The following is a 144,179-nucleotide window of genomic DNA, read 5'->3' as shown; positions in this document are numbered from 1 at the left end:
TTACTCTAATTTTTGTTTTTATTTTACTATTAACATCTAGATTTTTATTCGACACACTTTTTTCTCTCACTTATCTGTCTCCCTTTTCTTTCACTTATCTATCTTTCTTTTCCTCTGCTAGCAGCCAACCTTTATTGACCAATCACTCATCCTCTATTTTCTACTTCTATTTTCTCTCTTCTTCCTTTACAATCGTTACATCCTACACTACTTCTTTTCTATCTCTGGTCACAACTTAAAATTACGAATCCATTAGTAAATTTACTGTTTTGACCATGGACAATAACTGATCATATCATCTCTATTTTTGGCATAGTTGATGCCAAAGCAGGAACTCTTTGGTTTGATGCTGTAAATTGTTTGCATTGGTTAATATCTATCTCCTCCTAAACTGCAAGGTACTGGAAAACTTTTGAGTTCCTATAAGTCTACAGAGTAGAATCTCTACTGCTTCAAAACCATACTATCAAATGGGTAGAAACACAAACAACATGGAAAAACAAGAGAACAAATTGTCTCAAACAAACCAATATAATTCAACAACAGAATCCATTGACACCACAGTAGAAGAAATGACAGAGAAGGAATTTAGAATGTTCATATTTAAATTGATCTGCAAGGTAAAAATGATGTAAGGGAGAAAATGTAAGAAGAAAAGATCACTTCAATAAAGAGATAGAAATTCTGAGGGAAAAAAAACAAGCAGAAATTCTCAAAATGAAGGAATCAATAAACCAAATTTAAAATTCCTTGGAAGGCATCACCAACAGACTAAACCAATTGGAAGATAGACTCTAAGACAATTAAGACAAATTATATACTCTAGAAAATAAAGTTGACCTTGGAGAAAGGATGAACCTTAAGAAACCATGAACAAAACTTCCAAGAAATATGGGATATCATGAAAAGATAAAACTTAAGATTTACTGGATAGATGAAGGTTCAGAAACACAAACCAAAGGAATGCATAGTATTTTCAATGAAATACTATGTGGAAATTTCTCAAACCTTAAGACCAAAATGGAAAATCAGAAGCATACAAGTACCCAAATATACAAAATTACAACAGATCCACACCAAGGTACATTATTGTAAAAATGCCCAATATACAGAAAAAGTACAAAATTTTAAAGGTTACTAGAGAAAAAAAGGCAGATTAATTTTAGAGGAAAATCAATCCAGATCTCAGCTGTATCCCCAACCCAGATCCTAAAAGCTATGAGGTCATGGAATAACATATACCAAGCTCTTCAAGAAAATGGATGCCAACCAAAAATATTATACCCTTCAAAATTAAGGTTCATATTTGATGAAATAAAAACCTTTCATGATAAACAAAAGTTAAAAGAATTCACAACTAGAAAGCCTGCACTAAAAAACATTCTCACCAAAATACTTCTTGAAGAAGAAATGAAAAATAAAAGAGAAAACTAGCAAAGGAAAGAAATACACTAAAAGAATAGTCAATCAAAGGAGTAACTAATTCAAGTTGAAAACATGAAAATAAACCAAAATGACAGGGAATAAAAACCATTTCTCAATAATAACATTAAAATAAATGGCCTGAACTAATCCATCAAAAGACAGAGACTGGCAGATTGAATTTAAAAACAAAACCCAACAATTTGCTGTCTCTAAGAGACTCACCTCATAGGTAAAGACATCCACAGACTGAAATTAAAAAGATGGGGAAAAATTATCATTCACATGGATCTCATAAACAAGTAGGTATTTCTATCCTCATATCGAATACAGTGGACTTCAAGTCAAAATTAATCAGGAGGGACAAAGTAGGCTATTTCAATCTGCTGAAGGGAACTGCTCACCAAGATTTGATAATGTTAAATATTTATGCCGCAAACAATGGAGCACCTACTTACATCAAACAATTCCTTAATAATCTAAAGAATAAAATAGATGACAACACTATAATATTGGGTGATTTCAACATGCATCTCTCACCACACAATAGATCTTCAAAACACAAAATGAATAAAGAACATGGGAGATCTTTCCATCTTCTAAGGTTTTCTTTAATTTCTTTCTTTAGTGTTCTGTAGTTCTCATTGTAGAGGTCTTTCACCTCTTTTGTTAAATTGATTCCCAAGTATTTTATTTTTTTCAAGGCAATTGTGAGTGGAGTAGTTTTCCTAACTTCTCTTTCTGAAGATTCATCACTTATGAATAAAAATGAATTAGATTTATGAGCATTGATCTTATACTACTAATTTACTGATTTTACTTATGAGTTCTAAAAGTCTTCTGCTGGAATTTCCCGGTTCCTCTAAATATACAATCATGTCATCAGCAAATAGGAATAGTTTGAGTTCTTCTTTTCCTATTTGTATCGCCCATGTTCTTGGATAGGCAGAATTAATATTGTCAAAATGGTCATACTATCAAAAGTGCTATTCAGATTCAATGCAATTCCAATTAAAATTCCAATGATGTACCTTACAGAAATAGAACAAGCAATCATGAAATTCATCTGGAAGAATAAGAAACCCAGAATAACTAAAGCAATCCTTAGCAGGAAGAGTGAAGCAGGGGTATCACAAACCAGAACTTCAACTATACTACAAAACAATAGTAACAAAAATGGCATGGTATTGGTACCAAAATAGACAGGTAGATCAATGGTACAGAATAGAGGACATGGACACAAACCCAAATAAATACAATTTTCTCATACTACACAAAGGTGCCAAAAATATGTACTGGAGAAAAGATAGCCTCTTCAACAAATGGTGCTGGGAAAACTGGAAATCCACATGCAGCAGAATGAAATAAACCCCTATCTCTCACCCTGCACAAAACTCAACTCAAAATGGATCAAGGACCTCAGAATCAGACCAGAGACCCTGCATCTTATAGAAGAAAAAGTAGGTCCAAATCTTCAACATGTCGGCTTCCAATCAGAATTCCTTAACATGACTCCCATAGCTCAAGAAATAAAAGCAAGAATCAATAAATGGGATAGGTTCAAACTAAAAAGCTTTCTCTTAGCAAAGGAAACTATCAGTAATGTGAAGAGAGAGCCTACAGAGTGGGAGAAAGTCTTTGCCACTCATACTTCGGATAGAGCATTAATTTCCAGAATATATAAAGAACGCAAAAAACTACACCAAGAATACAAATAACCCAATCAACAAATAGGCTAAGGAAATGAACAGACACTTCACAGAAGAAGATCTACAAGCAATTAACAGATATATGAAAAAATGTTCAACATCTCTAGTAATAAGAGAAATGCAAATCAAAACTCACCCCAATTAGAATGGCGATTATCAAGAACACAAGCAACAATAGATGTTGGAGAGGATGTGGGGGAAAAGGTACACTCATACATTGCTGGTGGGATTGCAAATTAGTGCAGCCAATCTGGAAAGTAGTGTGGAGATTCCTTAGAAAACTTGGAATGAACCCACCATTTGAACCAGCTATCCTACTCCTCGGCCTATACCCAAAGGACTTAAAATCAGCACACTACAGTGATGCAGCCACATCAATGTTCATAGCTGCTCAGTTCACAATAGCCAGATTGTGGAACCAACCTAGATGCCCCTCAATTGATGAATAGATAAAGAAGCTGTGGTATATTTGTACAATGGAATATTACTCTGTCATAAAGAATAATAAAATTATGGCATTTGCTGGCAAATGGATGAACGTGGAGAATATCATGCTAAGTGAGATAAGCCAATCTCAAAAAACCAAAGGACGAATGATCTTGCTGATAAGCAGATGATGACACATAATGGGGGGTGGGAGGGGGGCAAGAATGGAGGAAGGAGGAACTGTATAGAGGCATAAGAAGGGTGAGAGGGTTGGAGGGAAGGGAAAAAATAACAGAATGAATCAAACAACATTATCCTATGTAAATGTATGATTTCACAAATGGTACGCCTTTACTCCATGTACAAACAGAAAAACATGTATCCCATTTGTTTACAATAAAAATAAATTTAAGGGGGCAAGAATGGAGGAAGGACTGTATAGAGGGAAAAGAGGGTGGGAGGGGTGGGGGGAAGGGAAAAAATAACAGAATGAATCAAACAACATTACCCTATGTAAATTTATGATTACACAAATGGTAGACCTTTACTCCATGTACAAACAGAGAAACAACATGTATCCATTTGTTTACAATAAAATAAAAAATAAATAAATTTTAAAAAATAAGGATAAAAAATAATGATAAAAAAATGAATAAAGAAGGGGGTTTTCAAGATGGCGGACTAGAGGGCGGCTGCATTTCATGTTGCTCCAGGACGCAGGATTTAAAAGAGGAGATAGCGAGAGACTTGGGACCAACTCAAAGCCACCGGGTGAGTCTCTCCCATAGGAACGCAGGAAACTTTGTGAAGTAGAGTTGACCGGCTAGACGCCCCTCCCCCCGCTGAAGTGGTAAACACGGACCACTGGGATCATCATAGAGGAGGTGGCTCAGCACAGCGCGTGGACTCAGAGCAACCACTGGGGCTCCGGGCGGCTGCCTGAGGAGGAGCTGCGTGGCAAGCAGTTTGGACTCAGAGCGATCGCTTCTGAACACCGGGGAGTTGCCCGGAGGAAGACGAGGAGTGCAGTGGGTCGCTTGGTCAGGAGTGACTGCATCAGAGCCACAGGTGGTTGCCAGAGGAGGAGGCGAGTGGTGAGTTGTTTGGACTCAAAGCGACCGCTCCTGAACACCAGTGGCCTGCCTGGAGGAGGAGCGCGGTGGGTCACTTGGTCTCCAAGGGACCACTCCTGAAACCCCCGGGGGCTACCCCGAGGAGGAGGAGGAACACGGCGGGTCACTTGGACTCGGAGTGACTGCCTAGGGCTACGGAGGGTTGGGGGCAGGAGGAGACACGAAGTGAGTTGCTTGGACTCCTAGTGACTGCGTTGGAACACCAGGCAGCTGTCCAGAGGAAGAGGTGTGTGGCAGGTCTCTGGGACTCAGAGCTATTGTACGGGGCTCCAGGTGGCGGCTCAGAGGAGGGGCCGCATAGCCAGGCGATTAGGTGCAGAGCAGGGTCCCAGGACCTAGGCGGCTTCTTGCTGGAAGAGCCGCACAGAGACACGCCTAGGGGAGAAGCGAAGTTTCCAGGACTGCAGGCAGATTCTCTGAGGAGAGGGAGCCTAAAGAGACTCGTCTGCGAAGGGTGAGGCTCCCAGGCCCAGGAGGTAGGTCCAGGCCCCTGGGAACGTTGCAGAGGAAGACAGCCCAGCCCAGGTGGTAGTTGTAGATTGAGGGGAACCTCTAGGAGGTGAACTGACCAGCGAGACCTCCCCACTGGGTGAGACTTCCCTGCCAGGTGAAGTTTTCCCACAAGGACGGAAAAACCAGAGACACAGGCACAAACAGGCCTTGCCTCAGTCTGCAGCCTAGTTCCCCTTTGGATGGTCATTGGTCAACAAGTGGAGGCACCTCTGCCCACTATCAGGGAATATACCCCACCTGAGGGTCACCATCCCTAGAGAGGCAGCTTCCTTGTGGAGCACCACATTATCAACTTCCTCCAAGACTTCAGGCTACTGAAGGATAAGAGGGGATATACTAGCAATCTTCAGGGACATTATAAGTCAATAGAGGAAATCTGCAATATCTTAAGGACCCACTGATTCCTGAACAATATGAGAAAACAAGGGAAGAAAATGCCCCAAAAATCTAGATGTTACATCAATAAAATCCAATGACAGCATGGCAGAAATGTACATAATTAAAATGATCAGGGAAGCAAACGATGAGATGAAAGAGCAAATGCAGGCATTGAATGATGAGATGGAAGAGCAAATGCAGGCATTGAATGATGGCACCAATCGACAGTTAAAAGAGCAAATACAGGAAGCAAAAGATCATTTCAATAAAGAGTTAGAGATATTGAAAAAAAACCAAACAGAAATCCTTGAAATGAAGGAAACAATAAACCAAATTAAGAACTCCATAGAAAGCACAACCAATAGGATAGAACACCTGGAAGACAGAACCTCAGATATTGAAGACAAAATATTTAACCTTGAAAACAAAGTTGAACAAACAGAGAAGATGGTAAGAAATCATGAACAGAATCTCCAAGAACTATGGGATATCATGAAAAGGCCAAACTTGAGAATTATTGGGATTGAGGAAGGCTTAGAGAAACAAACCAAAGGAATGAACAATCTATTCAATGAAATAATATCAGAAAATTTCCCAAATCTGAAGAATGAAATGGAAAATCAAGTTCAAGAGGCTTATAGGACTCCAAATACACAAAATTACAACAGACCCACACCAAGGCACATTATGATGAAAATACCAAACATACAAAATAAAGACAGAATTTTAAAGGCTGTGAGAGAAAAGAACCAAATTACATTCAGGGGGAAACCAATACGGATATCAGCAGATTTTTGAATCCAGACCCTAAAAGCTAGAAGGGCCTGGAACAACATTTTTCAAGCTCTGAAAGAAAATGGATGCCAACCAAGAATCTTATATCCAGCAAAACTTACCTTCAAATTTGACGATGAAATAAAATCCTTCCATGATAAACAAAAGCTAAAAGAATTTACAAAAAGAAAGCCAGCATTACAGAACATTCTCAGCAAAATATTCCATGAGGAAGAGATAAAACACAAAGAAGCAAATCAGCAAAGGGAGGAATTATCCTAAAGGAACTTTCAAATAAAGGAGGAACCAAGTTGTGTCAAAAAAATAAATAAATAAATAAAATTTTAAAAATGAACGAAATGACCGGGAATACAAATCATATCTCAATAATAACCCTGAATGTTAATGACCTGAATTCATCAATCAAAAGACATAGACTGGCAGATTGGATTAAAAAGAAAGATCCAACAATATGTTGCCTGCAAGAGACTCACCTCATAGAAAGAGATACCCATAGACTAAAGGTGAAAGGATGGGGAAAAACATACCATGCACATGGGCTCAGCAAAAAAGCTGGAGTATCCATCCTCATTTCAGATAATGTGGACTTCAAGCCAATGTTAGTCAGAAGGGATAAAGAAGGACATTTCATACTGCTTAAGGGAAGCATAAATCAGCAAGATATAACAATCATAAACATCTATGCCCCAAACAGTGGCTCATCCATGTATGTCAAACAAATCCTTCTCAATTTTAGAAACCAAATAGACCATAACCCAATAATACTAGGTGATTTTAACATGCCTCTCTCACCACTGGACAGATCTTCCAAACAAAAATTGAACAAAGAAACCATAGATCTCAATAACACAATCAATAATTTAGAATTAACAGACATTTATAGAATATACCATCCAACCAAGAGCGAATACACTTTCTTCTGAGCAGCACATGGATCCTTCTCTAAAATAGACCATATATTTTGCCACAAAGCTAATGTTAGCAAATACAAGAAGATAGAGACACTACCTTATATTCTATCAGATCATAATGGTTTGAAGTTAGAAATAAATGAAAGAGTAAAAAACAGAAACTACTCCAACACCTGGAGATTAAACAATATGCTATTATATGATGAATGGATAACACAAGATATTAGGAAGGAAATTTAAAAATTCTTAGAGGTAAATGAGAACAAAGAAACATCATATCAAAATCTCTGGGACACTATGAAAGCAGTACTTAGAGGAAAATTTATTTCATGGAGCGCATTTAATAAAAGAAGTAAAACTCAAAAAATCAACGACCTAACACTACAGCTCAAAGCCCTAGAAAAAGAAGAACAGACCAAGACCAAAAGTAGTAGAAGACAGGAAATAGTTAAACTGAGAGCTGAAATCAATGAAATTGAAACAAAAGAAACAATACAAAAAATTGACAGAATAAATAGTTGGTTCTTCGAAAAAATAAACAAAATTGATAAACCTTTAGCCACACTAACAAACAGAAGACGAGAGATAACCCAAATTACTAAAATTCAGAATGAACAAGGAAATATCACAACAGACACGACTGAAATACAAAACATAATTAGAAGCTATTTTGAAAATCTATACTCCAACAAAATAGAAAATTTCGAAGACATCAACAGGTTTCTAGAGACATATGAATTGCCTAAACTGAACGAGGAGGACATACACAATTTAAATAGACCAATTTCAAGTAATGAAATAGATGAAATCATCAAAAACCTACCAACAAAGAAAAGTCCAGGACCAGATGGGTTTTCAGCCAAGTTCTACAAAACCTTTAAAGAAGAGCTCATTCCAATACTTCTCAAAGTATTCCATAAAATAGAAGAGGAGGGAACCCTCCCAAACTCATTCTATGAAGCCAATATCACCCTGATACCTAAACCAGACAGAGACACATCGAGGAAAGAAAATTTCAGACCAATATCCTTAATGAACATCGACGCAAAAATTCTCAACAAAATTTTAGCAAATCGCATACAAAAACATATTAAAAAGATAGTGCACCACGATCAAGTGGGTTTCATCCCAGGGATGCAATGTTGGTTCAACATCAGGAAATCAATAAATGTAATTCACCATATCAATAGACTTAAAGTTAAGAATCACATGATTATTTCAATAGATACAGAAAAAGCATTTGATAAAATACAGCACCCCTTCATGCTCAAAACACTAGAAAAAATAGGGATAGTGGGAACATTCCTTAACATTGTAAAGGCCATCTATGCTAAGCCCATGGCTAATATCATTCTAAATGGTGAAAAACTGAAAGCATTCCCCCTTAAAACTGGAACAAGGCAGGGATGCCCTCTTTCACCACTTCTTTTCAATATTGTCCTTGAAACTCTAGCCAGAGCAATTAGACAAACCAAAGAAATTAAAGGGATACGAATAAGAAAAGAAGAACTCAAACTATCCCTGTTTGCTGATGATATGATGGTATACTTAGAGGAACCAGGAAATTCCACCAGAAAACTTTTAGATCTCATAAGTGAATTCAGTAAAGTAGCGGGATATAAGATCAATGCACATAAATCTAAGGCATTTTTATACATAAGTGATGAATCTTCAGAAAGAGAAATTAGGAAAACTACTCTATTCACAATAACCTTGAAAAAAATAAAACACTTGGGAATCAATCTCACAAAAGAGGTGAAAGACCTCTACAGTGAGAACTACAGAACACTAAAGAAAGAAATTAAAGAAAACCTCAGAAGATGGAAAGATCTCCCATGTTCTTGGATAGGAAGAATTAATATTGTCAAAATGGCCATACTACCAAAAGTGCTATACAGATTCAATGCAATTCCAATTAAAATCCCAATGATGTACCTTACAGAAATAGAGCAAGCAATTATAAAATTCATCTGGAAGAATAAAAAACCCAGAATATCTAAAGCAATCCTCAGTAGAAAGAGTGAAGCAGGGGGTATTGCAATACCAGATCTTCAACTCTACTACAAAGCAATAGTAACAAAAACGGCATGGTATTGATACCAAAATAGAAAGGTGGATCAATGGTACAGAATAGAGGACACGGACACAAACCCAAATAAATACAATTTTCTCATACTAGACAAAGGGGCCAAAAATATGCAATGGAGAAAAGATAGCCTCTTCAACAAATGGTGCTGGGAGAATTGGAAATCCATATGCAACAGAATGAAACTAAACCCATATCTCTCACCATGCACGAAACTAAACTCAAAATGGATTAAGGACCTTGGAATTAGACCAGAGACCGTGCATCTTATAGAAGAAAAAGTAGGTCCAGATCTTCAACATGTCAGCTTAGGACCAGACTTCCTCAACAGGACTCCCATTGCACAAGAAATAAAAGCAAGAATCAATAACTGGGATAGATTCAAATTAAAAAGCTTTCTCTCAGCAAAGGAAACTATCAGCAATGCAAAGAAAGAGCCTACAGAGTGGGAGAAAATCTTTGCCAATCATACTTTAGTAGAGCACTAATCTCCAGAATCTATAAAGAACTCAAAAAACTCTACACCAAGAATGCAAATAATCCAATCGACAAATGGGCTAAGGAAATGAACAGACACTTCACAGAAGAAGATCTACAAGCAATCAACAAACATATGGAAAAATGTTCAACATCTCTAGTAATAAGAGAAATGCAAATCAAAACCACCCTAAGATTCCATCTCACCCCAATTAGAATGGCGATTATCAAGAATACAAGCAACAACAGGTGTTGGGGAGGATGTGGGGAGAAAGGTACACTCATACATTACTGGTGGGGCTGCAAATTAGTGCAGCCACTCTGGAAAGCAGTGTGGAGACTCCTTAGAAAACTTGGAATGGAACCACCATTTGACCCAGCTATCCCACTCCTTGGCCTATACCCAAAGGACTTAAAATCAGCATATTACAGAGATACAGCTACATCAATGTTCATAGTTGCTCAGTTCACAATAGCCAGATTGTGGAACCAACCTAGATGTCCTTCAATTGATGAATGGATAAAGAAACTGTGGTATATATATACAATGGAATATTACTCAGCCATAAAGAATGATAAAATTATGGTATTTGCAGACAAATGGATGAAATTGGAGAATATCATGCTAAGTGAGATAAGCCAATCTCAAAAAACCAAAGGATGAATGATATCGCTAATAAGTGGATGATGACACATAATGGGGGGTGGGAGGGGTTAGTGTTAGGTTTAGAGTTAGGATTAGGGAGGGGGGCAAGAATGGAAGAAGGAAGGACTGTATAGAGGGAAAAGAAGGGTAGGAGGAGTGGGAGGAAGGGAAAAAAATAGCAAAATGAATCAAACAGCATTACCCTATGTAAATTTATGTTTACACAAATGATGTGCCTTTACGCCATGTACAAACAGAGAAACAACATGTATCCCATTTGTTTACAATAAAATAATAAAAAAAAAGAATACCTTGCAGTGTGGTGAGCCCATTAAACCCAACAAATTACTGTGTTCGCAAACAACTTTACTGAGTTAAAATCCTAGAAAGACAGAGAGAACAGTCACCAAGAATAGAAGCTAGCGTCACATGACTTGTGTTCAAATCTTACTTCAAAACTGTGCATACCTGTGAAATTTTAATAAATATCTCTGTGCCTCAATTCCCTGTTTGGAGATGTAGAAATATTCATCTGGCCTGTTATAAGGCTGCCAATGATTAGTTACAGGCAAAGCCTTAAAACGACTGGTTCTTCATAAATGTTCTATACTGTCCCATCATTAAATGTGTGGAAGAATGAGTTGGACTTGTGATGCTGTTTGAACACAGAGATGTCCAACAGATGTCATCCTCCAGGACAGTGGAGAATTAAAGTATATTTTTTATTCTTTGCAAGTAGTTAATGCTTTGCCACTCATGGAGAATACCTGTTATTTATTGTGACCCATCTCAGTCCTGAGGGATGGGCAGAGTGGGGACTTTAACCCACATTTTAGAGTTTAGGCAATTGAAATTTGGAGATTTTGTGTGATTTGCCCAGCATGACAAGAGTGATGAGTGGTGTATCTGGAACAGGAGTGTGGTTGTTTCCCTGGGGACAGAGACCTCTGAACATCTAAGTCCTCCAGTTGATGCCTTAGAACTATGAACCGAGAATTCTTCCTCAAATCCTTCTGCCCCAGGGTTTTCTGGGGAAAACTGATGTCCTGGACTAGTTGTCTGAGTCAAGAGGAAGGCTCAAGTCATAACCCAGTCTCCTGCCCCTTCACTTCAATTACTGACCAAAAATATGATGATTTCATCCAAACAAAGCTTCTCTGAAGGTCAAGGGGATAGTCCAGACTTGTGTCCATCTTCCCCCAGCATCTGCTCACTGCCAACTGTCTCACAATGAGCCTTTCTGATGAGCATTTATCACCCAAATGATCAGAGCTGTGTGTGGCCGGCAGTTTCAGAACTCAGGTCATTCTAAACCAACTGCCACTTGACGACTGTGCCAAGAATTAAGTTTCCTTCTATTCATCCCTAAATGAGCTGTTTGTACTAATTAATGGGGGAAAGAGGTCCCCAGTCTTGGTGCTTTGGTGGTTCAGTGGAGGAAGCTGACCTGCCCCCATACCTGTGGACAAATGTTCTAAGCCACCATCTGAGCAACTGGACAAAGGTCTGACTGAGAACTGCAGCAGATTCACCAGCACTGATCAGGCATATTCCTGTTCCTGTCCTTCCTCATCTCTTTCTAGATCCTGCAGAGCCAAGGGACAGAGACTTATCTGCCTTAGAAGGGCCCATCCATTCCTGACTCACAATGGTGGAGGGGAGTGGACACTGGATTGGACAGGGAGGAGTGGGGTAAAGGGAGAGGGATGGGAATGGAAAAGACAATAGAATGAATTGGACATAACTTTCCTATGTTCACATATGAATACACCACCAGTGTAACTCTACATCACGTACAACCACAAGAATGGGAAGTTGTACTAATGTATGAATGATATGTGATAATACATTCCACTGTCACATATAACTAAAAAGAACAAATTTAAAAAGGGGGGAGGGGGAGAAGGGCCCACCCATAACCACAACCTGTGAACCTCCACTGAAGGACCCTCGCTGAAGTCCCTCATTCCCTCCATTAACAGATGTCCACTCCACTTACCTCACAGCACTGTCCCTTGTTGCCTCCCTCCCAGAAACCCCCAAACAGCAGGGATCTTGTAGTCATCAACCACAGAACACATCAACTCTAAATATGAGTCATTTTTCCTTTCTAAAAATGTCTGGACTTGGATTGCTCTAACATTGGTTTTGGATGTTGACACCTATATTCAGAAGAGTTTGGCCTCTAATTCCCCTTCCATGGAATGCCTATTGCCATAGTTAATATTGAGATTCCCCTGATCTGATGAAAGCAGGGTAGGTGTCCTCCCACATCCCTATCTATTCACTGGAGGAGTCTGTATGCAAAACTGGCATTAGGAACTGTACATTTTACTAAATGTAGGAAAGTCTTCAAGGCAACCAGCTGGACAGAATAATAAATAATACAACCTGAGTGATAAAGCAAATTCATAAATAAAACACTCAAAACCCAGCAGAAAAGTTGGAGTGGTGGGGGAGGTAAAAAAAAAATCAGGAGAAAAATATGTTAAGTAAAAGTTAGCTGTTTGATCCCTTTGAAGAAACAGCCTTCAGAAGGTCAATGTGAACATAACTTCACAGCAGCAATTCAGTTTTCCCAACTTGTAGGACTCTAGGGAAGAACCCGAGAATAGTACAACTACTGTCAATTTTGAACCTGTCAGCTCACAGACTAACAGGTGGAATGCGCATACCCATACTATGGCAACAGGTCATTATAGAATTTTTAGAGTGAGCACATGCCACATTATGTGATGCTGCTGTTGTCTATCTTAGCAAGTATATTTTACAAATCCAAGGGTATTGTTTAAGAGAGTATGTTTTATTTCATCAATTTTTACTTCTAAGAACCACACATTAGTATTCTCTGTTTATGTAAACAAGTTAAATTAGAAAGAACTGATCTTCTCCAAAATATTTTAAATGATTATAAAAACTCACAGGGCAAAAGGGAGATATAGTTAACATGTTGAGAATCAAAAGAGATTCCATTCCTTTTTTTTTTTAAATACCAACCCTACTCATTTCCCACTATTCCTGAATACTCAGATATTTCTAGATAAATTTAAAATTTGCTGTAGGTTAAATTTGAAAATATATGAAAAGAAACATTATTTAATATGTGGTACATTTTCAGATAGGGAAAATAATAAAACTATCCTACTTATTTTAAAATCAAACTGTTTTCTAAGTTCAGTACAAATTAATATAATCAATTCAGTTAACCTTGCCTCTTCCATGACCCTTGCTGAAAAATGGTTTTAAAGAATCAAAACTGTTTTTTTAAGTTACTGCAAAAAGGGAATTGATTGAATATGGATTCATTATGAAGAGGGGAAAATAATAAGATTTTATTCAACTTATTCTAAATTTGTAAACTAATTTTGTGAAGTTTCCAGTACACAGAAGGGAATTAAATGAAAAAAGCACAATTCAACCTCTGAAAATTTATGTATAAACACATAAGCACCCTGAGAAAATGCTCCCTGCTCTTCAGCTCGATTCATTGCACTCTGCAAACTTCCTAAAACCCACCATGAAGCTAAAGGACATTTTTGGTTATTCTTATGAATTCTAAAAAAAAAAAAACTTCAGCATTAGAGATAAACAAATGGAAATTAAAACCACCTAAAATTTCCTCAGTGGGATCTTTGCATCTATGACCATTGATTCTGATATGTATGATTTATTCATATTGAATAATCTGGAATTATAAAAAAGGCTTAAGTGTATCATATACCTAAGAAGAACCATCTCAACTCACAAACGATAAGAAAATCTCTAAGATACGCTTGTGCAATTAGTATGATAGTTCTAATCTAATAAAAATTGAGGGCAATTTAATTTTATCTTTGTAATGGAAGACAGTCAGGATTGAGCGTTTGACTAAGGTTACTGTCAACAGGAGAAATATCACCACTCAAAACTTCTTTTCTGCTATGATTAAATTCTAGGGAGGCTAAAAAGGTGTGGCAGGGCAAGACTAAGGAAAGGAGGGAATCTAACCCCAAAAGTTTTGTCTCTGATGTAAGACTTAATGGAAGCAGTGGAGGATAGGACATTTCTAGCAAAGGAGGTGAGTTCACTCTTGTAATAGTCTCATTTCTTTCCTATCAGTTATCTTTTCACACTTATAATTTTGCTTCTCTCATCTTAGAGGTGTATTCATTTCTTTCTCGTTTTATAAAGAACTGGCTCTTAGTTTCGTTGATCGTTTCTATTATTTTCAAGTCTCTGTTTCATGTATTTCTGCTCTAATCTTTATCAGCAAACTTCCTTTGCTAACTCTGGGCTTTGCTTCTTTTTCCTTAGCTCTTTGAGCGGTAGTTCGATTGTTATTTGAGATCCTTCTGTTTTGTTAATGCAATGTAAACTTCCCTCTTAGAAATGCCATGCTGCTTTTCATCGGTTTTGATGTTTTTTCCGCATTTTTATAATCTCAAGATTTAAAAAAAATTTTTTTTTTCCTTTTTGATTTCTTCTTTGACCTGGCCAAGCCCAGGATCCAGCGTCTTGTCCCGTAGGAGGAATAGGACCGAGAAAGAGGAGGGTGTGAAGGGAACAAGGCTTCAGAAGCCAGAGGCAGGGGACAGATAATTTGGGAATTTGAAGCTTTTATATGAGTAACTCAGAATGGGATTTCACATCCTTGAAATGGGGGCGGAGTTTTGTGGTGCTAACCGACAAGTTCTAAGCAAGAGCTGGGGAGTTTATGGATTCCGGACGCTCCAAAACTAGCGTTTGGAGGGGCCGTGGGTGGCGCTCAGGGAAACTAATGCTGGGGTTCTGAGCGGTTCTGGGGAAATGGCTGTGTCGCTAGGGGACGAGGCACGGCACAGCAAAGCCTAGAGGTTCAGTGGGCAGCGTCTAGGACCGCTTAAGTCACGTTATAAGGACTGGGCGTGGTTCCGGTCCCCTAGTGTATGGCCTTTCGACCAGTCGCAGTGCTGCCTCCGTTTGGACACTGCCTTTCTCCAACCAGCATCACTCAGCACTGTGAGAGTGGGCGCGAGAGGGCATGCAGAGGGTGGAAAACTGCTCACCCTCCTGGCTCGCCCTCTGGACCGGGTTGGGCTAGGCAGGGCCTGAGGGCGGGGCCCGGCAACAGGGGCGGGGCCGAAAACTTGGCCTCGCTTGTCCGAGAAGGTCTAATCATCCCGCTGGACCCTGCGGTTGATTGATTGGAGGCAAGTCGTGTGGGCTAAGGAATGAAGCCTCGTTTCCTCAGGTGTCTGTCTGGTCCTTTGATGTTAGCCTGACTGGATAGGAAGAGTCCTGTCCCAAGTCCTCCTTGGAGGAGAAGGCGAAGAAGTCTGTGGACTCCTGGGGCTCCAGGCCTGGACCCAGAGGAATACCAGGGTAGGTCTCAGGGCAGTTGAGAAACTCCTGAAGCCCCAGAGATTTCATGTATTTAGTAACCATTTGACTTGAGAAATTTAATAAGAATGAAATCAAGATAGAGTCGGGCAAATAGTTCACCATTGCAACTGGTGAATGATCTCATCCTTGAGAAGTTCATTTATGCAATATTAACATTCAACAAAGTGTATTGTTTTATATTTTATATTTTATTAGTTTTGGTAAGTGGTCACCGAAAATAATTGTTTTGTGATCGCATTCAAGTGTTTATGTTACATCCTGTAATTTTAAGAGGTTGCTACAAACCAAGAAAATAGTTATTGTAAAGAGTGTTAGGACAAACAAGAAAATATGGTATGTTCTACATAAATGAGGTACCTGGAATGGGCTGCTTTATAGAGGTAAAAGTTAGAATAGAAGTCACCAGGGACTGGGCACAAGGGTGATGGTGATTTATTGTCTACTGGAATTTCTTTTGGGGATGATGAAAAAGTTCTGGAATAGTGGTCATGATCATACAATTGTGTGAATACACTTAGTGCTGCTGAAGTGTACATTTACACATAGTTTAAATAGTAAATTTTATGTTGTGGATGTTTTACCATAATAACAAATGAGAGAGATTATCAGGTCAATATGATTTGATGTTATATAAGAGATTTACCTAAAAAAGTCTCAAAGAGGTTAAAAATAAGAAGATGGGCATGGTGGCATGTATCTGTAGTCTTAGCTACTTGGAAACTGAGGCAAGAAGTTCACTTAAGCCTTAAGGAGTCATTTGACTCCTTCAAATGTGGAATTCCATGTATCCTTTAGTCACTAGTTCAGTGAAAAAAAGTCATTTTCATCATGATCTTGAGGCAAAGACAAGAACCTGGTGCATCCTCTAAGGAATAGCCAGGCCTGGTGGCATATGCCTGTAATCCCAGTGACTCAGGAGGCTTAATAGGCAGGAGGGTCACAAGTTTGAGGTCAGCCTGGGCTACTTAGAAAGAAACTCAGCAACTTAGAAGCTGTTGTGAAATAAAAAAAATTTGAAAATTAAAATAAAAAGGACTGGAGATCTAGATCAGTAGTATAACTACTCTGGGTTCAATTCCCAGTACAAAAGAAAAAAAGAAAGAAAAGAAATACTGACCACCCAGCAAGAGCACAATCTTGGGTAGTTTGTTCAAATACCTCTTCCCTTTGCCCTACCATCTCCACACAAAAGCCTTTACTTGCAAAACAAAGAGAACTCTTTGCAAAATAAAGAATGGGACAGATGAACACGTCTGTTTCCTGTTGATTGAAAATTAGTGTTTAGAGACAGATTCTAAATGGTTAGTTGTTGTTAGGAGTTAGTTCTTTAGTTTTAACATGAACTTTGAAAAATTATCAATACAGAAAAGGAAGTTCACACAGAAAACTGAGCAGGGACACCTGTTCTGGAGTAGAGTTGTGACTTGTCAAGCAACTCAACAAAATATGTAACTTCTGAAGTGTTCAAAGTAGTTGTGCTCAAGTTGACTGAGGCAAAAGTTGTTGAGTTGATAATTTAAAATTAGAATGTTGATGTAACTAAATTTGAACATCTCAGACCAGAAGAAAATAAACATGATTCTATTGGAGAAATAATAAAAAAGACAATCTTCATTATCAACAAAGGTGGCAAATGGTACAGGAAAGGATAGCTGCCTTTCTACTCTAAATGTAGGTGAAAATATAAATTTTGCAGCTATATTTTAAGTATAGTATATTTAAATGTGATATTTTAAATACAGAACTTGTTTAGAAGCCAGTCTCCTGTCGTCTGACACTCTACTGGGGTTTTAACATATTTAAAATGCAATCTCAAATGCTCAAGCAAGAAAAATGGACTAGAAGGTCATAAAAGCTGTTTGTGAAATTCCTGTCTCCTATCTGCATGGTGGTAGAGGGAAAATCCAAATGCAGTGTGGAAAATTAAGGACATGAGGAGAGAAATATTTAAAATGAAGAGCCTACTTCAGCTGAAGGGAGAGGGCAACTGTTGAAACAGCCAGTTCCTTTGCTGAGATAGTTGGGGTCCTTCTTATTCAAGTTTCTACAGATCTATCATATCAGAATATTTTGGGGTGAAAATGATGGCCACCCAAATCAACAAATAAGCTAAAGCAAAAACTGAAGTTGATTGGCTTAAGCGATTATAAAGATTCACCCAGGAGTGTGAGTCTATATGCTCAGTGTCATCAGACTTTATACCATTTCTATCTTTCTAAACCCTTGAACCTCCTTGTTTCTCTGTTGGCTTCATCTCAACAGTGGAAAAGGTGGTTCTTAACAACACAGAGAGGGAAGGTATCCTCCACAAGAGCTGTGACAAAAGGCCTGAATATAGCTCTCATTGGTCCAACTCAGGTCACATCCTTCCTGAACCAACACTGCTGTCAGAGGAATGGAAGAGGCTGATTGACCAGTTCAGATCATGTGCACATTCCTGTACTGTAACAAGGGCATGAGGACCCTATAGTCTTGGAGGGAGGGGTGCTTTCCCACTAATCACCTGTTATAATTGGAAGAGAAGGGAACAGATCTTGGGAAGAAAAAACAGACAGTGTCTGTTCTGTCATTCCCACAGGATGTCCATAGCTCTCTCCAACACCTCCAAGGATCCTCCTGATGGTGACTTCATACCTAAAATTTCTCCCATATCTTTTCCTGGCTCCCTAATGGTTTCCTCAACATTCTTAAGGCTGAAGTTGGTGCTCAAGCTCATTCACCCCAGACACAGGCACATTACCCATTTATGCCCCAATGCTTTCTTAATTTAAGGTGTTGTGCATAAACTTTTTACTGAAATGTTGGGGATAGGATGGTTTTGGATCAATAGCCCAGCATAGGAAGCCATAGAAACCCAAATAATAGGTATCACTGACTGACCATCTTGTGAGCCTCTTGATAATGCTGGATTTGGCCACCTCCCAATTCACCTCCCATCACTGGTACCATCCTACATCTCAAGATCCCCACCACGTGTCTCTCAGGTACCAGGTAAAAAGCAGGAGTATGTCAATTTCATATGGAGCAATTTAGCTCTTTGTCTTCAACCCTCTATTCCAGAATGTGCATCATGCTTTGCTTCATAACTGAAAAGGTTGCAAAAATATTTTCTTAAACAACAGTAACAAACCACTTCTTATCTAAGTTAAAAATTGTGCCTCCCAAAGCAAATCAAAACCACAATGAAATACCACTTCATATCCATGAGGATGGCTATAATTTTAAAAATAAATCATAAAATAAGTGTTGACAAGGATGTGGAGAAGTTGAAACATTGATGTGTTGCTGGCATGAGTGCAAAGTCATATGGCCTCTGTGGAAAACAAAGTGGTGGTTTCTCCAAAGGTTAAACTTGGACCGACCATATGACTTAACATTTCCACTCCTAGGTATATACCCAAAAGAACTGAAAACAGAAACTCAAACAGATATACACAAATGACCATAGCAGCATTATTAACAGTAACCAAAAGATGGAAACAACATAAGTAACCATCTGAAGATGACTGGATAAAAAAGCATGTATGGACTCATAATTATTTAGCCACAAAATGAGTGGCACTTTGATATATGCAACATGAATAGAATTTGAAAACATGGTGCCTAGTGAAATAAGCCAGGCGCTGAAGAGTAAATATTTTATGATTGCACTTAATGCAATTCTTAGAATAGTCAAATTCATAGAAACAGAATAGAAGTCAGTAAAGTTTGCAGATAAGAAAGAAGGGAGAGTTCTTATTTACTAGATACAGAATTTTTCTTAGGGATATGAAAAGGTTTTGAGTATAGATAGCAGTGACGGTTACACAGCATTTGTGAACATATTTAATGCCAGTGAATTGGACACTTAAAAATGATAAAAATGATAAATGTTTTATTATGTATGTATTTTACCATAATACAAATAAATTAATCAATTGAGGACTTCCAAAAAAATTTTTTATTTTTCTTTTGTTGCTGTTTCTATGGGGGAAACAAAACTATGAATATGAGTGTGTCACCTGAAACTTTGTGACCTGGATATGCACAAATAAGTTCCACAATCTATAATCATGAAGTATTCACTATACAAGCATTTATTGAGCCCCTAGTGTATGTCAAGAACTCACCATGCTAGACCCTGGCAAATGAAGGTACAAAAGTGATTGAGTTTCACGTTGTGCTCTGAAGGTAGGATTGCTAAATTTATCAAATAAAAAATACAGATACCCAGTTACATTTAAATTTTAAATAAGAATGTGATTTCGCATGCAAAATTTGTGATGTAACTTTACTAAATATTATTTATTGTTTATCTGAAATTCAAATCTGGATGTCCTGCAACCCTGATAGAATAAGTTTAGAGTCCAGTTACGGAGATAAAAGATGTTTAGAAATCACCAAAATGCAAGGTATTATGAAGCAAGCATCAAAAGATCAGGAGCTGTGAGAATTTTGTGGCAGAGATTATTATATTTAATTCTGAATGGTCTATCATGTTAAGAATGTAGAATTATATGTGAAATTATTAAGGGGAGAAAACAGGCTATTTTCAATATTTTTATTGTTTTTCTTCCTCCTTCAGTCCTTTTTGACAAATATGTTTCTCTTTTACTTCTTCTGCATTATCATCCATTCAACAAATATTTGAGGACACTACTCTGTTCTAGGCATTGTGGCACCAAGAACAAAAAAGTGAACCAGACCTTGTCTCTGACTTCCCAGAGTTCACAATTCAGCAGGCAAGACAAATAACAACAGAAAAAAAAAAATGAAAGAACACAATGCAGACAATGATAAAAACTATTTGTGAGGAAAGACAAGGACTATGAATAGGAGTGATTGCAGGGGATGCTTTGAGGTATGAGGAATGGGTACTCTGTAGTGTGCAGAGGCCTGCCCTGTATAATTTCTAAGGAGGAGCACTGTAAGTAAAGGAGACAGCAAAAATCCTGAGGTAGGAACAGAAAGGTCATAATGCCGCAGTGTATTTTCATACAACACATTCTCTGTAAACAATTGCATACCCTCTTTTTGTCTCTTACACCTCTTTTTATTGAAGAGGATTTGAATGGGAAATGAATGATAGGCAGCACAGGAAAGAAGAGAAATCCAGGCATCTCAATAATCCACAAACTATCTGAATATAAGATTTCTAAGGTCCATTCCATTCTTCTAGAACATATCTTCCAGAACAATAATATAGCTAACATATAGATCACTTACAATGTGTGATGTCAGCTACATGCATTTTCTTATTCAACCCTCTAACAACTCAGAAGTCAACTCTCTTATCATCCCCATTTTCTAGATGCAGGTACTGAGACTTAGAGAAGTGACATTTAGGGGGGAAAAAAGAATGAGATTAGAAGCCTGTCACTGTGCTCCACTGCCTACTTCTACTTCTAAATACATCAAAAACCCAGGAATATTAGCATGAACTGATCAGCCCACCAGGAAAAATGCCCAAGAAAAGTTAATGAGTCAGGGTCCTCAGTTTGTCTAGAGAGAAGCATTCTCCTTTCTCCTTTCAGATGTTTTGTTTTGTTTTGTTTTTGTTTTTCATGCCCTATATTCCAACAGTTCCCAGGGCTAGATCTCTAGGAAGGAAATCCACAAACCTGATGAGAATATTCCTCTCTGATATCTAAACTCAGTATTCCATTGTTTTTATTTTTCTTTATAGCATCTATCACAATTTTGAATTATATAATTCTCTCTTGGTGATTGTTTGCTTATTATCTGGCTTTCTAACAAATGGAAGTTACATGAGGACAGGGGAGTAGTAGGCACTTAAACCTTCTTGGGTTTGTTTGGTTTTCCAGTGATAGAGATTGAATCCAGTTCTGGGGCATTGCTGCATGCTGGGTAAATGTTCTATCGCTGAGCTACACAACCCAATACTTTTAAACAAATAAAGACACTTCCCTTTGGGAATTTCATGTGTTTGGGTATAACTATCTGGAGTACACAGAATGATTGCCATATCTCCTTTGCATAGCTGGTCCTTTATGAGGTAGATATTACCAATCCTACTACAAGTTAAGCCTGAACAATGAAGTGAGGCAGTATGTGAAGCAATAAAGCTCTGGATTGAGAACATACTATACAGGGGTCAAGTTCTAGGTACATGTACTTACTACATGTAGTATTGGGCCAAACACTCAACTAAGCTGCCTCCTCATTTAGTCAGCAAACATCCACTGAATTTAAAATGCCATTCTTCTCTGCAATAGAACAGCCAGAAAGAACACAATTGCCATCTCCTATACTTCATATTCTAGAGTACACCAAAGGTACTCTGAGGATGGCAGGTACTCAGAAAATTACAAAATGTATGTTAAGTGTATAGTGTATATCATGCTGAGTTTAAGGGCACTGGACACTAAAGAACGAGGGGGTGAGTGTGTATTTTGAAGGAGCAGAAGGGCTGCAGTTTTAGAAAAGTGTGTTCAGGTAAGAGTTCACTGAGGTGGCATTTGTAAAATAGGAATACGCTGTCTATTTCTTAGGTCTGTGGTGAAGACTTAATTAAAAAAAAAAAGAGCATGGATTCATTAAAAAATAGCAAAGAAAACTTAGGAGATCTGTATGGAATGAGACGTTGTTTTAGTCAACTGTCAACTTTTGTGTCCCTGTGACCAAAAAACCTGACAAGAACAATTGGAGGAGGAAAAGTTTATTTTGACTCAGGGTCTCTGAGGTTTAGTCCATAGTAAGACTCTACAGCTCTGGGCCTGAAGTGAGGCAGAACATCATGGCAGGGCATGGTGGAGGAAAGCAGCTCAGGATACTGTGTCAGGAAGCAGACAGAATGCTCCCTTATCAGGGATAAAATATAAACTCTGAAGGTATACCCTGCAATGACCTACCTCCTCCGGTCACACCCGCCTGCCTATATTACCACCCAGTTAATGCACTGGCTACTTCAGTGACTTGGGTTAAGGCTCTCATAACCCAGTTATTTCACCTCTGAATTTCCTTGCATTCTCTCACACATGAGCCTTTGGGAGACACCTCCTATCTAATCCATAACACCCTCCTGCAGTACAAAGAATCACAGGATGGGGCAACGCTAGTCATAAGGAATCAGAGATAAGGCCATTTACCGGTGACAGTTCTGCTTCCTCAAATGTTGAAGTTTGAACATTAGAGAAGCGCGCCAAGGCAAGCATATTAAGCAGGTTTTATTTAAAGATAATAATACACACTTCTCCCAGGAGTGGAAGGGGGCCATGACTGATGTTCTAGAGTCCCCAAAAGTGAGCCGGCCCTGCAACACTTACAGATTAGGGTCTCCTTTGTTCTGTTTTCTCCCCACTTATCTTTCTCCTTCCTGCATACTGTGCCCAGGTGTTACTGGTGACATGGCAAAGAGGTGAGAAGCAGCTGGCAGGGGAAAGGGCCAAGTGGAGATTCAGGTAGGGGCCCAGGGGGCATTAATTAGCAATTACCTGTCTGCAGCATTTTGGGAGGGGTAATTAGGCAGGTAACCTTGGTGATCAAAAGGGCACTGAGAACACTGACATTCCAATCTCCCAGGGGTGGTCCCCAACTTCCCAAATTCAGATGGCCTTCATTCCTTGATTCACCATAATTTTTATTCTACACTAACTGCCTGTCCTCAATTCTGGCTTCATCAGTATTCACGGTGGAACACTGCCAGGCACCTGGAGGAACATTAATCCTAGAAAAACCTTTGCTTGAGCGGAATTTGGGGTCGGGCGTGAGGTTACCCTGGCAAGGACGGGAGCCCAACACGCAGAGGCAGAGGACAGCGGTGTGCGCAGGTGCAGCTGGGCGGGGTTTGCGGCGGAAGTGGCCTCTTTCCAGTAGCGAGCCTGGAGCTTTACAATAGCTACCCGCGAGGAGGCTGCGTCCTGAGTGGCTGTGGCAGTACCTGCGCCAGGGGAACCTTCTGATGGGGCAGGCGGCAGCACCCAGCGCGGTTGAGCCGAACCTGCCATTCACGATGCTGCCGGCAGAAGCTGGGTGAGTGGCGGCGCGAAGGCGGGGTCCAGCCTGCAGAGCAGCAGGAGACCCGCCCGTGCCCGGTGGACCTTGAGACTGAGGGGAGGTGTGCGAGGCCTGGGGGTTCAGGTGGGGCCTCTCTGGGATCCCCGAGACCCCCTCTCTGAAAGCCCAAGTTTTACTATTCAGCATAAAGGCAGGGAAGTCACTGTGCCTTCCTTGCGTGTTGGTTGTACCTAAATGAAGTGGAATCAGACAACCTGCTCTCCCGCCTCGGTCCCCTTCGGTGTAGCCGCGTGGGCTTAGGTGAGGCAACTAGGCGCTTGTTTCATGTACCCCATCCCCTCTCTTTCCCTCAAGGAGCCAGTACTTATAGTAATAATGGTAATGAGAGTTACTGAGCATTTCTTGTATACCATCTGTTATTGCTAAGCACTTTGTATATATGAATTTATTTTTGTCTCACAGTAGTGCGGAACAGTAGTGTTGCAACCCGGTTTTACAGAGAAATACAATGGAGCTCAAAAAGGTGACTTTTTTTTTTTTTTTTTTTTTAACCCAGGGTTACATGAGAAGTAGTGGGGCCAGTACTAGAACCTGGGTTTTCTGGGCCGTAAAACGTTTGAAAGAATCTAGAATCACGCACATACGTGTGTGTGTGTGTGTGTGTGTGTGTGTTGGGGCGGGGCGGGGCGGCTTATGGAAGGAGCCCTGGAGTTTAAAGCTTGGCAAACTTCACTACGAATCTGCCTCTTGCTTTGCCAAAGTCCACTTTTCCCACTGTAACTGACCTTTCTTTCTACAAAGAGGCCACAGAGTATCTTTTTTATTGTCTTGACTCTACATTAACTAAGTAACCTTCTTGTACTGACCACATACTGTGTACCTAGCACTCTGCTAAGTAGTTTATGAAAGTTATCCTCTTTAACCATTTAGAACAGGGTTTCTCACTTTATTCTACTGAGCTATATGATCTTAGGTAGACAGAGTCTTCTTTGAGCACTGTAGGAGATTTGACAGCACCCCCAGTTGAGAGCATCAAAATGTTTGCATCTATTTTCAATGTCCTCTGGTTGAAAATGGCCGTGGTTGAGACCAGTGTCGTAGAATTGCACTACTCAGAGGGTGGTTGGCTGCAGAAATGACCACAGAAATTGAGAGTGTTTCAAAACTTAATAGTGCAATGATGTTGCAATACCAAAAAATTGGAGACCAGTTTTAGGTATTGCTGGAATGCTTTGCAGGTGAAGGGAGCCGCTTCATAGTCATGCATAGTAGAGCTATATAGTGGTCAGGGTCGAAAATGATAAAAACTAGTCCTTTAACTAGTTCGAGAAATATGACCCTATACAATCTCATGCAGTGGGTATTTTTATCTCTTTTTACAGACAAGGAAAAAGACACAGAGAGGTTGGGCAGCTTGTGTAAGGTTATATAGCTTGTAAACATACATGAAAGCCTAGGTGATCTGACCCTAAACCCTGAACTCTTAACCACTGTGCCATGCTACCTGTCATGACCATAGTAACAGTGCCTATTTATATTGTGCTTATGATATGCCCAGCACTTTGTTGAGCATTTTTGAAGGTAGCCATGTTTAGGCCTCAAGTAATTCTTTTAAGTGGGTTTCATTGTCCTGTTTTCAAAATGTAAAAAATGAAGCTCCATTGTGGGAACTGACTATAAGGATAGATGAAAGTCTTTTGAAATTCTGTCAGAGCCTACCAGCTAGAGAACAGATAATACCTGCAAAGAGCAGGGAGAGGTAGAAAGATAAAGAGCAGGTTGTTTTATTAAGCCCCAAATGGATAGCCAGCTATCCCAATGAATGTTGTATACCTAACAACATGATTTAAAGCTGGTTTTTATTTAAGTACATTTCTATCTCCCAGTTCCAGTTCTCAGAATTTCTGTTTTGGAAGTTTTAATTTTTATAGTGCCATTCTGAAATGCAAGAAAATGGTTGAAATAGAATAAGACAATTTTAAATCCAATTGAAATAGAATAAGACAATTTTAAATCCAATTTAGAAATTTGGAATTCAAAACTTGAAAATTAGGGCAGATGTTTAGTTAGTAAGGGCTGTTTTGAGGAATTATGCATCTGTAAGCCCATTTAGTGTCAGCATCAGTGACCGGGAAGCAAATCCTGCCACGATTTTTTAGGAACAGAATATATTGTGTTGCATATGGGCTGGTAGAGAAGTTGGAATCAGAACTTTCCTACTTGGAATGGCCTTTGGTCTGACAATTGATAAATGCTAAATGATTTAGAAAAAAAATCTACTGGCAGTGATTTCGTTTTTCCTAACATAATGGAAATAATTGGCTAATTAATTGGCTGCTGAGTCTGCCTCTCAATGTTTTGTTTTGTTTTGTTTTTTGTCTGACTGTCCTTGTTAAAAGACCTGAAGCTCCAAGGTTCTGTGTAAATATGGTATGTGCGCAAGAAAAAAACATGGTAACCCATAAGTGCCTGTAAGAACTACATTGAAAAGGACTAACTATTAATGCTTGAAATAATACTAAGAGGAAGGCTTAGCTTATAGACATTCCCTGCTTTAGAACCATCTGGTTACAGCGGATTAAGAATCACATATGTTTTTCATTATACAAAATTAACTCAGAATGCCCTGATTGCAAAGTAGCATCCACCATAGGGAATTTAGGCCCATCACTTCTCCTCTGCATGCTGTCCCCAGTGAAGTCAGCGTCACATCAGGTAGGTCTGTTACCATATGCACCCTTAGTGTGAAAGACTCTGAGGTTGAACTGAAAATAATACTAGTTTGCTCATCAGAAAAAGAACTCCATCCTCTTAAACACTGAACTGCTTTTTACAGACTTCAGTCTTTCCAACTGATGGCCTAAAACTTATAGTAACTTTTTAGATTGGGAATCTAAGAGACTTAGCAGAAACCCCTCGTCAGCCTGGGTATGGAGGGCTCAAACAAAGAAGTGCATTTCACTGTGTGGGATGGTGTGTGTTAGTACAAATTTAACCTCAACTTTGAAAATGCTATTGGTTTACACTGCTGGTGAACTGAAATACTTTTGTACTTAATAAAGTGATTATTAGTATTTATTTTAAAGGTGCTAGTTTAAATTTTATTGTAAAATTGAAATGCTTGTCTTGTGCTTACTTAAGCTCAGCACTGACATTTTTTTTCTTTTTTAACAGTCTTCACTTAATGTGAAATAACCAACGAGGGATACTTCAACTATTTGGCCCAAGTATTTTGTTTGCAATCTCATAACATTGAGCCCTTAAAATGTTCATTGTTCTGTGCTTTTGAGCAGTCAGTCAGTTAAAACTAAAGTCAACCTCTGTGTGCTGTTTTATGCTTAGTAATTATTTCTCATGTGCTTACAATGTAGGTGTATGTGTGTTTAGATCTGATCTAAATTTTTAAAGAAGCACTGTGAAGTAGAATTTTAAATTCACATGTGAAATAACACTATTACCATTAAGCAAGGTATTGAATGTATCAGAAACAGTCATACATATTAGGTTCAAGATCTCTCTAGCAACCAGGCATGATGGCACATACCTGTAATTCCAGCAGCTTGAGAGACTGAGACTGAAGGATCCTGAGTTCAAAGCCAGCCTCAGCAATTTAGAGAGGCCCTCAAGCAACTTAGCAAGACCCTGCCCCTAAATAAAATATAAAAAAGGCTGCAGGTGTGGTTCAGTGGTTAAGCACCACTGGGTTCAATCCCCGGTACCAAAAAAAAATCTTGTTAACAATTGCCACCTTTTTAATTTTGACTTCCACTTTGATTCTGCAGATAATTAGAAGGAATTTTAATGTTCAAAGATAAATATTTATCCTAGGTATCATTTGGAATTGAATTCAAACTCTAATGACTCTGTGTTCAGAAAATGTGATCTGAATATTACCAATTTCTTGAAAAATACTTTGATTTAGTTTTCTGGCCTCTGATGTCAGTTTTGAAAAACCAATTTTAGTATTCCACATTTGAATATATATGAATATATATTCTAAATGTATCCATTGAAACAAACACTTATATTCTTTTGCTTTTCTTTCATCTTAGTAGGTTTTGTATGTACTTCATCAGCTTAATTTGTCAATTATCAAAAGTAGTTTTTAAAGTATCAAAAAACGGGAGACTATTTGACAGAGAAGTCTAGAGCCTGAGTCTTCTCCTAGGAATTTCCCAAGGGGAACATGCCCGCTCTGGAGTCTAACCGTTAGTCCAGCAGCTCAGAAAAGTAAATAGGTCTGTATATGGGTCTGAGGTGGTGGCACAAGGAAATGAAGAAGGGGATTCACATTACTCAAACTCTGAGACTTGGGGATAAAACCAGAAAACCAAAAGCCTGAGTGAGTTTAGATGCTGGAAAGTGGGTACTGTCCTCAAAACTTAGCAGCCCTATGAGGAAAGAAGAAAGCCATGGCCAAACAAATGAATAGCCAGGAGCCCAGGACACATGAGAATATGGGAAAAGCAGACCAGACTCATGTAATAGAGCCACAGAAAGGAGAGGACAGAAGGAAATGAAGAGAGAGGAGGATGTCAAGCCTTGGATTGTCACAGATGGGGTCTGAATGGACCATCACATAAGATGCAAAAAGGCAGCTGTTCGTAACCCAAGTCTGTCCTATCCTTAGCTCTACATTTTGCTAGAGATGTACCATCCCCTTAAATGGGGGATAAAATACAACATTTGAGTGAAAGAATTTTTATACAGAACCAACAACCATTTTCACCACATACTTAGCAACTGTCACACAATGCATGGTCTTCCTTGGGAAAGAAGTTGGGATTAAAATCCCTTTACCACCTTCATCTAAGACTGCTGACCCATAAATAATATTTCAGGAAAGATATGATAGCAATAAATTACCCTCAAATTACTGCTTCAGTACTAGAAAATTATAAAGCATACCCTGAAAAGTACATAATTATTAGTCACATGGACGAACATAACAGGAAAAAGAAAGTTTGTCTGATCTTATATCTCTTATGAATGATACTGATGGGGGTTATGCTTTGATGGTGTCTTACATAATGAGCTTTTGTAAAAGACCAGGTACATTAAATATAAAACGATCTATGTCAATACCATCAATGTGACAAACGATATGTAGAATAAGTTCTAAGGGTCAAACATGAGGGTAACATTTCTGAAGCCTTGCCATTTATCCTGACAAAGACACATGGCTTCTGCTGGATTCTGAGAGTCTCTGTTTTATGACAGATTGCATTTTCTTATAGTCTTCATCTTGGAAATGTACATTTCTGCCATTGTCTTAAATGCATTAAGATTTACTAATTTCAAACAGACTGAGCCTCAAAGTTTGTGACTTGGTAGACTAAACCACAGAAGGCAACCATCTGGTGTCTGGGTTAATTATAATAAATGTCCAGTTCAACTTAAAAAAAAAATCAACTTTTTGTTAATTTTGTTTTTGAGACAGAGTATCACTGTGTTGTTCAGGCTGACTAGAAACTCCTGGACTGAAGGAATGCTCTTCCCTCAGCCTCTGGAGTAACTGAGACTATAGGTGCAAACCATTGTGCCAGCTTAAAATTATTCTTAAATTAAAAAAAAAAAAAAGCACAGGAGCTGGGCACAGTGGTGCAGGCCTGTAATCCCAGCAGCTTGGGAGGCTGAGGCAGGAGGAATTCGAGTTCAAAGCCAGCCTCAGCAAAAAATGAGGGGCTAAGTAATTCAGTGAGACCCTGTCTCTAAATAAAATACAAAATAGGGCTGGGGATATGGCTCAGTGGCCAAGTGCCCCTGAGTTCAATCCCTGGTACCCCCCCCCCACACACACACACACAAAGACAGGATCACAGTGGTAAATCAAGATTTGCTATTATGTAAGAGATTTTTGAGGAAAATAATTGTGATAATAAAATGTACTTTTTTCTTTGTACCTTAATATTTTAGGGAAAAAATTAATGCCTAGTCATAAAAAAATACAGAAGACTTCAAAATGAAAACCAAAAATTCCTCTCCCTACATCACTTGTTTTTCCAAACTCCAGAGGTAGCCAGGGTTTACTTGTGTATTCTTTGAGAACTGTCAAGTATGTATGTCTACATGGGTGGGTTTTTATGTATGTACCTGCACCTAGTCACACTGATGTGTTTTTTTTTTCCTTTTTTAATATAGTAAACATATAAAAAGGAGTTTATAAAATATCAGGAATGTCTTCCTTAAATGATTTGAAGTTTCACTTAAGTCAAAGTTCGACATTAAAACAATGAATGTTATATTTTGATGCCTTTTTACATCTGTCTGTACCTTCTGTAAGTAGAACTGATGGTTGGAGGTCTCCTCATTTTGATATACAAAATGAACCTAGAACTATAGCATTTCTTTATATCAGATTAAACCAGAGAAAAATTCAGACTCCTCCATGTGTTTATTGTATGTTAACTTGTACCTAATGTTCTCCAATTCAGGGAAGCACATTCTATTACCCACAAAAATGAGTAGAACTTTACATGTGCTCCTGAGTTTTATTTAATGGTACCTATTTCATCAGGAAAATCAGGTGGAAATTTTAGCTTGACAAAATTGCTCACTCTTGCAGAGTGAACACTTAACTAGTTCAAGCCATGAGGTCAATGATGGGAATGACCTGCTCTGCCAGGGAGAGGGGAGACTTCACACATCTACAGGGTGACCTATAGGATTCATTAAAGAAGAGACTTGAAGCTATCTCTACCACATAGGAAGAACAGAATACTACTCTGCAGCAGGATAACACCATCCTCCTTATACCACACTCTTCCCTATTCTCTCTTAATTCAAAACTACTGAGGGACTGGAACCATAAGGAATTCATATCTCTGAAATCTGGCAATGGAGGAAATGGCCCACAACAGCCTTAATTGTTGCCGAGCCTGAAGAAATTGATAGCTCATTGAAATAATTTCACTTGATTGGTCAGGATTTGTTTGGGGTTAAAAAAAGCCTTGTGTGGGGCAGGGGGTAGTGGGGCTCAAACCCAGGGGTACTTTACCACTGAGCTACGTTCCCAGTCCTTTATATTTTTTGAGACAGTCTCAGTTGCCCAGGCTGGCCTCAATATGTCAGCATTTAGTGGTCCTGAACAGAAGGGAAAATACAGCAATGTGCCAGGAGGATAGACCCACTGATTCCAGGATCTGCTGTGTGCCCTGGGCTCCTCTTCAGTCCTTGCTGCGCACCTGGGAAGCAGAGGCACCAAAACCAGGGTCTGCACTGGGCCCAGGTTTCTCTGGTTCCAGTTGTTAGATTCCCCACTAGACCCAACCCACATGGATGGCAGGGTCGACCCAATAAGAGGCCTATTCATTCCTTCTTTACTGTCTAAAAGCAAAGTCATTACAGGAAAAGGAAACAACCCAAAAGAACCCTTGCGTGCCTACAAGTGTCTTGTGGCATTTCTCCAGGTCTAACCAGCAAAGACTATGAGTGCAGGAAGGACTGTGTAACTCTGGTAACTGCCCTGTTCACCTTAAGAAAATGTGAGCCAAAGATGCATCAATTGTGGGTGACAGCAAGTGATGGGGCCCAGAATCCAATATTCATTTCTTAGTGAGTGAATGAATGTATTCCCAAAACTAAAGGAGGGAGGTCAGAGAGACTTTCCATATTTCCCTGATGGCTTCTGGTCAAACCAAGGAAGCATAGTTGCAAGTGTTGGGTGGTGACTATGTGACAAGGGAGTCGAGGAGGAGGGAAAAAGCAGCACTCTCAATAAAGGTGGGGGAAAGGAGAGATGGGGAGAGCCCTGAAATCCTCACCAAAGGCCAATTTCTGAGGGTTACAATCTATGCTTCAGCCAAGGATGAGAGTGGAGGAGAGGGAGCAGGACGATGGCTTTGAAGGGGCATCATTTAAGACTTAAAAAAGCACTCGCCACAATCGGCAGTAGTCCCCAGGTTGTGACCTGAAACCTTTACTCTAGCAAGCCTCCCACTGGAGGACTGTCCTGGGGATGGGGGAGGCAGGGGAGGTAGGGAGAATGCAGAGCCCCCAGACCAAGTAATCAGCAGCAAGGTGAATGTGGCTTCACAAATGAGTTACATGTGCTCCACCTGTCATGACGGGAATCAATTTAAATAGACTTTCTTGATCCCAGAAGTTCAACTACACGAACAGTGGTTACACTTGACAAAATAATTTGTTATGGCACAACTTATATATTTCAAATGGACAAAAAATTAGTATCATTTACAGTATCTTAAGATAAATTGCCTCTGAATGTGAGTTTCCTTTCCAGTACTTTGAGATCTACAAGATGTATCTCGAAAAGTTAATGTGGTAGAAAATGAAGACTGCTTACCTCAAATAGGAGGGAGGGCCTGTGGTTTTTCTTTTTGATTAATTGCTGTAACCACTATCCTTCTGGCAGCTGAGAGAATTTCATTGTTAGCACAAAAGGACCAAGCCAGCTGCAAACTTCACAGATCATCTCAGCCTTTTTATGCAGGAACGGGGTAGGCAAGAAGTGGGTGACACCATTGAATTCACTTTCCCAGAGGAAAATGAGCTGCCGAACAAAGGAGGGGACTGGGCTTATATAGGTTATACTGAGAGATGACTTAATTAGTGAGCACTCAGGAATTTGGGGTCTGTTTTACTGGGCAAAATGGAAGGGAGTCTGGGGTCAGTGATCAATCTCTGGGATTTATCTTACCAGATCCAGTGGAGGGCCTGGGGTCAGTGCTTGGTATCTGGAAAGGAATTGTCTAAGGAAAGATCATTGCTTTGGCCTCTTCCCAGAGACTGCCTTTCTAGGTTTGAGAGACACCTCATCCCCAGGGTTTGTTTTATCACTGGGAAAGAATGTATTGGGAAAGGATCAGTGCTCTCAAATGTATGGTTTTCTTTCACACTCCCCTTTTCCCAGGTCTTCGTCATTTTCCATATCTAATATTCATATTTTCTCTAGACATCATTAAACGCCACAGCTCTTGTAGAATAAATTTGATGCCATATGAATTCTGCCATTTTGCTAACAGTAATGTGGCTCTTGGGCCCACCACTCCATTAGAACTATTAATTCCATTCATATTAATTTTTATTACAAATCTTACAAAGGTGGGTGCATCTGGGTACTTAGGTCCGCATTCTCTCTTAAGTCTATATATTCAGTTTTCATAAATTGTTCTTGGAGGCCGAGTTATCATCCCTGTCTATCTTGTAAGTGCCATGTCTGCATTATCTTGTAGACCCCAGCTAACTGTGCCATCTCCTACTCCTTTATGGTCTTCTTCGAGTTCTTCCAATAGTCAGAAATTGTGAGGGACTTTTACTCCCAAGCTCAGGGTAGCTGCTATCTTGTGTCCCAGTCACTGACTTTAAAATCAAGTTACTGCATGGAATAAGCAAGTCTAAAAAGACATTACTTAACTATATAGCAAGTCTAATGGGTTTCTGTTGAGGCAGGCCCCAAATGGCTATAGTTAGGCTCTCTTGCTGGGGCTTCTGAGAGGATATGTTACGTTTTTAGTGTATAACTGTAAGCACAAAATGACGGACGCAGACTTCAACAGATTCAGAGAAGCTGTTTATTCATTCACAGACTTGGACACCATAGAGGCTCATTTTCTGGATGCGAAAATGGCCCTCAGTTATAGAGGGGATTTTAGTGTTATAGGGTACAATGAGGGTGATTTATTCATTGGAAACTGTGGACATGTGTTTGGACAGTCAGGGGTTAGTTGTGCAAGTTAAAACTTTAACTTGGGAAGGCAGTTGTAAAAAGGTTGAAACTCATTGTTACCTGGAGAGATGGGAGCCCAGATCCCAAGGAATGAGTACTCAAATCTTGCCCATTGCTTTTTCTTTCTCTGGGATTCATTGTTTCCCAGAACTTCGGTATTTACTGTGCTTCCATTTAGGACTAATTTGCAATGAAGTAAGGTCAAAGTCCAGATTCTGGCTTTTAATATCCTGCCCTTTCCTTCAGGTGCTACTTTTTTGGGAAAGGATTTACTGGGAGAGGTTACTGCTTGACTAATTTCCCCTCCCTCCTACAGAACTGCACTTTCTTTGTTTTTCTTTGGGAACTGTCTTGTAGAAATATTATTTTCCATAACCCTTCAATAACCAAGGCCATGAATTGACTGTGTTATGGTCAGTGTGTAGTCAAGGTCAGAAACACTGTGATTCAGCACATGTACTCAGGGTCATAAACTGTTGCTTGTGAGCATATGCTCACTTATGTAGCCTTCTGGCTGGGTGCCTCCTTTGTTTGGCTGGATATAAAAAAGGCCTATGGAAATGGCTAGGAGGATGGGGGACACTGACTAGGGGTTTTTGCGGCCTCCTAATAAAGGATGACCAGTATTTCCACCATGCCTCACATCTTTCAACCTCCCGTCCCTGAACCTTGTTTCCCAGGCCTGGGCCTCATCCTCTGACAGTTTGCCTATTTAAAAATGTTTCTCTGTTCTCCTTTGCAGTTTTATTTCCAGATTACAGAAAAGGAAGAGGAAAAATATTTAAAAGTATGTGAGATGTGGAAGACTTGGAGTTTAAGTTCCAACTCTATCATTGTCTAACTTTGAGAAACTTTGGAAAAGAAATTTTATTTTTTTGAACTTCAGTGATAACCTCTGTACCAATTGCATATAGTTATTATGGATATTAAGTAAGAAAATGTTTGTTAAGGTGCTCTGTTACAGCATATGAAGTCCTGAATCCTTTTTAAGTGCCATGTTTATATAAAGGGCCCTAGTTTGTAGAGAATGAAAGAGAAAGAATACCTGTTTTCTATCACCTTAACCCTGCAAAAAAATCTTTATTTTCAAAGACTCCCTCATGTACTTATCTGCTGTGGTTTGGATGTGAGGTGTCCCCAAAAGCTCATGTATGAAACAATGCAAGAAGGTTCAGAGGAGAAATGATTATAACAGTCTTAACGTAATCATTGAGTTAATCCTTAGTGGGATTAATTGAGTGGTAAGTGGAGGCAGGTGGGGTGTAACTGGAGGAAGTGGTTAATTGGAGGCATGGCTATGTGGTATATACTTTGTATCTGGAGAGTGGAGTCTCTCTCTCTCTGCTTTCTGATCACCATGATGTGATCTGCTTCGCTCCACCACCCTCTTGGGCCATGATGTTCAAGCCCTAAGAAATGGAGCCAGCCTTCTGTGTACTAAGACCTCTGAAACCGTGAGCCCTCAAATAAACTCTTCCTCTATAGTTGTATGGTCATGTCATTTAGTCACAGCATTGAAAGAACTGACTACAACATTATCCAAAAGAATACTTCAAATTCCAAATTAGGAGTTCTCTAACCTTTTTCAAATAGAGTTGCCTACCCAGGATTCAGTAAGTGCCATCACAATCCCACATTAAACTGCTGAAGTTTTATTAAACTGCTGAAAGCATGTGCCTTCCATTTACCCCATGAGTACCAAACTGGTTTTTCACATTTCCCAGCAGAGATTCCAGTGGGTTCCTATTTGCTATAGAGGTGGTAGTGGGGGATTTTTTTTTTTATTTGTTCTAATTAGTTATACATAACAGTAGGATGGTGTGGGATTTAATGTCTGATATTGTATCTTGTAGTTATAGAAAACATTTTTTCCTCATTTTAAATTTCTGATCCACTTTATCTGTATTAGGAAATCCATTTATAGTCAGTATGATAAAATCAGCCATAAAAATTAATTTATCCTTTATAGTATACTTTTTATTATCTCTGAACTAGGGGAACAGTCATAAGAATTCAGGCAGAATAGTGGGAAAAGTCTAGATTAGGAGTGAGCCAGATCTGGATTCTAATCCCCCCTTGATCACATAATACTATGTGTTACAGTTTGCTCTGTCAAACTGGAATGATGATAGCAGTCATAGTTGTGCTGGTGGATAACAATAAGTGCATGCTTACCACATACTATAGGAACCATACTAAAGGTTTGCATTTGGTAACTCATCTCAACAATTCTAAAAAGGTCATCACCTGTATTTCACTACAGAGGAAACTGAGGCACAGAGGGTAGGAAATTTTACAATGCCACTGAGCTAACAGAACCAGGATAAGGTGACTACATTTTGGCAATGTTTTGACCCAGTCCAAGTTCTATCCAGATCTTTCATCACAGTTTAATGAGTTTAAATCACTCATTCCAGTGATAACACTTTGCAATATCCTTATATGCATTTTAGTTGTATCCAACAGTTATTCATCATAACACATAAACAGACTTTCCATGAATGACTTTAATTACAACAGAAGCCAACTATGGGGAAACACTCCAAGAATGAGTGAGTCAGTGTAAAGGAAATTTTTATTAAAAGAAGTTAGGATTAGTATTAACATATCCTCTTGTTCAAGGTAATTTGATTTTTGGATTTGCTTCCTAAAAGCCGGTTGGTGAATAGTTAAAAACAGAAAAGTCAGAACCATTCCGTGTCCTGCTTGTTTTCTGGCTTATCTCTGTGCTGGCCTTTTCTCAAGGGCATCACAGAGCACTCCTTGGAGTCCTCTCCTGGGTGATGGCTATACTAGATAAATCTCAGGTTTGTGTGATCTCGATTAACAACAGATAAGGGTTTTGAATCTGTTAAGTTCTTTTTATGGCACTAAACCTTTTGTTCAGAGAATGTGTGGCTCAGTGGTAGAGCACTCGTCTGCATAACTTACACATGCAGTGCCCCACATGCATTTGAGCCCCAGCACCAGAGAAAAAAAAAGGTGAAGACAAAGTTCTGATATTTGCTTAGGCTTCTCTACATGCAAAGCACTTGCCCTAACATAGTCTATGGTGAAAAAATAAAAAATCTTAAAGGCCTTATTTTTGTGACTATTCCCAAGTCCTATTCCCAACTCCCACAAACATAGCAGATCTACCTCCATTTGCTTGGCCCCCTTCATTTGTAGAAAAGTTCCATGCCTCTTGTCTGCATGGGTCACTGTTTCAGTGCTCCTACTGATTCCAGCTCGGAATGGCTTCTCTCAATTCATCTACCAAAGTCTTACTTGGAATCTCAATATGTAAAAGTGAGAAAGTATTAGTGTCCTCTCTGCTCTCACAGATCAGGCACTGATATATAACATCAAGGAAGCCTGGACTTCTTGAGACGACTGTCAACCAGTGCCTTGGCTTGGTGTCCATCATTTTTGTGAATACCAAATTCTATTGCCTTTCTCTCTGATTCCTCATGCTGGCTTGACAAAGGCTAAAGCACTTGACATCTGTGGCCTCCTGTCCTACAGCTTGCCCTCTTTTGGTTTGCATGGCAGATACCCACATCTTACTCTCGGGTCTTTCTACCTACAGGACCTCTCTATCTGCCTTTCCCTTGCAAATGTCTGTTTTTCCTCTGAAGCCCAGCTCCAATATACCTCTACTGTAAGTCCTGTGGATCCTTCCTGTACTGCCCCTAATAGCAAGTAGCTGTTTTTTCTTCAGCTTCCAGAGCTCTTTATATTGTCTGTCTTATGCTGAGACTGATGAGAACCATACCACTTGACTTAACTACTAAAGCTCAACAGAATCTTCAATTTTGACTTCTATTTAGTTGCAAATATTAACTGGAGACCAGTTTGAAAACTCAACACAAATGTTAATTTTAGCCTTGTAGTACAACCGTTATCTTTATTAAGGCTATTTTGCCATCATTATGGTAGATGCTGCTGTCAACTGTAAGTACTCACCAAATGAGGAACCAGGAATGAGCAAGGATTAGTTGTTTGGCCAGCTCTGTAAGAATGATGTGCTCACATTGTTGGGGTTATATCTTATTTGTTTCTGCAGTGCGGAATTCAAACCCAGGGCTTTGTGCAAGCTAGGGAAGCAGTCTGCCACTGAACTACACTCCCAGTTATTATAACTTAACCATTCAGATTCATTTCTCAGTTTAAAAATAGCTATTATTTAATTATGTACTGTATTTCATGGTTTTGAGTTTAGTTCAGGAAGTAAGGTAAAAAGTAACTACAGAATACACAAAATTGTATATGAACTAAAGTTTTGCAGTTTCTCAAATTTTAAAGTTTCCCGAATTATTACTTTATTTTTCATTCTAAATTGGTTCTCTGGTGCTAGTTAATTACACAGGATGGAACCACATGTGGGGAACCTTCTGAATCTAAGAACGGGGGGACCCTGAGGCCTGCTTTTCACATTTCACTGTGAGCCCTGCTTGCTCACATCATGTGATGGTGGGAACAAAAGGGGCAGAGATGGACAGCTGTCCCCAGGAGCCATTGCTCTCTTCCTGTCAGCAAAGCCTCTTCAGAAGTGGGCAACATGTTCCCACTAGAGTAAGGTCAGAGACCTTAGTAAGCATAATAAAATTGTCTTCAGTAAGACCTTAATACTCCTCAAAGTACTTTTGACTGATAATGAAAATCACTCACCAAGTAAATTAATATCAGATATATATAAGAATTACAAAGGTGGGATATATGGGATATGGGAGGATATAACTGGGATCTGTCTTGGAGATCACATTGTGCAATGGAGAAAACAGTTCTAGAGGCAACCCCTGCCTGGGGTTGAATATGGTGTCCATGACAACACTGCAGCTGTTAGTTTTAGTCATTTGAAATCATGATACCCTCAAAAATAGCAATTTCACGTGTCTCATTTAATAGAAACTCATTCTTCTGACATTATCACTCAGCTCTTGTACAGTTAGTATCTGAGAAGAGAGGAGCAACCTGCACTTGGTACTTTCCTTGATACCCTGGGGACAGACTAACCTCCAGGTCTGACAGCAAGTGACATTCTTATGTTCTTATAAACTTACTATCCCAGGAGGATTGTCCCATGGTCCATTGATTATCCAGTAAGATTACCCCCTTAATGTTTTTATTTTTGCTTATGGTCAGAGATTTGATGAAAAGTGGGGAGGGATATTCATAATTCCAAACCTCACTTACAGGTTGATGACAGATAAAAGAATATGAGAGATGTCAGAAGAATAGAAAGGTCTGGGCAGCGTCCATTCACTCATTCATTCAACATACCCATTGCAAATCTGAGCTCCAGTTTTCTTGTGTGCCTGACATGACTTTAAGATTATTCTCAGAACTAGAAGTTAATGATTTCTATCATCTTTTCTTGAATACTAACCCTTTCCTTTCTTGCTTGGGTTATTTTTTTTATTATTATTTATTAAATGCTGGTTATTCAATGAATGAGAAGAACCTCCCTTGGGTCCAGCATTATGGCAATTAGGGTGAGAAGTACCATGGTACAAGTAGATTTAATCCCTGCTACCAGGAGGGGAATCTGATCTAGTTAGGATTTAGAATGAGCACATTAAACAACTTAAGGGGAAAAAAGAAGAGTAGAACAACTAAAAATACAGTAAATGTTTTGTAGTAATTGCAAAAGTTAGAATTGGGAAGATCAGCAGAGCCTAAAACAACACTACTCACAGAAATGCAGATCCATGCCTGGGATTGTAAATGTGTCTTCAGGTTTAAATTAATGACACTGTTTCTTTACAGTTTTCACATAACCAAAACAGTTTCATTCCACAGTAAAACAGGCAGGAAAGAAATTAGGTGCCACTAACCCGCAGAACCTTCAGACTGGTACACATGGATAATTCTTACAATCCTGAGGTATACTTATCTCCCCACAGGGTTACAAATAGGATTTAAGAAATTCCTATTAAAGCTTTACAATTTTTGGTTGAGTGTGATGGCATATGCCTATAATCCCAGCTACTCAGAAAGCTGAGGCAGGCAGATTGCAAGTTCAAGGCCAGCCTTAACAGTTTAGCAAGACTGTCTCAAAATAAAATTTCAAAAAGGATTCAGTGGTAGAGCATTTGTCTACCATGTGCAAGGCCCCGAGTTCAAGCCCCAGTATAAGAGGGAAAAAAAAAAACTTTACAAATTTTTATAGCAGATATATGAGAGATAGGAGGGCTTGGTACATAGCTCAGTGGTAGCCTAGCATACATAGGACTTGGGTTCAATTCACTGAACTGAGGGGGTGAAAGAAGGAAGGGAGGGAGGGAGGGGAAGGGAAGGGAAGGAAAGGAAGAAAGAAAGAGAGTATGGCTCTAGCAGCCTTTTCCTCTACCATTATACTTACTTTATTGAGGCAAACTGGACATCTATGGAGTTCTCAGCTCTAGACAGGTGATGGTGCCATGGTGGAGGGGGAAACATGCAGGGTCCCAGTCAGGTGGAACTGAATTCATAGTAGAAAAAACTACAGCAGTGGATTGATGTGAAAGTCTGGGCTTGGGTTTTGGCTCTCCCACCTGCTCATTGTATGACTTTGGGCAAGTTCCTTATTCTATATAGCATTGAATATCCTTTTCTGTGAAGTAGAGTTCGTGCTCCCATTGGATGGGATGGTGAGAATAAGTGAGATGTGAGGTGGGACGTAAGGGACCTAGCAGGGACTGACACGGTTAGCTCCTGCCTTCCCATCAGTTATGGAAAGGGTTAAGAAGTGGTCCCTACCCTAGGGAGCAGCCATATACCTACTGTACATTGGGAGATGAACTATGGCAAAGGAGAAAATGATTAAATATCCATTTGTTTTATAGTCTGCCTCTGAGAATGTAACACATAGTCATGATAAATGTATTTTTTGAAATCTTTTATCATTTTTAGAAAGAACCAGCTAACCCTTGGCAACAAAATCATGTGAAGTTTCTTAAATCTTGGGAGACCTGGGTTCTCTCTGAACCACCTGTGGAAGGTTTAACAAACTGATGAATGGGTTATTATCCCATTTTATCAGGGTAGATGATGACCACATATGCCTTGCAGATTTTGGTGAAGACCCTCTGCAAGCATCTGTGTGAAATGTGTTTGGGTGACAGTTTGTACTATTTTGTGTATTTCAGCTCTTGGAACTCCACAAGAACCTGAGAACGCTCTTCCCATCCAAGCAGATTACGATGCCTATGATGCTCAAGTAAGTGTTCAGTCTTCCTGGCCCATTATCCCAGAATCAGCACCTTGCTACCTGCTTGTTCTCACCTGATTCACTTGTGGGTGCATATAAGAATTGTTTAGAAAAACCTGAGGTCCAATACAGATCTTTATGAGAGCAACTTTGAAAATGTTTTCAATTAAAATTAGCCAAATGGAAGCTGTGCCATGTAGAACATTAGGATCTGTTTTCATGTTTTTTGGTCCAGCTATTTTGTATGCCATAAAGTAGTATCTTAAAATAGGGAGAAGGTTCTGAGGGTTTTTCTGGCAGTTAACGAATTCCATAATCATTCTCTAACTGGGATGGCACTGATATAGATCCTTAGATACAGAGTTTCTTGTAGGTTTATTATTGCAAAAGCTTACAAACTTTTTGTTATTTCATTTCTGCTTGTTAAATTTGTTCTGTGATGTTTTGGTCATGCAATAATTTCTAATTGTTATGGAGTTAGATATACCAAACTGTTCATTCTACTCCACGTTATAGATAATTTTTTTCAAATACTTGATAATCTTGAATTTTATGCTTAGTTCTTTATATTTTTAATATGAATGTATACAATAGAAATTTAGCTTTTTTGGGGGGGGAGTTGATGTTTTGATTCCTCAGTTCACCAAATAACGTGAGTCCATTTTCCAGGTTTCTTTCCTTCTGATTTTGTTTTTGTATTTTAATTTTTATTTATTTGTTTATTTTTTTAACTTTGGTAGCACTGGGGAATCAAACCCAGGGCTTCATGCATGTTAGGCAAGTGTTTCACCACTGAGCTATGTCCCCAATCCTTTTTTATTATTTTTTAAGACAGGGTCTTGCCAAGTTGCCTAGGGAAGGCAACTTACAGGTCTGAGTTTTCCTTTTTTTGTTTTTTATTTTTTGAAATGGGGATCTTTTTTCCTCAGGCACATCTCAAACTCCTAGACTCGAGTTATCGTCCTGCCTCAGCCTCCACAGTAGTGGGGTCTTCAGGTATGCACCACCATGTCCAGTCACACAGACTGTATCTTAATTGGTTTTCTGTCACCTGTACTTGACTACACATACACTGGTGCTCACATATTTACTTCTGAAACAGCAAATATGTTGTGGGCACTTGGAATCTATTTTCAGGCTTTGATTAAGATCTGAAATAATAGAAAATCCTTGTTGGAAGAAACAGTTCTGATGCCAGAGGGCAGCTCTGTTGGTATGGTTAACACTTTGATTCTAAGGGTTCACCTCATCATCGTACTTCTCTTTTGCTCTTTCCTCTGAGTACTTCTTGAGATTTTCTACCTTAGGGATGTTTTAATAAATATGTTTTAATAATGTTTTAATAAAATATGTTTAATAAGATATGTTTTAATAAAACATACATAATGTATTTTAATAAAAATACATTATTTTTAATACTTTAAGGAAATGTTCATACCTGCTCAGAGAGAGCAGTACCCTGAATAACTGTTTAACATGTTGCCAATCTTGTTTCATCAAATTCCCCACATTCTAAATTTTTACTGCAGTATTTTAAAACAAATTCCACACATCCTATTTTTCTCACACTTGAACATACTTCATTGTATGTTTCTAACAAATGAGAATTTTTAGACAAATAACATGACCTCAGTACTATTATCACTACTAACAATACTGATTCTTTAATGTCCTTAAATGTTCACATTCAGATTTCCCAGTTGTCTTAAAACTGTGTTTTCGTAGTTTGTTTGTTTGAATTGGGATGTAAACAAGGTCCACATTATGGCAAAATTACATTTGAGTACAGTGTCTTTTTTTATGAAAGAATATTTTGCTTCCTTCATTTAGCTGATTGTTTTTTAAATAATCTTTAACTTTTTCTCTATTCCCTGAATTTCTGTAAAGTGTTAGTTATCTGTACAGTGTTGGTTAGATTTAGGTTCCATTTGCGGTACAAGAAAGCTTCTGAGGTGGCACTAGATACTTTTTCTTGCATCACATGGCATCTTGTCTTATTACTACTCCCATGTCTAGTGATCTGAGAATGATCATTGGGGTCAGAATGGAGTAATCACTTCTTTTTTTTTATTTATTTATTTATTTATTTATTTATTTTTATTGTAAACAAATGGAGTACAACTTGTTTCTCTGTACATGAAGTAGAGGCATACTGTTTGTGTAATCATACATTTACATAGGGTAATGGTGTTTGATTCATTGTTATTTTTTTCCTTCCCTCCCACCCCTCTTTTCCATCTGTATAGTCCCTCCTTCCTCCATTCTTACCTCCCTCCCAACCCCCATTGTGTATCATCATCTGCTTATCAGCTAGATCTTTCGTTCTTTGGTTTTTTGAGATTGGCTTATCTCATTTAGCACGATATTCTTCAGTTTCATCCACTTGCCAGCAAATGCCATAATTTTATTATTCTTTATGGCTGAGTAATATTCTGTTGTATGTGTAGACCACAATTTCTTTATCCATTCATCAATTGAGGGGCATCTAGGTTGGTTCCACAATCTGGCTATTGTGAATTGAGCAGCTGTGAACATTGATGTGGCTGTATCTCTGTAGTATGCTGATTTTAAGTCCTTTGGGTATAGGCCAAGGAGTGGGATAGCTGGGTCAAATGGTGGGTCCATTCCAAGTTTTCTAAGGAATCTCCAAACTGCTTTCCAGGGTGGCTGCACTAATTTGCAACCCCACCAGCAATGTATGAGTGTACCTTTTTCCCCAACATTCTATCCAACACCTACTGTTGCTTGTATTCTTGATAATCGGCATTCAAATTGGGATGAGATGGAATCTTAGGGTAGTTTTGATTTGCATTTCTCTTATTACTAGAGATGTTGAACATTTTTTCATATATCTGTTAATTGCTTGTAGATCTTCATCTGTGAAGTGTCTGTTCATTTCCTTAGCCCATTTGTTGATTGGGTTATTTGTATTCTTGGTGTAGAGTTTTTTGAGTTCTTTATATATTCTGGAAATTAGTGCTCTATCTGAAGTATGAGTGGCAAAGACTTTCTCCCACTCTGTAGGCTCTCTCTTCACATTGCTGATAGTTTCCTTTGCTAAGAGAAAGCTTTTTAGTTTGAATCTATCCCAGTTATTGATTCTTGCTTTTATTTCTTGTGCTATGGGAGTCCTGTTAAGGAAGTCTGATCCTAAGCCAACATGTTGAAGATTTGGACCTACTTTTTCTTCTGTAAGATGAAGGGTCTCTGGTCTGATTCCGAGGTTCTTGATCCATTTTGAGTTGAGTTTTGTGCAGCTTGAGAGATAGGGGTTTAGTTTCATTCTGTTGCATATGGATTTCCAGTTTTCCCAGCACCATTTGTTAAAGAGGCTATCTTTTCTCCATTGCATGTTTTTGGCACCTTTGTGTAGTATGAGAAAATTGTATTTATTTGGGTTTGTGTCCATGTCCTCTATTCTGTACCATTGATCTACCTGTCTATTTTGGTGCCAATACCATGCCGTTTTTTGTTACTATTTCTTTGTAGTATAGTTGAAGTTCTGGTATTGCGATACCCGCTGCTTCACTCTTCCTGCTAAGGATTGCTTTAGCTATTCTGGGTTTCTTATTCTTCTAGATGAATTTCATGATTGCTTGCTCTATTTCTGTGAGGTACGTCATTGGAATTTTAATTGGAATGCATTGAATCTGTATAGACTTTGGGTAGTATGGCCATTTTGACAATATTAATTCTGCCTATCCAAGAACATGGGAGATACGAATAGGAAAAGAAGAACTCAAATTATCCCTATTTGCTGATGACATGATTATATATTTAGAGGAACCAGGAAATTCCACCAGAAGACTTTTAGAACTCATAAGTGAATTCAGTAAAGTAGCAGGATATAAGATCAATGCTCATAAATCTAATGCATTTTTATTCATAAGTGATGAATCCTCAGAAAGAGAAGTTAGGAAAACTACCCCATTCACAATAGCCTCGAAAAAAATAAAATACTTGGGAATCAATCTAACAAAAGAGGTGAAAGACCTCTACAATGAGAACTACAGAAGACTAAAGAAAGAAATTAAAGAAAACCTTAGAAGATGGAAAAAGTAATCACTTCTTAACAGTTGTGATCCAAGAACTTTGGCTGCTTGAGAACTGGCAGCCATGTCTCCCCATTCTTATGCTGTATCTTAAGCTACTCAAGGCAAATACTTTATGACCCTGCATGCAGCATGCTGAAAAATGTTACCTGGCTGCCAGACCCTCTAAGGTTACTTCAGAATTTAAAAAGTAATGTTTCTATTGCTTTGCTAAACCAAGGAGGCATTTTTGTAGGAACCTAGAGTTTGAACTTCCTGGGCTGTTTGGATTAGAGTTCAATTCTCTGTTGCTCCCTAGACTACACCTTGAGCTGGTTTCTCTAGTAACAACCTGAAGTATGAAGCATTAATTGCAGATTCAGATGGTAGCAGCACCAGCATCTGCCCAGGGTAATGTGGTGACCTGGGGTAGTCTTGGTAGACCAGATCATTTCCTGAATGTGTCTCTAAGAATTTTACAGTCTAGTCTGGAGAAAAAAGGAAGTGAAGAGTGACCTTTCGAAGAATCATTATTCGGGAATGGTTGTGAAAGATCCTCAGATGACATCATCATAGAGTCCTCTCAGCTAAGCATTTGCTACTCTCTGGATCTCTGTTTCTGCCTTCTACCTCTTTGGCTCCTGAGTTGTAGAACTGCCTAACTCCTCTTCTTGAATGACTCCCAGATGCCTTATCCTTAATGTGTTACCAAGAGAAATCACATCTAGGCATCCTCCAACCCACCCTTCCTTCTCTGTTCCCTTTTTCTTCTGATATTGTCTCATCTCCATTTTAATTTGTTTTGATCAGACCCCATATGGTTTCTAGCCCAAATTATTGCAGTAGTCTTCTAAATGAGTCTTCCTGCTATGTTCTTTGTCCCTTCTGATTCATCTTCCATATTGTTTCCAATAAGGTATTTCTAAATGCAGATCTTACTAGCTTCTCCTTCCTACTCAGTGTTGTTTTACTGTTGTTATTTGTTGGCTGGTGCTGAGGTTTATACCCAGGGCCTCTTGCTAGTCAAGTACTCTACCACCTCTTGATTCTTCTAACCCCTTTTGATTCTTCATGGCTTGTAATACTAGCCATCACCTGGTTCTGCTCATATTTATATCTTCACTGCCTCCATTACCTCATAGAACTGCAGGTGGAACAAGTGCAGGTTCTAGAATCTTAGGACAGGAGGCCCATGACACTCTAATGAGCAGTGACACTCTTGAGCTAGTAACCTCTGCATTCTCCAGTTTCTTAATTATGAGGAGGAGGATATTCATAAATATTAAAGTGGCAATTCACATAAATGCTTATTTAGGATGGTACCAGGAACACGTAGTATGTGTTCAAAAAACAGACACTATTATTGTGTTACTAGATGAGTATATTTTATATTCCAGCCATTACTTATGACCTCTCAAAAGAATATGTCCTCATGTTTCTTTGCATAGTACAGTCCCTCGGTATAAAATACGCCTCTTCCCTGTCTTCAGCCCTTGATTCTACCTGGCAAATATCCACTCAGTCTTTGTGCTCCCATTTGTACAACTTGAGACATCATGATCCTGCTGTGTTCCCCACTAAACTGAAAGAGCTTATCTTTACTCATCGTCTTCCCTCCCATTGTGTTTAGCACATAATTTATTGACAATTAAATGTACACTTACAAGACTGAGCTGTCAAATCTGAGAAGTACTTGAACAACCCACAGAATCGTTTGATATTCAAGTATTTTACTTATATTTATGTGTTCTAGAATGTTTAACTTGTTATAGAAGTTGTTGGCTCCCTTGGATTGTTTTTCTAGTCAGGATGATGTAGTTAAGTAGGGTCACCTTTTCCTTGCCTACTTCCCTCATGACCCATAGCTTATGTTTTCAAAGGGACCAGGAGTCTTCACCAGCTGGTGGGCTGTAGCCACATGGAACTGAATTCTCATCTTTGACCCTAAGCTACCTGATCAGTTACATTAATCAAAAACAGCATTTAGGTACCATCATCCTAATTTTTATTGCCATATGCAATAACCAATTAATGTCAGATCTATCAGACTATGTCCAGAACCTCACCTTCACTAGTCCTACCCTGTCCAAGGTCCCACCATCTTTTGCTTGGATGCAGTAGACTGCTAAGGGGTCTCCACTTGCCCTTTTGGCCTTTGTATGGTTTATTTTCAACACTACCATTCTAAAATAGAGGTCAGATCATGAATCTTATCTAGCATAGAACTTTCTAAGGGCTCCCCAGCTCACCTGGAATAAAAGTCAAGGCATACAGTAGCTGACAGAGCCCCTGGAGTCACGTTTCCCAAGGTTAGTCTTAGAACTCATTCTATGCTTTCCACTCTCACTTTGCTCTAGTGGTCCTCTAAACAGATGCAGCACACTTTGAATCTCTTGTCCTTTCTTTTGCTCTCTTCCTTACTATGCTCTTACTCCGGAGGACCTTATGGCTAAAGTCCATGTGTCCGAGTTTGCCCAGAACATTCCTGGTTGAAATTTGTTGACCTCTATAATTATTAGTAGTGTTCCTTTTCAGTCTCAGTGGTGTCCTGGATTGGATGATAAATTACGTTGACACCCCCCCAACTCACATGCACACACCGTTTGCTCTCACACTTCTTCAAGTCTTCCTTGAATTGCACACTCTACCCCACAACTCTCCATGCGTCCTCCCTACCTAATATTTCCCCATGGCATCACCTGATATTCTGTATTTTTTACTTTTGCATTCTTATTATAAGTTCCCTGAGAGCAAAGATTTTTGTTTTGCTCATGACTGTATCTCCAGAGCTTAAAACGGGTCTGCACACAGTAGATAGGAGATACATGGTAAAGTAGACAATTGAATGAATGCTAGAAGCCATCTTAGGAAGCTTTCTCTCACTGAAGCATGATATAATTTTTCTTCTGATGCTTTTATTCTCTTATAACCTTGTTGAATAATTAAACTGAATTTGTTCCTTCAAGGACTTGGGCACTCTTTTTCTACCTCATTTCGTTTTTTTAGTGACTTACTTTCCAAGCCATCTCATCATGGAATGTGGTTTGCTTTCATCAGACTCACTAAATTGTTGCCCTTCTCAAAAATGTTTATTGAACTCTAGGCACTGCGCTAAAGTCTGAGAAGAAACAAAAACAATTAAGTACACCAACTTTCCTGACCCCAGGGAGCTCTGGCTTCTCATTCCTTTGGAATTCTATGTGAGCCAACTCCCTTGTAGAGTAGCAGCTATGAAAGGAAAGCCTTCTGGAGGGGAGTTAGACTGAGTGATTCCGGTGATGCAGTGTGGTTTGAACATGTGATCTCTGCTTAATCAGGATGTGTTAAGTGAGGGGGTGTGCATTGATGAAAGCAGCATGGATCTGAGTCCTACCCCTGCGCCCCATGGCCGTTTGGAATTGAACCTTCAGCATTACCCGAGCCTCAGCCCCCTTTTTGGTTTTCGTTTTGTTTTCCTTTGCTGGGGATCAAATCGAGGGCCTTGAGCATGCTAGATAATCATTCTACCACTGAACAACACAGGGAACCTTAGCTTCCTCATCTGTGTAATGGGCACAGAGATTCTCTCTCAGCTGTCTGCCCCACAGAGTTACTCTAAGGATCAAAAGTGGTTGAGTTCATTTAGGACAAAGTTGCCACATAAGAGTCCTCGTTTGGGAATGAGGTAGAGTCTAAGCACACAACTATGTTTCACTCATTTTAAAAAGAAGAAACCAGAAAAGACTCAAGAAAACCTCATGTGTGACCCTACCTTCACCTCCCCAGGCTTGACAGTTTGTATCATCCCCAGGTACTCAAGTGTGACTCACCTTTTCTTCTGCATTTGGACATGATTCATGAGTCATGATTTACAGTCGTGTCTTCGCAGGTTTCCCTCCTGGCTCTGTAGAATTTCATTTTGAACACTGTCCGCAAGAACCTCACAGCTATGCTTGTCACTTATTTTTCACTCTACTACCCAACAGGGACCAGGCAGTTATGGTGGGTAGGATTAGGCAGTTCAGTTTTAATTTATTCCTCTTTCTCTCTCTCTCTTTCCTCCTTTCTTTCCTCCTTCTCTCCCTCCCTCCTTCCCTCCTTTCCTTCCATCATTTTTTTTTTGAAGTGCCCATAATTGGACCCGGAAGTGTTCTATACTCCCCAGCCCTGTTCATTTTTTATTTTAAGCCAGGTTCTTGCTAAGTTACTGAGGTTGACCTCAAACTTGCAATCCTCCTGCCTCTGCTGAGATTACAGGCATGTGCTCCTGACTGGGCAGATAGTTTTTATCCTTTTCCCTTTTTGTTTTTTGGCACTAGTAGTTCAACTCAGCCTCGCACCTGCTAAGCACACATCTACCAGTATGCTGCACCTGCAGCTTTTTATCCTTTTGTTTATTTAAATAGGTAACTTGTTAGGAGACTTGTTCATTAATGTCATTTCTTCATTGGAGGTGGATAATTTTGGAAAAGAAAATAAATGAAAGCTGTTTTCTTTCTCTTTAGTCTTGGGACTCAGAATCTTCATCTTGGTATTTTGTTTTGCATATTTGGTGTGAGCAACAATCTTCGAGAGCTAAAGTAAATGGTAGATGATATACATTAGAGAAAAAATAGCCTCTTCAACAAATGGTGCTGGGAAAACTGGAAATCCATGTGTAGCAGAATGACCGCTATCTCTCACCCTGCACAAAACACAGCTCAAAGTGGATCAAGGACATACACATTAGACCTGAGCCCTGTGCCTACTAAAAAATGTAGAACCAACTCGGCATGTTGGCTTAGGAACCAACTTCCTCAACAAGACTCCTAAAGTGCAAAAAGTAAGATCAAGAATCAATAAATGGAAGGGTGTCAAACTAAAAAGTCTCTTCACAGCAAAGCAAACAATCAAGAACATAAAGAGAGAACCTACAGAATGGAAGAAAATCTTTGCCACTTGCACCTCAGACAGAGCATTAATCTCCAGGATATATGAAGACCTCAAAAACCTTAACACCAAGAAGAAAAATAACCCAGTCAACAAATGGGCAAAGGAACTGAACGGGCATTCACAGAAGAAATACGATTGGTCAACAAATACGTGAAAAAATGTTCAACATCTCTAGCAAAATTAGAGAAATGCAAATTAAAACTACACTGAGATTCCATCTCACTCGAGTCAGAATGGCAATTATAAAGAATATAAGTAATATTAAATATAATATAAGTAATAATAAATATTGGCAAGGATGTGGGGGAAAAGGTACACTCATGCATTGCTGGTGGCAGTGCAAATTGGTGCAAACACTGTGGAAAGCAGGATGTAGATTCCTCTGAAAACTTGGAATGGAACCCTTTGACCCAGCTATCCCTTTCCTCCATATATATTCAAAGGACTTAAAAATCAGCATACTACAGTGACACAGCCACATCAACGTTTATAGCAGCTCATTTCACAATTGTTAAGCTATGGAACCAACCTAGGTGCCCTTCAACAGATGAATGGATAAATAAAATGTGTACTTATACACAATGAAATAATACTCAGCCTTAAAGAAGAATGAAATTATGGCATTTGCTGGTAAATGGATGGAACTGGGGACTATCATGCTAAGTGAAATAAGCCAAGCCCAAGAAAACAAAGACCAGATATTCTCTCTGATATGTGGATGCTAATACAAAAGAAGGGGGTGGGGAGGGAAGAATAGAAGTTCATTGGATTAGACAAAGGGCATGAAGGAAAAGGGAGGGAGGACGGAAATAGGAAAGAGTAGAATGAAATGGACATAACTTTCCTATGTTCACATATGAATACACAACCAGTGAAACTCTACATCATGTACAACCACAAGAATGGGATCCTAATTAGGATAAGTCATACTGCGTCCACGTATAATGTGTCAAAATACACACTAATGTCGTATATCTCTAAACAGAATAGATTAAATAAAGAGTGGGGAAAGCGTGGATGATGGCGCACTGAGGCTGGAAGAAAGGGCCTCTGAGTCATTCATCCAGGCCAGGTCATGTTTTTGTAAGTGCCATCTCTGTAACCCAGAGAGTAGAAATGACTTGCTCCAATCACTGGCTTCTAGATCTGGGCCTGGAACCAGTACCAGCGTGTCCATACTGTCCTTTTTGACCTTGAGGTTTACAATCACAAAACATGTTCACACTTCTCAAATCTGAACAGATGTCAAAAGAGAGTCCAGATGGCTCTTCTGGGTATCAACTGTATGTTTGGCTTTGAACTTTGAACTTTGAGAATGAGACTTCATTTGTATATCAGCACAGCCAATTTGAGAAGCATCACCTTGAGCTTAGGCAATGTTAGAAAACTGTGGGCTGGGGAGATAGCTCAGTTGGTAGAGTGCTTGCCTTGCAAGCCCAAGGCCCTGGGTTCGATCCCTAGCACTGCCAAAAAAAAAAAAAAAAGAAAAGAAAACTGTGTAAGTGGCTTCCAAGAAGCCCTTAAAATACATTTTCTAAAAAAATTCCTTTTTAAGTTTGTGTGTGTGTGTTTGTGTGTGTGTCCATTAAAGATAGCACAGGTCAACTTTTTTGATTTTCTTTTTTCACTCTTTTTATTGTTTTTAATCTTTTAAGTCAAATTTTGACCTAGGAGCCAAAGCTGCTCTGATAAATGGAACTGTTTGTTTGTTTGAAGTGCTGGGGATTGACCAGGGCCTCACTTATGCTAGACAAGCATTCTACCACCAAGCTACAATCCCAGACCCAGTTACACTATTTATTAGTGTAACAATTTCAGTTGCCTTATACAAGTAGTCTGATTGGATTTTCATAGTTTAAAAAAAGGAATGATCTAATGATCAAACTCACCAACCAAATCTGGCAGGTGATTATTTAATACCCTTATTACACAGAATGTTTTGGGAAATGCCAATTTTGTAATTGCCTTCATACTAGTTCTTAGGCCAAACAAGATAATCCACCTTATTGCTACTGCTGTTTTTGTTGTTGTTTGATTGTTTTTGTGTTTTGGGATTTTTTTTTTTTCTATTTTTGGAGATTTAGGGGTCAGGTACTGGGATTTGAACTCTGAAGCACTCTACCTCCAAGCTGTATCCTCAACCCTTTTTATTTCATTTTTGAGACAGAGTCTTGCTGAGTTGCCAAAGCTGGCCTGGAACTTGAGATGCTCCTGCCTCAGCCTCCTGAATAGCTGGCAGTACAGATGTGTACACTGCACCAGGTACTTTTATTTTCTTTATCCGTAGAAAATGCTTAATGCATACTTTATATTGACTTTATTATATATGCTTAATGAAATGATATACTATATTTGTCTGACAAATATCTTTGATGACATAGGTTGAATATCCCTTATCTGAAATGGTTGGGACCAAAAGTATTTCACATTTCAGAGTTTTTCAGATTTTTAGAATATTTGCATAAACCTTACTGGTTGAGCATTCCTAATCTGAAAATCCAAAATGCTCCAAAATCCAAAACTTTTTGACTGTCATGTCAAAGCTCCAAATGTTTTAGATCTCAGCATTTCAGATTTTGGATTTTTGGATTGAGGTACTTAACCTTTAGTAGTAAGTTTTTAAAATCTGCTGTAGGTAGTTCAAAAAAATTACAGTCTAATGTTTCAGCCAAGCAATATCACCTTTTTAAATTCAGAGAAATTTATGTATTTTAAATTTATATACAGTAAAATTCACTCTTTTTTGTGTATAGTTCTTTGAGTTTGACAGATTTCATAGAGTCATATACTGATGAAAAAATACATCAAAATGCAGACTGTTTCCATCATCATCTAGAATTCTCTCCTGGTGCCTCTTTGTATCTAATCCCTCCCCAATTCCCTAGCAACTACAGATCTGTTCTTTGTCTCATTTTATATTTCTCAGCATGTCATGCATGGAATTATACAATGACTCTGGCTTCTTTCACTCAGCTAATACATTTGAGATTCATCCAAACTGTTGCATGCATTAGTAGTTCATTACTTTTTATTGCCTAGTAGTATTCCATTGTGTGACTCTACTGCAGTTTATCCCTTCACCAGATCAGTTGTATTCAGGTTTGGGTAACTATAAATAAAGCTGCTTTAAACATGGGCATACTTTCGTATAACAGACTTTTTGTATGAGCATAAGTTTTTATTTCTCCTGTATAAAATCCTAGAAGTGGGAATGGTAGGTCAAATGTTAAATGTATGTTAAAACCGTTCTCCAAAATCATGTTATCATTTAGCATTCCTACCAGCAATGTATAAGAATTTCAGTTGCTCTACATTCTTGTCAGCATGGGCAATGATGAGTCATTTTAATCATTCATGTAGGTATACTTTTAATTTGCTTTTTCTGTAATGACTAGTGATATTGAGCATCTTTTTATGTGCTCATTCACCTTCATCTGTTTGGTGAATTGTCTATTCAAATCTTTTGCCCTTTAACTCATTGGGTTCTTGGTTTTCTTCATCTTGAGTTTTGAGAGTTCTTTGTGTATTCTGGACACAAGTCCTTTGCTAGATAATGTGATTTACAAATGCTTTCTCCCAACTCATAGCTCATTTTTTCAAGTATTTCCCAGAAATTTGTAAATATTTGTTCTTGAGATAAAAGATTCAAATGACAAGTGTAATTAGAGTTGAAAGCAAAAGTTTTCTTTTACTTCCTACCCTCTCAGCTTTCTTCTTGGAAATAGCCACTGTTGACATTTCACTGAGAATCTTTGCAGTTCTTTTTATGGCATAATTTTCTAGTAAATATGTATGTTTTGTGAATGACATTTAAAGTACTGTTGTATGTGTTTTAAAATTAGTTCTACTACTTCTTCGTGAGTAAGTTGCCGTCAAAGAATGTTTTTTCTTTTCATTTACAAGCAAAATAATTGTTATTCTGTTAACATGGTGAGTTTTGATGTCTTATGTCAGATTCTAGAAAGCCGTGATTTGGGGAAGAATAATTCTGGTAGATAAGGATGAATTACGAGCGAACTAAATTTAAATAAGTCATTTCAGATTTGCTAAAGATTACTCTAATTAATTGAAATGACATTGAAATTTGTCCATTTTCTTAAAATGAGAAGATTACTTTACCAAAGAACTCATTATGGAAATAATGTTATCAATAACCTCAGAGTAACATTGCGATTCATTCCCAAGTTTTAGATTGTTCATTTTATCTTTGATTGATTCTTTAGTGCCATTTGAAATACTCAGCCTAGATTTGGCACAAGGTTCCCATTTTTCTTTTTAGTTTGAATTTGGGGCTTTTTCATACATACCTGTCAAAACTCTTTTGCAGAATGAACTTCATTTAGACAAGTTGTTTTTTTATCTTTCCATAGGTATGAATCCTAAGATTCAGAATATGTCGTAGAAGACAGTTTTTCTACCTCTTCAGATCCAAGTAAGAGGGGTCAACTGACTAGCAGGAGGGGGGTGCCAGGGTGTGTGAGATGTTTAAAGCAAGGGGAAGCCCTGTGGGAAAAAAAGATTTCCATAAAGGCTCTCATGCCAGTCTAGAATTGGTATTAGCCCTTAAATGCCTTCTGATAACTTGGAAAAAATTGGAAAGAAATAATAGGCTTTTCCTGGAACCTATTACGTACCTATAGCTAAAAATATCTGACTAGTTTGCACTCATTTCAACCATTTTTGTCTATTTAATAGATGTGAAGTATGAGAACATCTAAATATCTACCTTCACAAAATTTTTAAAAATCCTACCACCTGGTCAACTTTATGTCACTTTCTGTGACCAGTGGGTGTACATCATTGAGTTTCTTTGTCCTCATTTATGATTAACTTAATTCTTTCACTATTTCTTCAGGTCCTGGTTAGTCATTTTTAAAGGCTCTATAGACATATTTTTATCTTGATTTGAATAATGATTTCTTACTGTGACCATTTGACTGGGTTTTTTTTGGGTTTTGTTTGTTTGTTTGTTTAGTGATAGCATATAATGTAGGTGTAGTGAATGGCAGTGGGTATATCTGTTCTTTCATTTCATATACCTGGAATATATTTCCCCAAGTAGGCAGTAGTAGGCAAATTGATTATTTTCCAGAAGGTGGCCAGCAGTGAATAAATGATCCTATTTTTCTATAATTCTAGCACTGGGTTTTATTACCTATTTAGTATTTCTGAAGTAGGATCTCTTCAGAGGCCTTCTTTTCAGAATTGGGATGTACTAGGTTTAGCTAAGAACCATGTTTTCTTCCTCCCAGAACAGAAAATCATTAAACTAAGTATCTGAAGACTTTCTCATCATGGGATTTTGGACCAGGCATTCGAGGTCTCTCTATTTTGGTATGTGTCAGCAGAAAGCTTTTCTACAGATTTTTATAATCTTCAGGAGGCTAAGGTTGTCCAGCATGACCTACAAGGGCATAAAGATATAGCAGACTTCTGTTTCTGGCTTCCCTGCTATGACTTTGATCAGGTCTCTTAGTTCTTTTCTTGGGTCAACCAGGAAGTAGAAATAAGTTTAGCTCCTTGTCTTTCCCTGGGGAAATTGAGGTGATTCGGCTATTCTGTGCTATGTTTTGAATTCCTGAAGTATTAGTGAGTTAACAAGACCTGTGTAGACCATGAGGGTAATCCTAAGCCAGTTTAATCATCTTCTCCACTTTAGTGTGGTGCTGCTTGGGACATCTTCTCACTGTGACTTAGCATATACAAGTGTTCTTCATCCCTGTGAGGGGAATGTGAGGGCAAATAAGGCAACAGGGGCAACACCACATGTATGCTATAATCACTGTACAGATATAGGGTGTATGCATATCTCACTCAGGTCTCAGAGGCAAAAGTGTGGAATTTTTATGTTCCATATTGCTTCTCTCTCTCTTTTTTAATATTTTTAGTTGTAGATGGACACAGTACTTTGATTTTATTTATTTATTTTTATGTGGCGCTGAGGATCGAACCCACTCCCTGTACGTGCGAGGCAAGTTCTCCAGCACCGTGAGCCACAGCCCCCGCCCTATATTGCTTCTCTTACAGAGATTTGAAAATAATCTTCACATAAAGAGAGCTACACTTAAAGATTAAAATAATTCTCACCTGAATATCAGCCTAAATTAGCCTGTTTTTCATTACTATAATGAAGTACCTGAGGTGGAAGAGCTTTATAGAAAAGTTTATTTGGTTCACAGTTTGGGAGGCTGAAATTTCATGCTGCAGGATGCAGCTCTGATGAATGCCCCTCTGGATACATCACATGGTGGTGGATGGCATAGCGATGAAATAACCTGTGAGAGGGGATGATCATGTGAAGGGACAGGAACCAGAGCATGGGGAGGGGCCAGAACTATCAAGAACTGGTCAAGAACTACCTGGAAATCCCAGCAGAAGTACCCTAATCCCTTCTAAGGGCATGGCTCTAATCACCTCCCATTAGGAACCTCTTAAAGTTTCCACACTTCTCTCCCCACACTGAGGACCAACTCCCAACACACAAACCCTTGGAGGACAAATTGCCTCCAAACCATAGCGCTGCCTTATAACTTTCAGTGATCTCTGGGGACTGTGTGGCAGTACCTGCAGACATTTCTGTTTTTTTACCGCTAGAGGGAGGCACTGGCACCTCGTGAAGAGAGTCCAGTGATGATGCTCAATATTCTACAACGTCCAGAACAGCCCTCCACAACCAAGAATTAATCTGGTTCAAAATGTTAGCAGTTTCCAAGGTTCAGAAATGCTACTTAAGAGCAGACAATTCCAGTCAGACTCATGTGGTTGATCCTACTCTGGTGATCACAGCTTTTATTTCTGGATTGTCAAACTCTGTCTCATAATGTTTCAGTCTCATAATTTTCTCAGTCTTCCTTGGTTTTTCTTCCTACCCCTGTAGATCTGTTACTTATTCTTGAAGTTCTGAAAGTTTTACTGACTTCTGCTACTGTATGTTGTTTTGCTCTCAAATCAGGCTGAGCTCTTCTCCTTTTTCTACCCAGCTACTCTGCAGTCTTCTTGAGAGTCTCTGGCCTGAGTCTCTCATCTGTTTTCAGAACGTTGATTTGCTTGGATGTGTAATCCTGCTGATACCGCCGTTTAGTGGTGACAAGTTCTGCTTTTTCCAATGTTGAAGACTGAACACTAGAGAAGCATGCCAAGGCAAGCATATTAAGCAGATTTTATTTAAAGGTGGTGGATTTTATTTAAAGGTACCGGACTTCTGCTGACAGGAAGAAGGGGGCCATGGTTGATGTTCTAAAGTCCCCAGAAGTGAGTGCACCCTACATCTTTTATAGGTTAAGATCTCTTTTGTTCTCCAGTTCTCTACCCCCTTATCTCTCCTTCCTGCCTACGTGACTAGGCCTGGTTTTGCATTAAGTGAGAAGCCATGGGCAGGGGGAGGGCCAAGGTGATTCAGGCAGGTAAGGGCCCAGGGGGCATTAATTAGCAGCTCCATGCTTGCAGTCCTTGATAAAGGCAGGTAAATTTGGTAATCAATGAGCTCCAGAGATCCTTGACATTCCATTCTTCCAGGGGCAGTTTCCAACTTCCAGAGGCAGATAGCTTCATGGCTTCATTTCCTCGATTTGACCGATCCCCTATTTCTACACTACCTGTCCTTAATTCTGGCTTCACTGCCTGCCCTATAGTAATCTAACTGGCACTGTGGCCATAGCTCATGATAAGCAGGAAATGTAAATATCAGCTGTGAATCCCACTTGCATGATGGGATTAGAGAAGCTTGTACACTGCATTGTCTAACAAACTGTTTCTCTCTTTCTCCCTCCCTCACCCCTTTCTTTTTCTCCCTCCCAATCCTGGAAATTCTATCGCCTTTTACCATGAACAGTTTTTCCCATCCGTCCCTTGTCCCCTGCCCTCACATCCCAAACCCGCCATGGTGACCACACATACTTGAACTTCTCCCACCCATGTGCAAGGCAATTCTGACACAGTCTGCTCCCCCTGTAGTGCCAGGCTTCTGTCGCACAGTCAGAGTGGACTGGAAGTTTCTCAGTGCTCTGACATGCCCCGCCTCACCACCGACTACTTCCCTGACCACTAGGGCCTGCAGAAGGACTTCACAGAAGGCTGCTACAGTCTCCTCCTGGAAGCAGACGTGAACAGGTTGTGTCAAAGATAAAGGTACTCAGCTTTGTTCGCCAGGGTCCAGGGCATGTCCAAACACATGTATTTGAACACCAGAGTTTCAAACCTGTGTCCTGTTACATTTGGGAAATTTTTTTTTGATGTAAGAACTGTTCTTCAAGACTGTTGACACTAAGTTTCTCCTCAGTGACTGCTCTCATATTTTCTGTTGCATTTATTTTGGGCACACTAAATCTTTTCTAAGATTATGTTCTAAGATTATTCATTTTGGCCTAGAAATATTATCTGCCTTCTATTTCCAGCCTTTTGATCTATTGATTGTCCCAAGGCTGATTTATAAATTGTTAATTTTATGAATTACCACAGAATGATTATCCAGGATGAAGCAAAGGAGAATACAGCAGAATGGACTCACAAGTGTCTCTGCCCCAGGCCAAGCACATTCATGTGCACTTTCATTTGTTTTTTCAGGAAGAATGAGGAGGGTGTGCATCAATGACTGCCCAGCAGGTGTGTGAAACGTTTATTTGCCAGTGCCTCATGTAGAGTTACCAAATCATAGTGCAGCGCAAAGCACAGAGAGCCAACCCACTGCCCCACCCCCACTGAACAGTAGCCCACTCTGTAGTGGAGGGAGTGTTCTCCTTATATTTTTTTCTTTTGTACTAAATTTATGGGATTGGGTTTTCAAGATGACAGGAAATAGATAAATTTAGGAAGTCATTTTCAAGACAGAATTTTTCTTTGTCAGTTTTACTTATGTGGAATAAAATCTCTCTTAAGTGCTAATTCATCTTTAACACTCTTAAGTTACAGCTCTCCTTTCAAGGTAGGTGACCAAGTTTAGGAGTGGTATACCTGGCTCAGACAGTACCTAGGAGTAGCAGCAACAAAGCCAATACTGAGCTGTCGAAAGTGTATGATTACACAAAAGTTATGAATCTACATAGAGCACAACCATAGAAACAAAGTGATGTACTGTACCCATTTGTGTACAATGAATCAAAGTGCAGTCTGTAAAAAATAAAAAGTCACTTTCAGGAAAGAAAAAAAAAAAACTACAATGTCACAATCTGTGTGACTAAACCTAGAATACACTTACAGAGAGAAAGCTGGGACCAGGTGACAGGGGGGAAAAAAAGTGTATTGTGAATATTCTAAACCCAGAAATGGATATTTAGTTATTTTTAGTACAGTACCAGTCACACTGCAGTTTCTCAAATACTACCTAAACTTCAAGTTTATTCCTGTTTTTCTTTTCTCCCTATCCTGGATTCATCTTTCTCTTCTCTATTATTGAAGCTTGGTGACTTGAAGCAATAATAGGCCTTTTGTCAGTGACAGAGGCTAAGAAGTAACAAAGGATCAGTAACACTCTTAATTAAATAAGAGTCAGGCTATGGAGAGCTTTTCTAAAATAAGTCTAGTAGAGGGAATGAAGTGTGGGTGCTGGGAATCAGAAAGCAGTAATCACCTAGAACAGTCAACAAACTTTGTCTCTTGCCTCCTCATTGTTGCTAAGGAGACCTTCACTCCCCTAACCACCCAAGGCAAAACTCAGATCATCTTTGGCTCCATTAGTGCTCCTCTGACCAGAGGATCAGAGAAGTGTGACTCTGTTAGTGGGGCTTAGTGGTCCAGTTCAGACCCCACTGTTTATAGCTGAAGTTTGGACCCCCTCTGGATTTTTGTTGAAAGCTCCTTTGGTCATCTTTTGTACATTGCCTTCTATTCATATTTCAAACACATTAGCCTTTTGGAGTGTCAGTACTTTTTTCATCGTTTTGTCCTCCACAATGGAAACCACAGGGCATAGAATACAGCAGTGTGGGTCAATAAATACATGAATTCATTCATGCATTCATTCATTCACTTATTCATCCAGCTGTCTTTGAAGCCCCTACTCTGAGGAAGGAGTAATAGCCCAGAGGGGAAAAATAACTTAGTCAAACTATGAAAAAATTATTGTGATAAACAAGAGCCTGTGAGACTTTAATTATGGTCTGATCTGGTCTGGAAGGGATAGCTTCGCGGAGAAGGTGACCTTTGAGTTTAGACCTGAAGTATTACAGGGGTTATTAGGAGAAGTATTAGGGGATTATTAGGTTGGGAGTAGAGGGTAGGAATTGAAGGGAAGAGCATGCCAGGCAGAGGGATCCATATATGCAAAGGCCCTATTATGGGAGGCCTTGTGACACAAGGAACCAAAAAGAATACTGGTGACGGAGCACAAGGAGTGAACTACAGGTTCAGCCAGAGGTGTCAGGAGACCCAGGCCTCACCAGACTCTGGAAAGGATTTTGTTCTCTAACCCAAGAACATTGGAATGATCTCACCTGCTTTATGACCCTAGTGAGTCTGCCTACTAGCTACTCTCTGGAAATAGATGGTATATGTTCTTCATGGCTCTGTATTTACTCTGCATCCAGTGCTGATTCTGATTGATTCATGAACCTTATTGTCAAGGATAGTTGACCAGAGGCAACTGGCCTGATGTTACCCTTTCTGTTTATTTTCTTCTTCCATAAATTCAATCTCTTATTTCTGTAGTAACAGAAATAGTGCCATTATTATTATAATTACTGAAAAAGTTGTCATCATAACTAAGTTTGTGCTGCTCGCTTGTCACAGATTTATTGATTACCCAATGTGAGCCATGCCCTGTTCCATTAGAGAACAGAACAGCACTGGCCTTGCCTTGGGGGTCAGAGTCTCTTGGGAAAGATTGACCTTAAACTAAAAATCACAAGTATATATACAAGTATATATTTAATCAGATTGTGAAGAGTGCTGTGCAGGATGAAAACAGAAATAACTGAAGTGCACCTAGTTTATTTTTAAATGTTTTTGTTAGTGCATTATAGTTATGTATAATATTGGGGTTCTTTCTCACATAATCAGACATGCCTGGAATATAATTTGCTCCACTTTAGGATGCAATATCAGGGTGCCTCACTATATAACACCGTCTTCCTGATAGCCAGCAGGGTGTTTCTAGCATGGACACAGGAATTCCTAGATGGGGCATGCTCTATTTCTAGTTGCAGAAAGTGAAACTAGGGGAGATTTGGTCCTTGAGATCATGAGCTGTCAAAAGAAAGAGTTGAGGTTTAATCTTGGGTAACCTGAGTCAAAGTCTAGCTTCTTTGCCAGGTGAAGCTGGTCTGCCACTTCCTCTGTGTTATCTGATAAATTTCCATAATCCCAGTGAAGGTCCTTTCAGCTTCTGCCATCCTCTTCTCCTGACCATTACTGTATTGCCTGCCATTATGTGACTGTCAAAGCTGAACAACTCATTCATAGCACTGAATTTCATTTTGAAATCAAGAGTCTTGCCTTAGCTTTTTTGTTCTATGCAGCACAATTTTCACTCTCTCGAATTCATGTCTTTTTGAGTCTTCATTATTTTCCTCTTTCTTGAATTCAACTCCATTCAAATTTTTTAAAAAATTTTTTTGTGATACTCGGGTTTGAACCCAGAACCTTGCACAGGCTAGGCAAGCATTCTACCACTGAGCTACATCTGTAGCCCTCAGTTAATATTTTTTGAATAACTGCTCTGGGCATGGCATTTTACCAGGTGCTACTGAAAATATATGAACAAAATTCAGCCCTGGCCTCCTAGAACTTTTATTTTTTAATTTTAATATGACCTTTTATTTATTTATACTTTGAGAGAGGGTTTCACATGTTGCCCAGACTGGCCTCAACCTCCTGGGCTGAAGTGTTTCTCCTGCCCCCTGAGTAGCTGGGACTACACCCTACTGCCCAGCTCTTTGAAACTCATAGTTCATGAGAGTATGAAAGACACACCTAAAGAGCTATATACAAGCTACCATTCGAGCTGTTCATAGGGTCTCACAGTGTTCTGGAAGAAGTGGTATTTGATGTTGACTTTAAATGATCTGAAGGATTTTGATGGTGGCCCATGAAGTGAAGACAGCAGAAGCAACATGAACAGATGTTTGAAGGAGGGAAATTACAGTGAATAAATAAATGGTCCTTTAAGACTGAAGCTTAGAACAGCAGTGTGGGAGGCCAGGGAGTGGAAGCCGGGAAGGTGGGTCCGGCCACCCTGGGGTAAGAACCTCAGATGCTAGGGTATGCAGCTGGTGCTTAGCTGGAGTGGAGTTCCATTTTACTTCCTCTCTTTTTAAAAATTTTTTAATTAGAGCTTTATGGTTATACATAATAGTTGGCTTCATCCCAACAAACTCATACATGCACAGCAGTCAATTTCAATTCATGATCCCCTCTCCTCCCCCTTTTGCCTCCTGTCTTCCCCCTCCCCACCTCTGTCCAGTCTACCAGACTTACTTTCACTGGTCTAGTAATTTGTATTTGATCAATCCTTTGTGTAGTCTTATCCTTCCCTCCCTTTCCTTTTTTTAAATTCTAACTTCTGCATATGAGAGAAAACATCTTACCTTTGAGTTTCTGAGTTTGACTAATTTCAGTTAGCATATTCTCCATTTCCATCCATATAACAGCAAATGCCATATAATATCATTCTTTTTGATGGCTGAGTAAAACTCCACTGTATACATATACCACAATTTCTTAATCCATTCATCTATCAGTGGGCATCTAGATTGCTTCCATAATTAAACTATTGTGAATTGTGCTGCTATAAACATCGATGTGGCTATATTGCTGTAGTATGATGATTTCAGTTCTTTGGGGAAAATACCTAGGAGTAGAAAAACTTGTTCATATGGTGGTTCTATCCCTAGTTTTTTAAGGAATCTCCAAACTGCTTTCCAGAGTAGTTGTATTAGCCTGTAGTCCCACCAACAATGTGCAAGTGTTTACAGTCTCTCTTAACCTGTTAACATTTACTCCAGAATGTTCTTCCTTGAAGGAGGAAGCATCAGGCTGTTCAGCTCGGCATGTGAAATCTAGGTGTTATCAGCACCACTTGGGTCTAGTCTGCTCTTGGTTGGTTTGATAACAGAAAAATATGCCAACTTCTGGACTTATTTTAAACAAGAATTATATTCTATAAAACTTCCCCTCAAAAGAAAGTGTTGCCTCTTCTGTTTCTCACTTTCTGCATCTGTGTGGATGAAAAAGAACCCCTTTTTAGGAATGAGCCTCAGCCAGTTAGAGGAAGTCTTATTATTTTTCCTTTTAGGCCTTATGTCCCATAACTGTCCTGAGGAGGAGGACCAGTATTGGTGGAGTATGGGCAGAACTTTCCACAAAGTGACACTGAAGGACAAGAGGATCACAGTGATGCAATACCTTCCCACGTGAGTCCTTTTATATTTAAGGTCTTTAGCTACTGATCTGGATTATGTCGGCTTGCTAAATTGTGTATAGTTCTTAGTTCAAACCCAGGAAGTTTAGCAGTTGGTTTTTTCTTCAGAGTGTTTGTTTTGAAACATCCCTGAGGTTATTTTAAGGTATACGTTACCTACTAAATCAAAGGGATTTGATTCAGCTTATGCTATTTAGTATGATTAATATCAATTAAAAATAAAGAACATGAAGGGAGAAGAATGAAAAAATTTAAGATCTGGGAAATTTCCAGTACAGTCCCCTGGAATGAGTTGATTACTATAGTCAAGGGTTGAATGCCAAGGATAATGCTAAGTGCATTAGACAGAAAAGAGAACTGAGAGGAATGATCTTTTGAATGTCTAGGCATGACCTGTATGAATCTGTCCAGATCCACTGCACCTATAGTCTGTGCCCTTTGCACTTATACTCAGAATTTGTCTCTTATTGGGTTAAATTTCTCCCACAAGCAGCTGGAACAGTACAAGTAGAATTACTTGTTCTGCTGGCTCTGAGGATTTTAGGTTTGAGAGCATCTTTGCTGCTTAGTTGTATGCATACTCTATCATTTGTCTTTTTTTTTTTTTTTTCTGATGATGAGGTGATATCTGTCTTCCCAGAAAAAAAATGTAAGAATTAAAACACAATTGCACAATTGCATGGGTTAAATATAGTGATGAAGTAGATAGGGTGATGGTTACACAACAGTATGGAGGTAACAAATGTCACTGACTTACACAATCAAAATTGGTTAAAGTGGTAGCTTTTGTTATGTATATGTACAATTTAAAAAACATCAATGGACTCAGGGATGCTGTGCTCTTTTGTGCAAGTGTCAGTGCAGACTATGTTCTTAACATTTTCTTGACTGTGTGACTGGTAGCTTTGTGGTGTCTCATTTTTGACTTTTTAATTTTGTGCACAGTTGATGATGATGTATAGTTACAACCTTGCTGAGCCTGGGTGCTCACAGTAGTTCTGATTCCTCTGAGATTAAAACAAAAGCTGCCTTCATGGCCTTCCTTCAAAGCTCGTATCTTAAATGAAATCGCAAACGTCAGCATCAGATGAAAGCACACTCACGGGGAGGTGGACCTTCATGCACCAACTCCAGAGAGAGTTCACTGAGGTGCTCTGAGTATCTCTTTTTTTCTTGCCACCACCCTGTTTTCCTTTGCCTCTGTAGCTTAACTGAATCTCTAAAATTCTGGAGGTCCTGTGTCCTGCTGCTGCCAACCCACATCACTGCCACCAAGCACCTTTTGTGGAGGACTTGAACCAGATTCGCAAGTGGTATCACTCAAATCTCATGATGTAGTGAGGGTTCCTGGGGCTCCTTAGGGACTGTGCCTGCTGTGGGATGCAGTATCTGCCACCTCCTTTCTCAGGGGCCTCTCATTGGTTGGTTTATTTACCTCACAACTGCCCAATGTTCATTTTAAATCCCAGTGTATTCCTGTACTGTATGAAGAAGAGAGGTTAAAGGGTATGTCAAACCATGGGGGAATGTCCCATTGTGTAAGTTACCCCTCTAAGGACACAGTGCCCTTATCTGTTCCCCAACTGGGATCCAGTGTTGAACACAGCTGCCTGTGTGGTATAGTGCTGAATTGCTGAGTTCAGACTCTTAGGAGTTTAACAGGAGCAGTCCTTTCTTACTAACATCACTTTTAAGAGTGCCCAGCTTTCTTCATCCTTCATTTCATCACACACTTCTACCCAGTGGGAAGACTGAGGCTCATGAGGCTTGTGGAATGTTTCTGAGGGCACCCTGCTAATAAGGGGCAAATCTAGGATTCAGCATTATTGTGTTTTGTTTGAATTAACATTTATTATAATGTGCAAGGGTGTATAAGTGCTTGCATACAGGTCTACGAATTTTGGCAAATGTATAGATTTATGCAGCCTCCACTTTGATCAGGATACAGATTAGTCTTCTCTCAAAAAAAAAAAAAAAAAAAAACTCCATCATGCTCTTCCTTGTGGTCGTTTCTCCTACATCCCTGTCCCCTAGCAACCACTGCCTGGCTCATTGACCATCACAGCACTTCTGTCTTTTCCAAATGTTACAAAAATGAAATCATACAATATGAAACCTTTTGAGGCTGACTTCTTTCACTTAGCATCATGCTTTGGGATTCATTCAAATTGTTCTGAGTATCAGTAGTTCACTCATTTTAATTGTCTTCTAGTGTTGCATCACGAACCCTGTTTTTATTTATTTTTTAACCCAAAACAAAGTTCACTAGTCTTTCTCTCACATCATCTGCTTTTGTATGCAGCATCACTTACAATTTGGAACATTTCTAGGAGACCCTCTGTAATGGGAAGAATGTTGGTTTTGAACTGAGGCAGCTGGAGTTTGAATTCCAGTTCTAGTGGGATTTGTAATAAATTGTTTAACCTCGCTGAGCCTCGGTTTTCTTCTTCCATCATTTGTTGAACACAAAGAACCTGTGTTCCTCTACTGTGTTAATTGGGTTCTTAGTACCTATAGATGGAGCAGCCTGTGCTGGAATGTGAGTGGTATCCACTGAGAGAGTCCACTAGAGCCTCATCTGCTCTTCTCTGCTTTAGAAAGGAACCACCACAGAAGGCTTCCAGATGACCAGGCTCATTTCTACACACTCTCTTGTGTCTGTAAGCCACACACTACCGAAGAAGAAAGGAACCTCAACTCTGTCTGCTTGGCGGGAGATGGAGGCAAGTCGAGACTGCCTGGTTTGAGAGGAACCTGTTCACTGGAACAGAGGGTTTACAGTGCTTCACTCCTGTGACCAGGACAAAACAAAATTTCCATCTATTAGGAGCTGCTGAGAAGATGGAGGCCAGCCATTCCCTGGTAAGTCTTGAGGAACATAAAATAGATCAGCAATTACAAATTTTTAGTCTGAAGCTTAATTTAAATTACAAGACACGTTTAGTTTGTCCCACAAAATATTTTTTTATTTATTTATTTGTTTTGAGATGGGCTCTTGCTATGTTACTTAGGCAGGCTTTGGATTCCTAGGCTCAAGTGATCCTCCTGCCTCATTCTTCTAAGTAGCTGGGACTATAAATGGGCTCCACTGCAGCCAGCATTTTTAAAATATTTTTTAAATATTTCAGCCAAATTTTTCCAATTTGGAGATTTCATATATCTTGATTTTATATGAATTTTCATAGATAATATAAAGGCATATATAGCATGTAAAGTCCAGCTTTGCTTTTCATTTTTTTGGACATAGAGTGTTACTCTATATCCCACACTATCCTGGAAATCACAATCCTCCTGCCTCAGCCAGCTTTGCTTTAAATAGTGGAGTCTGTCCACATTTGTACCCAGCCACAATGGGCTGTACTTTAGAAGGGACTTGTGTTTCTGGTTCTCCATCTGGTTTTAGACCTGTCTTGCACCTTCAACCGTGATACCTAACTGCTTTCTGTAGGCATTTGGGTATGTGGCTATAGTTGACAGGATACCAGTGGGACCACACCTTGCGTGGGGGGCAAGGAGAGCATCCCAGGAGGTAGGATTTGGAAATTGTAGGCAGTGAAGTATTTACACAAGGAGAAAGGTGGGATTCAGGGAAAAGAGACAACATTCCTGTGCACAGGTGTAACCTGCCTTGGGCAGCCTTCCTGGTCTTTCCATCCCCCTAGCTAGATCACATTCCCTTCTGCTTGCCTACATCCTAGGCCTATGTTCATCAGGGCATCTGTGTATTCCTATTCCCTGTAATCTGACTGCCAAAAAAATTAAAATAAATAATAAGAAAAAATAGATTTACCCTGAACAGATGTGGGGTGAGTGTTAGGAGAGTCTGCACTTTATCTGTCAGCTGTAAGAGTGGGTGTTGTGCCTAGCAAGAGGCAACACACATTAGACTTTCAGAAAGCAATGTTGAAGCAAGTGGAAGAGCAGGAGGTATGGTGGGAGGTGCAATTGGAAAGATAGTGTGGGAAGCTGAATGCCAGGCCATCCATACCTGGTCTCATAGCCGAAGGAATCCTTTGAATCTCTTTATACTGGGGAATACCACTGGGGGGCGCTTTAGCATTGAACTACATCCCCACTCCTTTTTATTTTTTATTATAAGACAGGGTTTCACTAGCTAGAAATCCTCCTTCCTCAGCCTCCTGAGTTGCTAGGAATCCAGGCATGTGCCACTGTGCCCAGCTCTAAAGTTTTTTATTTTAATGGAAATTTTTCAGACAGATGGAAAAAAAGTAGACAGAGTAGTATAATAAATTCCTCTTTACTCATCACTCATCTTCAGTGATCTGTAACTCAGGGCCTGTCTTGTTTCATTTAAATTCCACTCCAGTTCACTCTTCCTTTTATTTTTTTCTCAAGTTGCAGACAGCATACCTCTTCTGTAGTATTTCAGACTACATCTCTGAAACGTAAGTCCCCTTAAAAAAAAAAAAAAAAAACAAACAAACAAAAAAACCCCAAAACCCAAATAGAAATCTTCTAGTTTACCTTTAAAAATTATATTCCTTAATATCATGAACTATATAGTCAGTGTCTTTGGCAGAAGTGGTTTCTTCAGAGATGAACCCCATGTATAGGAAGGCTTGGTGGGTGGGTACCAGGAAGCAGAGGTCAGGTGGAGGCTAATGATGAAATAGAAAGGAAAGGATGATGGAGAGGACAGGGCAGGTTGCCTGGGAGATGGCAAATGAGAGATGAAAGCAGGGTTAGGATGGGCTCTTTACTGAAGGCACCATGTCCTCTTCCAAAAATAACTTTATCAGACCCAGGAAAGAGCCCAGAACTCTTCCTGGCAGCTTCTCCCTATAACTAATCACAGACTTTTCCCTCTGAAAAGGAGAACAAGGACCATATGTTGCTGGGAGGGTGTGAAGCTGGGGGTGAGGTATCTTATTTTAATTTGTCAGTGAGTCATCATTTAGTACACACCAAGGATCCTCTTTCTGCTCATACTGGGAGAAGGCTATCTTGGGGTAGTAGCATCCCCTAAAGTAAAGAGCAACTGACAGTAGGAGGCAGGACAGAGTCCTGAAGACTTTTTCCTTGCCCCTAGCAGATTGCTCCTGGGGTTCAAATGTTTTCTCAAGGGTGAACACATAGTAGAGAGAGACAAATTTACATAACATTTGCTCATACACTGTTTTTTGGTATGCTTTTCTTCTGCACCAAGCAGATTCAGTTATATTTATTGTGAAATAAGTGTTATGTTATGACCAAGTTTCTCTCTCTTGGTATTGGAGATGATTGAACCAATAGGTGCTCCACCACTGAGATAATTTCCCTACACTTAAAAAAATTTTTTTTTCTTTTTTTTTATTTTTTTGAGAGAGAGTCTTACTGAGGTTGCCCAGGCTGGCCTTGAACTTGCAATCCTCTACCTCAGCTTCCTAAGTAACTAGGATTGCTGGCATGCACCACCATGCATAGCCTATGTTTATTTCTTTCAGTTTCCTTCTGTATCTGTAGGTGCAGATGTTTGGTCAGGTTCTTATAGAAGGCAGAAGTCTCTGAAGTCTCAGATCCCTGATGATTAATAGCAGTGGAAGGAGCCTGGCCAATAGATATAGGCCAACAAGCTCCTCTGCTTCTATTAGATGAGTATAACTTGATAGCCAAGCTAGGGTGGAGGGGAGAGATAGACAGACAGACACTTCAGCAGATAGGATGTCCTTATCCTATCCAGGGTGGCTCTGGTGTGTGCTCGTTACTTAGGGCTCCATGTTGAAAGCAGGCCAGAAGTATGGTGCAGCATACCATCAACCTGCAAAGGCCGGTGAAAGGCATCTCCATTTGTCTTCCTGCTTCTGTGTAGTCTATCTTCCTTCTACCCACCTTCCCAGACCCACCCAGTGCATATGGCACTGCATCTATGGAGGCTTGGCTGCCCCCACCTGTTAGAATGCAGTGTGTCCTTGTGTGTGGTCTCATGCATGTGCGTATACATTGGCACTCATTATTTTGTGGCAGTCTCCTCCCTGAGCCATTAGACAAGGAGCCTCTAAAGTCAAGGACAGGGTCTTTTCGATGTCTGACTCTGATTCCTGCTCTGTGGTTCAACTTGTGGAAGGCAATTAAGTCAATGTGGATTGTTATGTGTATCTGAATGTGCATCTAAAAAGGTGCTGGGGGTAACTCAGGCTTCTTGCCACTACTGTTCCAGTCATAGCCCACTGCTCTAGCCGTCAAGAAGTACCAAAGAATGTCAGTGTGCATTGGTGGATGTGGCTTAGGAAAACACGTGGCAATGTGGTAGAGAGAGAAACACACATAGACAGGCACTCAGTGTGATGTCAGTGGAGAAGGGAAAGAATCAAGCATGTATTCTGCCTTTCCTCTGTGAATCATACCTCAGAGTCACCAAATAATTGGTGTGGGAAGTTTCTCTTTTAGAATATGTGTAGAATAAATGTAGAATATGTGTAGACTCCAAAGAATTATAAGATCCAGCAAAGATCATCAGTGGCAGCTAGCGCCACCAGAGAGAAAGCCAGACACTATGGGGTCTCCAGATAGAAATACACAACTCCACTTAAGAAGAAGTGTTGCCCCAAATTGGGCCTAAATCTGCCCAAACCTCTAGGTATAACTTTTAGTTCTTAGGAAGTACAGGGCACAGAGGAACGTGTTAAGCAATAAAGGAATGAAAGCAACACATCTAGACTGTATCTTTACAGGAGAAATGAGCTATTCTCTTCAAGAAATGAGTTTTAAGGAGAGATAAAGAGGAGCTTATATCTTAAGGAGACTTAAGGGACTTAACATTATAGAGTAGGGATATTATTTGAATCTTGCTTTGGATGAAGAAACTAGGGATGTTTTGTTTTGTTTCTGAGACAGTCGGGCAAATCAAAAATATAAAATTATAATTTTGGTTGTTTTTTTAAGTTATTCTAGAGAAACTGCAGGGTTTGGGATAAAATAATATGTGAGTTTTGCTTCAAAAGAATTGGTGTGGAGAGGTAGGAGATATAGATGAAACAGATTGGCTCCAAGTATATAATTTTGGTGGCTGATTATATAGGGGTTCTTTATATTCTTTCATTTTGTATGTTTGAGTTTTTCTATAATAATATTTCAAAAAGCGTGCAACAGGTTACCATTGACACAGATTTTTTAATTGCTGGTATGAGATTATTTCACATAAAATACCAGAATTCAGGCTGGGGGGAGTCCAAATTTTGTGTTTCAATGGTAGAGCTCTTGTCTGGCATGAGTGAAGCCATGCACCACAAAAGAAAAGAAAAACATCAAAAAATTTAAGAGGAGAAGTGTGGCAGGTAGGGGTCCTGAGGAAGCAGACTAAGAGGGGATTCAGCATGTGGGCAGTTATTAAGGAGTGTCCTTGGGCACAGCATCATTGGAAGGGAGTAGGAAGAAACAGGAGGGGGCACAGGGAAATCTGCAGCATCCAGTGACAGCCTCAGGTGACCCTGTGTGAGCCCTGAATCTGTCATAGCCTTCAAAGATAAGCAGGCCTTCACACATGCACACACATACCACACATACAAACTCTCTGACACTCACAAACACAGATCTTTAATGGGCTGTGACAGCCGGCAGGTGGGAGCTCAGAGGAGTCTCCTCTGCAGCCTCCACTTGGACAGTGCTCACAGCTGCTGCAGCATCCAGGCCTCAGTGGAGGGATCTGAGTGGTGTCTCACAGTGTCAACTGCAACAGTGTAGTTGGTACTCTGTCTGTGTCTGTGGGTATTGTATTCAGGGATTCAGCTGACCACAGATTGAAATTCTGTAAAAAATACTACATCTGCATTTCATGCTAGTTAGAAGTTCTGATTAGCAACTTTAGATTTTTTGATTAAAAACCTAAATAAGTTTGGGGCATTCTTTCAGTGATAAAGGTGTTTTTGGAGAAAAGATTGGAAAATGTTCTACTTGGTGCCTAGTGAAAATATTTTGAATTAGTGTATATATAAGTTATCATCATTTCTTTATGTTGATGTAGAAGTCATTTGTCAAATAAATAATAATTTTTCAATATTAAAATAATTGCATCTGTACTGAATATGTACAGACTTTTTACTTGTCATTATTCCCTAAACAAAACAGTGTAACCACTATTTGCCTTTACATTGTATTGGCTATTATAAGTAACGTAAAAATGAATTCAAGAATAAGAGAAAAGGTGCGTACCTGCTATTCAAATATTATGCTATTATATATAAGGGTCTTCGGCCTTCATAGAATTTGGTATCCATAGGGTGATCCTGGAGTAGTCTCCATATATAACAATAATAATGAAGCATTTAAGACTGTAATGTGAACCTTCTGAAATTAGCCAAATAAGAGTACAGTATTTTTTTTTTGAGGATTCCAATATGTTTCTTTTTTTTTTTTTTTTTAATTTAAGCTTTAATTATCTTATTTGTTTGTTTTATGTGGTGCTGGGGGATCAAACCCAGTGCCTGATACCTGTGAGGCAGGTGCTCCACCACTGAGCTACAAGCCCAGCCAAGAGTATAATATTTTAAAACAATATAATTTAAGTTAAAAATAGTTCATAGTTCATTTTATTGTGAAAAAATTGAAATTGAACACAAGAGTTATGCATTGAATCACATTAGAACTGAGATGAGATATCATAAGATGAGATGAGATATCATTTGTCTTGTTTTAAGAAATAATGTCTATTAGATTTGGATGGGGATTTCAGTGGGGGATAGGGATATAACTATTGGAAAGAATTACATAAATTTCTACACATTTCCCCCTATTTAACTTATGTCATACTTGAAAGCAACCCTAATTTTCAGAATGTGCTTTTGCTGATATATTTCATAAAAATTGAGAAAAAGTCTTCCTAGAGGACTGAAATAATGGTGTTCATGGATGGATTCTTTTAAATTGTTGCCCTTTTAAAGTAATACAGGCTGGCCTTAAAATCCCCAGTACAGTTGATCATCCTGCCTCAGCCTCTTGAGTTGCTGGGTTGTACCACCATACCCAACCCAGAACGCTTTTTAAATCAGGCTGTTTACTAATTTACTGGGGAGGACTTGCAGCTGTTCAGGACAATTTAATAAAATTAAGTATACCATTTAGGCCCTAAAGGAGAAATAAGGCAGAAGTTGTGTGTGTGTGTGTGTGTGTGTGTGTGTGTGTGTGTGTGTGTGTTTGAAGATACCAGTAACAGAGCAGTCCTCATCATCTTGGCTAATGTGGATTCTTCACCAGGGAGCTCTGCAGAAACTGAACTCATGTGCTTTTCTTCCTTTCAGGTGCCTAGGAAAGCAGCAACTTTCCTAGCCAGCTGAGAGCATCAGCATTGCCATGAGTCCCATCTACAGGGACAGCCCATGAAAGGTAAAGGAGCCCACACCAGAGGGGAGCTACCTAGTGTGCTCTGAGACCCAATGTGGAGGGTAGAATGGATAGGCCTTCCAGTTCAGGATCAAATATGCTGAAAGTTTGGATGAACCCTACCCCAAGCCCTTTTAAGGTTCTATGACTATTACTGTCTTTATTAAGGAACTTTCTTGTGCACAGTTGTATGGAAGCTAACTTCTAATTAAGTGCAGCTATAAAACAAATTCAAATAGAATTCTTTTCATCCAAGCCCAAGATCTGGCATGAGCTTTGAAATTGGCCATATGGTTTTCCTTCAACATCATTGTTAGTTTTCCCAGACAGAAGTAGAATATTTCTGAAGAACCTTCTACAAGAGTTCACTCTTCTTTGATAATGGGATTTGTTTTAGTCAACTTTTTCATTGCTGTGACTAAAGGACCTGACTGGAACAACTGTAAAGGAGGAAAAGTTTAATTGAGGGCTCTCAGTTTCAGAGGTCTTAGTTCATAGAGAACCAGCTTCATTCCTTGGGGCTTGGGGGGAGGCAGAACACCATGGCAGGAGAGTGTGGCAGAAAGAAGCAGCTCTTGTGATGATCAGGAAGCAGAGAGAGCAGATACTCCACTCTCCAGATACAAAATATATGCCCCATAGCCACACCCCTGATGATCCACTTCCTCCAGCCATACCCCACCTGCCTCCAGTTACTACATCTAAGCTATAACAGGATTATTCTGTTTTTTTAGACTCCTGAGAAATATAGTCAAAACAGGAACATCCTGGGTTAGGGAGAACACACAAACACACACACAAAAAAAACAGAATTTAGCCCTCTGTAAGGAATAACAAGTATAGTCAAAGGGGAGAAAACTCCATAGGTGTGATATTTTTGGATTTTAAGAGCAGTAGACAACTCTGTCAGCTTCACCTCCTGGGAAATTCAGTTCTTATCTGGTCTCTACCACTGGGAGATGAAATATATCAGTGGACATATTTTATTTTTCAAAATTGTCAAGTTGTATATTTATTCCTGTATTATTTTATTTTACTTTCATGTCATAAAAGTTTTTCATGTCATTTTTAAAAAGCCTTTTTAAATTTTCTTTCCAGTACTGGAGATCAAAGCCAGGGCCTCGCACATGCTACATAAGTGATCTACTACTGAGCTAAACCCCCAGCCCCAAAAGTATGATTTTTGAAAAATAGCTGTGGGCTGGAGGCTTAGTGGTTTAACATGCACAAGGCCCTAGTTTCAATTCCCCAACATCACACATGCACATAAAAAAACATGGCATTTCGTTGTATGAATATATCTTCATTTAGAACTTGTTCATTAAAATTACAAGTGGTTTCTGATTTATAAGATAAATTTTAGCAATTCTATAGATTTTTATACTCTAGTGCATCACAATGATAAACATTATAAAGAACTTTCATATAATAATTATTTTACCACATTGCTGATTATTTCCTTCACATAAGTTACTAGAAGTATACTGTTTGGCTACTTGGATGGAGGGATTAAAATCAGAAAATATACCTCCCAAGGCTAGGTAACTTGTGGTCTCTATGAACCAGAACCAGCAAACCTAAATACATACTTAAGACTTTGTGGGTGAAAAGGCAAAATAAGGCTGTTGTGTAGGTATTTCTATAACCACTTAACTTTGTAAAAACAATTTTTTGCTCAAAGGCTATAAAAATACAGATGGCTAGCTAGATTTGGCCTGCAAGCTTAGTTTGCTGACAGCTGCTCTAGGGAGTAGCTTCAGGTCCCAAGGAGAATCTGTGCTCAAAGAATGTTCTGTTGGCCAATAAAGAGGATTTTTTACCTGTTCTCACTTATTCATACATAAATCTCAGCATCATCAGCACTTCTGCTGGAATACGTTCTGACAGAGAGGGTACAGGAATGGAATAATGAGATATATAACCTGCTGCCTACTAGTTTTTTTCCTTTTCTTAACATCTGTTTATGCTACCTTTCAGGATTTTAAATGGTGCCAAGGATTAGACAGAAAAAATAGAGAAATTATAGAATCACAAGTGTTAAGGTTGAGCTGCACCAAATATTAGGCTGCTGTTTAGAACACTCTCCTGATCTTCCAATTGAACCCTGAAATACAGCATAGGAGCCATCAGTAGTGCTGGATGTAGAGTCCCAGGTTTAGAGAAGGGGAAGCAAAACTATTGTGAGATGTCCTGCTGACATTCTCAGAAATTCTCACCAAGGTCTCGAGGCAGCACCTCGTGTTAGCTGCGTGATGGATATCCGCCTGTGCTTCTCCACAGCCACGGTTTTCCAAATTTTGTGAATTTGAGTTTGCAGCGGATGATGGGACATGGCAGCAGTATTGATAAAAAAAAAAAGAACACATCCGTATCTGAATTATTCTACTTTTCAAGTTGAAGGAAAGTTGTAGGAAGCAGTGACCTCAACAAATTGCCACTTCTGTTTTCATTGGTAATCAAACATAAAAAGAAAAAAAATATTTTGAAGAAGTAGGGAGTCTTTGGAAAAATCATCGATGTCATTTTTGTTTCAAGTAACATGAGTGGTTGCACCCAGCGGAAGTAGAGTAGGGAGGGGAAGCTGCTTCAGAAAACGCCTCCAATGAGTGTGCTTGTATAGCTGACATTCTGTGTATCAGCTTCTTGATGATTTTGTCACACAACTAGTGGAGGAGAAGGCATGTCCACTTCTGTACCCCTGTGGACTCAGGAAGATTAATAGAGACTTCTTCCTGCATTGAGCCATCTTCTTCCATCTGGCTGACACATTCGGGAATGGGCAGAAGAAACTTCGTATCTCAGTGTCCCCCCAGAGGGCTGCTCATCACTGGCATCGCTGCAGCTTTTTCCCTGCCATCCCCACCACGCTGCTCTGTGGCCTTTCCCCGCTCCTTGCCAGAGGTCTGAAGACATTTCAGAGCTATGTTTGAAGGCAGAAGTACCCAAACCACACTCTTAGGAGTCCTGAGGGACCTAACCAGGTGCTTTCTCCCACACAGATGGGATATTCTGCCCGGGAAGGTGTGAGTTCCTGCTCATACTTTGCATGTGGATATTGTCTTTCTAGGCGACTCTCTCTCCCTCTCTCTTTCTTCTTATTCTTCCCCACTTCTCTTTTTCCTCATGAGTCCTTGTTTCTCTCTGCCCCTCCTTCTTTTTTTTATTACATGACAGTAGAATGCATTTTGACACATCCTACATAAATGGAGTATAATTTCTCACTCTTCTGGTTGTACATGATGTAGAATCACACCAGTCGTGTAATCATATATATATATACACACACACACACGCACACACACACACATAGGGTAATAATGTCAGATTCATTCTACTATCCTCCTACCCATACCACCACCCTTACCTTCACTTCCTTGTGTCTATTCCAAAGTAACTCTCTTCATTTTGTCTCTGTTTTCTGTTTCATCTCTCTGTTCTTGCCCCAACAGTGAACCGCTGGTACACACTCTATTTCTTTGCTCCCTTGCATCTGCTGCTACCATTGTTGCTGCTTCTTCCTCCTTTGACTTCAGGACGGGGCCTTCTTTATGGAATTTGTCTGCAGCCCACACAGAGCGTCATCTGCCTTCTACCCTCAGATTATTTATGCTGCAGGGTTCTTCAGCTCTTGCATGCCTGTCTCATCTGCAGAAGCCACAGGCTGGCCTGTTCAGCTCTGAACAACTGAATATGAGTTTGAGGGGCAGTTAAAATTGAATTTGGTCTCTGAGGTATACATCCCTTCCCTGGTGTTCACTGCAGTGCAGGGGATGAAAGAGATTCATGTAACAGAACAAATGATCCCAGTTTTGAGTCAGGTGTTTCTCATCGCTGCCTTTCTGATTCACATGAGTGCTGTGATTGTCACCACACTACATCATCTTCCCTTTCAACTAAGTGTGCAGCATGATAGATGCACACTTAACTGGGTGTGGTGGCTTGTGCCTGTAATCCCAGCTACTGGGAGGCCAGAGCAAGAAGATTCCATGCTGAGGCCAGTCTAGGTAATTTAATAAGTCCCTATCTCAAAATTAAAAAATAAGAGGCTAAGGATATAGGTCAGTGGTAAAACACCTCTGGGTTCATTACTCAGTACAAAAAAGGGAAAAAAATTAAAAGAAATATGCACACTTAAGGATAAAACAGTTATTTTTCTCCTCCCAGGATAGCCAGATAGATTTATAACAGTATGGCAGAAAGTGGTGAGAAAACAGAGTCAACATTTACAAAAAGACGTGCTATGCTATGTCATAGGCTAATGGCATGTGACCCTGGCCAGCTCATCTACCCTCTGGGTTACTCTTAACTCCTTTGTGAAATATAAAGTTTGGAAAAGATTTTTAAGGGCCTTCCAGGCCTTAACATTCTTCATATACTGCATGCATGCACACATATTATCTCACTTCATCTCAAAATACAACCTTTGCTTTAAGTAAAAGTTTTATCCCAATTTCACAAATAGAGAAATTAAGGGACAAAGAAGTTTCTTCATACAGCATGGGGTAGAGCTGGGATTTAAATACAGGAACCATAGGCTAGTCTCAGGACCTGCTCTTTAGTTAGCATTAGTGATTACTGTTTTGATCAGTTCCTGTGAAGAGGAATAGAACTCTATCCTTTATCAAGGCTTCTAAGTAGTATAGGTAATCGACTTAGTTACAGAGAATCTGAAAAGAGTGAACAGTTCATGTTTAATGAGGCAAGGTAAGGAGGATGGAACTTGGGAGGTACAAGGACAAAAGTTAAGTATTTCATATTTACTGGAAGTCAGAAAACCAGCATTTATTGTGTACCCACTCTGCCAGTGCTTTATGAACATAATCTTTACAACCTCTAAGATTGAGTTATTATCACCCCATTTTCCAGTTGAGGAAACCAAGACTTAAAGAAGTTATCTGGTCAGAGGGCACTCAACTAGCAAGTGGCTGAGCTCCTATACTGCACTGAGTGGAAGGTTTTGGTTAACATTGAAGTCTTGCTTTTCTTAGGAGATCAGAGATTGCCAGGCCTCTCTCTGCATGTCTTCAGATGTCTACACCTGCCTTTTTCCCCATGAACTTCATGGCCCTGGGCAAATGCCTCTCTGGACCTCCAAGTCCTAATCTAAACATCTCTTATGTCTGAGTGTGGGAGGCACACTGTATTTTTGGTTTCAAATGTATTTAGATCAATCCAGATAGCCTTTTGCTTTCTACCAAGACACTCCCTTATAAATAGTTTTGGACTTAGATTAGAATTTATTTAAGAAAAAACAACAGAGCTGCAAGGTAGTTGTTTAATAATTCCCACAATCTAATGATTCACATACTTCATGTTGTAGGATTTACCTGTAGAACAAAAGTGGGTGATTCCTCACAGATTTGAATAGCACATGAAGGTCAGACTTTAGGAGAGGCACATGAACAGTTTTTATTGCCCACCAGCTGTGTTGTTAAAAAATGTAAATTTTTTTTAAAAAATTAACATACCAGAGGATATAAGAGAGCTCTCTAAATATATGCAAAAATAAATTATACCTTTTTTCATTTTTATTTTTACTTTTTTTCTTTTTTGTGCTTGGGGCACTCTACCACTGAGCTATATCCCCAGCCCTGCTTATTTTTTATTTTGTGACCAGGTCTCACTAAGTTGCAGAGACTGGCCTCCAATTTGCAGTCCTCCTGCCTCAGCCTCCTGAATCTCTGGGATTACAAACCTGTTTATTTTTTATTGTGATAAAATATACATAATATAAAATTTATCTCTTTTCTCACACACAGTATAGCTTTGGAGAAAGGGACTCATGAAGTGAGATGGCTGCTTTTGTATCTTGGCTGCAGTGCTATACCTGGGTGCTGCTTAAAGCCCAGTGATTAAGTATCTGAACCCCAGTTTCCTCTTTTGTGAGGAAGCTGAGTGTTATAAATAATATACATAATACCTAATACATATTTTTCAATAAATTTCAAGGGAATAGACTCATAAAGGTAGATTTCTGACCACAGTGCAATTAAGTTATATGTCAACAATAAAACGATTAGCTAGAAAACCCCCATGTGTTTGGAAATCAAATAACACACTTCTAATTAATGTTGCAAGAATTGTATATAAGTATACGACTGGCATCAAGCTGGGTATGTGATGTGTACTCAGTCAACACTAGCTCTGATTAGGGTTAGTATAATCAGCTTTCCAGATCCATCCACAGATTCAACCAACTGTGGATGAAAAATATTTGGGAGAAAAGTAGTATCTATACCGAACATATGTATAGACTTTTTATTATCATTATTCCCTAAAGAATATAGCATAACAGCTATTTACTTAGCACTCATACTATATTAGACATTATAAGTAATCTAGAGATGATTAGAAGTATTTAAGTGGATGTATACAGGTTTTATGTAAGTAGTATACCATTTTATGTAAAGGAATTGAGCCTCCTTGGATGTTGTGTTTTTTTGTTTTTTGTTTTTTGGGTTTTTTTTAACTCGGGGCCTTTACCACTGAGCTATGCCTTCAGTCCTTTCTATGTTGTATTTTGAGACAGGGTAAATTGCTGAGGGTCTCGCTAAGTTGTGCAGGCTGGCTTCCTGCCTTAGCCTCCCGAGTTGTTGACGTTACAGTCATGTTGCACCACACCTGGTATCCATGGAGTTTTGTATCCTGAGGGTGGTAATGTCCCGGAGCCAATCCCCCACAGATACTGAGGGATGACAGTTACTATGATGCCAGATTATGATATCAATTTGATGTATCTCTGCCTATCAGGGATTACTCCCTCTGCTGCCTCCTCTCTAATCCAAAACCAGAAAACATAGTGTGTAATGACCTCCATAAAAGAGAGGGGCTATATGTTTCAAGACTCTTAGCTTGTTGGCTCTGGTGTCGGGCTGCCTGCCACTCCATGGACCGGTGGTGAATCCTTGCATCAACTGTGCTCATCTCTCCCAACCTGGAGTTTGTCATCTGTAGAGTGGGCTGATAATTTTGCTTTCCTCATAGGGTTGCCATGAGAGCAAAGTAAGATGAAACATCTCTGATTAACTCAGACCTAGCTCACAGTAATTCTCCATAGCGTATAGGGTTAGGAAGGAACACAGGGTACAAACCAGTAAATGAACTTGACCAAGCCAGTCAGTTCTTTCCCCATGAGTGTATGTGTAAAAAAGGGCTTGGATCAGGTGACCTTTCCCACCCTTTCTAGCTCTATAATGACTCTGCTGGACCTAAGAAAGCCAAGTCCTCTAGCTCTTGCCGAGTTGTAAAGTGATGCCATGGTATTTGTTCCTCAGAGCAGCTCTTTGCTAAGCGGGATTCTTGTTGGCCAAGCTGCAGGGAGGAGCCGTCAATGCAGTCCAGCTTTGCCAAGGAAAAGAAGTACCTGTAAAATTAAAGCAGACAGCAGTACACCCAGGGTTCCAAGTAACAGAACTGTGTGCCAACCTTGAGAAATGGTCCTTTTTGCCATCAATTCATCATTCTGACAATAATGTTTGTCTTGCTGTCTGTCTGATAAGTAGAATAGAGTTACACAGTATTCCTCTCTATATCCTATTCTCTGGAAGGTGATTTTTATATGACTTGTATAAGAATTTGGAAGATATGAGAAGCACCTGGTCATGGGACTTTCCTTAGGAGCCTACCTAATGATGTCCAGAGCTAAAAGGGACGTGGTGGCCAAGAGAGAATCCAGCCACATGAGACCTGAACCACTGTTAAGGCCTCTTCCCTCCCCTCACTCCATGACCCCCAGCAGGTACTCTCATAAAGAGGCTTGGGTCTCAGCAGCCCAGCCCAGTGTGCTGGGTTGCATTCGAATGGTAAAGGTCTCTGGAGTCATTATTTTGCTCAGTTGCCTCCAGCTCCATGAACATCCCCACCAATGCAGGAGACTATTTCTCACCTGCATACTGCAGCAGCCTCCTGCATGCTCTCTCTGCTGTCTTCTAGGCCCTGTCTAGTCTGTTTTCTACCTTGCCTGGAGTCACTTTCTGCAACGAAGTCTGATTGTATCATCCCTCATTAAACCTTTCTGTGCCTTTTTTTCCTTTAGGATAAAAGCAGAAATCTTTAAAAGCCTGAAATGTCTTGCAAAATTGGGACCATACCTTCCTATTCAGCCTCAGTTTCTTCTTCATCTTATACTCCAGTGACCTCTGTAAGCACCAGATTTCCTCCTGCAGCTCTGCTCTGACATATACTGTCCTGGTCATGCCTGTTAATTCTTCTTCATTGAATAAGATCCCATTTCAAGCACTTGCATAGCTCTGGTGTCCCTCTTTTCAGCATCTCATTTCACAGAGTTCTACTTTGTGTTTGTATGACTGGTATTTCATAAATGCTCACCTTCCACACAAGACTAAGCTCCAAGAGGGCAGCTGCCATGTCTGTTTTCTGCACTGTTGATTCTTCATCACCTAATCCTCTGGCACAGACACAAAAAATAGTGGGGCCCTTCTCATTTAAGACAATGGGACCCTTTTTTCCCATTGATAATTTATGCCAAACCCTGAAATATAAGTTGAATGTGGAACCATTCTAGTTTAAGTATATAGGGAGAGGGACCTGAGATGACATATAGCCCCAGAGATGCTGGGATCTGTAGAATACACTTTGGGGCCACATCTGTTAGGGCAGGAGTTTTTAGTGTGTTCATGGAATCCTGGAGAGTCTGAGATTGTGATGTGTCCAAAAGTAGACATTTTCCCCTTTGCTCACTGTTTCTTCTTCAGAGATAGGAATGAATAAAAGGCTCATATTCCCAAGGATCATTCCCTCCAGAAGACCCTGAGACCTACTAATCAACTTTGCCCTGACCTAAACCCTCCACAATTATGCAGGCTCTTACCTGGAGTCTTTGTGCAATACTTCTGCAGCATTCGGGATTCAGTTCAGTCATATATGTCTCCAAAATGTATTTGGTCTTGCAGTATTTTTTTTTTTTTATTTGAACTGGTTGGGAATACTTAAAAATCTGGAAATTTCATACAAAAATTCAATTTTCTTTATAAATAGACACTGAACCTGGGTTCCTGCCTGGCAAAAGTCACATGGAAAACTCTCACCACTCCTATTTAGTAGAGTGGTAGAAATTCTACCTAGAACAATTAGGCAAGAGAAGGAAATATAAGGGACAAAAATAGGAAAGGAAGAAGTCACATTAGCACCGTTTGAAGGTGATATGATCCTATACCTAGAAGATGCAAAAACTCCACCAAAAGACTGCTAGAGCTAATAAACAAATTTGGCAAAATAGCAGATTACAAAATCAACATACAAAAATCAGTAACTTCCCTATATACCAACAACAAATCTGCTGATAAAGAAATCAGGAAAACATTTCCAATCACAATAGCTTCAAAGAAAATAAAATATCTAGGAATAAATCTAGCCAAGGAGGTGAAAGACCTCTACAATGAAAACTATAGAACATTGAAGAAAGAAATTGAAGAAGACCTCAGAAGATTTGGAAAGACTTCCCAGGTCCGTGGATAGGCACAATTATTATTGGTAAAATGCCCATACTACCAAAAGCAATATCCATATTGAATGCAGTCTCCATCAAAATACCAGTGACAGAACCTTCAGTTCATGAGTGTGATGATTGAGTATCACACTATTGTGTGAGCTGTGCCTCCCTCTAAACCTTGTTACAACGTCAGCACTTACATCTGATGTGAAAAGAAAAAAAAAAAAAATGCCAATGACACTCTTCACAGAACCAGAAAAAAACAGTACTGAAATTCATTTGGAAAAAAATAAAAGACCCAGAACAGCGAAAGCAATTTTAAGCCAAAAAAGCAATGCTGGAGGCATCACAATACCTGACTTCAAATCATACTGTACAGTTGTAGTAACAAAAACTATGGTACTGGCATGAAAACAGAAACTTAGACCAATGGTATGGAATAGAAGACAGACAAATCCACACATCTACATTCATCTGATCCTTGACAGAGGTGCCAAAAACATACATTAGAGAAAAGACAGCCTTTTTAATAAATGCTGCTTGGACAACTGGTTATCCATATGTAAAAGAATGAAACTAGACTCTTATTTCTCACCCTTTACAAAAAAACAACTCAAAATGGATCACAGGCCTCAGAATTAGGCCAGAAACTATGTCACTCCCAGACGAAGATGTAAGATCAATACTCCAGCTTTTAGGCACAGCCAATGACTTTCTAAATAGGACTCCTAAAGCTCAGGAAATAACACCGAGAGTTACTAGATGGGATGGCATCAAATTAACAAGCACCTACCCAGCAAAGGAAATAGGAATGTGAGAAACAGGAATGTGAAGACAGAACCCACAAAATGGGAGAAAATCTTTGCTAACTACTCTTCCAGCAGGAGATTAATACCTATAACACATAAAAAAAACTCAAAAAACTTTACACCAAAACAAATAATCTAATTAATAAATGGGCAAATACTAAACAGACACTTCTCAAAAGAAGAAATACAAATGACCAGCAGACACACGAAGAAGTGTTCAACATCATTAGCAGTTAGGGAAATGCATCTCAAAACTACACTGAGATTTTATCTCACACAGATCAAAATGGTATTCATTAGGAGTGCAAATAATAATAAATGCTGGCAAGGAAGTGGAGAAAAAGGAACAATTCTACACTGTTAGTGTAGAACAACTAAAAAATAAAAATAAAAAATAAATGGGGCGGGGGGAATCATGATACCTAGCAGCCTACAGCCCATTCCCTTAAAAAAAAAAAAAAAAAAAAAAAAAATGTAGCCAAGCCAGGCATAGTTATGTACACGTGCTACTTGGAAGGATGGAGGAGGAGGATCACAAATTCAAGGCCAGCTGGTTTATAAAAGTAAAGATCTGGGGTGTAGCCCAGTGGTGAAACGCTAGCATACATAAGACCCTGGGTTTAATCCCTAGTGTTACAAAAAGAAAGAAACAAATAAACAACAAAACAACAACCAAATCTCAGATTTGTCAATACATATTATCTATAGTCTCCACTTTTTTACTTTTTTTTTTTTTTTTTTTCTTGGTGCTGGGGATTAAACCCAGGACCTTGTGCATGCTAGACAAGTGCTCTTCTACTGAGCTACATTCCCAGCCCTATACACAATTTTTTGGGGGGGTTAGAGGGCGTCTTTGCTCTAAACCAGTACTTTCCAAGAGCAATTTCTACAATGATGGAAATGTTTTATATCAGCACCATCCAACACAGTAGCCCCTCCTCATACATGGCCATTGAGCTACTTGCAGTGCAGCTAATATGACCCAGGAACTGAAGGATTCTGTTTCAGCAGATTTATATTTAAAAAGCCACATTTAACTAGTAGCTTCTGTATTGAATGGCCCAACTCTAGACATTAACAAATGTTATCTTATATCAAAAAAAAGTACTTGGTTAGACTATAATTCCACACTTTTCCTGTACTCCTTTTCTCTACACTGGGTTTTCTTGTGTATTTATTTTGTCTTATGTTTTTACTTATTGGGAACCTCAGGTTTTATGGCATGACGTGAGATATAAAATTATAAATAGCCATTCACAAAAAGGGGATAGGATGGATGTGTGGAGAAAGGAAATACTCTACCCATCATCTGCTGGGTATAGGTCCATGTCAAATGCCATTGGAGGTATAGGAATGAATAAAACTCTTTACAAATGTTTTCTAATGTATATCATCTCCTCCCTACCCCCCAAATGGTAAGCTCCATGAGGACAGGGAGGATTTTCATTTGGGATGATATTCTCTCCTTCCCTAATATTATAAACCTTGGAAAGCACCTAGCCCATGGGTCTGGGAGCTTATTCCCAGTCCTTCACTCTTGCTCTTCAAGGTATATGGGTTTCTGTCTTGGGTTCCTTTAGGGAGCTTCTCTCTGACTTGAAGGAGCTGGGTGACTGAAAGGAAGAAGCACCACTTAGCCCATTAGTCTCCAGGTAAGACAGAGCAGAGAGCTGTCTTCAGCAGCCTGGATTTGGTTGTTTCCTGTTAGCTAATTATCATGCAGCCTGAAAATGGGGATGCAACAGGTATCCACTTCTGGGAGAGGAATTAAGAACCTTGTGCATACTAGGCATGTGCTCTACCACTGGGTTGTACCCCTAGCCTCATTTTCTTGTAATTGTTTTTTTAAGACCTTAATAGTCTTTACAAGGGTGTCCTGCAGAATATCCCCAAATCTGGGTTCTTCTGGTGTTTTTCTCTTAGTTAGAATGCAGATACTTCAGAAATAAGGTGCCTTTCCCAATCACGTCACATTGGAATAGATGAGATCATCAGGACATGCCTGTGATGGTAACCTTCATCACTTTGTTAATGTCGTATTTGCCAGCTGCTTCCACTTCAAAATTACTTTTTGCCTTTTGTAGTCACTAAATTTAGCCCACTCTAAAGAGGATGGGGGAAGTATCTACATATGTTAAATGGAAGCTTCTTAAGGAAGATTTCTGGACAGGGTTGTTAGATGCATCATAACCACAAGACTAGTATCCTAATTTAAGATGTTTGTATAAGTATGTCAAAATATACTCTATTGTCATGTATATCTAAAAGAACAAATAAAATTTTAAAAAAGAAATTCATAGACTAACATCTTCCTGTTTGACTGTTTGCCAGACTCTCACCAGTGGTGACTGCCAAGACTCTATGCATCCTGCCTTTTCATTTTGTTTATCAATGCCCTTACTCTAAAAAGTTACTCCAGGTGGATTGTGGAACTAAATGCAACCTCCAGAAAGAAAAAAAAAAGTGTCCAGATGGGGAAAATTCAAGAAATGAAAAAATAAGATAGGACATAATATAAGGCTTTGTAAAGTAGCTAGAGTTTTGTGCTAAATTCAGCTCTGAAATTCTTGCTAGCCAAAGAAATGTGGGAAACATCTCCTTCAAGATTCAGAGCAATAAGAAGAAAAAGACAAACCAATTCTTCAGGAGAAGCATAACTTTTCCTCTTATTAAGATCTGAGCAAAATGTGCAGCCCATGAAATGCACACTTTGCGTGATGCACAACAGGGATCAGGCAACTATGTGTCAAATCTGTCCCACAATCTTGCTTTTGAAATAAAGTTTTATTGTAACAAAGTCATACCCATTCATGTACATACTAACTGACTGCTTTGATTCTTCCTTGTGCAGAGTTGAATGGTTGTAACAGAGACCAGGTGGCCCACAAAACCTAATATATTTACTATCTGGTCCTTTACAGAAAATGTTTGCCAACTTGTGATTTAGAGAATAGCTCCTTAACCACACCCCTACCAAAATAAAGAATCATCAGGGACCATAATTTGAAATGGCCCTTCAAGACAGATGGGCTTTTAGTCAGTGATTGTGGGGAAAGGAACCCCAGAATAACAACACAGAAGGATTATACAAGCAGTGTTTGATTTGGCTGGAAATGTAGTTGTGGGTGAATGGTTTGTGGTGGGGCAAAATCACAAGTTAGGCAAATGTTAGACAGAACCCTCGATGCCATAGGGGTTGGTTCACAGTGGTATAGCTCATAGGGAGATGCAAGATGTAGTAACAGAATAATGGGGTGGGATCTGTTCTTTAGGAAGATGCAAATGTAAGTGGCTCATAGGCAGAGTTTTCAGGGGAGAGACAAATCATGGAGCCCCAGTTAAAAGACAATTTCAGTCCTCAGTCAGAGGAATGATAAGCATGACTTAGAAGTGCATGTGACTCTGAAGGGGAGATCACAGCGGAGAAGGGAGATGTCAGATGCCTCTCAGGTTTGAACCTGTACAATTGAAAGGCTAAATGTATTGCTGTAGATACAGGAAGGACTAGGGTGGAAAGGGCAAGGCATAGTAGATGGAGGGTGCCCATTGTGAGGTTCACCCTTTTGTCTCTAAATATCTTTTCTTCCCTTCTTCCAACTCACACAAGGAATGATATTGACTTCTCTACTGTTTGGGGAGTTTTCTGTATTGTCAGTCTCATGCATCTGAGTGCTGAAGCTGGTGCTGAAGCAGATTCTTTGGTCCTTGGGGTTTACTGTGAACCTCTCCCTTGCCTCTACCTTGGTTTCAAGGGTGGGAATCCCCAGTCACTGTAGTAAAAGGCATTGCACACAAGACGGAATGTGATCTCTAGGTTCCTTAAACTCCTCCATCAGGTTCCAGTGGGAACTGGAAATGAGAGGAATAGGAAGGATCATGTATGTTAGTAGCTTTAAAGATTGCAGGAGATGGGAACATATATGAACATTGGAAATTTATGTTCAATTTATCCTACTGTCTATCCTATTCCCATCACCCCTCCCATCAACTATTCCCATCATCTCTCCCTTCCCTTCATTTCCCTTTGTCTAACCTAGTGAACTTCTATTCTGCCTCCCCTTATTGTATGTTAGCATATGCATATTAGAACAGTCAACCTTTGGTTTTTTGGAATTAACTTATTTCACTTAGCATGATAGTTTACAGTTCCAGCAAATGCCATAATTTCGTTCTTTATGACTGAATAATATTCCATTGCATATATATACCACAGTTTCTTTATCCATTCATCTGTTGAAGGATACCTAGGTTGGTTCCATAGCTAAGCTATTGTGAATTGAGCTGCTATAAACATTGATGTGACTGCATCACTGTAGTATCCTGATTTTAAGTCCTTGGGATATATACGGAGGAGTGGGAAAACTGGGTCAAATGGTGGTTCCATTCGGAGTTTTCTGAGGAATCTGTTTTGCTTTCCAGAGTGGTTGGATCAGTTTGTAGTGCCACCAGCAATGTGTGAATGTACCTTTTCCCTACATCTTTGCCAAAATTTATTGTTACTTGTATTCTTGATAATCACCATTCTGACTGGAGTGAGATGAGATCTTAGTAGTCTTAATTTGCATTTCTCTAATTGCTAGAAGATGTTGAACATTTTTTCATAAATTTGTTGACTGATCATATTTCTTCTCCTGTGAAGGGTCTGTTCAGTTCCTTTGCCCATTTATTGATTGGGTTTTTGTTTTTTGTTTTTTGGTGCTTTGGCTATTCTGGGCCTCTTATTTTTTCCAAATGAATTTCATGACTGCTTTTTCTATTTCTGTGAAGAACATCATTGGAACCTTTATAGGTAGTAGTTTTGGTATTATGACCATTTTGACATTATTCATTCTGCCTGTCTAAGATCATGGAAAGTCTTTCCATCTTCCAAAGTTGTCTTCAATTTCTGTCTTTAATGTTCTGTAGTTTTCATTATAGAAGTCTTTCACTTCTTTTATTAGATGATTACCAGATTTTTTTGGGGGGAGGGGGGCTGTTGTGAATGGGATAGTTTTTCTGAATTCTCTTTTAGTGGATTCATCTCTGATATATAGGAACACAATTGATTTGTGGTGTTAATTTTATATCCTGCTGTTTTGCCGAATTCCTTTATAAAGACCAAAAGTTTTCTGGTGGAGTTTTTTGAGTCTTCTAAATATAGAATCATGTTGTCAGCAAATAGGGATAGTTTGACAAAAAAAGTTCTTCTTTTTTTGTTTGTTCTTTTTAGATATACATGATGGTAGAGTGCATTTTGACAAATTATACATACATAGCATATAACTTATTCTAATTAGGATCCCATTCTTGTGGTTGTACATGATGTGGAGTTTCCCTGCTCGTGTATTCATACATGAACATAGGAAAGTTCTTTCTGATTCTTCTAAATCCATCCCTCTCCCTTCCCTTCCTTCCCTTTTGTCTAATCCAATGAACTTCTCTTCTTCACCCCCACCCCCACACACCCACATGTGTGTTAGCATCCACATATCAGAGAGAAATTCAGCCTTTGGTTTTTTGGACCTGTGACTCTGCCAGAGTCTCTTATGTGGGACCTCGGGTGAGTCATTGCTTACCCACGCCTGTGTGATAGGGCTAGTGATCTTGTCCTGCCTTCCTCAGGATAGCTGGGAGTTCCCTCAGAGATATAGAAATGTCTATGCCTAATTACAGGGCTGCAGGAAGAGGGTCCAGACCAAGTCTCTCTCGCTCACTACAGCACCCATGGCATGAGCCTGGCATGAGGATAGCATACAATCAGTAAGAAAACGAATATACAGTAACTAAGTCACTCATTGTGGCTAAACATGGCTGTTCTTATTCCTGAGTATCCAGGAGGAAAAGAAGTTGCCCATACCTTATTTACTTGAGCAAACACACCTGCTTTAAAAAATATATATTATTTTATGATTGTATGTGTTTGTTTATTTATTTGCAGTGCTAGGGATTGGATCCAGGGTCTTGTGCATGCTAGGCAAATACTCTACCATTGAACTACATCCACAGCCCTTTTCATTTGATATTTTGAGGCAGGATCTTGCTAATTTGCCCAGTCCGGTCTTGAACTGAGTACCTGGGATTACAGGTATGCACTCAGCTTTAAATATTTTTTTTTTAATTTTTAATTGGCATATTATAATTGTACATATTTATGGAGTAATATGCCCTGGATTTTAATGTTTTTAATTTTGGGAAAATGTTTTTCTTATTTCCTTCCCGCTGTTTGTTTTATAACAATTTGTTTTATAACAATTCTGCCTAGCCTGTTCTTGTTGCCTCACTATGCTGACTCTGCAGTTTTTGGGTAAATGATCTAAGAAATTTGACTTTTGCACTCCTTTCCCTAAAAGCGGAAGGTTCTCTTTGGTACTTACTTGGCTGTCCCCTGCCAGCAGTCACTCAGTTTCCTTAATGTCATAAATTCTATCTTGGTTTTACCTCTACCTCATCCAATGCAGCATGTTCATTCTGGCCAGTAGAGGTGATGATCAGCTTAGTTCTGGATTTCTCTACTCTCTGTCTTTTCCCAGGCCCATAGCCCTGGCAAGCCTGGCTGGCTTTTGGCTGTGATCATGGAGAAGATTGGAAGGACTTCCCAGTACATAGGGAGTACTCTCTCTGCTTCCTCATTGAGGGACTGGGGATGTTTAGGCTAAAGGTAAGAAGACCAAAAATGGCATAGCAGGCAAAATAAGGACCAGTGACTGAAAATTATAGACAGCAGATTTCATTTCATGATAGGAACTCACTAGCAATGGGTGCATGGAAATAGGCTACATTTGGAGGAGTCCAGTTCTCTGTCTTTGAAGGTATTCTTGCAGGGACAGCCATTTGTCCAGACTCTTGGACTCAGAAGAGACTCAGGGCTGTGAGAGTGAAGTGGCTGCAACATCTGTCACCCCACTGATCACCAGGGTTGAGCTGGCTAGGCAGGTGTCCCCTTCCTCCCTCATTTTGAAGAGGACTGTTCTTTGATTGAGGGTATATAAGTCACTGCATTCCCCTGCTAGAAGATCCAAACAAGCTTTCAGGTTTTGCTTGAAATACACTTTACCTCAACTTGAAAATCTAGCAGAATTTATTGTCTGAACTGAAATATTCAGGAAGGAATCTGCACTTTTGAACTTCAGAGTAATTTCTGTGAAAGATTTTAGGAGAACATTCTTCTCCTCAACTTAAGCCCCATCTCCCTGAGAATACTGGTTCCTCCCTGAGAATACTAATTTCTACTTATCTAAGATTTGAGTCTGAATTTAGGGCTCTGCTTCAGGGCCTTGAGGTTGTGTGTACTACTTTATCAGAGCCCTTAGCATGCCAGAGTGAAGAACCTGTCTTCATCCCATTTGTCCCCTGCTTAGAGAGGTGCCATCCCTTGTTGTCCTTTGTGTATCACAGACTTGCTGAATTTACTTATACTGTTGAGAATTGGAACTAAACTTGAGAGGAGAGAAAAGGGCAAGGTGAAGTTGACTGAGCTGGTTCACACATTCCTGTCCATATGGAGGTTTCTACTAGAAAGTGATAGTTGAGCAGCTGGATTGTCATCACTGAAATGTAAAATCAGTAAATGATTTGAATTAGCATGTGATCCTTAATTCTCTCTTTGATCGTCTCAATGTACTATTTTTCATAGCCTTTCCCTAAAAACTTCATATTCTCCCATCTCCCTGAGAATACTATTTCCTTGTTCATATAATGAAATACTACTACAACAGTTAAAATGAAATGAACTGGAGGTATATGTATCAACAAGGATAAATGACAGAAACATGATGTTGATGAAAAATAATTTATAAAATTATAGAGTATCATGCCCTTTTTTAAAAAACTTAAAATCCTCAATAACCTTTCTTGTGTCAATATGTTTCTACTGAATATTTTTTAAACATTCTGGAGAATATTACCCTAGCCACTTATTTCTGGAAAGAGAGAAGTCCTTTAGGGGTCTTAGACCATACCCCTCTCAGAAGGGGACTGCTATATAATACATGTTAAATTTGATAAAACTGGATGATGTTCTATTTGTATTTTCTTTATACTTTTCTTTATGTCTGAAATATTTGATAATATGATATGCATTTACATTTTGATATAACTTACACCAGGCACAACATTTAACACAGTATAATCTTTTGTATAGCAGATTTTTCTCTTTTATTAATGCATTATAGTTATACATAACAGTTGGGTTCATTTGACAAAATCATGTATGCATGGAATTTTATTTACTCCATTTCATTTCACAAGCCCCATCCTTTCCCTCCCTTCCACATCCTAGTCTCCTCTGCTGGTCTTCCTTTAACTCATTTATTTATTTCTTTTAATTGCTGCTTTATAAATGTACACAAAGGTAGAATTCACTGTGGTAGATTTATACATGCACATAACGTGATTTCTTTAAAATCATTCTACATATCCTTTTCCATCCCCTCTCCCTCCCTCTCAAGAGATCTCCCTCTTCTAATCCACAGATCTGTATATCTTTACGATATCTGATTCCCCCCTATTTTCCCTTCATTTTGTTCTACTGTATCCAAGAGAAAAACATTCTACCCTTGATTTTCTGAGACTAGTGTATTTCTCTTAGTATGTTGTTCTCCAGTTCTTTCCATTTACCAGAAAAATGCCATAATTTTATTCTTTATAGCTAATAATCCATTGTGTATATATTCCACATTTTCTTAATCCATTCATCTATTGATGGGCATCTAGGCTGATTCCATAATTTGACTATTGTGAATTGTGCTGCTATAAACATTGAAGTGATTGTATCCCTATAGTGTGCTGATTTTAGTGTCTTTCAGAGATAGCTGGGTCATATGGTGGTTCTATTCTTAGTTTTTTCAAGAATCTCCATGCTGTTTTCCACAACAGTTGTGTTAATTTGCAGTCCTACCAACAATGTATGAGTGTACATTTTGTCCCACATCCTCACTAGCATTTATTACTTGTATTCTTGATAATTGCCATCTCACTGAAGCAAGATGAAATCTTAGTGTAGTTTTGACCTACATTTCCCTGATTGCTAGAGATGTTGTACATATTTGCATATGTTTATTGGTCATTTGTGGTTCTTCTTTTGAGAAATGTCCGTTTAGTTTTTTTTTTTTACCCATTTATTGATTGGTTTGTTTGATATAAACTTTTTGAGTTCTTCATATATCTTGGATATAAATTCCTTTTCAGATGAATAACTGGCAAAGATTTTTTCCTATTGTGGAGGCTCTCTTTTCACACTCTTATTAGTCATTTCCTTTGCTGTGCAAAAGGAAACATCTAATTTGATGCCATACTACTTAATTGATTTTTGGTTTTATTTTTGAGCTTTAGGGATCTTGTTAAGAAAGTCAGCTTCTGCACCAAGATGATGGAGTGTTGGATCTCTGTTTTCTTCTTGGCAGTTGCAAAGTGTCTGGTCTAATACCTAAGTCTTTGACCCACTTTGATTTGAGCACAATCTTGTGGGTGGGTGGAGGGTAGGGTTTCTTCACTGCTCCTATCATTCCCTTGATTCCATTGCAAAACTAAGGACTGCCACTCTGAGGTCTCCCTGTGTAGGAATTTCAGAGTTTTATTGTCTTTTCTAGAAAATGATGGAAGAGCAGCTCATCATGCACACATCCGGTGAAACCTGGAAAACCCTCATCTACAGTTTCTCTTTCTACAAGACAGTAATGCACAAAGAACCTGACAGAGGTCACAGTCTCGGTAAATGCAGTTGCCCAAAGGGGCACATGTTTTTCCTCCTGACTTGCTATTTGACATGACAGGGCTTCTTGAGCTTTATGTGTGACTTTGTATTCTGAGTTTGACAGATCTGTCTACTTCCTTAAGTATTTGTACTTAATTTAAGCATAACGAGAGTGACAAGGATTTCTTTCTTTTTTTTTTTTTCTGTTTAGGTTTATATCCATTTGTTTTCTTTCCACGTTTTTATTGGTGCATTATAGTTAGACATAAGGATGGGATTTGTTACAAACATTTTGTTCATACATGCACAAAATATAACCGGTTGGGCCAATGTCACTCCCCAGGACTTACCTCCTCTCAAACCACCTGCCAACCTCTGGTACTTTGCCTCCACTGGATCTCCTTTTGATTTTCATGAGATCCCCACTGCCCCCCAACCTTTCTTTTCCCTTTTCCTCTGTAGCTTCCATATTATGAGAGAAAAGATAAGATCCTTGACTTTCCGAGTTTGACTTCTTTTGTTTAACATAATGTTCTCTAGTTCCATCCATTTTCCTGTAAATATCATAATTTCCTTTTTCTTTATGACTGAATAAAATTCCTTTGTGTAAATATACCACATTTACTTTATCCATTCATCCACTGATGAACTTCTAGGCTGGTTCCAGTTTGGCTGTTGTGAATTATGCAGCTATAAATTTGGGTATACACATTATCATTATAGTATGATGACAATTTTTTTAAGGTTTTTTGTTGTTGTTTTGTGGGTTTTTTTTAAGATGTTGGCAGATGTTTAATTCATTTATTTATATGTGGTGCTGAGAATCGAACCCAGTACCTCACACATGCTAGGCAATTGCTCTACCACTGAACCACAACTCCAGCCTGACATCAATTCTTCAGGATAAATACCAAGGAGTAGTATAGCTATGTCATATGGTGGTCCATGCCTAGTCTTTGGAGAAAGTTCCATGCTGATTTCATAGTGATTGTAATAATTTACAGTCCCTAGCAGTGTAAAAGTGTTCCTTTTTCTCTGCATCCTTTATAGCATTATTTGCATTCTTGATGACTGCCGTTCTGTGAGATGAAATCTCAGTATAGTTTTGATATACATTTTCCTAACTTCTAATGATGTTGTACTTTCTTTCATGTATTTGTTGGCCATTTGTATTTCTTCTTTTGAAAAGTGTCTGTTTAGTTCATTTGCCCATTTATTAATATGGTTGTTTGGTTTTTTGGGGTAAAGTTTTTTTGAGTTTTTTATATATTCTAGTTATTAATCCTCAGTCAGAAGAGTAGCTTCCAAAGATTTTTCTCCCATTCTGTAGGTTGTCTCTTTGCATTCCTAATTGTTTTTCTTACAGTATAGAAGCTTTTTAATTTGATGCCATTCCATTTATTAACTCTTGATATTATTTCTTGAGCTTTAGTGTCCTATTGAGAAATTTGTTGTCTGTGCCTATTTGCTGGAGTATTGGTCCTATGTTTTATTCTGGGAATTGCATACTTTCTTGTCTAATTCCTAGGGCTTTGATCCATTTTGAGTTGACCTTTGTACAAAGTAAGAGATAAGGGTCTAGTTTCATCCTTCTGTATATGGATAACCAGTTGTCCCAGTACCCTTTGTTAAAAGTGCTGTCTTTTCTTCAGTGTATTTTTTTTCTACCCTTTATCAAGGATCAGATGAATATAGATGTGTGGATTTATCTATATGTCTTCTATTCTGTACCATTGGTCTCTGTGTGTGTTTTTATGCCGGTACCATGGAGTTTTTGTTACTATAGCTCTGTAGTATGATTTGAAGTCAGGTATTGTGATGCCTCCAGCATTGTTTTTTTGGCTTAGAATTGCTTTGGCTATTCTGGGTTTTTTCTTCTTATAAATGAATTTTAGTACTTTTTTTTTTCTTCTGGTTCTGTGAAGAGTGTCATTGGCATTTTGACAGGAATTGCCTTCAATCTAGATATTGCCTTTGGTAGTATGGGCATTTTATCAATAATAATTATGCCTATCCATGAACCTGGGAGGTCTTTCCATCTTCTGAGACCTTCTTCAATTTCTTTCTTCAATGTTCTATAGTTTTCATTGTAGAGGTCTATCACCTCCTTGACTGGATTTGTTCCTAGGTATTTTATTTTCTTCGAAGATAACATGAATGCAGATGTTTTCCTGATTTCTTTATCAGCAGGTTCATTGTTGGTATATAGGAAAGCTATTGATTTTTGTATGTTGATTTTGTAACCTGCTATTTTGCCAAATTTGTTTATTAGCTCTAGCAGTCTTTTGATGGAGTTTTTTAGATCTAGGTATAAGATCATGTCATCTGCAAACAGTGCTAATTTGACTTTTTCCTTTCCTATTTTTATCCCTTTTATTTCTTTCTCTTGCCTAATTTCTCTAGGTAGACTTTCTAGCACTCTATTAAATAGGAGTGGTAAGAGTGGAAATCTTTGTTTTGTTCCAGATTTTAAGGGAAATGCTTTCAGTTCTTCTCCATTTACTATGAGACTAGCTTCAGGTTTTTCATATGTAGCCTTTATGAAATTGACATAGGTTCCTTCTATCCCTAGTTTCTTCAATATTTTTATCATGAATGGATGCTGAATTTTGCTAAAGGCCTTCTAGTCATCTATTAAGATGACTAAGTGATTTTTGTCTTTAATTCTGTTCATATGATGAATTATATTAATGGACTTGAATATATTAAACCATCCTTGCATCTCTAGAATAAAACCAACTTGGTCATGATGTACAATCTTCTTAATATGTGGTTGAACACAGCTTGCTAATATTAAGTATTTTTGTGTCTGAGTTCATCAGGGATATTGATTGTAGTTTTCTTTCCTTGATGTGTCTTTATCTGATTTTGGGATGAGTGTAATACTGACTTCATAGAATGAATTTAGAAGTGTTCCATCCCATCCTATTTCATAGAATAATTTGAAGAATATTGGCATTAGTTCTTTAAAAGTCTGATCAAATTCAACTGAGAATTCATTTGGTATTTTCATTGTTGAAAAACTTTTTGTTACTACCTCTATCTCATTACAGCTTTTGATGTGTTCAGATTATCTATGTCCTCTTGATTTAATTTTGGAATACCATATGTATCTAGAAACGTATCCAATTTTTCTAACTTTTCCAATTTACTGGAGTATAAATTTTCAAAATGTAAATTGTCACCAGGTGCAGTGGTGCACACCTATAATCCCAGCACCTCAGGAGGCTAAAGCAGGAAGATCACAAGTTCAAGGTAAGCCTCAGCAAAAGCAAGGCACTAAGCAACTCAGTGAGATCCTGTCTCTAAATAAAATACAAAATATGACTTGGGGATGTGGCTCAGTGGTCAGGTGCCCCTGAGTTCACTTCCTGTATCTACCCCCAAATATGTAGCTATAGATATAGGTATAGATATAGACATAGATGTAGATATATTTCATTCAAAATTTCTTAATGATGTGCTGGATTTCTGTGCTGTCTGTGGTGTCACTTTCTCCTTTTTCATCTCTAATTTTATTAATTTGAGTCTTCTCTTTTTTTTTTTTTTTTAAGTTTGGCTATGAACTTATCAGTCTCCTTTGATTTTTTTAAAGAAACAATACTATGTTTTATTGATCATTTGTATTTTTATTCTCAAAATCTCACTGATTTTTGGTTCTGATCATAATTATTTCCTTCTACTAATATTGGAATTGGCTTATTCTTTTTTTTAAAGGCATTGAGCTACATAATTAGTTGTTTATTTGGGATATTTCTGATTTTCTCTTGTAGACATCTCATGTAGGAAAGGCTATAACCTTTCCTCTTAGAACTACCTTCATCCCAGTGATTATGTTACATTGTATCACTATTCTCATTTCAGTCTAAGAATTTTTCATTTCTCCCTTGGCTTCTTCTATCACCCATTCATCATTCAAAAGTGTATTATTCTATCACCATGTTTTTATATAGTTTCTGTAGGGTTTTATTGTGTTGATTTCTAATTTCATTCCATTATGATCTGATAAGGAATTATATCATTTTTTTTTATATTTGCTAAGAGTTGCTTTGTGGCCAAAAATATCACCTGTTTTGGAGAAGGTTCCATAAACTATTGAGAAGAAAATGTATTCAACTCTTATTGGGATGATATAGTCTATAGATGTGTGTTAAAGTCCCTTTAATTTATAATATTTTTTACATTCAATGAATCTTTACTGAGTTGATGTCTGGATGACCTGATAATGGTAAGAGACATATATTGAAATCACCCAGTACTATTGGAGTAGGGTCCGAGACTTCAATATGAGTTGTGTCTCTTTTATATAATTAGTTGCACCATGTTCAGGGCATAAATATTTATTATTATTTTATCTTTTTGTTCCTTTACCAGTGTGAAGTAACCTTCTTGGTCTCTTTTGATTAATTTTGATTTGAAGTTTACTTTTTCAGATATATGAGTAGCTACTCCTGCTTGTTTTCAGGTTCTACTCACATAGTATATCAATTTCCATCATCTCACTTTCAGGCTGTGACTATCTTTGCCTGTAAGGTATGTCTCTTGCAAACAATACTTAGTTGGGTCTTGTTTTTTAATCCATTCTGCTAACCTGAGTCTTTTGATTAGAGTTGAGATCATTTACTTTTAGTATTATTATAGAGTCCTGACATTTCGATTTATTTATAATGTTTAATGTGGTCCTGTTTCTCATTTGCTTAGCTACTCTTCCATTTAGATTTGTTCATTTTGCTCTTGGGTTTATTTTTTACTTCTTCTGTGTGGAGTATTTCTTTAGGTAAGTTCTGTAGTGCTGGTTTATTAATCATGAATTCTTTTAGTTTCTGCTTATCTTGGAAGGTTTTATTTCCCTTTTGATTTTGAAAAATATCTTTGCTGGATATAACAATCATAGTTGACAATGATTTTCTTTCAGGATTTAGAACAAATATATCATTCCAAGCAATCCTGGCTTTCAGTGTTTGTGCTGAGAAATTAGAAGTAACTCTGATAGACTTGCCTTTAAAAGTGACCTAATGTTTTTCTCTTGAGGCTTTTCAAATTTCATCCTTCTATATGTTAGGCCTTTTTACATAGAGAGGTTCCTTTTTTTTTTTTTTTTAATCTTGTCTGTGTGAACATGAAGTTTTTAACTTTCTTTTTTTCAGAAAAAATGTCAAAATGCTTCCTGTTTTACAATGTCACCTTTAAATTTAAACAGACCAGACTCTCCTTATTACCTTCCAAAATGCATTTAAATTCCTATTCCAGTGTAAAGAGTAACACAAAATTGTATATATAAAACATATATATATATATATATATAAAACTTTTTTAAAAACATTTTTTAGTTGGCAGTGAACCTTTATTTTATTCATTTATTTGTATGTGGGTGCTGAGAATCAAACCCAGTGCCTCGCACATGCTAAGCAAGCATTCTGCCACTGAGCCACAACCCAGCCCTATACGACTTACTAACAACAGGTTACTTTTATCCAGCTATAAAACATCAAATGATATGAAGAAATACCAACCAAATTTGTTACTTCTATATAAATCTGAAGGAGACTATGGCTATAGATAATTTTAATTTGGAGAACACCAACTTGGTAAAGTGCTTTCTCCTAAGCTTTACATTTAACTCAGCTTAACTTTTAAAGTACAATTTAGAATCCATAGTGTATGATAACAATAATCACAGGTCTGCATGGGTTAGCAGTACTAACCAAAAATCAAAGGATAGCCTTAAGTCTTTCATACATTTAGGAAACAGTGTTAATGGTCATAATTGACTTAATCAAAGCAAACAGATATAAGACAAGTCTTCCAATGACAGTATGGTCTTTCTATGTCAGATACAATATATATATAAAAGAAAGCACTTATTGGTTACCTTGCCAGTAAGCCTAGATAAACTTTTATTTTACAAACTTTTACATAACATTTAGACAAGACTCAGATATAGTTCTCAGATGTATACATAATCAAGTCAACTGTATTGTTATAACCTAAAATAATAGTTCTTTTTCTAACCAGTTACAAAGTAATCATTTAAGACTCTAAAACAGGTACAAACCCTAGTTCCTTTAAGTCTTAGTTTCCCTAAGTAATAAAACCTTACAGATACAAGGGAATTGTCTTGATAGATAAGAGCAGATCAGTGTTTCAGACTTTGCTTCATATTAGAATATTTGTGCTAATTATAACCAATTTAATCACAAACACACTTTTTGAGATTTATGTTTCACAAACCTTCTACAACTTACTTATCCATTCGTAGCTTATTTACATCCTTAATTTTGTCCTCTTTTATCTTGGACTTTAGCACAAGAATATTATTTTATCAAACAAAATACTTTCTCATCCAGAAATATCCTTTTCACCTTCTCATTTTCTATGCTAAAATATATTTTCTTACCTATAACTTTTTTTATCTTTTCTGGTTTCAGACTCTTAAATTTCTTAAATTCGTATTCTGAAACAATCCTTATGACTGTTATCTGTGCATTTAATTTACACAACAAATTTCGTCATAGGAGAGGGATCAGATAATCTGGTGTATAAAAAAAAAAGTATGCCATAATCTTTTTTCTCTCAGGTTTCATTCAAGGGATTGGAGCACAGGATATGTTTGAGCCTGACCTCTCTCCCTTATTATTATCACAATGCCATCAATTTAAGTGAGTTCCCCACTGTAAATTGTACCCAGAAGCTCTTTTGGACCTTTTTCTTACACTAGTCATATTGATATTCAGTGGAGGAGGCCCTTTTCATCCTTTTCTTTAGGCTTCCTTGAAGATCCCTTTGCAGAGGCTGCCAACAGAACATGAGTTAGCCTTTGTTTCTTTTCTGGGTATAGTTGCTTATTCTTCCAGTCTCTCCAGGATTTAGTTTGATAAGATACTGTTATAGCAAGAATTGCTTTGCCCCAGTGATGAATATGCCATGACAAATGGGGTGTCCTGTCAGATCTTAAAAGGGGAGACTATTCCTGTCCCCAGGTCATAAACGGACAGTTCTGGAACTTTCTGCCACATTCTTTGTGGCCAGCAACATCCACCCCCCATGAGCAAAGGGGATGAAAGGCAGGAGAGAAGCCCTGCCTTTGGCCATCTTTCTACAGCCAAGGCAGCTTTTCTGGGAGCTTTTTTTTTTCCAGCTTAGGGCTGGTGTCCTTGACTCTTAGTGAGATGATCTATGGCTACCTGGGACCAGGCTGAGAAGCAGTGCTGGGAGTGCCAGCACTGGGTTTAAAAGATATAAATCTTTTTTAACCCTTTCTTCTGGTGTCCTGCTATCCTTGCACATCAGAGACAGTGCCTTTTGGCATCTTCAACTTAGTTCCTGACTGTTCAAACCCCTTTCATGCAATTGCATAAACGCCTATACATACAGAGTCTCTTTCATATACTGTACCCCTGATAGGTCAGCTTCAACATCAAGACTATATAATAATCCAGAAAAACCATTCAAAGGGCAGATTGTGTTACAGTAAACCATCTTTCTCTTGGACAGGCTTATACCCATAGGTGGCCCATTAAGCCAAGATCTCTCTGCTCAAGAGACTACCAGTAAGATTAACACAGCATGGTCCATATCATAAAGGGCCAGTAACAGATACAAAAAGACAAGAAAGGATCACCAAAACCAGGGCTGACAGATGGGAAACTTTAAAACAGACAAACCTGCATGTACAAATTTCTTCCGCTTACCTCTGACAGACCAACTCCAATTGCAAGATTGCAGAAAAGAAACACAGAGACAGGCAACCAGAGAGGAGACCCAAAACCATGACTGACAGACAGGAACCTTTAAATTGACCAGGCAAGATCTTTCCCAAGAGACTATCTTGAGAATCAATGCAGTATTGGCCATGTCTTAAAAGGGGCAGTAACAGATACAAACAAAACAAATACACAGACACAACCAGAAGGAATTTTCAAACCCAAAACCTACAGATGAGAACCTAGAACAGACCAGAAGGAAGTAAATATTCCTTGGTTCTTGAGGCCCACTTAACCTTGACTCCTATACCAGTGGTGCCACAGATGTCTCCAGAAAGAGGGACCAGATGTTCCCACGAAGAGGAACAAGATGTGTGGAATCAAGGGTCTCAGCATGCAGAGTGGAGGACTTAACAGATGGCCAAGAGTGTCACAACTTTACTGAGTTCACTTTCCTTTTTCTCGGAGTGGACCATGATGCACTTTTCAGGGAGAGAAGGCAGGAATTCCCCAAAGCCAAAGGAACTTCAGCAGCTGCTGGGATAGTCCCTTAGTCCCTCCCTTTACTCACAGGAAAAAGCTCCTGTGGTTGGACCCGAGGCAAACTCACCTGTCTCCTAACTTTCCTGCAGTTGGCTCTCAACAAGTTCAACCATCTTGCATCCTCAGCATGGAAGTGGGGTTCCTTGGAGAGCTAGGCCTACCCAAGAAAGCTGGAGCAGGTACTGATCTCAGGTCCTACTTGGGGTGCCAAATTTATTGCCAAAAGCTCAGTCCTTATCCCCAGTGCCAATCCAATAATGAGGACACAGTTTTGAGAAAAAGGAAAAAGAAGCTTTATTGCTTTTCTAGCAAAGGAGAAATACAGGGGACTCCTGTCCCAGGGGCTATGATTCTTAACCATCAGCAGGAACAGGGGGCTTTTAAAGAGGTGATTCAAAGGCTATATTCCCCATGTTCTCTGTTGGAGTTGTCAACACTTTTTCTCTTAAATTCTAAGTTTGACCAGTAAATACCTATTTTACCTTTGAATTGAAGTGGGGGTGGGGGAGGTTATCATTATAGTCTCTGAAGTCATGGGTTTCAAATTGAATAAACTATTTTTCAAATTGAAGTAAAGTTCATATTACATGAAATTAGGCATTTTAAGGGGCATTTGGTACATTTAGTACATGCACAACAACCACCTCTGTCTAGTTCCAGACTTATTTTCATCCCCCACAAAAGGAAAGGAAATTCTGTCTCCTTTAGCAGTCACTTCCAGGAAACCTCCTCCTCCCATACCCTGGGCAACCACTAATAGGCTTTCTGTCTAAAAATGTGCCTATTCTTGACATTTTATATGTATGGAGTCATGTGGTACGAGGCCTTTTTTGTCTGGCTTCTTTTACTTAACATGTTTCCAAAGTTCATCCATGTTGTAGCATGCATCAGTGAGAAATCTGCATCTGCTGAGGGATCCTTCTCTTCCCTCTGCTTTTCCTAGTGGCCATGCAGCAACCCACTGCTATCTGGCACACTGCAGGCGTGGATGACTTTGCCATCTTCCAGCACAAGTGGTTTGAGGTGGTCTTTGTAGTAGAAGAGCTCTTGCACTCCAAGATTCCTACCTTCCTCCTGCCCTGGCTGCTCAGCTGGCCAGCCTCCTACACAGGCAGGCATAGCTCCTTTAGCCACAGTTTTGGAACATGGAGCCAGGTAGTCACACTTTTAGGTAATTGCTTGATCCAGCTGGATGTGGGTATTGTATTAGGAGGTGCTTGGGAAAAGGGAGCATCCAACCAAGGGAATGATACCGCATGAACCAGTATTAGACCTTTTATATCTCCCATACCTGCCACTGTGTCTTTTGGCACTTTGGACTCTTGTGTTCTCTTCTACTAAGTGGGTCCGACTTCATTGTTTTCCCAGCCAACAGATGTATTTAGCACCTCTCAAATCACAGCATGGTGCCAAATTTGCAATTATAGAAGGGAACAGAAAATGTGACCCTTATGATACAGGAGGTATAAGCTGGTGCTCACTGCAGATTTACTTCCTGCTGAAGACCTTCCCTTGAACTCTAGCATCCAAGGATCTCAGTAGAAGAAGGAACCTGAAAGGTCATCCATTGCAGACATTGGATGCCTTCCTCCCCAGATGTACTTACCACAAGGAAATAGGTCAGTTGGAATTCTCTCCCCCTTTTCCTGGTTCCTGCAGCTCTTAAGATAGGGGTGAATACCTGCTTTATAAAAAGGAAATAGTGAACTTTGATAGGTAATGGAGACTTCTACTCTGGATAACGAGCCCAGTGAGTTGTTAAGAAAATACATGCTCTGGGTAAAGCACCATAGGACTTACCTCTAGATTAGGTTGGAGTGATCCTGGAAACCTCTAGAAGGAAGAAAGCAGCCATAAAGATCAACCTCCAGTGAAATGCCTTGATCTGCTTTGTTTGCTTATAAAGGCCCAGCTATTGAATTTCTTATCTGGCTGCTAGAATGGAAATGTTAATAACCATCACAATTTCCATAGCTTTGGATTTGCTCAGATCTGGGTGTGGCTCTGACTTCACCTCACAGCTACACCCATCCTTGCCCATGTTCTGTTTGAAAAGCAAAGGACTAAAGGACAGTGCCGAACCCTGAGAAAAGTAACTTCTCCTCCTTTCACTCAGGCAGGCATGGCTTACCCTTCTCTGTTGGTTGTGTTTCTAATTCTCTACCTCTTAGAAATCATTTGGGATCAAAGAGGGCTTTATCCTGGAGAACTCACTTCAGCAACCTAAACTATGTTAAAGTACCCCCAGGACTTGAGACCAAAGGCCTGTGAGCACCAGGAATAGCAAGCAACAGGCTGGTGTGTTTTATACCCTGGAAAGGTCTATTAGAAGCAACAAGTTAAGGGGAGGAAACCTGATGTCAGTGGAAAGCAAAACCAATAGTCCAACAATAAAATGGAGTTAGGAAAATATAATGCAAATAGAGCAAGTGCAAGAACTTAGTAAGTACAGTGTTAATCATTTGTTCATAGCACTGGATTATATATGGGAAACATCTAAGAAACCATTTTTTATGCCATTTTCCCATTAAATCAAGCTGATTTTTAGTAGCCAAGTTTTAAAGCCATTTTTTTCTGTGTGTTTAAAAGTTAAGAATTCTAATCTTCTCAGAAAAGCAAGAGTTAAGCCAGAAAGCTAGTTGTTTTTGGATATATACCAAAGAGAATTGAAAATTCAACTTCCCACTGTCTTCAAGGTTACTTTCTGAAACAAAGACACAGTGAGTCACTGTAAATAAATATTGGACCATGTATGGTGACATTGTATTTACCTAAGAGCTGAAGGAAGCAAAAAGGTTTCTGAAGAACCTAATAAAATAAGAGGCCCTCAACCAGCAAGAGCCTATTTATTGAGTTCCTACAAGTTTGGTTACAGGTCAGTCAGTAATACCCCAGATTATAGATAGAAAATTAAGGGCACATGATGGCAGCAGGAGTTCTAATCCATGTTGGCAAAATGTTTTTCAAAATATACCTGTTATGTTTTGGTCCTTTTAAGATGGGAGATAATTATCACTTATTTGGAAAATGTCCTTTTCTTGAAAGTGATAAAATGAACTATTCCTGTATGAATCTTCTCTTGCAGGGCGTATAGGCCTTAAAGTAGGATTTCTCAACTTTGATACTACAAACAATTTGGACCAAATAATTTTTTTTCTTTTCTTTTCTTTCTTTATTGTGCTGAGGATAGAACCCAGGACCTCATACATACTAGGCAAATGCTATACCCACAGCCGTGGATAATTCTTTATTGTGGATAGGGTAGCGGGCTGTGCTATGGGATATTTAGCAACATCCCTGGATTCTGCCCACTGTGTGCCAATAGCAGCCACCCACTGTGACAGAATGTCTCCTCACATTGCCTCACTGTTGCGTGGGGGTTGCAGAATTGCCCCCAGTTGAGAATCACTGCCCTAGGGTAATTGAAGGATTCCATGGAGGAGGCATGATAGAGAGCTAAAAACACCTGAGAGCTTTGAAACTCATCAGTAACTTCCCTAAGGAGGTGTCAGGACAACATATAATATGGGGGTGTTTTCAGAGCTTAGAAGTAGAGTCAGAGCTGGGGTTGTAGAAGGAAGCATTATTCTCTGATCCATCCTGGCCCATGGGCTCCCCTTGTGTTTCTGTGATGGCATTTGTGGTTGCTTGAGCCTTGCCTGACGTGGGGCAGTAGTAATAACAGCACCAGTGCCATGATTTCTAGAAGAGATATATATATATATAGATATATATATAGATATATATATAGATATATATATATATATATATATATATATATCAGGCACTGTACCAAGCAGAAAATGATCTTATTTCATCTTCATCCCAGTTCTATGATAGATATTAGGGTCTTTGTTTAGAGTTTAGGGAACCGAGCCTTAGGAAGGTGAAGTTACTTGCCCAAGGTTCTCCATCTACTAAGTGCTAGAACTGGAGTTTATTCACAGGACTTCTTGGCCCTGAATCCTTAGCTTTAACCATAAGGTATCTAGCTGCAGGAAGACAAAAGTCAAAGCCCATCTTTAGTAAAGCATCCCCATTAAGCATTCCTGTCTCTCTACAACAGGGAGACTCTGTCCTGTTGACCAAAGCCAAGGAAGACAAAACAAAAATGGGAAGGAAGCTCGAATTAGGTTTCCCTCTATCCCCTCGTCTAGAATAGTCCTTCCCGAGCTTACCAGGCAGCCCCACATTGCTTAGTCTAGTGGCAAATCCTTAGTCCTAGTTCTTCCGCCCTGTCAGCAGCATTTGTCTGATAACACTTGATTCCTCCTTTATATGGTTTCCCAGCCTGGCTTTGAAGACAGTCAGTACTCCCTCTCAGTTCTTTTTTGTACATCTCCTTTGCTGATTTCTCTTTAGTAACCTGATCTTTCAACACTGCAGCAGGCAGGGTGCCTCCTACAGGCTGGTAAAGCCTTCTCTAGGCCTTCACTTCTATATCCTAATATATCTTGTCCAATATATAACTTGTCCAGTCCAGTGTCTTTGATTACCCAGAGGCTGACCGCTCCTAAATTCCCATCTCTATCCCAGTCCATGCCATTCAGTTTGAGACACCTTTCTCCTTGACTGTCAGTTAGATGAGTGGATGTACAGTGTTCAAAGCTCTGCTCTACTGCCCTATCCCCATACATCTTCTCCCTTAACGTTCCCTTCTCTTTCTGGTTACTTAGGCCAGGAAACTCAGTCACCTTTATTTCTTCTTTTTCTTCCACCCTGCATCCATTCCATCGTCAAGTTCCGACTTACTTTTATCTGCCTTCACTATAGACCCAGAATTGAGCAGTTCAAGCCTTTGGTGTTTTACTAGAGTTACCATCATCTCCTGCATGCAATACTACAGTCATCTCCTAACCTTCTCATTCCCCATAATCTACTCTCCACGCAGGACCCAGGGAGACCCCTTCATTGTAAATGGGATCGCATGCCTCTTCTGGGCAGCATCCTCTTGTGGCTCCCATTTTCTTTGGAATACAAGCCAGTTTTAGCAGTCCTCGGGCTCTACCTAATATAGGCTACTCACTCTGCCCCATCTCCTGTGGACCTTCCATGCACTTTACTGTTCACACTGGCTTCTACGCACGTGGGCCAACACACCAAGCACATTTCTGCTTCTACCTTCTTTCTTCTACCTGAGATACCATTCCCCCAGATGTCCTCAGGGCTCCCTCCCTCCCTTCAAGGTCATATGTGAGACCTTCTCTGACCCCTCCCTGTACTCTCTGGGATCCCTTATACCCACCCTCTTTGCTTTGGTCTTATCAACTCTGGACACTGTATGTTTGTACAGCTTGTGTGTTTCTAATTCCACAAGGACTTATACTCTGCGATGAACTTTGTTTATTCTCTGGCTGTCCCCACTCCTAGAATAGTACTTGATGCATAGTTTCCATCAATATTTGTTGACTATATGAAAAAATATGAACAAATGTATTTTGGCAGAATTGGGGAAAATTGCATTTGGATTGTTAGGTTTGGAGTCAGCAAACCATCTGAGAGTAAGCAATTAATTCTCAAATTTTCATAAAAATAATAATAGTTCCATCACCCATTCTGTAGAAGACACTACCAGCCTGGGGACAGACAAGCTGCCTATTCCCTAGTTGTATGCATGGTCCTTCCCCTGTGAACAGATAAGGAGGTGTGTGCATGGTCCCAACCTGTTTTGCAGCACTTGCTCCTTGGTTAGAGTTACTGCTTCTAGGAAATGCTTCCAATATTGTCACCTTTGCATCTTTTAGCTTCTGGAGGCTCTCTTGACAATGTCTGTTCAAACATCCTCCTTTCCAAAGTCCTCTCCTTCTATAGGCTGGAAAAATCCTCTCCTGGCTGCCACAGTCTTCTGTTCAAGATGAGATTCAGATCATCTCAGATGAGCTTTGGTTCTTATTGCTTAGAGAATGACAGACTATAGAAAAAATAAGTCAAAAAAGTATTCAAAACCAAGAGAAAGTAGGAAGGAAAAAGGGATTTATATCCACAGCAGTTAGTTGACTGGACAGGTATTGTCACTGGGATCTGTATGGGCTTTAGGGGTTCAATGAATATGAAACTAGGTAGAATTTTGCACGTGTGTATGTTTTCTGGGGAAGCATCCTTTAATTAGCTTTTCAACAGCTCCCATGGTTGTTACAGAGGAGTTTTATTCCATCAGCCTCCTTATCCATCACCCCTCCCACAGGAAGTGAGTTTCTTTTCCTTTTAAATCTGAAGTGACCTTATTACAGCTAATTCTGTCCAATGACAGCTCTCAGACATTTGTGTTAGGTTTGGGATGTTTCTCCTCAGTCTTTTTCCAGGTTAGAATATAGAGTTTACTTTGTCATTTACTTAAGTGAGAAAGATCTATTGTGTTTATTTATTGTGTTTTTAAATTGAAACTCAAAAGCTCACACATGCTAGACAAGTGCTCTCCCACTGAACTATATCCCAGCCTAATCTATTATCTTTAAATCTTCAATGTTTGGGTTTTTCATCTCAGGCTGAAAAAAAACTAACATTATTCATGATAGGAAAACAGCCTATGTATCCTATGTGACCTGCTCATTTTTTGTCTTTGTGTTTATATTTCATATGCTCCTTTTAAAATATTTCTTATTCTCAATTGGCTTTTAGTAGTGGAAAGTTGTTTTGAAACCCCTGATGTTGGCACTTGGTCCTCTCCAGCTTCACCTGTGGTAGCTCCCACTTCCCCATCACTATGACCCTATGTTGCTGACCTAAGAAGCTTCAGGGTCATCTGACTCTGGAAGAAGAAGCCACATGCCTAAACTTCTCATTCTTTTCTTGATGTCATGCTGCATATCAGGGTCAGGAGAGGTGATAGAGTACCTTTATCCAAACCCTAACACTTGCACCTTTTCCTCAGCACTCCCAGTTAATAGAAGCAAGCTCCTCTTTGAAAACCCCTTGACATGGCACTCACTCCTAAGATCACTCACTTCATTCTCTGGCAGTTCTAGTTGTTGTGCAGAATTTCTGTCTCCTTCCTGGGATTGTGTTCATTCTCTGCCAGTGACACTGATCCCTTCCCTGGGTCATTAATAGTACCCTAGTTCTTACCTGGGTGAAGGATGCTTAGTCTGCCCTTCCCCTGAATTTGAATATATTTATTGGACTCCACATATCTCTATGTCCCTAAGATGAATAAGTTGTTTTCCATGGAACTCAAGGAATGACTTCACTGAAAGCTGCATCTCAGGTGGGCTCATACCTTTGTCAACGCTGTAAGCCTACTGGAAGCATCTGTGCTGTTAGATCGGACCTCTGAAGTATGAAACCAGTGATGTCTTAAACAAATAACCACTTGGCTGAACAGTTTACTCCCTTGGGCTTCTCTAGACTGGCCTGTGCTGAACTTAACATGCCAGATGAAAGAGGCTCACTGACAGGAACACAATCACTGCTGATGTTTATGGAATACCCTCATTTTTGATTGGCGCTTTTTACCTGCAGAAGAATACAGTGTTCAAGACTAGAGAGCAAAGATTTCTGTGATTCGAACTGTGAAATACAGGACTAATTCTGTCAGTGTCATGAATCAGGAACATGAAGCAGAGACAGAGGTTAGCTTTTTTGAGCTTTGTAGGATCAGAGTAGCCAAGTAAAAGTTCCAAGTGTCTTAAGCATAATAGAAGTGTTCATGGAGTCATGCACAGGCCTCACCTTGAATATTGGCAAGCTCCTGGCTTAAACTAGGAGCAGGGGGAGAGGAGAGGAAATAGAAGCGAGGTTGCTAGAGGAGAAATCAAGAAAGGACATCTGTAATCCCTTCACTGCCATGTTTCACTTGGTCCTCACCCCTGCTGTGGGAAGCAACCAAGCTGCCACGCCTCAGTTTGGAGACAAAGAACTAAACCAGAGCTACATTCTCAGAAACACGTGCAAGTAAATGGCAGGATTTATGGCTTCCAACTCCAGATCCAGATCTTTCCCCATTTTATACGTTCTCCTTTTGAGAGAATGATAAGTGATACACCTGGCAGCTGAATATTGGTTTGACTAGGTGCTATTCAGTGCCTTAGCTGACACACCTCTGTCTCCCAACAGCAGCTCATTAAAACTGCTGACTCAAGAGCCATTTTACCCTTGTCAGAGATAATGCCATTCCATGCTTCTACCTGCAGAACCCAGGTCTAAGATGACTATTTCAGATGAGAGAAACCATTGAACTCATGAGGATGGGGGACAATGAGAGCAGACCTTAATTTATATAAACCCTGGATATGACAGTGTCCAGGCAGGCAGAGCAGAGTCCTGACCTTTTTTTAACTTCTGAACCTATTTCAAGCCTTTATTCTGATCAGGAAGTTGATTTTCTAACTCATCTTTAAAATATCGCTATCTTGGGTTGAGCAGAATTTCTGAGCAGGGATCCCAGATAGGATGAGCAAGTTTGGTATTGAGCCAGAATCCTTCGGTGACATGTGGTTGAAAACTTCTTAATATTTTACTTACTGAGAAAAGATATTAGAACTAATGTCTTTCTGGTCAAAACTGAAAAAGCAAGACTTTTTTCCTCACCTTTCTCCCTGTGTTCTCTTGTGGATAACTGAAATCTGAAGACTGGGGCTCAGATGACTGAGTTTCTGACTCCACAATTTTGACCAAGGGATCACTCCTCTTGGACTGCTGTTTCCTCCCTATAAATGAAGGGAATCTATTGCATTAAGTAGAGGCAAAATACAGCTTAACTGGCCAATTCTGGCTTACCATTTGTTCTATAATTGCTCATTTTTTAAGATGAATTTTAGGCTCACAGAAAATTTGAGCAGAAAATTTCCATATCTTCCCTGATAGCCTCCTTCCCCACAGCCAGGCTCCCCCAATATCAGCATCCCCCCGCCAGAGTGACATTCCTTACAGTCATGAGCCTACGTTGACAAATTATTATCACCCAAAGTCCATGGTTTACATTAGGGTTCATTTTTGGTATTGTATATTCTGTGGGTTTGGACAAACGTATGATATACATCTACCTTTATAGTATCATAAAGAATAGTCTAACTACTCTAAAAAGCCATCTGATTTCATAAATAAAGCTGGTTTTATTCCTAGCCAGACTGGGGATTGAACCCAGGGCCTGGTGCATTCTAGGCAAGTTGTTCTACCCCTCAGCTATAGCCCTGATCCTTTCTAGTCTATGTTATCATTATTTCCTTAAGGTTTTTAAACTCTAATATAGGTAAATTATCATTTTAATACAATGTCCACATTTATTATGCATCAGGTTTTATAAAGATAAATATTTCCTAAAATTAAAAAAAAAAACTTTTTTACTGTCTTAGGAATTATTTGACTAAATCAAAGATCTTGGTTTTGTTGTTATGGTTGTGTGTTTGATATTATGAGTGTTTCTGAGGGGAAAAAATCTAAAAGTAATTCACTTCAGTTATTTACATAATCATATTTAAGTCACACTGCTTTTTTGTTGTTGTTGCAGTGGTTTGGATTGGTTTGGTTTGGTTTTTTTTTTTTTTTTTATAGATCTCACTATATTGCCCAGGCTAAAGTTCCAAATCCTGGGCTCAAGTAATCCTTCTGCATCATATCTGGGTCTGCAGTCATGAACTACTGTGCCTGGATTATATCTTTTTAAAATAGTGTTTGACCTGTAGTTGTGAGCTACTTGGAGTCTGAGATGGGAGGATCACTTGAGTGTCCATGTTTGAGACCAGCCTGAGCAGCAACATACCCAGACCCTGTATGAAAAATAAATAAATAAATAAAAAATAAATCATTTGACATAGATCTCATCTGTATCCCAGAACCACATCCATATCTATCACTTTTTTAAAATTTTTATTTATGTATTTATTTATTTATTTTTGGCAGTATTGTGGATTGAACCCAGGTTCTCTGGGATGCTAGGCAAGCACTCTACTACTAACCTATACCCACAGCCCCCGCTTTTTCTTTTCTTTTTTAAGAATACATCAGTTTTTATGTTATGCACATGTACAAATATGGTATAATAAATTCGACTATTATATACAATAATAATGCACCAATACAATAAAGTATACATCAGCTTTATGGTTAAAAAAAAAAAAGTATCTCAAAAACTGGAAAACTGACACTCTTCTATAGAAAAATGATATTGATGGGGAGTTTGTGTTTAGGGACCATTAAACTCTTGTGCCTGGTCTTCAGACAGATGACTTTGGGAAGTTTCCTAGGAAGTAGCTCTCATTCTGCATGTCAGTGCCAGTCACTTTTGGCCAAAGGCCACCAATCATCTTCTACTCTATATCATGTTATTCTCAGCAAATCTGAGTGGGTTGTTTTCTTATTTGGTGCTTTCAGCTTATTAAATTCCTGATCCAAGACAAAATTGGAAGAATTTAATCTGTATGCTGTGATGTTGCTCTAACATCCCACAGAATATGAAGGGTTTCAGCTTATCTCCAGTACTTTCTTTGCACAAGAAACACTGAAGTTGCAGAAATACAGGCTATGAGGAGGAGCTTGTGCTCGCCTCAGTTTTCAAGTATTCATCGGGAAGTAAAACTGCACTTTTTCCTGTCCAGGGCCTGTTTAGAGCCAGTGAACATGCCAATTACGATGTGTGCCACTGCTCTTGAGGGTTCACTCCTTGCAAAGTATTCCTTTTGTCTGAAAGAATTTAGAGATGACACTGTTTCTGTACTTTCCACTAGGTCAAAGGTTGACATCGAAAGCCACCTCCTGTGACTTTTTTGTTGGTCCCAATTTTGGAGTATCCTTTTCTACTTATATGATGATCCTCTTCTAGCCCTGTTCTTTATCCCCCTCTGTATCAGATACTTGCTCAAGGAGGGCAGCAAGACTGTTAGATACTAAGAGCTACTTCCCTCTGGAGGGTCTGTCTCAGTAAGATACCTGCCCTCGAGGACATCTTTCTGGATATCTAATCAACACAGGCTAGTGAAAAGGGAGTGCCTTAGTACAAGGACCCAAAGACATCTAAATTCCCACCTTAGTTCTTCCCTTGGTTGATAGGTAACCTTGGAAAAAAGCACTTAATATTTCTGAGCCTCAAATTCCCTGTTCCTACAATGGGATTGGCTAGAGCTGCCTTGCTAACTCAGGAAGGTCATCTTAAGACCTGGAGCCATGGGTGAGAGAGGGTGTCATGCACTGTAACTCTGGCAGCACTGCTATCTTCCCACATCCTCCTTTCATGTGCTCCAGCCTATCTAGTCTGAGCTGCAAGGATTTAAACCTCATAGAAGGCTTGTATATGCTGTTCTGTACAAAAAGACCAAAAATGGGGGCATTTAAAAAAAAAAAAAAAAAAACAGGAAATAGTGTCTTATTGTGCAAAACTGTGATGTGTCAGCTCCTGGAACCCTGCATGTGGCTCAAGTCCTGCATTTCAAGGAAAACAAAGTAGAGCAGGGAGGAGGCTCAGAAGACAGCAGGACCCAGTTCAGAGTCATTCCCTCTGGAACAGGGTTGTCAATCAGAAAGGGAGCACATAGGACCCATCCCAACCTGTCACTCAGCCCTAGGCCACCATGTTTAGGACAGATCACAGGAGGAGCTCTACTTGACACGGCACATCGCTCTTTATATCCATACATTCATTGTAGGTGAGCATATTTATAGCTCCTAAAAATCCTCCAATGAACACAGATGTTATTTTTCAGAATGAAAAGCAAGAGTTGATGATAATACATCAGAAGCCCTCAAAGATTATAAATGTGAAATAAGTAACTTTGGATGTAAGGGAGATGCTTTCTTCCTGTGCCTATATAAGGCTTTGTCATGCAGACAAGCAGCTCAGAGGATGAAGAGGTCTTGCCAGGTGGAACAGATTCCAAGTCAAGTATTCCTGCACTTTTCATAAGATAGGCTGCCCTATAGGAGCAAACAACTTTACTTCCAAAGGCCCATCTGCAGATTCTTTGTTTACAATTTGGAATACATTTTCGTATAAGGTGTGAGCCCCACAGACCCCTCTCCCTGCCAGATTCTGAGATACATAGAGTCTACAGAGTCTCCTTCATACACAAATTCTCATTTAGCTTCACAGCATGGCTGGGAGAAAACCATTTATATAGTCTTAAAATGCAGGATGATTGTGTTCCTGTCAAACAATTTTAAGCCAGGCAGCTCCTTATAGTGTTATAATATGTTAGGGGACAAGGAATCTTCCCTCTGTAGACCCCAGAGCCTTCCACCCTCACTGTAACAGCAAAGAATTGTTCACAGGCCTGGCAATAGAGGACATTTTGTGCGACTTGATGGTTTTCCCTACCAGTTGTAACCCAGTCTTCAACACCAGAATCCTCTGTTGGTTGCCATGGTTACCACTGTGGGGGGAAAAAAAAAAGAGTCCTAGTTTAAAGGAATAAAGACTCAAATCTAAAAATCAATTTTCTTGCTTCCGTACCTCTTCTTGTTCTGTTTCCTGTAATAGTGAATTCAGAACCTTAAAAATCTGACAGGCTTGTGTTCTGTATGTGTGTGCTTTTCTATTAAATCCAAAACACTTCTTCTTTTTCCTTTTTTTTTTTTTTTTTCCTTTACTTGTCCAGAATCCTCAAATCTATCTTAGAAGTTCCAAATATGGAGAGTAAAAAAGCTACCACAGGAAACCCTAGTCTCTGGGATGTCTGTGCAATAGCCACTCCAGCCCACAGCACCTCCACCCCAAGAGCAGCCCTGGCTCCACTGCCTGTTGCTATGTGACAGCTTGTTCAGCCCTCCCACCTCACTCAGCCCTTGGTCCACAGCAGCCGTCCTACAGAAGGAGCAAGACAGGACAATGCAATGAGTGTTAGGGAGGGGACCAACATGCTCTGTTCCCTCCCCCAAAAAATTTACTTGTCAAAAATTCATTTTTATGTTTACATCTTTCAATTCCCTATCCCTGAAGTGACACTTATAAAATTTTTCCCCATAGGAAAATGCAAGATTGATAATATAAAAACATGCATAGTTGTTGTTGTTGTTATTCCTTAGAAGAAGCTAACTTGAATTTAAGATTTGCCTATTTTGTACTATAAGATGCTCCTTTCGGCTTTTGGCATAGAATGTCATTACAATTAGTCTTATACTGAGTTCTGGCAGCTCACACTGGCTCCTGACGATTCATCTCATTTCTAGACCCTGCTATAGCTTAGGGGAAGGGATGGTGAACACAAAACTGTCCTTTCTTTGACCTTGGGATGGAGGCTGATCTTTCTCCAAGTAGGTAGTGTGGGAAAGGAGAATATAGGCTAAATGAGTAAGACTTGCCAAGAGTAGTGAGGGGTGCAGAAGCTCAGAGGCAGGCAGAATTACAACCCGTGTGATCACAACCCAGCACTGAATCTTTTTTCCTTTCAGGCTTAGAACCAGAAATATTGGGATCAAAATGCTCCTTTTTTTTCAGGAAGTCATTGCACTCAGGTTTGTTAGCAAGAATAGTAGGAAGGAATCATTGTTTATTGGACAGCAGTTATACCAAAGTGCAATCCAGTTGGTTTTTTTCCTGGGGAAAGGGATCTCTTCCACCAATGACAAATTAGCTGCTTATCTCCAACAGGACTCCTTGCCTTGGTTTCTGAGACAAGTACTACCCTGCCAGTTCCAGCAAACCACACTGTCTCCAGGTTTCACCAAGTCGGCATCCAATTGCTACTTCATGTTAACCATGGTGAAAACACAGCCTCCTATTCTTGCTTCAGTAGCCTTCTTGCTATACCTTCATCAATGTCATATCATCTTATTCAGGCATCTTCAACTGTTATCACCTGTACCCCATACACACCCCATACTCACACAGCCACATACTGAAATCCAGACTCTTAAGCCTCAGCCTCAGTCTAAATCTTGGCTCTGTCATGCTTAAGACCTTATTCTAAGGCCTAGACCTAGCTCAGGTGCTTAGAAAAGGCTGTGGGATCACAGCCTCCTTCCCATAAGAGGGGGTAGAGGTTTGGGGCAGAGAGGAAGGAGTACAGTGGTCAATGGAAAAGGGTCTTGAATTGGGAAGGAGACAGGCCTGACCCATCCTCCCTTCTACCAGCATATGGTTGAGCTGTGGAAGTTCCATGGCAAGTCCTGGAACTGCCAGGCCTTCATTTTCACTTCCGGAAGAAAATTGTTGGGCTCGACTGTGAGTTGGCAGAGGACATTAATCATTGGGAAGACCCCAGCTCATTGATGAGTCTGCAGGCAGCTTGACACTGCTTGCCTTGTGCCTCATCAGGCAGTCATTGCACTTCACTGAATGGATATCTCTTGAGATGTGACCTCTATGTGCCAAATCTGCTTTATTTGTTTATTTTTTTCCTTCACAGTACTGTCTTCTGGCTCTCCCTCAGCCCTGATTGTGATCATATTTTTTCTAAATGGTTGCCCTTTACTCTTCATCTTCATTGTCCCATCTCCGATTTCCTGTGTGTCTTCCGAGTTCCTTGTATCACTGTACCACTCTGCTGGGTGTCACCTTCCACCCTGTAACCTGAGCCCCTGTTTTCTCGACACCTGTCAGATTCTTCCCTCACCAGGGAGTCCCAGGTTCCTCCCCTCTGAATTCCTCCTTCCATTGCTCCTGAACATTCTGTTAATCTGTTACACTGACTTGAGGCCCCTGGAGGGCAAAGGTATGCTTTTCGCTCATTTATGTTTCATTCTACAGTGCTTAGCACAGTGCCTTGCCCAGAGTAGCTGTTCTTCTTGCCAGTTTTGCCTTGCCAGTTTTGCACGGAGTGGAACTCTTAGTGGGAATATGGCTCTAAAATGATTCATTAGCCCATCCAAAGGTCTGAGGATGTAGACTGCCTCCATCACTGACTTTGTTACATAAACCCCTCATACACAGGTCCACTGCAGACAAAGTAGAAGTGTCCTTCTTTCCTGGGTCCCTTCTACTGTGATTCCCAGCTCTTTTCCTTCATCTGGGTAGTTGGGTGAGATTAGTACAGCCCCTTCTCTGGGCAGGAACCCCTGACCTTCACTGCAATTGCATTCCTGCCTTGCATTCTTAAGCAGAAAGGGAGAAGACAGAAATGTGATTAAATTGTTCTTGTTTTTGTTTTTTTGTTTTTTTTTTTTTTTTTTAATAAAATATGTTCCTGGTAATCTAAAAAAGAAATAAGGGAAGATTACTCTTGTGAAGCTGATCCATGCTGAGTAAATCAATCAGTAGGCTTGACTGGGAAGTAGAGAAAGCAGGGACAAAATCCAGATGATTCCTATACATGATGGAAGCTGCCTGTAGATGAGGTTTGCAGTGCACGTTTGCCTATCCGTTTAATTTGCACATTCGACTTCATGTATTCTTTGGTGAATTCTTATGGAATATCAGAGTAATGCCAGCAGCTTGGATAGAGGCTACAACACACCCCCTCCTGGGAAACTCAGCCCAGGATAGGAGACAGGCCGTTTACCTCCTTTAGCTCTGACTACATCACTGCCTTCATTACATAAACTCCTCAGACTTAGAGGGCAGGAGCCACATCTGTTAGCACGTCCTTTTTACAGCTCTTAGCAGGTAGGGCTATAATAAATGTGCTTTATGGAAATAGAAGAACCAGGAATAGTACAAGCTATAGATGAGAAGGGGAACAGAACAAGTCATAGATGAATAATGGCTCCTCTTGCCCATTTCCAGAACACGGCAAAAACCAAGATCCCCAGGTTGTTCTTCCTCAGTTTTCAAGAAAGGATTTCAATTAAGGTACTTCATTTCATTTTGGTCCAAGGCCTTTGTTGAAAAACTTCTACATGTTAGCCTGAGAACAGTGGGGAAAGGGAGAGAGGTGTAGTTAAGGTAAATTAAGATGAGGAATGTATGTGGGTGGATGCTGCAGCCATTAGCATTTGGGATATATTCCAGCCAGAGACTGAGGGAAGGCCTGAGGTGACTGGGGGAGAATGCACAGTAGGGAGGGCTGCTTGAGGATCTGGGGGGTGTGGCAGGAGAGGGAGTTGGCCGGATGAAGAATACAGCAGGTAGGAGGGCTTTCATTCACTGAAGTGACATGGTGGACCAAGGAGATGAAAGGCAGTGGGGCATGGGACAGCAGGAGAGTCACGATGTCAGAAAGGGTGAAGGTTGGGGAGTATAGAGGACAAAATAAGCAGTCTGCAGAGTCACTTTAAATGCGATCATTCCAGATTACTTTATCTCAGGCAGAGAGTCTGATTAACCTAACTAGTGTGCTTTTCTGTCCTTCCCTTAGGATCGGATTTGTACAAGATAAATATTCTGCCTCTGCTTTTAGCTTCCCTGCTGAGAACAAGCCTCAAGACATCCATGTTACAGGAAAGAGCTATGGGCAAAAAGTTAATCAGGTGGGACCCTGTGGCAGGTGCATGAGTCCTGGGGTATCTGAGCCTCTTCACAGAGATCTCTTCCCCTACACCAAGCCTGTGGTGGCAGAAGCACCTCGGCCATCTCCGGGTGCCTCCCTGGCAGCCACACAGATCCTGCCCTTTCCTTTCAGGAACAATGTTTCTACAGGTGCCCTACTCCAAGTTTAAGTTCCCTGGTTCAGCCACAGTAGTGGAACTTCACCATCTGCACCAACCAGAGCATGCTCTGTGAGGACAGGTCAGTTACAACTGGGCCTACATAACCATGCTCACCAAGACGAAGTGTTTTTGCTCCAGGGGACCAAGAAGTTTGCTGATAAACTGCTGGATGAGTTCACAGACTTCTGCACCAACTGCAATAACTGGCTGGTTATGTTATGAATAAGTTGCCTGAACAAAACAAGATACACATCAGTGCCCCATGAATCCAGGCCACACAGGACTTAGAAGATATGCTGGGGCAGAGGAGTCCTGTCAGGCGCTGAGCATCAGGTTATCAGTTTGCTTCTGCTAGTTAGTGGGAGCCCTAGCTTCTTTTTGGCCCTCCCACAAGTATTCTATTCTACTCAGGAGAAAAAGCTGGGAAGCAGCTGCTGCTGCTACCTCCACCCAGATCCTCTCAGCAAGTGCCCAGAGCAGGTGGGAGGCACAGATTTTCTGTGGGAGGGCTTCAGTGTCTGGGAAAGGGGGCACGCAGCCCCCATGAATGTCTTTGGAGAAGGAATGGCTCCTGAGAGCATCCTTTTCCTCCACTGTCTATGGAGTAATCAGAGCAGAATCTGCTGCTTCCCATCCAGGAGTGTGTATAGTGTGTAAGAGAATTAAGTAAAATAATGGTCATAGACTCACACCAACTGTATATACCTGTACCTGTCAGAAGCTAATGAAGCTCCACTTATAGCATCTCTTTCCCCAAACTCATTCCTAACCACAGCAGTCCAACCCTGGACTGGGCATCATTCCAGGTCAGTGCAGTAACTGCAGAAGGTGAAGACTTCAGAAGGCACTGACTTGTAGAGTGACTGTGAGTTGACTAAGAGATTTGTTTTCACAGGCCCTGGTGCAGGAATGAGGCTACCTCCAGTCAGGACTAGTGAACAGAGTACAACACACTAGGTTACTTAACCATAGACTTGTTCTGTCAGAGGTGGATCTTGCTGAATGGGTGAGCCCAGCTCTGTAATGCAGACACTAATGTATTCCTCTTTTTGATGGGTATATCTTTCCACTCACTTATGTAAGTCAGAATCTGGAGTCTAACTCAGTGCCTTCCTCCTCCATCATCATCCAGTTCTCCCACCTACCCATCCAAATTGTACCTCATACCTTGCCACCTCCCTCTATGCCTTCTGCCCAGGTGTAGAGCTCAGCCTCGGGGAATAGATGATTTGGTTAAACATTGATATGATTTGAATGTATTCCCCCCCCCCCCAAATTTTATGTGTTGGAAACTTAATCCCTAAACTCATGTTTGTAGGATTTGGGAGGTAGGACCTTTGGGAAGTGATAAGGATTAGATGAGATTATGAGGGTGAGGCCCCCTTGATGGCATTGGTGACTTTGTAGGATATGGAAGTGAGACTCTGGATAGCACGCTTGCTCTGTCTTGCTATGTGATGATGCTCTTTATCCTGTTGTAATACAGCAAGAATGCCCTCACAAGATGCCAGTGCCATGTTCTTGGACATCTCAGCCTCCAGAATCAGAAGCCAAATAAACTTCTATTCTTTGTATATTACCTGGTATCAGGTATTTTGTTACAGCCACAGAACACAAACTAAGTCAGATATGGGTCAGGTGCAGTGGTGCATCCCTGTAATCCTAGCAGCTCAGGAGGCTGAGGCAGGAGGTTTGCAAGGTCAAAGCCATCCTCAGCAACTTAGCAAGCTCCTAAGCAACTCAACGAGACCTTGTCTCTAAAGAAAATATCAGAGAGCTGGGGATGTGGCTCAGTGGTTAAGCACCCCTGGGTTCAATCCCTAGTATCAAAAGGGGGAAAAAAAGACAAAAAAAAAAAAAAAGACATACAGGCAGATGTATGCATGCAGATTCAAAAAGTCCACCAAGCCATGCCTTGGTATTAGGTGAAGAGCAACAGGCTTAGGGCCAAGAGAACCAGGATGTAAATTCTAACATTAATATTTATTAGTTGTGAAAATTCAGGATGGCCTATCTCTTGAGCCTATTTCATCACTTGATAAAAACAGATGATGTGGTTTCACTTTTTTCCTCAACCCCTGTATACACACACACACACACACACATACACACACCTCCTATTGTTGGTCTTCTGTGCTATGACATGTATTTATCTGCTGCATATTTCAAGTCACTAGGCTGGGAATTCCCTGAAGGCAGTTACTAGACCTCCAGTCTCTATCTAGCCCCTTGCACTATACCTTCTGGCATATACTTCAGTCAATGTAAATTGAGTAAGTCAATGAAATCAAAGGAGCAGGTGCACGTGACAGGACCCCTCATAAGGTACCTAGGAGGCAAATATGAACTGTAAGAAGGACCTTGATGAGATCCCGCAGTCTGACAACAGACCAGACTTGATCTCCTGCAATAGTCGCGGAAACAGATACACAAGGACTGCTGAGAGCTCAGGACTGCCAGAGGCTGGTCAGGAACTACTAAGTACTGTTCCATTAAGTACAGTCAATACAGTCAGCTCATGGGATTCTAGAATGCCCAAGGATACCAAAATCCACAGACGTTCAAGTCTCTTCCACACAATGCATGGTATTTGCCTGTAACCTACGCATTCTTCCCGACATACATAAATCATTTGATTATTTATAACACCTAATACAATGATAATGCTATATAAATAGTTGTTATTGTATATTGGTTAGGGAATAAGGACAAGAGAAAAAAGATCTGTACAAACTATTCAGTACCAAAAAAAAAAAAAAAAAATTCCCAAATACTTTCAGTCTAAGGTTGTTGGATCCAAGGATGTGGAACCCAGTGATACAGAGGGCCAACTGTACTATGATGGATAGGTACATAAACCTGTATCTCATTTGTGAGAAGAGACCCATCAAAATAATTAAAACAGAAGCTGAGCTTGAGGCTTTGTAGTACGGTGCTAACCTACCATGCATAAGGCCCTAGGTTCCATTCCCAGTTTCACCAAAAAAAGACACTTTGGGTGTTAAATATGTGTCATATGCCTGAGACACTAAGTGAATCCCTGAGGCTTTGCTGGAGTGGATAGAAAATAGTGGGAGAGAAAGCTGGAGAGAAGTCAATTTACAGGCCTCTCCATTTACTCACAAAACTTCAGATGCATGCAGTAACGATGGTTACTCCATTTTTTTTTTTTTTTTGAGTGTTTTGCTGTGTTCTGTATAACATGTCATACTTTACATGTCTTTTCACCTCACAATGTTTTTGGGTTTTTGTTGTTGTTGTTGTTGTTTTGGGGGGGGGGTTGGTACTGAGGATTGAATTCAGGGGCACTTGGCCACTGAGCCACATCCCCAGCCCTATTTTATATTTTATTTAGAGACAGGTCTCACAGAGTTGCTTAGTGCCTCACTTTTGCTGAGCCTGGTTTTGAACTCGTGATCCTCCTGCCTCTGCCTCCCAAGCTGCTGGGATTACAGGCACATGCCCCGCGCCCAACTCACCTCACAATCTCATCAACATAGCAGAAGAGAGGCAGAGGTCTCAGGAGGTGGAGCCAGGATGACACCGCTAACAAACAACTGGGCTGCAAGTCAGCTTTGTGGGACCCAGGAGCCTAGGCCCTACTCACCATGCTGCCCCTTTTACCTCCTCGGGATGCTAAGTCAGTGAAGCACTATCTGCTGTTGTCCCAGGGCCTTGGCTAGGAGTTCCTCTGTTCTCAGTTGACTATAATTATATGTATCTTGTAAACCTATGGGAAGCCAGGTGCCATGTAACATCTGGACATGGCCTCACAGCTGTTTTGGCAGGGATTGGGCAGTGACTTTGAGCAGCACCAGTCATCTTTCCCCTCCCACAGGCTCCTATCTGGAAGACTTTGTTTAATTCTTCCCTTTGACCTGCAGCTGCTGGCTTCAGCCTGCACATGCTTCAGGCAACTCCTGGCCGTTAGGCCATGACCACACACTTGCCCTAAACCTGGCCTAAAATGCTCAGTTGCCAAGAACTCAGTCGTACCAGCCTTCAGATTTAACCTTCATCTGATTCTCTGGCTGTGGTAAGATTCCTCTGTTTCTTCATTGAATCAGTACACAGACCTTCCAAGAAGACCAACCAGAATGAGGGGTGGTAATGAAGAGTCCATCTTCCCTAAACCCTTTCTCCTTGAGCCTTGAAACTTTCATCTGAACTCATCTGGGAGAAACCTTGGAGAACACAAGATTACAGACTTCTGTCCTCTTCAACCAAAAGGAAGACTGACTGCAAAGAGTGAATTCAGTTCTATTATGGCTTAGATACTAGGTGTCCCCCAAAAGCTCATGTGTGAGACAATGCATTAACATTCGAAGGTGAAATGATTGGGTTAAGACAGACTTAACCCAATCAGTGAATTAATCCCCTGACGGGAATTAACTGAGTGGTAACTGAAAGCAGATAGGATCTGGCTGGAGGAGGTGGGCATTAGGGGCATGCCTTTGGGGTATATATTTTGTATGTGGTAAGTGGAGTCTCTCCGCTTCCTGCTGTCATGTCTTAACCTCTTTACCACATTCTTCTGCCATGCTATTCAGCCTCACCTCAAGCCTTGAAGAATGTAGTCAGCCACCTATGAACTGAAACCTTTTGGAACTGTAAGCCCCCAAATAAACTTTTTTTCTTCTAATTGTTCTTGTGAGGTCCTTTGGTCATAGCAGCAAAAAAGCTCTCTAAAACAAGGTCCCTCAGGCAGCTTGTGGCAGTTGCAACTGAAACTAAGTCTCTCACCTCCCCTCTGTTGCTCTTTGAATTGTACCAGAGTGCTTATCCAGGCTTAGTTCCCAGCCCCAACCCCCAATATTCCTCAAATGTCTGAAGAGACAAAAAAAAATTGTTTTTAAACCCATGGCATACTGAAAGACATTTTCCTAATGCCTCTGATGTTTATCCAATCCTAGTAGCTCATTCTCTGGGTCCTTTTCATCCTCCCTACAGTATGAAAGCATATTGTAGTCATGATCAGGTGCTGTCTTGGGACAGTAGTCTGTTTGCAAGGTGAAATGTCCTGCATCTCCTCAGGCTATCTGTCCTCAGAACCTGAGTATGGACTATATAGAGTAGGTGGGCAGGGGCTATGCAAAGGCAAGTCGGAAAGACCCAGTGCTGTCTCAAAAAAAACCTTGACCTAGCCAAGTTTAGTAGTGCCCATTTGTAGTCCCAGCTACTTGGAAGGCTGAAGGAGGATCACTTGAGCCCAGGAGTTCAGGGCCAACCTGGGAAACATGGCAAGATATTTCCTCTTAGAAGTCAAACAAAACAAAAACCACTGACTCCTTTTCCAAGACCCTGGATAAAATGCCAGAGGAGAAGCAGAAGCTAGCCAAGGGTTCTCAACTGGGGGTGATTTTGCCTGTCAGGGAACATTTGGTAATGTCTGGAGACACAACTGCAGGGGGTGGTACCGGCATCTAGTAGGTACTTCTAAACACCCTCTATGCACACAACAGTCCCAACAACAAAGAATTAGTCAGCCTCAAACATCAAGTGTTGGGTTAAGACACTAAGAAGTAGACTGTGATCTGGTAAAATGTCCAGATACGGGGCTTCTCTCCACTATGACTTTGGAAGAAGAGGAACCTGCCACTTTCCTCTGGATATAAAGATGTGAACCCTCTCTTGATGGCAGCCCCATCTCCAATCTCTACAGATATTTCTCTTGCTAGGTTCCAAGGCCAAAGTGACAAAGAGACGTGCTTAGAGCCACACAGCAAGTTTTGGATGGAACCAGGTTTAGAATCCTGGTGGTATTTCGTGTTCACATACTGTCCTTGTTCTTACAGCTTGTCTCTTCAAAGCTCTTTGAGGACAAAAAAAAAGTACATCTTTCTGTGCCTTGTATCCTGCGCTGGAAGTGCCCATCAAAGTAGGTGCTCCTTCAAAATTGGTTGAATTGATTCATTCAGGCAACATTTTATGCAAAACCAAAACAATGCAGTCCCTGCCCTCCCTGTGGAGGGAAACAGACAACTACGGTCTGTTGGAGAGGTCTGCACTGGCAGCAGGAAAGTCACTGCAGGATTAGAGAGAGCTTGATTTTGTGCGGGGGAACTGGGAAAAAGTGGAGAAAATGATATGAGGCTAGGATTCACAGGTCTCTTACCAGGAAAGGAAGATGTGGAGGAGGGAAAGAATGCTTGAGGTCTGGAGGGCATTGGCACCAGATTAGTTAAGAGAAGGGGACTGAAAACTGATCAGAGGAAACTGGGGGAGAGAATTCTCCACACCTGTGCCACTCAGATTATACTTAGAACAGCCGATTTCTGGAGGGAAGAGAGTGTTGTCAAGTCCCTGGGTACAAACTGGAGTGACAAATGGCCCATTGTCTAGAAATACTGATTCACCTGTCTTCTGGGGTCACGCCAGGTGCCTTGCTCACTTGTCAGGCTTGTTCTTCCTGGCCCCAGATCTGGATAAAACAATGGGCTCTAAATACATCCATACTCAAAGGCAGTGGCTGGCATCTCAGGACAGGCAGAGGAATGATCCTTTTTCATGACCCCCTTTCTCTTCAGGGATCCAGAAACCTGCTCTCAGGTTCAGCTTTGGGTTTCTTTGTCATATGACCCTGCATAAGCTTCTGAAACCACCCCAACATGCATCTATCTGTCTCCCTATTGACAAAATGGGAATCTTTTGAGTCTTCATTGCATAACTCAGAGGGTTGGTGAGAGAACCTGGGAGATAAGGACTGTGAACACATTTTGAGAATTGGGACAGTACAGCCTGAGGTAGAGTCTTTTTTTTTTTTTTTTTTTTTCCCTAATCTGAGGTTAGTTCAGCTACCAGTGTGAACCTGAGCAAGTCCATTCACTTCACTGGATCTTAACTTTGGCGTATAGATGATGATGGTGGTGTTTCTCAGGTTTCCTTCAAGGGGTCATGGTGAGGATCTGATGCGGTTAAACTTGTGAAGGTATCTGGGTGGTGCAAAGCGCTCAGTAATTTTAGTCTATTATTATTATTATTATTATTATTATTATTATTATTATTATTATTATTCTGTAGTGCTGGGGATCAGACCCAGGGCCTCATGCATGCTAAGCAAGTGCTCTACCATTGAGCTACACCCCCGCATGGTAATTTTAAAACAGCACTGTTTACACTCCATTTTGAATGTTCCTGACAGGTCCACAGAGAACCTGGTACCCCATCAGCTAGTCTAATGCTTGGGAAAAGATGGAAAGAAAGCAAGAGTTGACTTGTACATTGAACACCAAACAAATTTGTGCCCGTGTCCTAGGGCCAGAGGATAGCCCTAGGAGAGGTGGATGTGTATCAGTCCTTCACATCTCAGAGGAGAAACTAAGTCTCAGGGCAGTGGAAGGAACCACTCAGAATTAATGAGATCACATGTCAGAGAATGGATTAAACCCATCTGGATTCTTCAGCCCCAAGGCTCTCCCCTTTAGAGAGAATGACATAGGGTATGGGAGACAGAAGCAGTAAATTGGCTTCCAGGGTAGGGCAATCTTCTGGGAAGGAGGGAAGTCAGGCTTGGAACTGGGGCTCCCTACATTGTGATGAGAGCCATGTCCCTAGGCTCTCCTGTTCCTGGTCACCACACTGACCTCTGTGAGCTATTGGCACTGGGAGGACAGGAGTGCTCCTTAGGTGGTCTGACATACAGGATATGTTCCACCTCAAAGCAAAAACAAGGGAAACAGTTTCCCTTAAGAGACAAGAGGCAAGTCTGACCACCTCTGTGATATCTTTCTCCTGTGGGAACCAGGAAAGTGACTGCCACCACTGGGAGCCAGATTGGGTGGATGAGAGAGAAGCAGGTACATGCAGGGAACTGGATATCCACCTCCCTCCACGCACATCTTGGGATCACATTAAGCCTGCCTGCTTTTTTGCAGCAATGCAGTGATTGGAGAATACTGTTTAAGGCAGGTTTTATGATTTTGATTTTAAGGACCATTGTCCTTTATGTAAGTGTGTCCTGGCAGAATTGCAGTTAGCCCATCTCTAAGGGAGATTTATTTGTGGTGTATTGACTCAGTATTCATGTGTTAATGCCCTTTCTCTCATCAACAAATGAGTATTAACAAACATCTACGTACCAGCTACCGGGTAGATGCAGGAGGGAGAAATATGTTAAACAAAAAAAATTACACAAATAGTGATTAGTATGGATATGAACTAAGTATAGTTATGAAAAGTATTACAAAAGCATAGGAGAGGCTACTGTGAGAAGAACAATGGGGAACCAACCTGTTTTGGGGCTCAGGGAAGTCTTCTGGACATTTCCATGATGACCCAAGGGATGGCAAAGATGGCAAAGAGCAGAGATATTGGGGACAGAGAAGTTCAAGTCTGTGAGGACCCCAAGACTGTGAGATAGAAAGAAGGTATATCCAAGGGACAGGAAGGAGCCAGTGTGGCTGAAGAAGGAAGAAGAGACCAGATCAGATAGAACCACACAGGAGTCCCTCCTGTTTTGTGTACTAAAGAGAAGGAAGCTGGATGACCTCTGGCAAGCCTTCCTCTTCTCTTGGCCTGTTTCCTTATCTTTTCAGTATCAGAATGCTCTCCCTCCATGCTTGGTTATTGAAGAGTCTTTAAATAAAAAGCACTCAGCTCAGTGCCTATCACATTGAAGGTGCCCAATAAGTAGAGACATAAGTCTAACTTTTATGACAAAAGCAGGCTGGGATTCCAGGCTACCTGCTCAGCCACCCTTTCTGTAGCTGAAGTTTCTGTCTTCTTCTCAGGGCTGTTTCTAAGGGGACACAGAGTGAGGAGCCAGGGGTTGAACATATTGGCCCAAGTTCCAAATTGCTCTTTGCTGAAGCATTTCCCTGCTGTCACATCACTGCCCTTTTCCAGTCAAGTTAATGCAGACTGGGAAAATGTTCAAGTCTGCAGCTAGGGTCAGCCTTAGAAGCTGTTTGTCTCCTTGCCCTCCTCCCAGGACACTGCTCCCTTCACAGCTCCCCAATGTTCCAGCTAGATGACCTGTGCAGTCTTTGCAGACTCCTAATTCCTGTTATTAGCTGGGGAGCCATGTGCTGTGCAGGCTACAGAGCGGGAGCCCTGGGGGCTGGGGAGGACCAGCAGCAAGACCACATTATTCTGTAAGGGTAGAGCCACTTTGGATTCAGTCTTTTCTGATTCAGGGAAGGAATCTCCCTGAAGCAGAGAGGTCACATGCATGGATCACACCTGGAGCTGTGCAGGATGCTTTGCTTGTACTCGGTGTAGTTTTAGCAGCAGTCCCTCATGGTGGGTGTTACTGGCTAGCTTTTACACACACCCAGTCCTTTAATTTTTTTTTTTTTTTTTTTTAATTTTGAGACAGGCTCTCTAGGTTGCCCAGGCCGGCCTCCAATTTGCAATCCTCCTGCCTGAGCCTCTTGAGTCCCTGGGATTAGAAGAGTGTGCCACCACACCCAGCTCAGTTCTGTGATTCTCATTACCATCTACATGCCCTATATGCCCCTGAGTTTCAACTTAAGATCTTTAACACTGACCCCACCTCTGAACTCCATCCACTGCCTTCTTGGCTTCTGATTAGAGATCTAAAAGGAATAACAAACTTATATCAATAACATGACTCTTGATTTAACTCTGCACCCACTCTCAGCTCTCTTCCAAACCTGTTCCTCCCACAGTCTTTCCCAATTTAGTAACTGTACCATCATCTACCTAGTTATTCAGGTGGAAAACCTTGGAATTATATTTCCTTTTCTCTCAACCCCCACATCTGATCCATTAAAAAGAAAAAACATTGTAATCCAACCCTTCTCCCCATGTCCTCCTTCATCAAATGCAGCATAACTAAAATGGTCCTCCTGTATCTTTTTTTCTCTTCAAAATCTATTCTCCTCACCGCAACCAGTATGCTCTCTTATAAACATATATCAGGACTGAGTGTGCAGCTCAGAGATACAGTATGTGCTTAGCATGTACAAGGCCCTGAGTTTAATCCCCAGCACCAAACAAATAAATCAAAAAAACATGTGCTATTCTATGTCACTCCCCTGCTTGAAAACCCTTCAGTGACTTTCATTGATTCAGGATAAAATCCCAATTCCTGGCCAGGGCTTTCCAGGGCCCATGGAGCCTGGACTTCTAGAAGTCTGTCTGCTCCTACTCACTCAGAATGATGTAGACTCTCCTCTTTCTGTTCCCTGAACACAAGGTTGCCCCTACCTCAGGGCTTTTGCACTCCTCTCCCCTCTTCTTGGAAGTCTCTTCCCAAGTCTATGACTGGGTTGGTTCCTCCTTGTTGGTGTCATTGTTTCCATCTCAGAGAGGCCTTCCCTGACCACTCTGTCTGGTGAAGCACCCCTCTCTGCCTGCCCCTGGCCAACACACAGCCCGTTTGTCTCTGCCGTAGCTCTTGTCATCATCTGGAACTGTCTGCATTCTCTACCTGTGTGTTGTCTTTTCTCCTCGCTAGAACATAAGTTCTGAACTGTTTTGTTGTTGTTGTTGTTTATTGTCCCTGCCACATCCTCAATACTTACCTAGCACATGATAGGTGTGCATAAGTGCTCATTCATAGAGCAAACCTCATTTAGGATAAAGGCCTAAATTATAGGATGATTTTATTCCAGGTTGTTTTACCCAGACTCTCTAATAGGACAGGATTTTCCTGTCTTGTGACTTCTTTAAGAGAGTGATTTCTTGGGCTGGAGATGGAACTCAGTAGTAGAATGCCTGTGTGAGGCCCTGGATTTAATCTCTAGCACTGAAAAAAAAAAAAAAAAAAAAAAGGAGAAGAGTAATTTCTTTAAATACTCAGAGGTCACTCACTTGTCTACCACCTACCAGCTTAGCTGTGTGACTTTGGGCAAGTTTCTTAATCTCTCTGTGCCTCAGTTTTGTCAACTGTACAACAGGGATAATAACTGTCTACCTCATAGGGTTGACATGAGGATTAAATGAATGAATGTATAACGAGTGTCTAAAGCAGTACATGGTATTTGGTAACATTAACTATTATTTTTTATCACCATTATTATTACCACTACCATTGTTGTTAGTTTAACTCCTTTAAGAGGCAATTGGTTCTTCTTTTCCACTTTAGAGTAATAATATATATGTCTTACCATTTTTCATGCTTACCACCCTTCAGTGACTTTCTGTTCCACCTAAGGAAAGGACAGAACCCTTTAAATAGTATGTGAGCCCCCACTGACTTCCCAGCCTCATCTTGCAGTTCCTTCCCTGTTGTAGTCATACTGAACTCATCGTAGTTCTTCATATGATTTATGCTCAGTCACACCAAGCACTCTGCCTGGAATATGCGTTCCCTCTCTTCATCTGCTTTATGTCTGCTCTTCCTTCCCATCTCAACTTCATTATTAATGTCTGAACCTACCAATGACCAGCAACTGGGGGTTGCCCATATTTCATACTCTGGGATGTCCTATGCCTCTGTAGTAGTTCTTAATCATAGTAGTGGATTTATGTTTATTCTTTCCCCTTGGATTAAATCTGTCCTTCCTAATAGATTCTACGTTCCCCATAAGAACAGAGACCAAATCATTCTTTGCTCACCTTTGTACTCCCAATGCTAGTACATTGTTTTGCACATAGTAATTGTTTATTAAATATCTAATGAATGAATGAGTAGTGAGAAAGCCCATGCTAAGAAATGCCCCCAAGAGAAAATGTTTTGCCTCTGCAATACCCACTAGTATGGTGTCATGGGTTCGATTCAGCCCTCCTCTTTCCATAGGTTCCACTTGCTAGAGAAGTGGCTTCTAGTGGTCACAGGGCACCCACTAAGTTACAAGAGTAGGGAAAAACTTTGCTTCTCTAAGCCGAGACAGAATCTGGACATGAAGCCACAACACAATGGAGAAGTCTGTCTTGCTTCCTGCACTCGGTTGTCTCACTGTCTCATAGTGCTAGACACTTTCGACTTTTCCTTCCCTCTTGAAACAGGGTAACCACCATGTCCTGACACTGGAGTGCTCTGTTCTGTTTTTTTCTGGATGACAGTGTTTTCTTTAATGGGTTAGAGCAGAGGTCCTTGCAGGCCTGGGCCAGTCCCCCACAGAGTCAACACCAGGACATGGCGAAATGAGAACAACAGGAACAATGTAGGGAGTTTTCATAAAGCTAAATTAATTCTGAGATTGTCTGCCCTACTTCTTTTCTGTGTCAGCCTGCCCTTTCTTTTATGAAACCAGGGTGAGAGGAGTTGGTGACTTTTATGTCCTTGCTTATCGAAATCACCTACTTAATTTTCTTTTGAAATTTACTGACTGTGGACAGTGGCTGGGCCAGGATGAGAATCCAGGTTTGCTAGTTCCTCATGAATGTTCTCTCCACTCTGTAGGCCCTCCCTAGAGAGGATAAGATGCAAGGGACACATGAGAACTGGCTGTGAATTATTGACAGGCTGCCATGTAGAAGAGGGAACACACTTGTTCTGGTTATAAACAGGGGCAAATCAGGGTCACTGGGTAGCAGTTTCAGATGGGCACATTTCAACCATTTAGAATAAAGTCTTTGATAGGCAGGTAATCGGCAGTAGCATGGGCTGCCAGTGTTCAGGCACAGGCGGAGGAACCATAAATAGACTATTAGGATTTGGACCTGGGATACTGGTTAAGGATCTTGACTTTGGTTTCAAACAGACCTATATTTTAGCACCAGTGTTACCATGTATTGTTTGTGGGATCTGGGGCAAATCCATTTCCTGCTATTCAAAATGGGTACAATCATGTCTCCTTCTGGGTCCTGTGAGGAATAAAAGAGGCAGTGTGTGTGCAATGCCCAGTCTACCAACTGACCTTCTGTGAGATGTGAATTTTCATAACAGTCCCCAGGGAGCTTCCTGATAGTCTGATGGTAAGCAAGAGACCCACGGAGAAAGGATAACGTGAAGCCGTTTATAATAAATGACCAGCAAGAGTTTCCCAGACCCATGCACTGGGCAGTTCTGAGGATGGGCAGTTGGCATGGGCTCACTGATTAGGGGCAAATTCCTGGATGAGGCAACACCTCAACTGAAACTTGAAACACTGCTAGGCTTCTGGTCTCTGCTACTGAATATGCAGAGAGAAGAGAGTAGGAGTTTCCAAGGAGGAGAGCTCCAGTGGTCTCTGGCACACAATATTTATTAGAACTACTGTTATTATTATCTAAGTTTCAAGGGCATGGAAATCTCTCTCTCCTTGGGTTCCCACAGAATTTTGGGCACATTCTTTGCACATCTGAGATCTTTGAGTGAGTGAACAGGGGGAAGATTGGTTAGTCACAGATAGAGGGAGATATAATCATGTGAGATCTAAGTCAGCTGGGGTTAATAGGAGCATCCAACAATCTATACACATATCCATCCATCCATTCATCTACATGTTTCAGGCAGAGAATAAGACAAACTCACTGTCCTCCTGAAACTTCCCTCAAGCAGGGATGAGATTAAATTTGTGAATCAAATAATTATACAAATAAGTACAATACTGGCTGTAATAAGTGCTACAGATGAAAGATGTGCCTGGAGAGCCTGTCAAAAAGCAATTTGACCTGGTCATGGAGGTCAGGAAAGGTTTTCCAAGGAAGTGACCCTTGACCTGAGAGCTGAAGGGTGAGCAGGACTAACTAGCATAATAAAGGAAGAAGGTTCCAGGCAGAAAGGGAATAATATGCAAGGACACAATGAAGTTGGGGGGCAGAGGGTAGGTCTAGTGATGAAGTGCCTCTTGGTCATGCTAAAGATTTTGAATTTTTATGCTTATAAGTTCTAAGTAAACACCTGGGCACAGTGACACACACCTGTAATCCCAGCAATTGGGAGCCTAAGACAGGAGGATCACAAGTTTCAGGTCAGCCTGGACAACTGTCTCAAAATTTTAATAAAAGGGGCGGGGGGCTGTTGGGGGTATAGCTTAGTAGGTTGAACACCCCAGTACCAGGAAAAAAAAAATGATTTTAAGCAAACAGCAGGTAAGGTGATCACATTTGTATTTTTAAAGAACTCTTTTAGCTATTATTATGGAAGATGGAAACAGTAAAGGGGATGGGCAAGTGTGAAAGCCAAAAGCCTGTGGAAAGCCAAGTTAGTTGTTCAGGAAATTAATGACAAAACCTTGGACTGGGGAAGTGGTATAGAGAAGGGAGGAGTGGATGGACTCAAGGACCATTTAGGAGATAAAGTGGACATGATTAACTGATGGGTTTTCCTGGAAGGGCGAGGGTGAGAGAGTTGTATAGGATGACAACCAGGTTTCTAGATAGAACTGTTGCCAGGCAACAGAATGAAAGCCAGAAGGGAACAGGGGAAGGGTGGAACACATTTTTCCTTGCAGTTGTTATTATGTCCATGTTTGCAAAATAAAGGGTGTTGGGAGAATGGGCATGCACATCTCCCCAATTGCCTTCCCAGTGGTGCTTTAAGAAGGTTGCATGTTGTCTCACTCCAGTCAGAATGGCAGCCATGAAGAATACAAACAATAATAAATGCTGGAGAGGGTGTGGAGAAAAAGGAACATATTCATACTGTCGGCAGGATTGTAAATTAGTACAACCGCTATGGAAATTAGCATAAAGGTCCCTCAAAAGACTAGGCATGGAATCACACCATATGACTGAGCTGTACTAGTCCATGGTATGTATTCTGAAGAATTAAAGTCATCATACTATAGCAATACATGCATACCCATGTTCATAGGAGCATAATTCACAATAGCCAAACTATGGAACCAACCTAAATGTCTGTTAATGGATGAAGGAATAAAGAAAATGTGGTACACATTGGAATGTTATTCAGCTATAAAGAAGAATGAAATTATGTTATTTTCAGGAAAATGGATGGAACTTGAGAACATTACGTTAAATGAAATTAGCCAAATTCAGAAAGTCAAGGTCATGTTTCCTCTTATATAGAGAAGCTATAGAGGAAAAAGAAAAGAAAGGTGATGAGGGGAGAAATCTCATGAAAATAGAAGGGAGCTCAGTAGAGTAGAGGAAAAGGACCAGGAGGAAGGAGAAAGGGAAAGGAAAAGCATAATACTGGAGAATGATATTGGCCAAATTATATTGTCATATTGTGTGCATGTACAATATATAACAATGAATTCCACCATTCTGTATAATACAATGCACCAATAAAAATATGAAAAAAGAAGACTGCCTGTTGTAGGCAAAAGGAAGCTAGGACTTCCAGTCTTGGCTCTGCATCCAGGTAGCTGTATGACTTTAAGGGGCAAATTCACCCCTCTAGGCCTAAAGCTCTGGAATTGATTTCCCTCCTAGTCTGGCAAGTTAAGGCCATGAAAGTGACCCAAGGCTTATTTGTGTCCACTGGCACTATTCACAGAGCTCCCCCTTGGCAATTTATTTCTTGTAGATGTACTTTATCCAGAGCCCAAAGGTAAAAAAGCTTTAAGTCTAGAATGTGAGATCTGAAAGGAATCACAGAGCCCATTTGCTCACTCATATAATTTTAGAGTGGAGCAGCATATAAGTTTTTAAAAAGTTTTTAGTTGTAGATGGCCACAATGCCTTTATTTTATTTATTCATTTATTTTTATGTGGTGCTGAGGATCAAACCCAGAGCCTCACATGTGCTAGGCAAGAGCTCTACCACTGAGCTACAACCCCAGCCCCAGCATATGAGTTTTATCTCTATCCTCTGCACTACCCTTCTCCTAGAAGGAGAGGTTAAGCAGTTTGTCCAAAATCACAAAGCTGTAGGACAAATGTATATCCTTTGGGGGTGAGTCTCATGTTCCTTTTTTTAATTTTAGAATGGGGATGATTTTGCAGCGTACAGCCATTTCCTAGGACAGAATGGGCTGAGTAGAGCTATGGGGATGGTCTAAGACTAGAGACATAGGTTATGCTGAGCATCTGGGGGAAGAATGATAAAGGGATATTATAAGCCTTGCCTAGCTACTAAGCTGAAGTCCTTTCTGATTTCTTAAAGATGCCTCTTGTCATGTACCCATGCTGTGACTCCTGAATATCTTCTTCAGGCTGCAAGATGCTCTTTGAAAAAAAAAAAGGGGGGGGGGGTGTGGGCAGAAAACCCAGCCTACTCCCTGCAAATGAGACGCAGAGACAAACCATAGTTTGAACCTCACTGCTGAGGTTTCCATGGTGGCTCCACTCTGCCGCTCTTCCTATTGGCTAAGATATCCTGCTCCAGTTTTAGCAGCTGAAGCTTGGATATGGGTCTCCTTCCTGATTGGCCAGCCTGTGCTGCAGTGTCATGGCAACAGAGGCAGAGGAACCAGTCTCTGCAGAATGACTTGACTCATCATCTTCCTGGGATAGGCTAAGATTCAGAGGGCTGCTTATGTGGAATAAAAAAGGAAAAAAGTGACCCCCATCTAAACTCACAGTTAGTGAGCCCTCCTCACTGGTTGCCCAGGAATTTGTTAGGCTGATGGGCTTCTTGTCATCTTGTCTATCCTGTATCTTGCAAAACTTGCTCAGTCCTTCTCTTTTCCCAGGGTCACTGTCTCCTTCAATTTTTACAAAGTCATGCAAGCTGCAAGTCACTATAAACCCATATTGCATTGCAGGATTTAAAAGTTTTAAATAAAGGCTTAGATAGTCCAGGAGTTCTTTCAGTTTCAATAGCCATTCCTCTTTTATTCATCAGTGAATGCTACTCAAGATTCTTTTTCCTCTGGATTATCTGATCATCTCAACAACTCTAGGAGTTTAGCAAACCAGGGATAAATGACACATTTTATAGATGAGGACATCAGAGCTCAGAGAGAGCAAGTAATTTGTTCCATGACCGATAGCATGTTAGTGCCAGATTCAGGCCTCCAACCCTTCTGAACCCTTGTTAAAGCTCTACCTCCAAACTATTGACTTATCCATAGTAGGGGCCTCCAGGAGGGATTCTCTCATCTGTTAGAGAATCCAATTTGAATTAGACACTTTTAAGTTGGGTGTGGAGCTCAGCGATAAAGCACTTGCCTGACATGGGCGGGGCCCTGGTTTTGAACTCCAGCACCACAATAAAAATGAATAAACAAACAAAAGAATGAGGTACTTGGCTACCCCTAGTCCCTGCCAAGCAACTCCTAAATGTGGCCCTGGTCCCCAGAAAGGATTCATGTTAACTGCAAATCCTGCTCTCTTCCCACCTCTCATTCACCAACAGGTAAAGAAATATTCATAAGCTTAACTACAATCAGTTTAACTGTTTCTGTGTGCTCAAAGATGTGCTGAGCATATCTGTTCTCACTTAATTCTCCTAGATGTTAATATAAAATATTAGGTTTTTGTTATCTATTGTTTATAGGTACAGAAACTGGTGCTCAGGAAGATTAAGCAGTATGCCCAAGGTGTCCCAGCAGTGCAGCTAGAATTTCAATACAAGGTCACCCAACTTCACTGCAGCATGAATTGAACCTCAGCCATGCTCTCTCTGTTTCCACAAAATGCAGAGAATGAAACCTCTAAGAGGCATCTGAGCCCAGATTCATTTGTGTTTGGATGTGCATTTTTTCCTCCGTTGAAGCTATATCTTGATCAATTTCTTGGTGCTAGAAAAAGCAGACTGTGGACTAGCTTTGTCTTAGGGATTAGAAATAGCTGGTCCCCAGGGAGTGACTCAGCATACCCAACAGTGTCTCCTATCTCTCAGTTTCTCAGCTTTGTGATCTTAGAAGAGGGTATGACTGGTCACAGCCGAAGTGGGGAAGAGAATTACCAGTAACTTCCTTGCTCTGAATCTGAGCCCCTGCTGAAAATGAGCATTTTAATAGTTTCCTTTCTTTTTTTTTTTTTTTTTTTCTGCTCAACTTGGGCTCCCTGAAGCTCTTACCCTTGAAACATAGTCCAGTCACCTGGCCTGCCCTCCTGTTCTCTTAAGGGCATTGGTTTTGGAGGACATAACCAAGTGAGAGCTCACACCTGCCACTCTGCTCCCCTGAGCACCACCAGCAACTTTCCAACCAAAAGCATTCAAGATGTCTTCTCTGCACCAGTCACCAAGATGTTAGGAAGATAGTAGGAGACAAACCATTATGGCCCCTGCTCTTGTGAAAACTGCAGCCTAGAGAAGAAGATGGCTAACAAGTCAGTCCTGAAGTGAAGTAGTCACGATTTCAGATAGCGATAAAAGCCTTGGACAGGATGAAAGAGTTGGGGGGATGGAGTTGGGATAGAAAGTACTAAGTTAGCCAGGATGTTTGGGAGAGACCTCTCTGAGGAGGTGATATCTGAGCAAGTGCCTGAGTGAGGAGGTAATTGCATGTAATAAGGCTATGACCCTGTAATAAGTCCCTAAATTTTATTGACTTACAAGACCTGGTGATTATGGCTTATGCATCTGTGACTGGTCTGGCTGGTTCCGCTGTCCACTTCCTGATCACACATGCAGCTGCATTCAGTTGGAGACCCAGTAGAGCTGGAAGATGCAAAAAGGCTTCACTCACACATCTACTAGTTGGTGCTGACTGGTGTCTGTCACATGGCCTTTCATCCTTCAGTTGGCTAGACTGGGTGGCTGCCTTATGGGGCAGTCTAAGACCAGCATCCAAGAGGGTAAAGGCAGAAGCTCCTAGGGCCTCTTGAGGGTTAGGATCCCAGACTTGGAAAGGGTCATTTTTACCACATTCTGTTGTCTAAACAAGTCACAGGCCAGCCTGGACTCAAGGGATGGAGAAAGAGATGTGTCCTCAAGATAGGGAGAGGGGTCATTAAGATATTTGTAGCCCTCTTTAATCTGTCACATCATCCACATGAAGATCTTTAGGAATAACAGGTGAAAAAACCCTGGGGTAAAATGGAATCCAGAGAAATGATCCTTGAACAATGAGTTCCTCTAGTTCCTTGGTTTCCTACTGTGTAAAGTTGGAACCAAGGATGCCTTCCTGCCTCCTCTATAGACATAGAGGATACCTTCAGGATGGGTTTAAGATGGTGGTTACTGGCCACTAGGTGGGAAGAGAATCAAACATAGGAACTTGGTTTGGCATACTATAAGCTCACCAGCATTTGTTGAGCACCATCTGGCAGGAAGGAACCGTTCTCAGCACTGCCAGTCACAGCAGGAGAGTCAGAGTTGCTGATCTTGCTGAGTATGGGATGAAAAGACTGCTCACTACTCTGCATGGAGACATGCCAGGTGCATCTCAGAAGAACTTGGAACCAGGTATGGTGGCGCACATCTGTAATCCCAGTGAGTCAGATGTCTGAGGCAGGAGGATTCCAAGTTCGAGGCCAGCCTCAGCAACTTAGTGAGACCTGTTCAAAAAATAAAAAATAATTAAAATAACGAATGTAGCTCAGGGGTCAATCTCCAGTCCTACAAAAATAGCTGGGAGGGTTGTGAGGCCCAGGGAAGGGTTGGATGAGATGAAGTTCCAGTAAGGCCATTGGTCGGGGGTGCCAGCCTTAGCAAAGACGCTTTCTCAAAATGAAAAATAACAGGAGGTTAGGGATGTAGCCTACTGGTAGAGTGCCCTGGGTTCAATCCCCAGCACTGAAAAAAAAATACACACACACACACACACACACACACACACACACACATACTTGGGATTCTCAAATAAAGGTAAAGCGTTTTGTCTGAAGCTGAATTCATGTGGCAGAGAAGAGAGAGATGAGCTTAGAGCCAAAATAGGCCTTGTGGGCCAACTAAAGACTCCAACCCTTTCCCGAGAACAATGTACATAGGATTGCCAGATTTACCAAATAAAAATACAGATTGTCCTGTTCAGTTTGAATTTCAGATATGCAACAAATCTTTTTTTAGTATAAGTATGTGCATGCTATATCTGGGACATTCCTATACTAAAACAACATTCATTATCTATTGGAAATTGTTTTAACTGGGCCTACTGTATTTTCTCTGGCAATTCTTAATGTGGGATCATAGAAGGGTTTTAAGCAGGTTAAATGACATGGTTAGGATTTACATTTTGAGAAGCTCTGAGGATTTATGGGAAAATAGACTGGAAGGAGACCAGAAACGGATGGGGGATGAACTACCTGCTATTGTCCAGGCCAGAGGTGTTGCAAAAGTCCCCATCAGAGAACAGGGGCATTTCATTACATCTGCCAACCTTCTGCCTTTCCCACCAGGCAGACAACCTTGGTAAATCCATCAGCTGGTGAAGTCTGGGGGGACTACTGAACAGGTCAGGCCCCAGCTCTGCTGTGTGAGTCTCTGGCCTGTTCTGTTCTATCCAGGACTCTCAGTGTCCTCATCTGTTAAGGGAAGGTCTCAATCAGAGGGATGGTCTCTCTGGAAGTCCTTCTGCTTCTGCCATTTTGGAACTCTCTGCCCATCCTTACCCTGATAGCTTTCCTGATGCAGGCCCACTATGGTGAAAAGTCCAAATCTGGGACATTTAACTCCAAGCCCTTTATGGGCCTCCTTGTTCCTTCTTCCCTTGTGCCATTTCTCTGGCCAATGAATGTGTGAAGAGTCCCCCTCAGTGTTGGGTATGTGTCTCACTGGTAGAGCACTTAGCATGTACCAGGCCCTAGGTTCCATTCCAGTACCACACACACACACACACACACACACACACACACACACAAAATGCCACTCTGCTACATCTTGCTCCAAACTCAGGTCCCATGCCTAGTTTGGGAGAAAGGACCCAGTATTTGTGGAGGGCCTACTATGTGCTAAGCAAACCCTCTACCTTTCCTGTCTCAGTTAGTCCTCATAGCAGCCCTGCAAGGAAGATATTAAACCCATTTCATAGATAAGAGGACTGAGGCTCAGTGATCTAGTTGCTCCTCCAGTCACACAGCTGTACAGGGCAAACCTGGAGTGGATTCCAGGTCTGGTTGGTGTCAGAACTCTGTCCTCCCTCTCTCTCCAGGAAATATGCCCTGGAGCCCCTAATCCCTCATTTATTTAGGGCTTGGGCTCAGTCAGCAGCCTTCTTGTCCCACTGCAGGCACATCCTGCCCTGGCTCTTTCTAAGTTAAGCCAGGGACTAAAATGGGCTGGCATAATGTTCATCCTGCTGTGGGCTTTATGGTTTATGAAGCCTTTTCCCATCTGTGCCCTCCCCACGACCTCACGTAGACTTGATATAGCCCCTTCCATTTCTTGCCTGCAGCTCTGCCGCAATGAAGGCCACATTAAATATTAACAGGGCAGCTCTTCGGCACCACTGTGACGTCAATTATTGCTTGGTGAGGGCTGTGGCTGCCTTCCCAAGGTGAAGCAGTGACCGGAATTCAGCCGACTCCAGTGATGTCCCAGGAGGCTGGCTGTCGGCATTTGAAGAAAACGCTGTTAATGTAAGGTGTGGCAGGAATCCAAAAGCTTTTCTCTGATCTCCCTGGCTCTCCCCAGGCCTGGGGTGGCATCGTGATACTGGCATGATGCATTCAGTTACTTGGCAAGTATTCACTGAGCACCTGCTATATGCCAAGTACAGGGCTAGGCTCTGGGGATGCAGCTGTGAGAGCGACAAGGTCTTTGTGTCACAGAGCTGTCTTTTTGGTGAAGAAAAGAGAGAAACCCTGCACCGTATGTCGACAGGTATCCACCCCGGCCTGAGACCAAGGATAGGTCCAGAGGGAGCCAGGAGAAGGAGCCTGAGTTAAGAGAGCAAAGAGGAAGGAACATGTTTCAGGTAGAGAAAATAGGATCAAAGCTCGGAGCCTGGTTCTATCCCTTCTTAGGCATTTATCTGCAAATTAGGTTCTCACCTTATTGGGCTGCTGTGGGGACTAAATTAAGCCACTGCTAGGGGAAATGAATCTGCACACATAGTGGAGTGCACAGAGAGAGCTAAGGGGTAGCTGTTATGAAAATAGCTTTATATGATTCCTTTGCCCTCCCAGTAATTCTTACCTCTATTTGGGGAGCAGAAAAACTGAGGGTCACAGAGGTGAACTGATATGCTTAGGGCCCTATTGTGTATCAGATGGATACCTGACTTCAGGCTATGACTTGCACTTTTAGCCACAGGAAATTCTAGCAGCGTTTCAGCTCAGGGAGGGAGAAAACCCCACCTGTGATCCCAGTATAAGTTCAAAGGCAGCCTCAGCCTTTTCTGAGGGAAGAACATGGCTGTCTGAGGATAAGCCTGTGTCTGGTCTTTGGGAGGTCTGGATGCAGACTTGGTTTTGCTGCTAGCCTGTTCTGTAACCATGGGTGAATTATTTCCCCTTCCTGAGCCTCAGTTCCTCATAGGGTCAGTTGAATGACAAGCTGTTATTGTCTGAGTCTCTGATTCTCCCAACAGTGCTATGGCAAGAAAACCACTTTTGACTCCATGTTAAAGATAAGGAAACAGTCCGGGAGGGGCAAAAAGTGATATGAACATGGCTTCACAGTTGGCAAGTTGAGGTGGGGCAGGATATGGAGCCAGGTACAACTGCTGACAGAAGTGTCCATCAGTCAACCACACCATGCTGCCTCTTGGAGCAAGACAGGCTGAATTGTCTCCAAAATCCCTATTATGGCTCTCTGATTCTGTGAGTTCCCTGTTGCCTCCAGGCCTTCAGGTTCACTGATCTTGTGGGAAGGACATTTCAGGTTGGGCCAATCCTCCAAGTATCCCCATTTAAAGGAATTAATAGCACTGTCACAGGGCCCTGAAGGCAGCACTCCCTTCCCCACTCAGTTACAGCCTCATTTCTTCTGGTTACAGCCCAGAGGGTGTAGTAAGGACAGAACTGTCACAATATACCCATTTTATGCAAAAGGAAACTGAAGTTAAGAGAGGCTCAGTGATTTGCCCAGGTTCCCCAGCTGCTGTGGAAGAAGTAGGATTGGAAACTGAGTCTGGTCTCAGCGGTTGCAAGCTGGCCGAATTCAATCTGGGAGCCCCTCCCACTTTCAGCTCCTCCCTAGTTTCTGCAGTCTTACCTTCATCTCTCTTTGCCCTCCCTCTTATTTTCCTCTCAACCACCAGTTAATCAGTTAGCTGTCAGCAAAATTAAGATGTTCCCTCTTCTGTGGGGCAGGGAGTAAAAGAGGTACCTTGCCCACTCACAAAGAGGGTTCTTGTGGTGGGAATTCTGTAAATTGCAGAAGGTATAACTGGATTCAATGCTGCATTCATGGAGAATTGCCTGACTTTAGGACTCTCAGTCAGGTGAGGATGAAAACACAGGGGCCCTGTCCTCAGGTGCTTCCATTTTACAAGGGAAATAGCAACTTCCTAAAGAAGTGGAACACAGATGGTTTAAGTGACAAAAAGCATGAATTGTATAGTCAGAAAGACCTGAATTCAAATCCCAACTTTTTCTCTACTGCCTGAAGACCCTTGGGTAAGTGGATGCCTGCCTGAGTTTTAGTTTCTCCATCTAATTAAGGAATACAAGAGGAATAATTGTCATGATGATTAAATTAGATCATATAGTACATTAAATGATATTACATGATGCTTTTTGCCTACAAGTTGGCCAGGAAACATCAATCCTACCCATGTCATGCTATACAGATGGCTGATGCCAGAGTGGCGTAGGCAAGAGTACTTCTTGTTGAAGAAATTGGGAAGGCTCTTTTGAAAAGATAAGATTTCAGCTGGTATTAAAGGACATAAAAAACCAAGAAAGAGTTAGAGGGTTGTGAAAAGACATCTAGTTGGTAGAAGTTCACAGGCAATATGGGGAACCTGGGTGGGGCGGGTGATGAACTTAGAAGTCCAGGCCAGCGTCATATTATAAAGAGCCAGATGGAGGAGCTGGTGTCTTTTACTGAGGAAGGGTCCTACCCTCAACTGCAGGGGCAGCTCAGTGTTTTGTCTGAGAGACCAACCCCTTGGAGTCAGCCCTCTTATTGACATTGCTCCTCCCACATCTCTGTTTCCTGAGTTGGGCCAGCCTTCTGCCGGTCTGGAAGAAGCCAGAAGGCTGCAACAATCTGTCTGCCTCCTACTAACATCCTGGGGAGGAAAAGATGTTTTTTTAGCACAATTGCCTGGCAGGGAACTGTGGTAAAAACTCAGTGACCCTCTCCTTTACTTCTCAGGAGTTTAAGCAGTAGTTTAAGCAGCAGTTGTTGACAATTATGATCAAAACTCAACAACCAAAAGAATGTTCTGAGACTCTCAGAAGGTTGGGGCGGCAGTGAAAAAATGATGAAGACAAGACAGGGTGGTTCTAGAACCTGCTCCTGTTACTTGTTCTCTGCGCTGCAGTTCAGCAAGACACTTAGCTTCCCTAGTCTCAGTTTCTTCACCTGTAAAATGGGAATAATACTCACCTTGCCTTAAACAAGTGGTAAAATACTGGCAAACTGCTGCCCCATGGCCCGCTATAGAGTAGGAACTCATTTTCTTCTTCATTTCATTGACATGGTCCCCAAACTTGTCTCTCTCTCTCTCTCTCTCTCTCTTTCTCTCTCTCTCTCTCTCTCTCTCTCTGTATGTGTGTGTGTGTGTGTGTGTGTGTGTGTATGTGTGTATGTGTGCGTGCGTGCTTGGGACGGAGCCCAGAGCTTTGTACATGCCGAGCAAACACTCTATCATTGAATTACACATGTCTTTTGAAGCATCCCTGTTTTACCTCTTTTTTTTTTTTTTTTTTTTTTTTGGGTGCTGGGGATCGAACCCAGGGCCTTGCTATCTCCCCAGCCCCCCTGTTTTACCTCTTGAGTCGTCACATTATTGTATGTTGATCTTTCAATGGTGACACATAATAGACCTTCAGAGTGGAAAAAGAAAGAACTTACTGCCAAGCTTGTGCAGCCTGAATCTGGTACTTGGTACCAGAATTAAACAGCTCTCATGTCAAGCAAAAAAACAAAGATGAAGACCACCAAGAAGTGCTCACAGCATGCAATATCCAATGTGTTTGTCATGGTTGACCAGTCACAAATTCAGGAGTTCAGAGAGGCCTTCGACATGATTGACCAGAACAGAGATGGTTCATCAACAAGGAAGACCGGTGTGATATGCTTGCCTCACTGGGGAGGAATGCCACTGATGTGTACCTTGCTGCCATGTTGAAAGAGGCTCCAGGATCCATCAGTGTCACCATGTTTGGTGAGAAGTTAAATGGCATCAGAAATGTTTTTGCTTGCTTTGATGAAGAAGCCACAGGCACCATTCAGGAGGATTACCTGAGAGAGCTGCTGATCACCATGGGAGATCGCTTTATTGTTGAGGAAGTAGATGAGCTATACAGAGAAGCCCCTATTAACGAAAAGGGGAATTTCAATTACATCAAGTTCATGTGCATCCTTCTTTTTAAATTCATTTTTATTGTAAACAAATGGGATACATCTTGTTTCTCTGTACATGAAGTAGAGGCATACCATTTGTGTAATCATACATTTACCTAGGGTAATAGTTTTTGATTCATTCTGTTATTTTTTTCTCCCCTCCACCCCTCCCACCCCTCTTATCCCTCTACAGAGTCCCTCCTTCCTCCATTCTTGCCCCCTTGTGCATCCTTACACATGGCGCAAAAGACAAAGATAACTGGAAGAACTACAGCTAAAATCTTCCAATTACATTACCTTTCTCTATTTTATTTCTCAGACACTTCCCTGACCCTCACAGAACCTATTGCATGCAACTTAGTTTCACAGCTTTGGTTTTTTTGTTTGGTTTTTTTTGGTTGTTGGTGGTGGTTCTTATTGGGGGGACGGGGTTGTGATGCCTTTCTGCCACTTAGTTGTATAATCAGACTGGAAATAGGGATGATGATAGGGATGATAGGGATGATAGGGATGAAAAGAAATGGCAAATAAAAATCAGCAAATGTGAAAGCCTAGGAAAATATGTCCATATTTCTGAGTTTGCTGGATTTTTACATTTTTATATAATAAAAATGCTATTTTGAAATAAAAAAAAGAACTTAGCCATTCACCAGTACAGCCTTCCATTTTCCCATTTCACAGTAAGAAACCAAAGGTTCAGAGGCAAAGTAGCAGCATTCTCAGGCCCTGTGCTCTAACTGTCCTAGACCGAGATTCCCCCTCCCACCTGGGCCCAGTGGAAACCATGCAGAAGCTGGAGGCAATTATCTAGGTAGTTCTAGCCAAAGATCTAGAAAATTCTTGCTAAGAAACACAAGTTGCCCGACCATCTGCAAAACTGAAGCAAAAGCCTTTTTTTCCCTCATTTTAACTGCAATTCCATAGGTGACAGCTTTGCCTTCTCCTCAGAACTGAGCTCCTCTGAACAAGCCTGAAGAAGGTGGGGGTTGTGATTGGGGCTCAAAGAACCAGCTCACAGATTGCAACTAACAGGACATTTTCTCACATCTTAATGCCAAAAGCTGCCTTGGGTGAGGGTGGGCTTCTATGGCAGGCTTTGAAAGAGTGACAGGAGGACCTGGACGATTCTGAAATCTGTGTGCTTAAGCCAATCTTAGACACAGGGTGAAGGATTTGGTATTAGCAAAAGAACACTAGGGTCAAAGCAAATGGCAAAAAACAGGTACAAGGGAGGGAGGTTCAGGTGACTGCCAATCTCTGACCCTTCTTATAGTTCTCAATTTCTTTATCCATATAATGGGGGTAAGAACCTCTCTCTAAGTGGGGATTTGATGAGATAATGTCTGGGGGTAAAGTCAGGAAGAGAGTAAATGATTAATAAACAAGAGCTGCTGTTGATGCTATTGTTGATGGTGTTATCATTGGCTGGGGAATCTGGTAAAGTCACCTTGGCAGTAGGCAGGAATTTAAAATCTTATCTGGGTGACACGAATTTGTGTGCAGGCAGCCCCTCTAGTTCAAGATGGTAACCATGCCAACAGTGTGAATGCCACCTCTCTGAAACAATAGGAGGTCTTCTTTGTAACATGTCCTTTGGTGTCCAGATTTCTCAGGCAGCTCAGAGTGTCCAAGAGTATCTGAAAGAAAAGGAAAAAAAAAAAAAAAAAAAAAACAGGACATGCCTTTTCTAGGTCACCTCTTCACTGAACTCCAGTGGAGGGTTTTGACAACTGCTACATGATGAGCAGTCATCCCACTGGGTCGGGGTGGAATGTAGCAAGGAATTATTGCATAGCTGGGAGGATGGTGCTTTTCCTATTCCTGCATTATGCAGATACTATACATAAATGCATATGCTGATCCCTATAGCACCCCTAAGAAACAGGTGTTGTTAAACCTGTTTTACAAGTGACCTGTCCAAGGGTAGAATCATGTTCTTTGTCCCCATCATAACACTCTCAGGAAGCCAGGTGGGTTTTTGCTCAGTTCCCTGAGACCCTGTACCAGGTGAAGACAGACCTGGTCCTTGCATATTTTGATGTTAATCATTGGCCCCCTTCGTCTTATTTAGGGGCACTCTTTGGAGTTCTTTAAAGGTCATGTTTAGTTGGATGTGCTGGTGCATGCTTGTGATCCCAGTGACTCTGGAGGCTGAGGCAGAAGGATTGAAAGTTTGAGGTAAGC

At 40.4% G+C, this 144,179-nt stretch overlaps 1 long non-coding RNA gene, 1 other non-coding gene and 1 pseudogene across 6 annotated transcripts; all 3 read left to right on the top strand.

Moving 5' to 3' along the window:
* Positions 1–23,690: 23,690 nt before the first annotated feature.
* On the top strand, positions 23,691–118,638 carry LOC124991971 (uncharacterized). 5 transcript variants are annotated; one of them, XR_007110003.1, is made up of 10 exons: positions 23,691–23,828; positions 40,611–40,681; positions 51,782–51,876; positions 53,985–54,046; positions 62,840–62,957; positions 65,563–65,827; positions 72,199–72,283; positions 116,046–116,111; positions 116,617–116,728; positions 116,881–118,638. It is a non-coding gene; the product is annotated as an uncharacterized LOC124991971 (long non-coding RNA). The 5 variants fall into 5 exon arrangements; XR_007110000.1 differs by adding an exon at positions 41,602–41,668 and having other exon boundaries at positions 116,617–118,638; XR_007109999.1 differs by having other exon boundaries at positions 116,617–118,638.
* Positions 81,842–81,939, top strand: LOC124992044 (small nucleolar RNA U13). Its single transcript, XR_007110046.1, has one exon. It is a non-coding gene; the product is annotated as a small nucleolar RNA U13 (small nucleolar RNA).
* A 22,917-nt stretch (positions 118,639–141,555) lies between the features above and the next one.
* Positions 141,556–142,273, top strand: LOC124991426 (myosin regulatory light chain 12B-like; annotated as a pseudogene).
* The last annotated feature ends 1,906 nt before the right edge of the window (positions 142,274–144,179 follow it).

This window comes from Sciurus carolinensis, chromosome 8 (genome assembly GCF_902686445.1).
Source record: "Sciurus carolinensis chromosome 8, mSciCar1.2, whole genome shotgun sequence".
Taxonomy (NCBI): domain Eukaryota; kingdom Metazoa; phylum Chordata; class Mammalia; order Rodentia; family Sciuridae; genus Sciurus; species Sciurus carolinensis.
Note: the sequence above shows the minus strand (reverse complement) of the source record. Positions and strands in the feature narration are given on the sequence as shown.